The following is a 144179-nucleotide window of genomic DNA, read 5'->3' as shown; positions in this document are numbered from 1 at the left end:
AGCTGGTCAAGGCATGAGACTTAGGGTAATTGAGAGGGTGGTGAGTAGATAATATATTTAGAACGTTAGTTGTGGAACTTGTTTTACTTACTTTTATTACGAAACTTATTTTTCTCATAAATTATTTAGCTAAAAAATATATTTTTCAAAAATTTTGATCTACCGAACATAAAAAAAATAAAATAATAATTTCTGAAATACATTTTTCTCCGTACCAAACACACGCATAGATGATAAACCAAAAAAGGGGGGAAAATTGTCTAAGAATTTATTAATAATTCAATAACTCTATTAATAAGAGTAACTGAAAATAAATTAGTAATTAATTAATGGAGATTGGAGCTGACCCGAACAACTTAAATTTTTAAAAGAACATTAATTAATAACAATAAATTTTTTTCTGTTTTAAGTTATATGACACTTCTCTCAATTGGAGACGTTTCAAAATATTTAATATCATTCTACTTTGGCATAACTTTTAAATTTGATTCAATGAACTATTAACATTTTAATATTTATGTAATTTATTTTTTATATTATCACCACATAAGTCATATTAGTATCATAAATTACTTATTCAGCCAATTTATTTATTTTTTAATTTGTTTTGGTGGCCACTTTGTCAGTCAATAATTGATGTGATCCAGTCTCAGCTATAACGGATATGTTTGGTTCTTTATTTTTTAATTTAATTTAATTTAATATATATTTCAATTCGAATATTGTTTGTCGTGACAATGACTGTGATATCTTGAGGAAACACAACATAGTACAATAACGTGATACAAAATTACAAACGCCACTGCCCACTAGCTCTTTTTTGCGCTAAAAAGACATACCGTATAATATAATAGTAATATTTTGAGGCGAATTCAGAAATTAAAATTTATAATTTTTTATAATGATTTGAAATTAATATATAATAAGTTTATGATTTTTTATGCAATTTTAAACAACAATAACATACTCAATGAAATACTATAAGCGCGGTCTGGAAGGGTAGAATGTACATAAACTTTACTACTATCTCGTGGAGATAGAAAGCCTATTTCCAAAAAATCTTCAACTCAAAATATAACAATTTCATAAATAAAGAAGAAAATATAGCGAGTCAAAAGGAAATAGTGCAAAGTCTACCATAAGGAAGCAATAACTACAATAAAATAGTATAATGATAGAAACACAATACAAGAATAAAGGATTAAGAACAACAATTAAACAATAAGAGGCCGTTTGGATTGACTTATAAGATGTTTTTAGCTTTTTGTGTGTTTGGCTGGCCAACTTAAAGTCATTTTGTGCTTAAAATAAGCCTCAATAAATAGTTGAGTTTATTTGGATGAACTTATTTTAAGCAGTTTATACGTTGAAAATAATTTATAAGTCAAAAAAAAAGTTGGCTAGCACCTATTTTTTTTAAAAAAACTTACAAGCAGTTTTCAATTTATAAGTTGCTTAAAAATAAGTCAATCCAAACAGACTATAAAATGATAATATAATTAAGTTTATAATCAAATATTTATAGATATTCAGTAAAAAATAAATGTTCCGTTCAGGAATGAAGTAAATAGAGGGTTATAAATCCCTAATGACACATGAGTTAACTGTACGAGGGATTACCCTACAAATATATCAAATTAAAAAAATAAAGTTCTCCAAATTAGAGTTGGTTGATCTTCATTAATAATATAATATTTGTCACATTAAAGCTTTTATTTAATAAGATGTGTTCAAAAGCAAAAGGGACGAAAAGGGAGCCTCTTGATTTTATTCTGAAAGCAACGTGCTCCAGGCTTATAATATGAGCTAGCTACAAATAATTGTGTGTTAGGTTGTGTTGGATATTAAATTGGTGTCCTCCTAGAAATTTATAAATTTCAAATTTTAAACAATTCATTATTTAGGATTTGTTATTTAAAATTAGATTGATTGAAAGTTGAAATTTTGTGGACATGCAATTTAGATTTTTTAAGTTGTATCATTTTCTTATAATAATGAAAATTCATAATTTGTGAAAACTTTCAAAACTTTTATACAATTTTTACAAATGAGCTAGTCATAGCTTATAAATAACATATCAAAATATCCTAACGTGTCAAATTAATAAATCACAGATCGTTATATTCCTTTCATAAATAAATGTTTGCAATTACGTATAATTATTAGAAACTTTCAAATACACATAATTCTACAAAAAATCACTAATAAATGAACAATAGTAGTAACTACCTATTGTTTGATAAAATCCTTACACATGGTATGAACAATCGATTCACGCTAACTATGAGTTTTTTTTTTTGTAAAATTTAAAATTATGAATCTATTTTTATAAAATATAAACTTATTGATCAAATATAAGTCACACCATTGAAATTTAAATCCCGCTTTTAAAAAAAAATGAATTTAAAATCATAATTAAAAATAAAAATACAATTAAAATTTTATGTAAATATTATTTATAATCAAATTTCTAAATTTTATGACCAAACACTACTTTGATATATACTCCTCCATTTACACCAGCAATACTTTTTTATGATTTGCCAATGTCATGTCATATGAAAGTCAAATAGGTTAGGTGATGCAACACACCAATATTGGTCAACTTCATCCAAGAATACACAGAGAATCCTAGAAGTTTAATATAATAAAATTTCCTATGCTGAAAATTACTTACAATTAAAATAAATAGAAGAAAAAATATTTTTCATTGATGAATTTTATAAATATAATTTTTTTTTTTGTTCTTTTTTTAAAAAAATTTCTCGTGATTCGAGGGTCATTAATAATGTGTTTTTTGAATATAGGATGATTTAAACCTTATTGAGATGTATTTGATCTCTAAAAATATTGAGTAACACTTCATCACTTTGGGCAACACTTCATCACTTGGGATTGATCTCCAAAAAAACTTTGTTAATCACTCTTTTGAAGAAATATGTAATTGATGAATTGCTTCAATCACCGCAGAAAATTATATAACTACCCTATTTATAGTTGTAATGAGTAGGTAAGGTTGTTTGTGCATGATTTTTCAAAACATGTCATTTTGGTTACTTTACAGCTCATGCTTAAATTTAATTGAGATTACCACATCATTTAAACATATTACATTACCTTGTTGGTCTTGAATTTGACGGAAATGTCAAGTCACCTTGACACATTACATGAATTTGGACTTCAAGGTGAAACGGATATTGAACTTAAATTTAATAAGTTAATAAGTACTTATTTATTTGTAAAACCCAACTTAGCATTCCGTTTACATGCGATTTGGCAGGTCAAGTTTTTCATCCCTCTCCTTTCAGTCTCATTTAACTCATATTAACATGAATTTAATTCAAATTCCACAAGTATTTTATCCAATAAAATATATGTGTCGACCGTAGTTCTTTATTTTTTTTATATAAATATGACTCCTTTGAGAAATGATAAATAAACGTATAAAAATGGTGAACTTTAATGTTAAAAGTGTTTAGCTAAGCAAAACAGGGGTACAAGTTAATTTTTAAGAGAATAATCAAATAGAACAAGGAATTTAATATTACTAGATTTTCTTATCCTTTTTCTTATTTGAACACATCAAATACTACTTGTATATATATTGTATACACAATACGTGTAGTTTACGTTTTGATTGCATTACTCAAATCACCTTCTAATTATATGATGCTAGGCTTATCGTTGAATTTATTGATCGCACTCGATAAGAATTAAATACAGTATCATAAGTCTTGGTGAATTTTATTGATGCTTTAAGAAAAGTCTTAAATTAGTTTTCATTAGTAATATACTATTTTAGTTGGAGCATTGTGAAATTTTCACAGAATTAAATGATAAAAGTACCATCGACCAAGAGACACAAGCCACGAGGCAACACCATTAGCCATATAAAGTCAAGGATAAAATGATCATTACAATACTTTATGAACCTACCTAGACAAGTTTTTAATAGAACATTCAGTTAAAGGTCAAAAATACAAACTCCTTCAATTTTTCTGAGTTTCATATCTAAATTATATGAGAGTGTGAGTTTTTCATCGGAATCATCACTCAATAATTAGTGAAACACAACTCGACTAATTTTGATGATGTATGTACGTACACTCTCTTTTATTAAAAAATTCTATCATGTGACACTTTATGTGAAAAAATAATTCTATCATGGCAAATCTAAATAAATTAATATAGGTTAAAGGTTAAAAATTTTATCGTATAAATTAATTTATTCCAATTGTGACATTCACCATTTTCTTCTTCATCTTCTTAGGCGTGGCATCGATATCTCCAAATAGAAATGAGAGAGTTTAGGGTTTTAAAGAAGTCAAATTAAAATATACTAAAAATAATTAATGTGTCAGCAAATAGAGTCGTTATATATGTCAGGCAGACAAAGATTTTATGGAAAAACACGCATAGAAGCATTTCTAGAAAAACATTTGGTTTAGTCAGCGTCTAGGTGTGTTTCGCTAACCATTGAGCGAAAGTTCAGATAGAAAACTCACACTCTTAATAGTTTAGGTAGAAAACTCAATAAAATAAAATAATTTACATGTGTTTTCGATCCTTTTAACTCTAAAACAAATCATAACTGCGTGGTGCTAATCAGAAGCTTGATAGCTACTCCCTCCGTCTCATTTTAGTTGTCATGTTGCGCTTTTCGAAAGTCAATTTGACTAATTTTTAAAGTTAAATTATATTACTTTAACTCAATATTATTAAGTAAAAATTTAGATATTCAAAAACTATACGAAAAGTACTATAAGTTATAATTTTTTTCATATCAATATGATAAAAAAAATATATCTTAAAATGTTAGTCAAAAATCATATAGTTTGACTCTCAAAAAGAAAATTATGACACCTAAAATGAGACGGAGGGAGTAGCTTTTTAATTGGCAAAATATATATTTACACATCTTAACACTATAACAAAAGAGATAATTGGTGGCAATAAATTTTTCTTTTCAGATGCATTCGAGTTAATATCATTGCATACAAAGTTGTAAAGCCTTTAGCAACATTATATGAAGTATTGATTATAAATTTTTATATTAATTATTGCCACTAAATATTATGTAACAACAATTATATTATTGCCGCTAAATTTTTTATTTGTTATAAACAAAGAGCCATGAGAATACGTGAGGAACGATTGGGAGCGGATGAAGAAATATTTCGTGGCTTTATGTTGTCCAATTTTGACCTTCTTACTTAAAATACCTTCATATATATATATTGGGACAGAGAGAGTAGGCATTTTGTTAGATTTATTGACACGATACTCGATAAGAATTTAAATATTGTCATAGACCTTAGTGATTTTTATCAACAAAAGCATAGACTTTTCATTGTTACTACTCCAATATGTTTTTGTAGAATTGTGAAATTTTCATAGAATCAAATGGCCAAAAGTGTCATCAAGAGATCACACATGCCATGACACAACACCATTTAAGAAAGAAGTTAAGACATACTCAAATGGCTATGTATGGCAATATTAAATGGACATAGAAACTACTCAAAAGTAAATTAGTTCAATTAATCTTCCTCAGCCAAAACCATTCTACTTAATGGACTTGGACCAAGCTTTTTTCTTCTTCTCAAAGAATTTCTTCTCCTAATAACTTCCATTTGATTCCTTCTCCTAACTTGCATCATTGCTTCTTCTTCAATCACAAATCTCTTCATTAACACATCATCAGTCAAAGATTTTCCCCTAAAAATTTTCCTCCCTTCCACGCTCATCCTTCCACTTGGAATTCTTTCTTGTGAAATATTCATTGGCTTTGTTCTAGAATAATAACTATTACTTTTTCTTGGTGGAACAACATGATGATCTACTTGAAATACTTCAGTATAGGAAGAAATTGGTGCACATAGACACACTCTAGTGAAAGAAGTTGCAACCCTTAAAGAGGTGCATCTTCTTAGCTTTTGTGATCTATTGGAATTTGTGGTTGAAATCTCTCTTGATGATGACTTAGAAATGCTTCTCCATAATGTAGGATTTGTTGTGGGAACTTCACTTGGCTTGGCAAATGTTTTCCATAGAGAGGCCATTTCCATTGCCTTTTGGTACCAAGCCTTCCTACAAAAACATGTATATTGATGTAAATCTATTGAGTTTAAGTTTCGTGCACAGTCAATACATAGATTTTTTACATCAGCATGTTAAGTTTCCTTAGAATAATAGGTAGCCTGATATGGTAATCTGAAAAAATAGAAGATTAACATGCTATAACCGACTAAAATTAACCTAATAATGTAAAAATTATTTAAACTAACAGTGTATATAACTCAAATTCAATATGATGAAATTTTTTGTATACAATTACACTACTTAGGAATTTAATCATATGTAAGAACTATCAATGGACAATAGTTAGTATGGACAAATAACCAAAGAAGTATTGCAAGTAACCTACAAGAACTGGTTAATTTATTTTTTTATTGTCCACATATATAAGTTAAATTCATACACCCTCCATCCCTTTTCGAATTTTGATTTGACACACTTATTAGGAAAACAATGATTGATATAGTGAGTTTACTATTTTATCCTATATTAATTGATAGAGTCTTAAATATATTTACTCACTACCCTTTCCAAAGACATTAACTCAATATTAATAAATTGAGGGTATAATAGGAAGAAAAAAATTGTCTTTACTTTATTTGTCAAAAATGAAAAGTAAAAAAAGAAATCAAAGTAGAAGATATTTAACAAGTAAATAAGGGGATGGAGTATTTAATAAGGTTGTCAATTTCAATTATTAAAAAGTATCACACAAAAAAACACCACAGATGGGGATATAAAAGTGAAAGTTGAACTAATATACTCTTTTCAGCTTCATCTGGAACTTGAATTTTTTCCATTTGTTCAACAAATAAACAGTTGAAATATCAAGGGTGACTTTATGAAAAGGTAGATAACCTTTGAAAGTCATGAGAAAGAACAAAAATGCCATGAACTTAATTAGCTCAAAGTCCATTAAAATTCTTAGACTGAGCCAAACTTTGAAAATGACTAAGAATTCTGATTGATGGAAGACTAGGGAATTTTTGTTGGACAAGTCTTTTGGGATAGGTCAAAGATTGATTGAGTCCGTTTGAATTAACTTAAAAAATTTATATTTAAAATAAAATGATTTTTAAGTCAGAAGTTTTTGTAAGTTTTAACTTATTTTAAGTATTTTTTTAATCTGTTAAACACTTTCAAAAGTTAAAAATAACTTAAAATTGATCTGACCAACTTTTAAATCAATCCAAATAGGTAAGTCTTTAGCAAAAAGTTAAGGAAAAAAATACCATGGAGAACACTTATTTGATAAATTATTACTGATTTTAGTAATACTTTTTATTTATTACCATCTATAGCAATACATAGCAACATTATAATATATCTGTCATGTATTAAAAGCGAATTATACATGCAATATAAATGTATTATAAGTGTTTTAAAATAAATTATACTTGTTTGGTAAGAAACTGACACAATGTATTTTAAGTGTATTAAAATGTGATAAATATATTATCCATGAATAAAACTTGTATTATATGAGTTTTATAAATTATTCTTGCTAATATGTATCAAAATTGTATTAAAACTATATTATAAGTGTTCAATAAAAAAAATATTTTTACTATAAATGGTAAATATTTTATATTTATGTAAGTTTCCCAAAAGTTAAAGGCGAAGAAATTGAATTCATTGACCTTAGAGGCAAAAGAGCCATTACATCATGTTAAGGCTTTTGATATGGGCCTAAAGTGTACTGGACTAACATGGAGATAGACCAGTCTCAACTGGAAATTGGATTGTTTGTTGAGGTAGAAAGCCCAACTAACAGGCTGTGGAATACCTACCAAGTTTTTTCACTGCCTATCCAATTGTTAAGAAATTGTGGGTAGCGGAAGGGGAAATGGTGATTGTGTGACTTGTAGTAAGCACATTCATCTGAAACTCTTGATGATTCGTTAAAGATAATTTGTGCTAAACTCCTAGTGGTTACGTGATTTGTGGCAAGTTCATCTATTAGAAACTCCTGTTGATCTATCAGGACAATTTGTACTAAACTCTTGGAAATAACGTGATTTGTGCTAGATCCATATATGAAAAACTCTTAGTGATCTACCAGGACAATTTGTACCGAACTCCTGGTGATCACGCGACTTGTGGTAGACTCATTTATGAGAAACTCTTAGTGATCTATAAAAACAATCTGTAGTAAATTCTTGGTGATTACGTGACAATATGTACTAAACTCTTGGTGATCTATCAGGACAATCTGTACTAAACTCTTGGTGATAACGTGACTTGTGGCAAGTTTATCTATGAGAAACTCTTGGTGATCCGTAGAATAATTCATACTAAACTCTCAGTGATCCGTAGAATAATTCATACTCTATTGTAATTATCAACTACTTGGAACTGTAAATTTCGTACAATACTAATAACCTCAAAATAAGAAATGCAGTTTTCTGTCATGAATTCGTTTGGAGTTTAATTTTTATACATTTACTGTGTAGAAAAAAAATTATACTCCACTAAATATGTCAGTCAATAGCTAACTATGGGATAGTAAGTGAAAAATACTCCCTGCGTTTTCTTTTACTTGTCAATTTTTGACTTGGCACACTTATTAAGAAATCAATTATTGATATTAATCACTAAAGCCATAATCCAAATTCCAAAATATTTTGATACCAAAAATATTAACTCTCTCAATAAATTAAGGGTATAATAGATAAAAAAAATTATACTTTTTTGATTTGTAAAATTTGACAATTAAAAAAAAAATCAAATTAAATTTTTTTTGATAAGTAAAACGAAACAGAGCGAGTATATAACAAAAAATAAGGCACACAACCTATTACAACATATTGAATTGCAATAAATTCATTGATAGAGCAATAAATTCATATTGTCAATGCATATAAGTTTAATTTATATATATATCATCAATTCATGATTCTCTATCCACCGTGTGCATATATTACTAAAAAATTACTATTTTTCCATTGAATTTCCCACTGAAAAATATTCATTGACTATTTTCATAGATATTTTGATTGAATTGATGGAAAACGAAAAAAATAGTGATTGTTTCACATGGAAAAATTAGAAAGCTTCCTACCATTTCAGTAAGAATCTGTTTTCCACTATGCATTTCTCAAAAAGCTGGTTGGATGGGAAATAAGTGGAAAAATCATGTTCTATAGCACAAATTTCTCTCGTGAGGGTGAAATTGACAACATGTAACTTAAAGAAAGGAAAAAAAGAAATTACCTTGCTTGTGAAGAGTTCTTTGGATCTTGCATGAACAAAGAAGAAGATCAAGATATATATGTTGTGATTGACAAATTTCAGAGAAAAGAAGAAAAGGAAGAGATTTCTTCTCATCTATAGGATTAATTGTACTATACTATATGGCTAGTATAAAAGAAAAGGAGTAATATTAATGATAATCAAACTTTTTTTGCATAAATTACAGAGAGTTTCTGAAAAATGGGTTGGCAAATTTAGACCTTTCTTTTCTCTTTTTCTTCTTTATAGTAATAATAATAATAATATAATGCTCTTACTTTTTTTGCTGTGCTGCAGGCAAATGATTCAAATTTCAAAAGTGCAAAGTGTTACACTATACTATATAATAGTATTGCTTTCCTTTTTTTACCTTTGAAAATTTTATCGTTTAGACTCCAATATCATTTTTTAGGGCCCCCCAATATCAGATCATATACTCCAAGGGGACCCACATAAGTGAAAAATAACAATTTATGCACAACTTTTTCAGAATTCCTATATTGGGGAATGAGGTCAAACAAATTGCATAACTAAAGATTAAATTGATATATTTATATTAAGTCATATATATGCTTTAGGAATTCTTTTAGTCTTAATTAAAGATTCTTAAATTACTAATTAATCCTAACTAATTTGGGAAAAATAATAATTAGCTTGTCGAAAACTTATGAGTGTAATCCTATCGCTTTATGTTACCCGTTGATGAGATATTAATGAATTTATGTATAGAGGTGTTTGAAGTATTAAATCAAAGTAATTAGAGGTCAAAAGGAGCCTTAAAATGAATCTTCAAGTTAAGGGGCTCATTGTGATTGTGGCATGGTGTTTCAAATGATTTCGTACATAATCCAACTTTGAAAGAGCATGTCTCCCAATCTATAAGGAGTTAGAGGTCTTACTATCTATCAAATTGAAGGTCTACAAGTCTAGTTTTTAACGCATTAAATCATTTATTGATATGACATCAGAGTAGAGATATTCATATTTTTGCAAGACTGTGCAGACAACTAGCTAGTTGGCGTGAACGGCTAAGTTGGTGGAAATTTTTGGATCATATATAGATTGGTTCCGCTATGACCCATCCTCTTGCTCAAATCAGACCCAAAACACTCCTAAATACTCCTTAAAGGTTCCCCTACCACCTAATCCAAAATCTACATGATTACAAAGTGATTTCACCCTGAAACGTTCATAGAGATTGTGTTACTTCTTTCCTTCTCTAGTCTTATGATCTGAATTATTCTTTAGTGACCCTCACAGTCATTTTATAAATTTTACATGTTTGAATATTTTATTCCTTCCCATAGCTACATTATGCTATTTGTGGTGTATGAGGTAGATGGCACAGTTCCCGAGGAGGTTGGATGGTATTTGGATGAGTTTTTCATTTTGGAAGGTTGAAAAGTTGGAATGATTGACCAAAGTCAACATTTGAGGAAGATGAATTCGGAATGAAATCATTTTAGTCCCGTTAGGTCCGGAAGGTGATTTTTGGGCTAGTTGAACCTTTGGTTTGGATCTCGGGACTTTCAAATGAGTTTCAAGTCATTGGATAGAAATTTGAAAATGTTCAATGTTGAGAGTTGACTTTGGTCAAAATTAGAGTTTGTGGCATTTGATATTTCTGACAAAAATTATTTGTCATGGGTACTTGATGTTGAAATCTATCTTACTGCTAAGGGTCTTGGTGATGCTATAATCGAAGAAAATAAAGCATCAAGTCAGGATAAAGCGAAGGCTATGGTTTTCCTTCGTCATCATATAGATGAAAGCCTGAAAGTTGAATACTTGACAATGCAAGATCCACTTGAATTGTGGAAAGGTTTAAAAGGGAGGTATGACCACCTCAGGGCAGCGGTATTGCCAAGGGCTCGTTATGAGTGGATACACTTACGGTTTCAAAATTTTAAAACTGTAATTGAGTATAATTCTGTTGTATTTAGAATAACTTTTTAATTAAAATTATGTGGGGAAACTATAAATAATGAAGACATATTGGAAAATACACTAACTGCTTTCCATGCCTCTAATGTGATATTACATCAATACCGTGAAAAAGATTTTCAAAAATATTCGAATTGATCTCATGCCTTCTGATGACTGAGCAACATAATGCTCTTTTAATGAAAAATCATGAAGCTCATCCCACTGAAACTGCTCCGTTACTGGAAGCAAATGTGGTAGAAGCACATGGCCAGTCTGAAAGAAGACAAAATAAAAATGAAGGCCACAATAATGTGCGTGGACGTGGCAATGACAGAAGACGATATAATAATCATCGTGGTGGTGGTCAACATAAAAGGGAGAACAATATGAGTTCTCAAAGAGGTCCTTCAAGAAGTAAATGACATCGTTGTGACATGAAAGACCACTGGAAAAATAAATGTCGGAAGTTTGAGCATTTTGTAAGTCTTTATCGAAATTCCTTCAAAAGAAAGGAAAATAGAGGTGGTGCCTCTTCTTCTAATGCTCAAATAGAGTCACACTTGGCATTTGAAAATAATGTTCAGGCAAGACCTTCGCATAATAATAATATTAAAGCAAATCTGGCTTTGAAGGATGACGATTTTAATGACCTCAATGCTATTACTCATTTGGAGGTTGAAGACTTCTTTAGGGATTGTAATTGATGTTTAATTTCATTATATGATTTACAATATGTTGTCGTTTTTATGTACTTTTGATTATCATGTTTTTACATTTATCGATTTAAAAAAAAAGAGGAATTATATTTTTCTAGCAATATTGTTACATATTTTATCTCTTATAATGTATTTTTATTTTATAAATAAATTTCTCAGTCTTCAATTGGATCCAAGATGAGTAATGGAGATATGTGTCTTTTAGATAGTGCCACAACTCATACGATATTAAAAGAAAAGAAATATTTCTGTCATTTGATTATGAAAAAGGCCTATATTAATACAATATTCGATAGTACAAAATTGATTGAAGGCTCTGAAAGAGCGGCCTTATTACTATCTAGAGGAACGATATTGATAATTGATAATGCATTGTATTGTAGTAAGTTTCAAAGAAATTTGTTAAGTTTCAAGGTTATTCGCTAAAATGGCCATCATATTGAGATTGGAAATGAAGGAAATGTTGAATACCTTTATATTACTACAATAAATGCGGAGAAGAAAATTGTGCACGAAAAATTATCTGCACTTTCTTCTGAATTGTACCATATAAATATTGGTATTGTTGAATTACGCCATAGTAAACAAAAGGTTTACAGATTCTAATGATTTTATCATTTGGCATGACTGGTTGGACCATCCCGATTATAATATGATGCGCAGAATTATTGAGAATTCACATGAAAATACTTTGAAGAATCAAAAAATTTGTCAATCTAAGAAATTTTCTTGTGTTACTTATCCCAAGGAAAACTGATTATTAAACCATCAACTACTAAGGTTGGGATTGAATCCCCTGCGTTTCTGCAACGCATATAGGGTGATATATATAGTCTAATTCACCCTTCATGTGGACCATTTCAATATTATATGGTCTTAATAGATGCATCTACAAGATGGTCACATGTGTGTTTATTATCAACTCGCAACATGACCTTTTGAGATTGTTAGCTCAAATTATAAGGTTAAGAGCACAATTTTCAGATTATGCAATAAAGACAATTTGTCTTGATAATGCTGGTGAATTTACATCTCAATCCTTTAATGATTATTGTATGTTGGTTGAAATAAAAATTGAGCATTCGGTCGCTCTTATTCATACTCAAAATGGGCTAGCAGAATCATTGATTAAACGCTTCCAATTGATATCTAGACCATTGCTAATGAGGACAAAACTTCCTCTTTCGATATGGGGACATGCTATTTTACATGCAATAACACTTGTGCGCATAAGGCATATGAATTTTCATGAATTTTTTCCATTACAGTTGGCTTTTGGAAGGGAGCCAAATATATCCATCCTATAATTTTTGAATGTGTGGTATATGTCTCAATTGCTCAACCGCACCGCACAAAGATGGGTCCCCAAAGAAGGTTGGGAATATATATTGGGTATGAGTCTCCTTCTATTATAATATATTTGAAACCTATGACTGGAAATTTATTTACGGCAAGATTCGCTAATTGTCATTTTGATGAATCAGTATACCCAACATTAGGGGAAAAACATAAGCAATTGAAAAATGAGATAGATTGAAACTTATTATCACTATCTCATTTAGATCCTTGAACAAATCGATGTGACCAAGATTTATTTACAACAAGATTCGCTGATTGTCATTTTGATTTATTTGCAGAATATTGCAAATCAACTACCGGATGCATTTACTAACCTTCCACGGGTTACTAAATCGCATATTCTAGCTGCTAATGCTCAAGTTCGAGTTAATATCCCGATAGGATAAATAGTTCAGGCAAATGAATCTAGGCCACGCTTAAAACATAGAAGACCAATTGGTTCCAAAGATAAAAATCCTTGAAAAAAAAAGAAATAAATGATCAAGATGATCATAATTTGGAGGCAATTGCTCAAGAAGATTCCAGAGACACAACAATTGGTGATACCATCGAGGAGGTCCAAGTACGTGAAAATAATGAGAATGAAGAAATCTCAATATGTTATGTCTCGATAGAAAAACGGTGGAACCGAAATAATATTGTGGTTGATAATATTTTTGCTTATAATATTGCCATTGAAATAATGTAACAAGATAAGGATCTTGAACCAAAATCTGTCGATGAATGTAGACAGAGAAATAATTGGCAAAAATAGAAGGATGCAATTCAAGCAGAGTTAACTTCACTTGAAAAACGTGAAGATTTTGAATCAATAATTCGAACACCTGAAGGTGTCAAGCCAGTATGGTACAGATGGATTTTTATGCGTAAACGAAATGAAAATGTGAAGTCGTAAGATATAAAGCACGATTTGTAGCTCAAAGTTTTCGCAAAGACCTGATATTGACTATATGGAAACATATTCCCTTGTGGTGGATGCAATTATCTTCAGGTATCTAATGAATTTGGCAGATCATGAAAAGCTTGAAGTGCACCTAATGGACGTGGCCACTACCTATTTATATGGCTCATTAGACCATGACATTTTAAATAAAATTCCCAAAGAATTCAAAGTACCAGAAGCATACAAGGAATCTCGAAAAACTTGCTCAATAAAGGTTCAGAAATCCTTATACGGGTTGAAACAATCAGGGCGTATGTGGTACAATCGTCTTAACGAATACTTGATAAAAGAATGATATACAAAATGATCCAATTTGCCCTTGTGTCTTTATAAAAAGGTCTGGATCTGAATTTATCATAATAGCAGTATATGTTGATGATTTGAATATTATTGAAACTCCAAAAAAACTTTCAAAAATAGTAAAATATTTGAAAAAAGAGTTTGAAATGAAAGACCTTGGAAAGACAAAATTTTGTCTTGGTCTACAAATTGAACATTTTGCAAATGGAATATTTATCCATCATTCAACATATATTGAAAATATTTTAAAGAGGTTTTATATGGATAAAGCACATCCCTTGAGTACCCCAATGATTGTGAGATCTCTTGATATTAATAAAGATCTATTTCAACCTCATAAAAATGATGAAGAGCTTATTGGTGCTGAAATACCATATCTTAGTGCAATTGGTGCATTAATGTATCTTGCCAATAATTCTAGATCAGATATAACTTTTTCTGTAAGCTTGTTATCAAGATTTAGTTCTTCTCCAACACGAAGACACTGGAATGAAATTAAGCATATATTCAGATTCCTCCGAGGGACCATTGATATGAGATTGTTTTACTCAAATGAATCCACGTCACAATTGATTGTTACCCAGATGCGGAATATTTGTCTGATCCCCATAAAGGTCGATCGCAGACAGACTATTTATTTACATGTGGCGGTACAGCTATATCATGACGTTCAACAAAGCAAACTATGGTTTCCACTTCTTCAAATCATGTAGAGATAATAACCATTCATGAAGCAAGTCGAGAATGCGTTTGGTTAAGATCAATAACTCAACACATTCAAATAACATATGACCTTTTTTTTTGAAAAGAGACGTTCCAACAATATTGTATGAAGAGAATGTTGCATGTATAGCTCAACTGAAGGGAGGATACATCAAATGAGACATAACAAAATATATCTCACTAAAATTCTTTTTTACTCATGATTTTCAAAAGAAAGGTGAAATAGATGTCCAACAAGTTCGTTCAAGTGGCAATTTAACAGATATGTTTACCAAGGCATTGCCGACTTCAAACTTTGAGAAAATGAGATACAAAATTGGAATGCGTCGTCTTTGAGATATTAAGTGATGTTTTCATCAGGGGGAGTAAAATATGCGCTGTACTCTTTTTCCCTTAGCCAAGGTGTTGTCCCACTGGATTTTTCTGGTAAGGTTTTTAATGAGGCAGTAATCAAGGTGTATTACTAGATGTGTATACTCTTTTTCTTTCACTAGGCTTTTTTTCACTGGGTTTTTCCTAGTAAGGTTTTAACGAGGCACGACATCTATGGGTGTTGAGGATAACTATGTATATTGTTTCTTGTAAAGTTTTTTTATTACACGTGGACATCCAAGGGAGAGTGTTCTGAAAGTTGGCCAAAGTAGATGTTCCACTAAGCAAGTTGCCAACTAATTATCCCTTTTCTCATGGCTATAAAATAGCCAAGATTTACAATGAAAATATACACATATACCGTTTCTCTCTTCTGCTCCTCTCTTTTTCTCTTACTCTCTCGTCCTTATTTTGTTAGGGTAGTTTATTTTATAACAATATAAATATTATTTAATGTTAATTGATTCCTTTATCTCCTATATGCCAAGAATGAAGTATGCTTTATATAAAATAATATGTGCATATTCGCATTTTAAATAATTAGATATTTTTTAAAAAAATCAATTCTTATTCAAATCGAATAAAAAAATCAGACCAAATAACCAAATAAATAAAAAATACTTACTTTTTCGAATAATGCAAACCCCTAAAATAACCTCCTCTCGTAAATAATAAATAGAACTAACCAAATCCATTACCTTGGACATGATCTATTGGTTCGTTGTCCTTTCATAAGTATTAGTTTCTTCTTTATTCCCAAAACAGAATATTTAAGAAGTTGAGTTCCTAAACTTGATATGTCATGTTGTGATTCCCCATTAGTAATTAATGTTTTCCCCTTCACCAAAAAGCTCTTGGTAATTATATGCTATGATTGGGAGCATGTACTTAAAGCCTCTTCTGTTTTGTTCTTCTCTTATGACTTTAGAACAATCATGTATATGATGTAGCTTTAATTTGCCCCTTTTATTTTCTATTAGGTAATACATATGTCTTTCAAACCTTTTCATATGGCTTTAGATCAGATCCAAATGGCCAAATCTTTCCTTCGAACCCTCTTCAAAAAAATCACACACGCTATATATAAGTTATTGAATTTTTATGAATATATAGATTACGTTTTAAATCCGACCATGTGTACATACCCTTATGATCCCCTAGCTCCCATCCCTAATTCCCTCTGTTTGATTAGTATGTTCTCTGACATAAATAGTGACTAGGTTCAAAGTATGGGAGGTAATGTGACAATCATAAAGGAGGATTAAACATAAGGATTGACAGAATTTTATACTGATGACATATTACATAAGCTTCACATTGAAAAGAGAGAGAAGTGAAAATAACTCTATAAGACATACATAAATTATGCAACATATTTTAGGGGATAAATTCATTAGAGTTTTAGGACCATAAATATTGAAATAAAATTTATATATTTAAAGATACTATGAATATATTGCAATCTTATAGTTAAAATAAATGTATTTAAGAGGAACACGAGTGTGGTAGAGATAGTGCATAAATTAAGTAGCCAAAATGGATGACATGATGATTCCTGTTCATTGGTGGTGTTAAATCAATGAACCCAAAAGCTGTTGCAGATATCAAAAGACAATATGATTACATGTACTTTTATTAGGTTTTGCCATTAGCTCTAAAGTAATATTTAAAAAGCTTAAGTATATGTATCACTTATCACAAAACTTTAAAAAAACCATAATAATTAAAGATTATAAAAAAGTAAAACAATATGACAATGAACTCAAAGGGTATGCTCTAACGAGGTCTTAGGTTCAAATTTTAATAACTATGAAAAAAAATATTAGATAATTTTTTTCATTTGTCTTTGTCTTGATGGATGAAGTTACTTAATACCTATTGTTAATGAAAAGTGTGAGGTACCTCGTGAAATTAGTCGAAATGCGTAAAATTATTTCGAACAAAATGACAAATCTTTTTATAGTCATAGTAGCTTATTTAAAACAAGGAATTATCATATTCTCTCACACAAAAATAGAAAGAAGTTAGACATATATATAATTGCTTTCTTTTCTATATTTACTTTTTAAAACTCTACTTATGGCACTAACAATGAGATAAATTGAGGAGGTTCTAACAACAAGAAGCTTTATTCATTATATTGTGAACCTATAATTTCTTTCTTTGTGGTTGGTTTGTTTGGAGACCAGAGGGGGAAATTGTCTTCATAAAAGGAATTTCCCCTTTTATATCACCATTTTTTTTCTTTTTTCTTTTTATATATCAGTACTAATATATTATTACTGAGGAAGAAATGAACAAAGAAATTCTATATGCTTACAAATCATAAGCCATAATTAATTTTTGTTTCAATTTTATCCTTATTATTAAGTTATCGATCATTTCCCAAATTAATTGATGTACAAGTAGTTAAGTTTAGAATTTCTAACTCAGTCTTGATTAATATATTCTTTAAGAGAAAAGCGAAACACAAACTAGATAAATAAAAGAGGCGGAGCGAATACACTATTAGAAAATCATTGGATAAGTGTATTGAAAATGTTGTGCCTAGACAATTCATTTAGCCATGGAAAATTAGTACTAGTTTATTAAAATTACTAGAAGTATGAATTGGGAATACATGGAACAATGAATATATAATTCAAGATTGATATTTGTTTTCTCTTTTCAAATGTGACCTAAAGTTTGACTCCAAAAAGAGAAAAAAAATGGTGACTGAAAAGTGAAAACTACTGATTAATGTAAGATCCCACATGTATGCAGAATTTCAGGTCATCTTTTTATTTTATTTTATTTTATATTTTTTTGGACCAAAGTTATAGTAGATGTTCATTACTGGACCACAAAATCTTGGACTAGTTCTTATGATCTCTCATTATCCATGTTTCATCTTGTTTTTTCAAGTCATTTTCTTTTGATCCTACCCCACTAAACAATATCCCCAAACATATGAAATCAAATGATGGTAACAACATAGGTGAGTGGGCTTAATTAATTAGTTTAGAGGAGTTCCTTATCAAATTATTAAAAAAAAAAAATCACTAGCAAACATTATCAAAGGTCTAGCTTTGGAAATTAAAAATTTGCTAAGATTCATTTTAGTTGTTGTACTTGCTAAAAGTAATTGGTCTTAATAGGAGTGTACATGGACCGAGTTGGTTCGAATTTTTTATAAATCAAACCAAACTATTTGTGTCGGGTTATTAAATCTATAAACCAAACTAAATCAATAAAAGTCGGTTTTTTCAATATCAATTTTTCTCGGGTTTTTTGGGTTTTTTCGGTTTTTTTGGATTTTTCGGTTTTTTCAGGTTTCTCGGGTTTTTCATAGTATCTAATAAAAAGCACAGGGCAGGCTTCTTAAAAAGAGTTCTAGTACAAAATATCAACATATAAGATGGATGTAGAACATTGTTTGAAGTTTTAACTTTATAATATAATTTTATAAGATGAGCTTTTTTTGTATATTATTTAGATGGGCTTTCAAGTCCAAATCTAAATGTAAGAAAGAAAACAAAAATTATGAAAAATTTTAAAAATATATTTATAAATTATATTTTAATAAATATTTTTATGTATAACATAATTTAAAAGTAGTATATCTATAATCGGATCGGTTTGAGTTTGGTTTGACTTTTTTTAAGTTAAAACCAAATCCAACCCTATAATGATCGTTTTTTTTTTTCAAACACCAAACATAGTCAAACCAAACCACTAGTCGAGTTTTTTTTCCGATTTGATTCGATTTGTCGGTTTGGTGCGGTTTATCGATTTGCCCCCTAGATCTTAAATAATTGTCATTTACAAAAGTAAGGCATCATTAACTATTAGTTTTCACCTTTACTGATCCTTACTCAACAAATGTGAAGAGAGATTATTAATATAGTTAAAAAGAGAGTTGTGTCAAATTGAGATCAAAGAATAAATAAAAATTATTTAATCAAATTATTCTTTTAGTTAATGAGGATCGATGAGTAAAAGAAAAACATGACAAATATTAAGACAATGTGTAAACAACCGTTCTATCTTAGTAGGAGTCAGGTCTGCGTACACTTTATCCTCTCCAGACCCCACGTTGTGAGATTTCACTAGATTATTGTTGTTGTTGTGTAATATGAAGTTATCCTTATTTATTTCTTTAGGAACCGCTACTAATGAAAACTGGTTACTATTAATCACTTTTTATCGCTTTGATAGCAAAATTATTTTTTTTAAAAAAGTAATTAATTGTATCTTAATTTTGTAAAGTAACAGGTATATTGAAACATTTTTGGGGCTAAAAAACATATAAAATGGAAGTGTTACTCTGTCTGTTTAGAGAAATCAGTATCTATTTCCCTGTAAATTATTTTCACACAAGTGTCAACGTGTACTTTGAAGAACATCTAATCTCCAGTCATAAGCAACACATCAAATGTGAAACATACGAAGAAACTTTGCTAAGAATGATTAAGGTTTATATAAAATGTTATTAATTATAGAAAAAATTATCTAAATACACAACTTATTTTATCATATTCTATCATTTAAAAAAATTATAAAAATTCCTACTTTTTTCTATTCTTGAATATATCACTCTTACACGATGTATCAAAATGCAATGTATTGGGATAGATGTATCTTGTATCAACAAAGATAATGTATCGGGACAGGAGTGTTTGTATCAACAAATGTAATGTATCAGGGCGCGATGGACGTTGAGTGATATATTCAAAATCGGGACGCGATATATCGGGACGTTAAGTGACGTATTCGAAACCGGGATGTGATGTATCCTAATGTTGATTGATATATCCAAAATCCTTAAATTTTAAGAAATTTTTGTAATTTGAAAAAGAATAGGAATATGATATAATTAACTCTTAACACTCTGAGATTTGTGTAAAATTACCTTAATTATATGTCGTACAACTTTGTTATATTTGTGGGCCTGACTGGGGGCAGTCACATGCGGTGGGCGAAGCAATGGGCTGCGGTGAGTACATCTCAATACGAATGGGCTGGCAGGCCCAATGAGTCTTGCTCGAAATTGTTTTAGTGTAGAGGATTCGTTTGTGACTTCCCCCTTTCGGAGACTTTTCAGTCGCGTAGCTGCTTTGTTTTTAAGGGTCTTTAATAAATGAGGTTACAGGCAATCCAGTCTATCACTGGGTACTTTTCTTTGATTTCTTCCGGTTTATACTCCTGAATTCCCCTTTTCTCTACTTCTTTTTCGTCTTTCAGCTGGTCACCTTATTTCTTCGCTGAAGGTGCGATCCCCCATTCCATCAATGCTATTTTCCCAGTTTACCTAATTACATTATTTTCTTATTCTTTTTTAGATTATAAAAATCTCTTAAAATTTATGAATTTTGGATATATCACTGGACTTCCGAATACCTCAACAGACATCTGGATATATAAAGGAGGGATATATCAAAGAGGAGATAGAGATGTATCGAAGAGGGGATATGACATCCGAATATATAGGGAAAGAATGTATCAGAGAGGGAAGGGATGTATCCGTGAGGGGAATAGAGATGTATCAGCGAGAGGGGAGTGATATGTACGAGGGGGAATTTTTGAAAATTTTTTAAATGATAATTTTTTAAAAAAATTATGGTAAAATAAAATGTATATTTAGGTTACTTGGAAAAAAAATTGCTTGAGCACATTGGCGTAATTGCTTGGGTCTTTCGCAACGTATACTTGGTATTTGTATCATCATATATTCATTGAGAAATAATTAGTGTCTGGCCGTGGGTTTTCTTACTCTCTAGAGTTTATCATGCAAACTTGTATGTTCTTTCTTTTAGTTATAATTGCTTTCATTAATCATTGTCTCATAACAAACTCAATCCTCCAAGAAACGTTCCACGACTCTAATTCTTTTCAGGACTAGATATATACTCTCGTTTTTAGTTTTGTATTCAGTGTCGGAGGAGACCCCTAATTAATCCAGTAAGTGATAACACTTTCTATCAGAAGTTTTTTCATTTCCATAACTCAAACCCAAAATGTATATATAATTAATGATGAAGAAATCCCTATTTATTCCACCACAAACTCTTGGTGGTCCAACCTGATCATTCATGGCTAGAACAAATCCTTATTTGTCTCACTTTGTCGGTTGAATATCCAATTTGTAGCTGTTGCTTTGTCACATCTACACAAGACAAAAGTCCTACTGTTGCATGCACTTGTTTAATTTTTCATAAGATAATTAAATGTAAGCAGAGAATGTAGGGGTATGAACATAACAAAGGTCCATCAATACATGACATCAAATTGGCTTATATCCTCAAAGGAACAACACAACTTTAATTGCATTTTTTTGTCATTATTATTGAGTTCATGTAATTGGTCCTGAATATGTTCCTACTTCAATTTCTCTGCTCTTGAAAACTACACTTGCTTCCAAGTATTGACAAAATTTGTCATATGAATATTTTCTTATACTTTTTTGAGATATAAGCCATCATTGTAGGATTATTTGGTCCTTCCTGTTAGGTTAAAGGACAGATTTCTCGAACAAATACTTTTATTATAAGTTCATGGAAGCTATTAAATGTACTGAGTATAACCAGGGCCAGCTCTATGCTTTAATAATTAAGACATATGCCTTATAAAGGGCCTCAAATTTTTATTAAGAATAAATTATGTGTTATTTTTTTAATAGAAAAAATTGATTATTATTGATAAAAAGTATATTTTTTAAACACTATATTATTTTATTCTCTCAAACACCATTCTGTTCTAATTCTTATCTTTATTTAAAAAAATTCAACTCATTACTTGTAGAGTAATTTAACAATTCATATAATAACTGCCTTAGTGAAAAGATGTTTTTCAATGTTGAATTGATAAAATCCAATCTTAAACTAATAATTAAAAAAAGATCGAAGAAATCATTTATAAAAACCATTAAGTAATAATTTGCATTTAAAAAGTGTAATAAAAATAAATTTTAAATAAATACATATAAAGTTTGTTTAGATTTTAGACCTCCAATTGAAATTTCGCTTTAGGTTTCCGGTTACGTTGGGCCGCCTCTAGGTATAGCAACATGTAATGCCTCAATTTCTGCCTTAGCCACCAAGTAGGTTTTCTCCAAATTGGTGTACCTGATCTTGTAGTCAGTCATTTTCTTACGTTGGTAATATATAGCCCTTTACTTGCGTCTGTCTTCATCGTATTAAGCAATTTCAAACACTATATTATTAACAAGTATACTTTATGCTCTTAATAAGAGTTCAAACAAGCATACGAGTTCAGAATCAAAAAACACTTGGGTGTTCTAGTAATAGAGGCTTATGACTTTTTTACTGTGTGTTTATGAATTAATTTCAGTCTTAATTTTCAACATTTAGATTCAAATTTGAATAATTCATGGTGGTTATTATTTACTTTGCCTTTCTCAGTAATTTAATCAGTTAAGTATTAATATATGTCATGTTAACTAGTTCATATCAAGGTTTGCTTGAGAGATAGTTTAGTGTGAAATGTCAATCTCAATTTTGGGACATGACAGTTTTAAGAATTATTGATTCCGTTAAAGGTGGTTGTATAATTCTAATTTATCCTTAAAGTAATTTTATGTTAATTTATGCTATTTGGTTTTGATGATGTTATTGAGGATATATTTATTAATAATAATGACAAGTAAAATTTGATTATTTTTTTAAAGTTGTAGTTTGAGTTATATATTTTTATGATAAAGTTCTTTATCATTGCTTTATTAGTGTGCTACATTAATTTCATTTGCAAAAGATACATATAACAAGGTCCGTTAGGACATACAATATGAAATTATGATTTCAAATTAAATTAATTTGAGATTGAAGTTAAAGTTTTATTTGGACATACAATTTGAATTTCTTAAGTTGTATTTTTCTCCTAAACATGAAAACCCCATAAGTTGTGAAAATTATCAAAAAAAATTAATTTTTATACAATCTTACCACATGAGCAAACCATAATTCATAAACAAGATATCGAAATATCCCAAAGCTCGCATTGGTAAATCATATTTCTCCACGCTTCTTTTTATAAATAAATGTTTGTTATTATAGGCTTTCAGATACACATACTTTATAAATATCTACTAGTCAAGAAAAGTAGTAATAGTTATTCTTTACAAAAAGGGTCAAAAATGTCATTAAACTATGTGAAATGAACAAAAAAGCTCTCTGTTTATAGTTTGGTCCAAAAATGCCCTTATTATTACTTAATGGATCAAAAATGTCTTTTTTTAAATAAATATAGTATTATTTTTCTTTTTGAACACATAATTTTCCTAATAATATTTTTCTATTAGCAAATATTTATCCTACTTCAATTCAAAAAAAAATTATAATATAAAAATATTTCATAGTTTATTAAAATTATTTTTTATTGTTAGCTAAATAAAAATTAATGATGGGTTTATGATCTTATATATATGATATAAATTATTCGTTAAAAGGGTACATATAATTATTCTATTTTAATTGATAAAATGAGATTAAGAAGAAATTAGTTGACTGATTCAAAAGTTAGTTTCATTAGTTTAGGAATCTTTTGCGTCCAGTTAACCAACTTTAAGAGTCCTAATTAGTTGATGTTAGTCAGTTAGGAGGTCATGGGTTAGTGCTAAACTATTGCCCTATTTTTTTCTTTATAGGTTTGTTGCTTTTCAAGTACTATTTAAAGTCATATATCGTTGCTTTTTGAAAGTAATAAAAACAGATTAGTTTCTCTCTGTTTCTTAAAATTTGATTCGAGTAGTTGTTCATCTTTTTTGCCAACATAAGAAAAAAAATTATTTTCTATATTTTTATTAGTTAAAGCAATTTTTTTAAAAAGAAAATAAGAATAGAGTTCTTTAAAAGCACTTTTTTATTCGGAACAAGATGCGTTTAAAATGAAAAGAAATAATATATTTATTAAAAAAAAGCATTTTTAACACATTTAGTAATAATAGGTGCATTTCTGAACCAAACTATCGATAGCAATGACATTTTTGGACCAAAGTATTGTCGGCAAGAGCATTTTTGTACCAAATTATAAATGGAAAACATTTTTGTTCATTTCACATAGTTTAATTGCATTTTGACCCTTCTCTGTATTCTTTAATATAATCCTTTCACATGGTACTAACCAATTTCTTCATGCCGAGCATGATTATTATTTTTTTGCAAAATTTTAAATGATTGGTCTTTTTTTTTGTACAAAACATAAACTCATTAGCCAAGTTTTGCATTTTAAAAAAATCGAGATCATGATTTGCATTTTTGGAGAATTAGGGATAGAAATCGTGATTTGAAATTATTATTTCAAATTACATGTCAAACGTTGATTTAAAATTGAATTGCATGTCCAAATGCATGCTTAGTGGCTATGGTTGAAATTTGTTGAGAACACATGGATGATGATATATAAAAAAGTTGAGGAATATTGGAGGTGATTTAAATTCAAAATCAAGAGTGTAATGGACATGAAAAGCTTCAGCGTAACAATGCATATCATGTTATATATTATGTATCACATACAATTTTAATAAATATACACGTGATACACAAATATACAGAAATATATGCACATATATTAGGACGATATAACCAAAATTTCCTCTATTTTTCACAAAAACTTTCATTGCACTCACGCTGTATATCTTGTATATCATTAAATATATCACATATATTTTTTGTAACTATACATAAATATACATGATGTACTTGTGATATAAATATATACAAAGATGAGAAAGACTATGGAGGTCGCAATAATGTGTGGGAAACCTCTCATCAAGGAGCAAAAATAAAATAAAACAATAGCTGACCAAACTTCTGAGCCTTTTTTCTATGAGGTTCATGATATACACATATCTCTAAGGGAATATACATCACCTTAAAACCCCAATCTTCTCAATTTTTCATACAAATTGTGTCACAGTATAGTTTGTTTTTGTCACGACTCAAACCGGTCATGAGTGACACCCATACTAATTCTCCGATAAAGCAGCAATACTATACCTCAAACTAACATTCTAACACAGAAACATACACTTAAATATGTGGAATGTAAAAGTTTTAAGCTAGGTTCCCATAAACTTAGGAAAGTTAATCAAGCAAATAAACAATGCGGAAGTTAACCCATAGAACCTGAAAGTCATTATACCAAAATTACTAAGTAACAAGTCTAAGAGTAAGGGGATGCAACCCCGAAAAAAATAATATAAAATAAAGTCTGAAAGGTCTAAGTTCGAAGGAATTGGACTAAGATGCTAAAGAAATCCATGACAGTTTGAAGGAACTGACTCACCCTTGAACTCGATTGGTCAATGTTCTCCTAGCTGAGGTCTGTCAGCAGGCGCCTAAAGATTCCATGTACTCAATAATAAAATAGCAAGTGAAGTATCAGTGCACACAATAACAATGTACTAGTAGAATCACACAGCTAGTTCAGTAAGTGCAATATACACAAGTAACCACAACATAGTAAAGACAGGCATATATAGAAATACATTACCAATTATCATTTCATAATAATATACGGTTTCATAGTGTCAATCTCAAATACAAAAGTCAATCATGGTCGTCTCATAGAACTCATACCCAAATATTAGTGTGTTGGCGTGATTTCCGATCCAATAGTTTATGTGTGTCGGTGTGACACTTGATCCAATATGTATCGGCATTATACCCGATTCAATATATGTCTATGTGATATTTGATCCAATATGTACCGATGTGGTACCCGATCTAATATGTGATGGTGTGACACCCGATCCAACAACCACAATCACAATCAACAATAAATAGTTCACAGACTTGCACAATCAAGTATCAGGTTCAATGTATGCCATTGATCACAATAGTCATTTCATTACATCTTCCCATATTCACATAAATTCATGCAATAATATTAATACAGTTAACAGGCATACATAACACATATGAGAAAATAAACCATCACCAACTTAAAGAACTTGAGCTTTCCCTTTTCGAAGTCTCTTGGCTTGTTCTTGGTCTAAAAAAAATTAAAGAACACAAATAATCATTGAACAATCAAAATACTAACCCTTGGCCAAGTTTATGATCCTATCACCCAACTAGGGCTTTTCCCACAATTAATTTGAGGCTAAAACCTTCTCCCAAGTTAATTCCTATAGCTTCTACTAACTAAGAATCGAATTATACGTTAGAGGAATGGATTATTATCTTTATCAAAGAGATTGGTGGAAAACTTAAAAATAATGACCATAGGTCGCCCTTTGCTCTCCAAAAATGAAATTTGCAGAAAAATAACATTTTGGGGAGTTTTCCTCATTTTTACTCGCGCTTGGCCCGCCATAGCGGGACTATCTTGCTGTGGTTGGTCGCATGGAAAATGAGACTTGAAATTTGAGTCCCAAGCCCCCATTTTGCAACACACCCTCAATCATCGATGTTCTAAAACCACCCTTTCACACCAAGAATAATTTCGGAAGTTCTATTCGCCTGAATTCGATTTTGTAAAGCAGTAAAGGCTTCATAATGTCTTGGATATCAAATCAAATGATAAAACTCATAATATAATTACCCAGCCATTACTGAATGACCCCATACTTCACTTGACTCAGTCTAAGTCTGGCTTAGACTCAAAATTTCTAAATTACTACATAGACATTTTCTAGCCCAAATTCCTACCCCATTGGCTTATTCATAACGACAGAAATATGTCATTACAATAGATACGAATTACACATCACTTTTCCTCGAGTGATCAAAATAGAAAAGTTGCTCTAAGGCAAGAATAGAGTAGTACTAGAATCATCAAACAACTAAGGATACTTGTCTTGCATGCCCTTATTAGTTTTCCAAGTAGCTTCCTCAACCGGACGATATTTTCATTGAACCTTGATCGACTTAATCTCTTTGATTCTCAATTTTCAGACATCACAATGAAGAATTGCAACTGACTCTTTCTCATACTAAAGATCTTTATCTAATAAGACTGGTCCCACTTGATGATATAATCTCCATCCCTATGATACTTGTTCAACATAGATACATGGAACACTGGATAGACTCCAGATAGGAGGCTTTATAGCTAAACTATAAGCCAATGTCCCTACATAATTAAGAATCTCGAATGGGCCAATGTAGCGAGGACTAAACTTGTCCTTCTTGCCTAATATTATTACACCCTTTTATGGGTAATATCTTACTTGTTCACTTTCCTGAAATATCATATCCCTCACCTTGAGGTCTGCTTACTCTTTCTGCCGACTCTTGGCTGCTAGAAATTTAGCCTAGATACTTCTTACCTTATCTTGAGCATCCATTACCAATTCAACTCTAAAGGTTTCACATCTTCAGCCTCAAACCACCCTATGGGATATCTTCATCCCCTCCTATAAAATGCTTTGAATGGTGCCATGTCATTGCTGGAGTGATAACTATTGTTATAGGAGAACTCACACAAAAGTAGAAATTTATCCCAATGTTTTCTAAAGTCAATTACATATATATTGTTGCTATCAAAGCACACGCAAGTGTATGCAGTCTTATGAGTAGTAAAGTAACTCTTTTCAGAGTCGGATTGTCGAACACAAAGGACTTTAATTAGGTTTTTAATTGCCTTTCAATAAACTAAATTAATTGTGTGTTCTAAAGAGTTAAGGTATTTCGTTACTTCTAATTTTAAAGAATTGTAAAAACTACTAATTAAGACGATTCAATGATTTCACCGGAGATTTAATCAAATTAAAATGAATTCTAGGGATATAGCATTTATAGATGTCAGGCATAATATTCTGTACTTCAACATTCAATGGATTATTAAATTACTAATTTACCGGGTTGATATTACAATCATGGTCTTCCGACCTCTAATTGCCTATCTTTGTTGACAGCCTAACTACATTGTTGAGTAGAGATATGCGTGAACCAACAAAAATACATTAATGTTATCATCATTTTTAGTAACCAAAGATGGTGTATATGTATGTGTCACAGACATCCTATAAACGAATCATCCTAGTTAACCCTAGAAGAAACATATTCCCTATATTTTACGTTCTATCTCCTATCTGTCTTTTGAGTTCAAGGTAGAAAATAAATTTATCCTAATGTTAGCTAGAGTTTAAAATAGTAAAATCAAGAATGCAAGAATAATCATGAACAACAACCCATTAACAACCAAAGTAGAGTAATATTATACCATAATCTTGTGGCTACAGCCCTAAAATAGGAAAACTTAGCCACTCATAGTTTGAATTACAATATCAAAGCAATTAATGAACATTCCAAGAGTAGTTAAAATGAAAGAGAATGAAAAAATAACCCTAAAGTCATTCCTTAAATTACACTATCCATGAACCAGGTCCACAATTTAGGACTTCACTCCTGGAGCATCAGCGCGATGCAGAGCTGCTTTTTGCCAATACAAATTTTGCATTTTTTGCTTCCCAACTTCACTCTTAAGTGCATACTGTCCATTCTTCACCTTGATGATGCCTTTTTAAGGTCCATGCTTCCCTTTTTAGCCTCGAAAGCACCTAATCATCTTGATTAACTCAAAACACACACAAATAACTCTAAAAATAAAATAAACATAGGGATTTTTTTTTATCTTAAACTAGGTTATAAATATGGGTTATGTTGGCTATTGGGCGCATAAATAAGCTCAAGATCACATACCATCAACAACTCCTCTGATACTTGAATTATTCTTTCCGACTACGCATTAGTCTGTGGATAAAAGGTTGTGCTAAAAGTGAGTGAAGTGCGCAACTTCTCACGTAATTTTCCCCAAAACTTCAATGTAAACTATGTACCACTGTCTGAGATGATAGAAAGGAAAACTTCGTGCAACCTTATTATTTCTTTCAAGTAAATATTTACCAACTATTGAGCATTATAATTTACTCTAACCGAAATGAAGTGGTCTGACTTCATTAGTCTGTCAACCAGAACTCAAATGGAGTCAAACTTTTCCAAGGTCTTAGGAAAACCCACCAAAAAATTCATAGCTTTACGCTCCCACTTTCACTCAGGAATAGGCATGCTTTGAAGTAAACCTGCTGACTTTTGATGATCATATTTCACTTGCTGACAGTTTTGACACTTAGCCACAAACTTGGCTATCTCTTTCTTCATGTCAATCCACTAGTAAAGCCACTTCAAATCCCGATACATCTTGGTCACACCTAGATGAATAGAGTACTGCGAACCATGAGACTCTGTCAAAACCCTCTAAATTATGTCATCAACTTGAGGAACATAAATCCTTCCCTAAAACTCAACACATGCATTAAGAATCGTCTCTTATGCCTTGCCCGACACCGTCTTTCTTTTGAGCTCATTCAGACTCTCATCTTCAAACTGCTTGCTTTGATTTTCTCAATAAGAGTGGGTATCACCTCAATACTGTCCAGCACCCCACCTTTCTCTGAGATTCCTAGATTCATAAACTTGGTCTCCAAAGCCTAAATCTCTCTAGCCAAGAGTCACTTAGAAATACCCAAATCATCTAAACTTTCCATACTCATTAGTTTCCAGTTTAATGTATTTGCCACCATATTAGTCTTACCCGAATGGAACTGAATGGTAACATCATAATCTTTAAGAAACTCCATCCACCTTCGCTGTCTCAGATTCAACCCTTTTTGAGTGAACACGTGTTGCAGATTGCGATGATAAGTAAACACTTCACACTTGACATCATACAAATAATGTCGCCAAATTTTGAGAGCAAATACAACCGCTGCCAACTCCAAATCATGCATTGGATAGTTTTTCTCATGAACCTTCAACTGTCGTGAGGCATAAGCTATGGCATTTTTATCCTATATCAATACAATACCCAACCCTGAATGTGAAGCATCATAATAAATAATAAAATCCTTACCATCGGCTAGCAATGTTTGAATAGGTGTTATGGTCAGAAGAATCTTGAGCTTTTGTAAACTCTCTTCATATTTGTCAGTCCATTCAAAAGGTATTTCCTTCTGAGTCAGCCTTGTCAAGTGTGTGGAAATAGATTATTTTTTTTAACAAACCACCTATAATAGCTGGCAAGCACCACAAAACTCCTGACCTCAGTCACAAAACTAGGGTTAACCCAGTTCTTGATTTCTTCAATCTTTTGAAGATGTACCATCACCTCTTTCTTTGAAACCACATACCCCAAAAAAGGCAATTGAAGACAATCAAAATTCACACTTAAAAAATTTTACGTACAATTTTTGTTAATGAATAAAATTACAAAACATTCTAGAAGTGATTTGAACACCTTATTCATCAAACTCATGAAAGTTGCAGGTGGATTGATCAACCCAAACGACATTACCCAAAACTGATAATGCCCGTACCAAGTTTTGAGCCTCGTGATGATACAACAACTAACCTACATTGCCAGACCCATCTAGTACCTTGCCAGAGTAAAGAACAACAATAACTGAACTTATGGATCTATATCTAAGCCCTTACTAGGGGTTGTGTGAGGAGTCGCCTGAATTAACGATACAATCATATTATATATTGGCTACGTAGGTTATGGAGTTTGAGTTGTCTGAAACTCTTACTCAAATCGGTCTTCAATACTACTCCCAAAATATGCATTGACGCTCATAGTAATTTCTGTTTTGGGTGAATACTCAAAACTACTTTATATAATGTTGAACTTTACTTTTATTGATTGATACTCCTTTTGAAACTATTTATGCTTTTCTTAAAATAGTCATGCCTTTCTCAACAAAGTAATGTATTTGGAACCATTCAAGTTTCCTTAAAACTCTTCTCAAACGATAATGTAAAATTCTTGAACTTACCTTGATTTTTGAAATCAATAACAACAACTTCCAAACAATTCGTTTATATATAGGGTTCATGTGATGGAATAAGTAAGAATAACAATTCAAGGTTTAGAATACATAAAGAAATATAATCTCGATGAAAATATTCAGCATTCAATGATAATAGATCAAGACATGCTCAAAAGTCAAGAAGCTTGGGGTAGAAGCCACAGGTTTACATCTTTCTAACTGAATTTTGATGAAAGGTGTGAGGAAGAATTTTAGACCATCACTATGAATAATCTTACATACTTGAAACAATAAAGTTTTATAAAAAACTTGAAGAAGTCGCTTGAAACTCTAGTTTTCTCATCTTGATTCTTGCTCTTAAGCCTTGAAACTATTAATGAGAGTAGTTTGAACGTATACTACTGTTTAGGACCTTAATTAAATGCAAAATCATAGGAAGTTCAAATTTGAAAGAGTGGGAAAAGAAAAAATTAATCCTCTTGTAAACTGACGAAGCCATCTACGAGGGCCATATATGGTCCGTAATAACTTCTACGGACCGTAGAAGCCTTTTATAGAAAACAAGATGGATTCTGAGGTTTTTCTGTAGTTGGGATCTACATATCCTTGTATGGCACGTAAAAACTTCTATGGGTGGTCCTGTTCGTCCGTAAAAATCATACTGAGGAAAGGTTTTATGAATTTGATTTACAAATCAAACTACGGTCCATAGAACAACGTACGTTTATAAATCATGCAAATCCTATCGAATCTGGAATCAATCAAAAGTCATGTTTTAGGAGTTGACTTACGGGCCAACTCTATGACTCGTAAAAAAAATTATAGGTCGTACTGTCACTTCGTAAAAGTTAGAGTACTTCAATGATCTCTAAGATTTTTCTATGGACACCATCTATGGTCTGTGGTTCATTCCATGAGCTTTAAAAATCATCGTATAAATCAGAAGGTTTAAAGGGAATTTTCACCAAGTTTGAACCTGAACTACGAGTCTCATCTACAATTCGTGGTTCAATCTACAATCCGTAGAAGCTGCTCGTAGTTCTCAGTTCAGCAAATTTTCATTCTTTAATTTTTCACTCAATAATTGATTTTGGTGTTATATTGTGAAAATTACAAAAATACCCCTAGAGGATAGCGTGCTCGCATAAAGTACCATCCCTAACGTTTTTGGCCAATTCGAGGTCGAAATATCGATCAGGGGGGAAATCATGTGGGGAAGTGATCTCCATTAATTTTAGGCCAACCGGGTTAAAATATAATTTTTTCAAGCAAAATTGCATTTCCAGAAGGGTGCGCGACCAATCTGCGTTGCGGACTTGCTGCCCGACAGTGCAATTTTTCTTAAAATCTGAAAAAAAAAACAAATTGGCCATAATTCGCAATTCACAAATGTAATTTACCCTTTTCTTCATAAAACACATTCATAGAATGCAATTTATGTGTATTTTTTGTACGTTTTCCAGTTTTAGTGATGGACATTTCAGTCATTTTTCAACCCCTTCTATACTTAATTCATGACTGATATAGGTCTTTTAAGACCTTATAAGGGTTTCTAAACCCATTCGTTAGACTTTTTACGCATTCAAACAAAAGAAACTAGGGCTAAGGAAAGTAAAAAGGACTAAGGTTCAAGGATTTAAGCCAGAATTTTGCCAATTTGATTGTCTGTTTTCATCCCAGGTATGTAAGGCTAAACTAAAGCATGAAATTTGTTCTTTCATTTACCTCATGATTGTCATAGGTTGATTTGTGAATGAATTGAGTCTCTACGATTGAGTTTCTTTAGAATTTCCTTAAATTTAACATATTTTACATAATATTGCATAATTGATGTTTTTCCACGAACTTGTTTCCTGAATAAAAATGATTTAAACTACCTATTTTATAAACTCTAATAGTATTTTGACTAATATTGGATATATATGCCTAAGGATTGAGTCTAGAACCTTGCATTTGTGAATGCATGATTGTGATTGAGATGTGAGTATGATGATAGTGTTGATGAAACTTGATAGTCCTTTATATCTTCATAATTGAACCCAATTGAATGGTCTCAAGTGAATGTTGTCATAAATGACTATCCCAACTACTCTTTAATAAATGATTGGGAATGATTGGATGATTGATTAGTTGAAAGGATTGATTGGATAGAGTTGATGAATTGATAAGAGTCTATATGAGACTTGTTGATTGGTTTGATTGGGATTGATTTTCTTATGAGAATTGAGTCTTGGAAGGAGTATCGAACACCGAATTGGGTAAGATTACAACTCGAACTTAATAACTACGTAGCTAAACATAGGAGAGGATTGAACTGCTAAATCGAGAATTTCCTTATTTTATTATCCTGACATAATATGACTTGATTGATTGTTGGATCTATGATTGGTTGATTCGTTCCTTACCCTGATAAGGTATTGGATGGTTGTGGAAACTACAACGAGCTTGTTGTACGGTCATTGGCTCATAAATAATTATTGTCGCATAGGAAAAACTCCCATAGAGGTCTTGTTAGTACTCTGATTGGATTGGATTGGATTAGATTGAATTTAAATGATTGGTCTCTTTCCAAACCTTTCTCTTGCTTTAGACTTATGACATCCTGATTTAGTTTCTAATCTTTTTGTTTTGAGATATTTGAACTGATATTATTCTACCTTGATGCATGTTTCAGTCTACCATATTACATACTCGTACATTCTACGTACTGACGTTCATTTGGGGCTGCATCCTCTAATGATGCAAAGACAAGGTCTAAAAATTATCAATAGGCGCATCATTGAATTTTTTTTCTCCATATTTCAGCTTATTGGTGAGTTCTCCCTACTTACGGAGGATACCACTCTTTTATCATGTAGCTTTTGAGTTGAGAATTTTACTTTTATTTTGATTAAGGTAGTCATGAATCTTTCATTGACACCATCTAGATAGTTGATGGAACCTTCATAGACTAGATTGTTGATGTGTTAATTGTATATTTTCTTTTGGCTAGTTTCAGTCATACTAGTCTTGTTAATTGGATTAGATAGATTGTTGGATTTTTACCTTATTCTAAAGTTATCTATTTGATTATCATATTAAGTTATTTTCTTGATGAGTTAAGTCTTCCGCTGATAGAGTGTTGATTGAATGAATGTGTGAACATGTCAAGTGGTTCGTTTGGGGACTAACATTAGTCTTTGAGTGCCAGCCACACTTAGGGTACCTTTCCGAGGCGTGACAAACTTGGTATCAGAGAATAGAGTTCAAGAGTCCTAGGGTGTCTACAAAGTCTTGTCTAGTAGAGTCTTGCTTATGGATATCTTGTGTACCATACTTATAATTAGAAGGATATAGGACATTAGGAATTGTTTCACTTCTTTCATATTTTGAGTTTGTGCGATAGAATTTAACTCTATAAAAGTTCCCTTCTAATTTGTGCGTTGATCAAATCCGTCCAACTATCCCTCATACTCAAGGTGGTTCGAACAGTGAAACTCAGATTCTTATGAATGAGTTACTTTCAGATAAAGTATTTAGAGAGTAAAGAGACGACATCAGGCTTGAAAGGAGCCGATTTGTGTGCTTAAGTCTGTTTGTTTGAAAGAGTGCACTCTTATTCACTTGAATCGTGCATTGAGCCAAAGCAAGATGTTCTCCCAGACTCTTTTCCTGAAACCTTGCTTGAGATGTTATCTTTGTGATGGAAGTTATGTCCCAAATTGCTTACTGTTACTACCCGAGAGAATGTGATTTGAAGTATTGTAAGTTATAATTGGTAGAATTATCCTAGAGCTAGAAAGATGGAGTTAGAGAAGTAGAAACCAAATAGTGAGAAAGATGGTTGTTTGCGGCATGTAACTAGAGTTATGTATCTATAAAATAGATGATGGGATCATAAGTGAAGTCCCTTTTAGTTTTGACTAAAGAGTAGTAAGTATTGTGTAAATTTCATGATAAGAGGCAGAGGAATAGTTGTTGGTTAAGATGAGTTAGAGTACACTCGAACCAAGAGAGGAGTTTTGTTGAGGTGTCTTTGTGTCAGTAAAGACCTAATATAGGTGTTGAACGAAATGGAAGAGTAGTTACAAGTTGATAGATCTAAGTTAGGCTTATGATTTTGAAGGGAGAGCCCCAGGATATTTATAGAGTTATGAGCCTAATTAGGGAAGGAGGTATAATGAATGGTGGATAGTACTTAAGTTGTGAAATGAAAGGTGATGATAGATTATAATTAGCCAGACTATGAGGTAGAGATAGAGTGTTTGTCATAAGGTCTTAGTAGGTGAGTGGTTGTTAATTTCACCTAGTAGCTGTAAGTAAGTTTAGTAGCTAGCAGTGTGTGATGTACGTATTAGTACTAGACCCTAACCTTGAATTTGAGATGAATGTTGTGAAGAAAGGGGGATAATATTATGAGCATGATAGTGCTAGTTTTGAGGTTTTGCTCTAGTAGGTTTGACATAGCGTATGTGAGAGATCAAGATATCGACTTGAAAGAAGAGTGATGCTACGAGTAGGGTGTGTTGACATGCAATTTTGGCTCTCTGTGCTCAAAATTAACGTCTTCAGACTTCTTGATCGTTAAAGAGCACAAATAATAATCTTATACACATTGTTTTAGTTTTAAAATTTTTTTTTAATAATTATTCTTATTTTAGGATTTTCATGACTTTATTCTGATTTTTTTTCTTTTAATAATTTGTGGATAAACATTCTTAGTTTCGTAAATAATAGGATTCTTATCCATGTTGACACCCAATTTTGATCCTCTACAACGTAAATTAATAATCGAACTTTTTCAATTTTAAAATAATTTTTACCATTTTTATAATTTTGTTGAACGAGATGTACATTTTTATACAATTACTTGTATAATTATTACCTTTTATGAACATTCAAAAATGATCTCATAAAGATTTTATTTTTAGTTAAATATTTCTTAAATTAATAGCATTGATTTTTTGAATTAATTAGTTTTAATTAGGTTAATTAATTTATTTTGTTAAAATTAAGAAGCTTGATAATTAATTAATGTTAATTTATTTTATTTTAATTTTAGTCGAGTTTCCTAATTAAATTTTACTTGGCTAAAACTCTATGGCCATTTACGTGGCAACATATTCAACATTACAACACATACTACACCCAAACCCACTTTACATTTAAATATAGAAATACTCCCTATACCACTCCTACACATATTCATTAACCAGCTCATGCTACTTTAATTCACTAATTATATATTCCTACAACCAATCCCAAATTCTCACCTCAATTCTCCACTACATCCATACAATAACACATGGCAACAATCATTCCACCAAAACTTTCAATCTAACCCCACAACATTATATATACAACAGCAAATCAAATATACAAGTTCCCCACCCTTTCAATTATTTAACAATACAACAGTTCATTAATATTTGTCTATTAATAGTTACACCACTACAATACTCACACTAATATTTGTCTATTAATATTAATAACACAGCCGTTCACTAATCACACAAAATTTTTCACACAATTTCACTCTCATTCAGTCTACTACAGTCATTACTTAAAAAAAAAGTAAAAGCACTAAGCAAAGGTTGACCATTGTAGCATCTTTTCTCTCCAATTTGTGAGTTTTTTTTATTATTATTATTTTCTCCATAACTCACGCCATTATTCAAGGACATTTTTTAAAAAACTCTCTCTTTCTTCTTCAATACACATACTTTTATCTTTCTTCTCCAAAAAAATCAACAGCTTCACCACTACCGCTACCGCTACCACTGCCACCATAACAGCTCCACCAATAGCTTCAAAAAACAGAGAAGTTGACAGCCACCAAACGAGCTCCACACTGGCAACCTCTCTGCGTGGGTTTGTTCATCTTATTTTTGCTTATGCTTTTATAAATTTTTGTTATCTTGCTATTTTACATATGAGTTCATTAATTGGTTATAGATCTGAATAAATAGACTTATGTTAGCTTTTGTATATATACTAAATTTATGTGATTGTTATATTTTCTCCATTTCTATTATGATTGTGTATTTGTTTGGTTCTATGACAATCCAGGGATTGTTGCTCTATTTTGTTACTTTTTTAAAAAAAAAATTGTCTTAACTGATTTCATAATTATTTTTATTTTTATTTTTTAGTTATTTTATTCTCATTTTTTAGATTTGTTTAGGTATTTTCCAAAGATCATATTCGTTTTTACTCCAATATCTTCCTCGTTATTTTTTATTTGTTGTGTTAAATATGGCTTAATATGATGTGTTCTCCATTTTTTAATTAATGCATTGTGTTTGTTTTCTTAATACGTTTGAATTATTTAATAAATAAAAATAAATAATAGTCAATATTTTCAGCAGCTTGTATGGTTGTTCTAGTTGTTATCATTTAGCCCTTGCTTGAAAGTTGTTGCACAATTTTATATTATTTTTGTTGGTCCCTAATGGTTTTGTATTTTGAAAGAATTATATTAAATCTGGCCAATGCAAAGATTTCTCTATCGGTTTTTGAGGCCTCTCATTTTAAAAGATAAAAATTTTAGTTTAAATTTACATTATATATTACACGTTACAAGTTAAAATTTGTATTCCTAAGCTTATTATGTTGTCCTGTTAAGTTAAAGTTAATTTTGCTGCAATTTCATCCATATTGTATTTTATTGGTTTGTTTTTTTTAGGCATTCTGCTTTTTGTTTTAGGCATCTTGCTTTTTATTTTTGTTTGTATATGACTCCACTTAATTTATTGAAATTAATTACATGCTTTTTGAAAATAAATTATTCAATCAGTATATGTTGCTAGGCTTTATCATTTGATGATTTTTTTATTTTATTATATCGATTAGTATTGCATATGACTTCATATTGTTCATGTTAACTTCATATGGTTTTGTCAGTGGGTTGCTTTACATTAATTTTAGTTCTTGATTTTCTTGGGCTATTTATCATTTAGTATTTAGAATAATTTTTTTTCTTCTAGTTACTTATTTATTTTAACTTTAGTATTGAATTTTGTTGTCCGTGCATTTATTTTTGTAGATCCCACAAACTTTCCAATGAAGCATTTTAATATCGTAATAGCATGTGCTATCATTTTATTGATATTTTTATCCGTTGTTGTTGATATGGTCATTATCCTCGTATGGGTTTCTTTTTCTTTTGCTAGATTTTACTCTTTTGTTGTTACTGTTATTAATATTGATCGGATTATATTTTACAAGTTAAAAGTGGCGAATGAAAAAAATCTCTCCGTCGGTTTTTGAGGCCTCTCCATTTTAAGTTTACATTATATATTATGTATTACAAGTTGAAATTGGTCGATGAAGAAATTACCGTCGATTTGTAAGGCCTCTCATGTTTATAAGACGAATTTTATTTAGTTATTATTATTATTATTATTATTATTATTATTATACCTTACTAATACTTCTACTAAGTGTCTTTACAGGTACCCAACCTAGAGTTGCTACCCGAGGAAGTTGTTCGGATTTAATGAAGTTTGAATATTATTTTTAATTTATTATTGTGTATATTATTGACGTTAGACAAAACTTAGGCCGTAAATACTTACATAAAGAAATTTAATTGATTTAATTATTTAATCAGTTAATTCACATTTTTAGACAATATTAAATAGTCTTTTTCCTTTAAAATTGTTTTTATAATTTATCCTCTCATTGATATTGTAAGTTAAAAATATTATTTGAAAATACTTTTTTTTTTCTTCTATAAAAAAAATATTTTTCTTTTCACACATTACAAAAGGTTTTTTTTATATGGTAAAAGAGTTCCTTTTTTTTATATTAATAAAGGGTAATTCTTTTAATATTGCATAAAAACTACCTTTATTATATACATTTATATCGTCTTTCTCATATTTTCATACACATAATTGACGATAATATATATTACTTACTTGGCACATAGTTTTTTATACAAATATTTTTATACAATTTTTAGTGCATATTTCTTTACATATATATATATATATGTGTTATACTTGCAAATAATAATTTTATCTCCTCTCTTTTGATAAATTAAGTCTAGCTGGATACCATATTTTGTGAATTTTTAAGAATTCCTAACACCTTCCCTTGGGAATAATGTAAACCCATACCTATAGTCATAGGTTTCGTTATTTTCCTTAATAAATTAGTAGCGACTCTATACAACAACTAATCCTTTTAGAGTCTATAATTTGTGTTTTATCTAACCTTGATAAAAATAGCGCATAATAGGGTGTATGTGACCCTTAGATGTAAATACTGAATTGAGGCTAAGTCATTTGGTAAGAAAAGGCTTAAGATGTGTATCCGAGATGGTGTAAAGTTGTACGAGACTCTAATTTTATAAGTTTTTTTGGGTGACTAGTTAGTATCTTTAGTTGCTAATGTCGAGAAGGCTAGATGTGAGTTTTTCTTTTTATTTAGTATCCATAAGAATTGGGTTGAAAGGAGTTGTATATAGCTAATGATGAGTCTCCTATTATAGTTCAAGTTTTCTTCAACTAAGTTAGGAATATGTGAACCTAGAAGATGAGTGTTAGCAGGCTAAAGAGAAGATGTTAAATTATAAGAGCAGCAAGTATAGAAGGATGCCTAAAAGATAAAAGGAAGTTAAGAGAAGTATCTTAGAATGAGGCCCAGTAGCAGTTTAGTATCTTCAGGTATAGTATAACCGGAGAGTTTAAGTGTTCTTGTGAATAGTGATTCTCCGTCGTGTGGAGCAGTGTGCTTATAGGTAAGTGTACCGAATAAATCTGCAGGCTTAGAGTAGTGACCTTCGAGCTAAAAGGGAGATGATGAGGTAATGAACCAAAATAGCTCTTGAGTTTTAAGAAGTGATGAATTGACGAGGATGAGACATTAATATTTTTCTATCTCTTACATTCCTTATACTGCAGTTGAGGTGATACCCTATACCTGCCTTGTGTATGAGAGTCATACCCATGGCCCAGACCTATGTACTTCATATTGATTCATGTTCATGCTGAGTTCCTAAAGTGAGAAGTGGTAACTTCCTTCAGCAATCCCGATCTTATTCCTTGAATCTACGAATTCCAGCCATATGTTATATGGGACATGATATATGCTTTTTTGTTTTGGAGTATGCTCGGTTTCATAAACCCATGATAGGCCTTAAAAGGCTAGTGAGATCGTATTACCTTATGAATGTTCTCATATCAGCTTTCTTGAATGAATCATGCTTATGATCTGTCGCTTTAGGCCCTTTCAGTGATCCTTTCTTTTCAATCTTATAGTGATGTTGATGATAATAGATGAATGGTCGTAGTTGGGAGTGTGTGTGTGTTCCTTATTGTGATAATTGTGATGTGTTTATTCTATTTAATGCTATAGACATGGAGGAAGAGTGAGATGGGATCTTGTTGTATGAAATAAATAGGTAAGAGTATTTTTGTGTAACTCTTGGTATAAGTTAATGCAATTGTCGGTGTAGACATGCTAAGATTGACATGAGAATTTTTAAGAGATGTTGACTTCAAAGAATCCATAAAGTGGTTAGAATAATAGGCTTGCATGTATGGTGATCATTATGTGAATGATTGTAGTAAGCTATTGATGACTTCTTGTTGAGGGTTTCAAGTAAGTGTATTAGGATGGTTATAGAACTAGGCTTGAATGTGGTATTGATGGCATGTTGATGAATGCATAATGCATTAGGTTCTTCTTGATTTGGACTCGAGGTTGGTTGAATGTAATGGAAAGGAGTACTCTTGAGATGAGGTTCTCTATAAAGGTTTAGAACATGAAGCTTGTGGTTTAGATTAGCATAATTATATTATGTGTAGTACCTTGTGACTTAGCATTAGGCTTGAACATAATAAGAGCATGCAGTTAGACTTGGAGTCCTAGGTTTTGGTGAAGGTAGTCATATGTATCCTTGTGGGAGTTATGAGTTGCAGCTGAGAAAGAGTTGTACGTAGAAAATAAGTATTTAAGCTCGAAAGCTATCAGTCATGTCGCTTAATTCATAGTAGGTATACTCTTATAACAGGCTCATAAGCCTCTTTCCCAAAGTTATGAGAAATTTCGATGAAAATGTTAGTGATTATAGCCCTCCTCTCATTTTTCTTCAGTGTCGATGCTGTAGGTAATGTTTCTATTCCTATCTCTGAAATAGTACCTTCTTGAGTTTGAATAATTGAGTGAGTTATTCACGAGCTTGAGCCTTTGAGTTCTTCTATTGCATCCGTGCCATCCAATGATGATATTGATAGTAATATCCCTTTTTCCTATCTTAGAGTTGATGTTCTTCCGAGTTTAAGTATATAATGAGTATTCTTGAGTTCGAGTAGTGATGGATTGATTGTTTGAGTATCTAAGCTCTTGATTTGTGCTCGTGCCTAGTGCAATTTCCTAGCTTACTTATTATTCGAGAACGAATGATCCCAAGCGGGAGATATTGTTATACCCCCAAAATTATCAAAATACCTCTAAAGGATAGCGCACTCGCATAACGTACCATCTCTAATTTTTTTAGTCAATTCAAGGCCGAAATAACAATCAGGGGAAAAATTATGTAGAAAAGTGGTCTCGGTTGAATTTTAAGCCAATCGGATCAAAAGATAATTTTTTAGGGTAAAATTGCATTTCAAGAAGGGTACGCGACCAATCCGCATCGCAGACTTGCTCCTCCACAGTGCAATTTTTCCTGAAATCTGACCAAAAACCAAATTGGCCATAAATCGCATTTCATGAATGCGATTTACCCTTTATTCATAAAATACATTCGTGAAATATGATTTGTGTGTATTTTTTTCGCACATTTTTCAGTTTCAGTGAGGGAAATTTCGGTCTTTTCTCCACCCCTCCTATACTTAAACCATGACTGATATTATCACGATCCAACCCCGCCCGAATTGGACACTCATATACACACCTGTTATCTATAATCGATCAACACTCACATGACATAAAATTTATACGGACGAAGCATCGTCTCAAAACTGTCACATATATATATATACATACCAAAACCACTTATCTCTTGGAGAGTCACAATCGTCAAAAGATAAGATTACATAGTACGTAAACCGACAAGGCTGCCACTACGAATAAAAATGTCCCAAAACATAAGTCATACTAGTACAACTGGATAATATCTATATACAACCCACACCTGTGTCAACAGACCTCTAAAAGTATTAACAATAGCATATGACGGGAAAGGGCCCCGTCGTACCCCTGAATAAACAAATATATACATTAAAGGGATCGGTACCAAAAGTCTAGGCTCCGGGAAAATGAAGTACTTTAAAACCGCTGAGTGGAAATCCTAAGCTGGCGGATCCCCAAAATGAGTATTTGTATCTGCGGGCATTAAAACGCAGTCCCCCCTGGAGAAAGCTGATCAGTACGACATATGTACTAAGTATATAAACATAAAATATAATAAGAAAGATCATATCTAAAGTAGAGATTTTAGGATACAAATATGATACCGTTACTCATGAAATTACTGTACCTGTGTCTTATGAAATAAAATCATGCATAATTATATCATATATCATATCTGGCCCATTATGGACTCGGTGAATTTATCATATACATGTATATCATATTCGGCCCATCACCACCTTATCATGTTATCATATCATATCCGGCCCTCTAGTGAGGGACTCGGTGAACAATGCAGTGAAGCTTTGCACAAATACATACCCCGCTCGAGACTCGATGAAAGATGTGACAACAATATGCACGAGTAGAGTAATGAATAACCAGATGCATTTAAATCACCATTTAAGACTCAATAGAATAATCAATGAACCATCATTTGAAAATCAAGACAGTAGTCGTCTCAAGTACCCTTCGATTATCATTATGAATTATATCAAAATATGAATTATACCAAAATAGGACGGCTAGAATCATACACATGTAGCAAGACATAATGATATAAGTTCTGAAAATTAAGAACATTAGCCATCCTAGTATATCTATGAATAAGAGCTTCTTTGGAATTTATACATTCGTCGTCCGTTTGTTTCATATGGATCATGCCAAAAGAAAGAAAAGTTAGCTTTAAATACCTTTAGCGTTTACTTGCACACAATACGTATATGCTGTCCAATATTGTCTCAACCTATATTAAAATATTAAGCACTACGGTTAATCTATGGAAAGGCATAAAACATACTTTATCGTTAGTAGTTTATTTATAAAAAATATTGGACAACACCTCCCCTATACTACTTACTTTCCCCACTTCCAAATCAGTCATACAATCACCAAGCAACATCAACAATCACACATTCAAATGTCATGTCAAGACAAGCCAAAACGATATTCAAAAATACCCCGAATAATCCATATAACATTCGACTTTCGTTAATTATCCACATGACGACTACGGTGCTATCGAATTACTTTTAATAGGTTGCAACCATCACACCTTATCGAAATGATTTATAACAGTCCAACAGTTAACCATACAATGCATAATCATAACTACACTTAATTCTTCAATTCAACACAAGCAGCCACACATTACAACCAACCCAATCTAATTCAAGAAACTCCAATTCTGTCCATTTTAATACCAACACTAATCATGGATTTCTCTTACTTCCAATTCCATTTAATACAATTTAATATCTTCATTATAACATCATTTCTAGAATAAGGCAGCCCACATGCATAACATCTGACAACAATCCAAATCCACATACAAGTACTACATCTTCATTTATCTTTAATGATCCATAGTCTTAACATTTTCATCGAAACATTGCTACAACAACCCAACCAACATACAATGCAACATATAATCTTAACTATCATTAATCTTTCAATCTCAACAAGAACAACAACAACATATCAAAACAGCCCCTAATTAACCACATAAAGATGCTCAAAAACCTTATGAACCCCTACAACACGCCAAGCAAACTACCTCCAATTTTTATACGTTATTTCGTACAATCTTTTCATCTATTTTAATGACATATAGCATCAGCCCCATGGCAACAACATCACTCATTTAAATATAAGAAAACTATGTTAATGTTACACCAAGTTCTACAATAGCCCACAAATATCATACCAAACAACTCCAAAATATATACAATATCTTCATACACTTTTTTTTCCAAATTCAAGAACAACAACTCATCAACAACATCAAAAAAATATCAACAATTATTATACATCATCACTCAGCTAATTGCATCCATTTAATCTACCTAAAACAGCCCCTTAATCCATAAATCTCAATAAATCAACAAACGAGTTTATAACGCTATTTTCTCCGTTCTAATCCGTTAATACTCTAAACAAACTTGTTAACAATGAAAAGGGGACTTTAATATTACCTCAAGTGTGAAGCAATCACATTAACACTTCTCTTTCTTGGCTTATTTTTAGCTCAAATTAAAGGCAACGCGGCGTACAACACTTTTCTTTTTATGAGCTTCGAGATTCAGGGCTTAAATTGTGTTTAATTTTGGTGTTTCTCTCTAGAATTCTCCTCTCTCACTCTCTCTGGAAATTTTTGGACATTTTTGTTTGAAATCTGAAGGAAAAAGCTGAAAAATTCAATTTAATGGTGTGGGTATTTGGCCTGACCCGAGTTGGAATCGAGTTGGGCCGAATCCACTGTTCAGTTCGACCTTTCTGCCTTAAAATGTCCATAACTTCTTATGAGGATGCCATATTTCGACCTACGACCTATTTTTGAAAATATATTTCAATTATATACAACTTTAATTTTGAGAGTTTTCCCAAATTTCCAATTGCTGAAGGAGTTATGACCTCCCGAAGTCAGATCACTCGAAAATGTGACTTAAAAAATAATCTTTTTGATGGCTTCCACTTTGAATTGGCTCAAGGGTCCTTCTTGAGTTGTGTTTAACTTCACATATATTATCCATATAACTTGTCATTTACAAACAATTCGTGCCATTTTAAAATTCAAAATTAAAAGTACTTGAATTTATGTCAATTAGCTCACGAATAGTCCAATGTGCAAAAATACGAAATATAACAGATATAGACTGTTTTCGACCTTATAAGGCTTTCTAAACCCATTCCGTAGACTTTTTACGTATTCAAACGAAAGAAACTAGGGCTAAGGAGTGGAGAAAGGGCTAGGGTTCATGAATTTTAAAGCCAAAATCTTGCCAGTTTAATTGTCTGTCTTCATCCAGGTATGTAAGGCTAAACTAAAGCATGAACTTTATTTTTCCATGTGCCCCATGATTGTGATAAGTTGATTTGTGAATGAATTAAGTCCCCACGATTGAGTTTCTTTAGAATTTCCTTAAATTTAACATATTTTACATAATATTGCGTAATTGATGTTTTTACACGAACTTGTTTCTTGAACAAATGATTTAAACTACTTATTTTATAAACCCTAATAGTATTTTGACTAACATTTGATGTATATGCCTAAGGATTAAGTCTAGAGCTTTGCCTTGTGAATGCATGATTGTGATTGAGATGTGAGTATGATGATAGTCTTGATGAAACTTGATAGCTCTTTATATCTTCATAATTGAACCCAATGAATGGTCTCAACTGAATATTGTTATAAATGATTGTCCCAACTACTCTTAAATAAATGAATGGGAATGATTGGATGATTGATTAGTTGAAAGGATTGATTGGATAGAGTTGATGAATTGATAAGAGTCCATATGAGACTTATTGATTGAGATTGATTGTCTTATGAGCATTGAGTCTTAGGAGGAGTATCGAGTACCAAATTGGGTAAGAGTAAGTAACAAATCGAACTCATAACTACATAGCTAAACGTAGGAGAGGATTGAACCATTAAATCGAGTATTTCCCTATTTTATTATCCTGATATAATAAGACTTGATTGATTGTTGGATTCATGATTGGTTGATTCGTACCTTACCCTGACAAAGTATTGGATAGTTATGGCAACTACAACGAGCTTGTTGTACGATCACTACTGGCTCATAAATGATTGTTTTCGGATAAGAGATACAATGAAGAATCAAAGGGTTAAATGAGTGAGAAATAAAATATGATAATTTAATTTTTAAAGTAAAATTATATAAAGATTGACAAATAATATAGGAATTTGTATCATTATAACTTTTTATCTTTTTTTAAACAAGAAAAAAAGCCTATATAGTAAACATATACGACAGATCTCAAATTATTTTTTGTTAAAAATGTGAGGAGTAATTGTTTTGTTGAATAATTAACATTAAAAAATCATTTCAATTAAAGAAAAAAGGAAAAAAAGAAGAAGCTTCCAAAGCTTCCCAGTCTTGGAAAGGAAAGGAAACCAAATAAAAAGAGGATTCCGAATAAGTACATAATTAGGAGTTCGGTTAGGATTATATTACTATATATATATATATAGTTAGAGTTATTCTAAAAAGTCATTATGGCATTATTAACTTCGTAATCAGAATTAGGGTTTGTGAGGAAGGAGGTTGATCAGAATTAATTAATGCAGCTGGTTGATCTCAGATGCTTATGCTCTTCGAGGTTTTGTTCTTCTTCTTCTTTGCCTTTTTTTTTTCAATTCTTTAATTTTATTTGATGAATAGTTGATGAAATAGCCGTCAACATTACAATCTGGAGGAAACGCAGGGACTCTCTCTCTCGTTTGATGATTTCGTGGGTTAATTGATTCATCAGGTTTTTTCTGTTTCTCATCTGCATCATGTTTGTTTTTGTCAACTTGCTGATGTTGGGGTTATTGTTGAGGCCAAAAAGTTTATGTCTTGGTATGGGTTAGGGTTGTTAATACCGAGTTGGGTCTTGCATGGAAAACTTGAGTTCAGGTGTTGGTACTTGGAAGTAACAAGCAGAGTTTTTGGCCCCTCAATTATTTAAACATCATCCTTTTATTATCATAGTAAACAAAAAAAACATCCTTCAATTATCTTTAAAATGGTATCATTCATCCTTTTGTTAGTCTTGGTCAATTAACTAACCGCTTAAAACCATGAATTCCATGTTTTGTTCTTTTCGTCCTTCTCTTACCTAATATTTGGTAATTTTAGTCAAATTTACGGTGCATAGGGTAGCAGTTGTTCTTTTGAAATTTCCATTCAAGTGAAATTTGATGGATAAACATGTTGTGGTGCCTCCTAATTCTTTTAGTTGTTTCTACTTTCACTTTTTCTCCTTAGTCCATATAAATATTCAAAATATATACAATAAATACTATAAGTTCTCATATTAATATGATGAAAAATTACATATTAAAGTGTTAATCAGAATTCATATAATTTATATCTCTAAAACCAAAAAATATAGCACCTGAATAAAAAACGTTTTTTTTGTAATTACTAAGCATAGAAATAAATTGCTACTTATTGAATCTACACAGAAAAATAAACTAAAGTTCATACTTCAAATTCCCTCATTTTCATACATCTTTCAAATAATATTTCTGTGTTTATCCGATTAATAATCATATAGAGCTAAGATATATTTTACTTGATATATTTTTTTCTTCTCATCTATAATGGAAACACTCTTGCTGCTACAATGAAGTTGATGATAAAAACTTCCTTCCTAGCCCGTCCACTTTGATTAGAATTACCTATCAATCATCTAAGAGAGAGGGATGAGAGCAAACAAAATAGAGGTCTGTAGGCTTAGCAGTTAATTTCTTGATAGAAACTAACCAAAGGATGAATCCTTGTCATTTTTGGAATAACTGAGGGATGTTTTCTGTTCACTATATAATAACATAAGGATGTAGTTTAAGTTTGGGGTATAATTGAAGGATGTTTTTTGGCCACAAACTCGGGTTTAGTCATGTGATTATTTCCTTTCTATCATGATTTTGTCTACGTGAAAAAGGTGTTAGGTTTCGGTTTGCATGCAGCTTGCTTAGGTCTTCATTTGGTTCCAGGTGTTTTGTGATACCATTTTCCCTAGTTAATCAATCTTGATGTTGCCTTCCTTTTGTTCTGTATTTGTGTATTATTTTTCAGGTTTTGATCTTGGGCAGTGTGGTGTGTGGTTGGTATTGTCTGGGCTGTTATGTTGTTAGCATTGGACTTTGATGAGATAGATGCTAGTATTTACACTGGGGACAAGTTCTTGGAATTTTCCTTTCCATGGAGAAATTCAGTTTTGCATGTTACTTTATTGCCTTCATTACTAGTTGTCCGAGTGTGTATGTCCTAGATTTTGTTAGGAGGAAATTATCCCCTTTGATCTGAGAGTTTCTTGGTAATTCTGTGGTCTTCTATGTTTGTCCTGGGATTATTGGTAGAGCTGCTTGTTGTTTTGTTTTGTAGATCAGTAGTCATAGTTATTGCATACTTGGTGCAATAGTTTTGTGTGGGGGGCCCTTGTAACTCCGCCTGTCAAGTCAGCCGGTCCCAAGCCCGGAAAAAGGAGGAGGGCAAGTATCAATGGTGAGGAGGTAGTCATTAGTTTCTTCCTCCTCTCTGATTTGTTAGTTTCTTGCTAATTCAAGTAGTAAAGGTCTTCTATGTTTGCCCTAATATCATTTGTGTAGTATTATTTTATATTCATCTCACTCAATAATAACAAAAGTAGGTACAGGTGCAACTTTTCCTGTGTGGCTTGTAGGCCTCAAATCAACCGGTTCTAAGCCTTGAAAAAGGAGGCGGCAAAGTGTTTAAGGAATGTTGCTTCTCCTGTTCACTTAAAGCTGTTGGTGAGTTTTTTCTGCTAGCTTTAAGGACGGTGTTCGTCTTTCTGTTCAGCTTGATAATTATAGATCTGATTGGTGAAGGCATGGAATTTAGCACTTCTTGATTGCGTTTGGAGTTCTTTTGGGGGCCCGCAGGTACATTTTGTTCATACATTCTCTTGTTATTAATTGGGGAGGTGATGCGTTCTGGAAATTTGAGCAATGCATGGGCATTGGTTTGGACATGCTGCTGCTTCACATCTTCTTTTTTTTAATTAATACCTGCCAGTGTTTCTATTGATTTTACTATTGCTCTCTCCTGTGGAGGTTCTTAATGTTTCTATTGATTTTACTATTGCTCTCTCCTGTGGAGGTTCTTACCCAGGTGTGATCTGAGTTGTTATGAATGCATGTGTGGGCGACTCAGATTTTGAATGCAATTGCTCTTAGCTGTTTTATTTGGTGCCAGATTTCTTACTATAATTTCAGTGAGTCCAGAGTCCAATATTTATTTGGAGGTTCCATTAGACTGGTGTATTTTGAAGGTATCTTAATCGAGTACTATTAAAATTCTTCTTCCAATCATACATGGTGCTTTACTTCCTCCAGAAGTTCTTCAAATTCGTATGAGCTTTTATCAATCACAACTCTGTAGTTGTTGAAGTCAGATGCGATAGTTACATTGCGCCTCCTACTTTTGGTCTTTTTGTTGTTTATCACGGCTTGATTGTTGTTGAATAAAGTGCGTGGGTCTAATAAAGTTAGTTATTATAGTTTTCTTTGGTTGTAACGACATTGTTCGTCTGAGGTGCTTCTGGTTCTTCATTATGGTGCAGATCTTGTCTGCTACTGCAAAATCAGGTGATTCTCTCTCGGGTCTTTTTATGTAATAATTTCCTAGATGCATAGTTGTCAATGCCGAATTGTCAATGCTGAGTTGGGCCTGCATGGAGAACTTGAGGGGATTGATCAAGGTTCCTCACTTATTGCTCGATCCAGAACCTATTGGGATAGCACCTTTTCCTCTTATTAGTAGGCCATCTTTCCCGTTCAGTTCCTCTCCGGGGCATAGCAGGATGAACCAATGTGAATGAGTGTAAGCTTCGTTGTCCGAACACGATTGGTGCTGACCACACTAGGTGCTACCGTGGTAGCAAGAGAGGCCAGGCGGTGACAATTGAGAGGTTGTCACTGAGCATTCGTAGACACGGGAAAAGAGGTCAAATGGCAAGGCAAGGCCATATGCTCGTTTGGCTCCTCGCGGAGTATTAGCTCACATCCAAACATCTGATTGGGGAACGGGGCAAGGTAGTTGTGGTCTGGTTTTAGTTTTGTGTTAGATCTTAATGCCCCTACCCCTTCTACAGGGATACCCTACTTTCCGGTCCAGCTTCACTGAACTTCTCAGATTTAGAAACCTGATCTACTTTCTCATCAGCCTTCTTTTCCGTTTTCGGTTAGACCTGGTTGTGGTTCTCTATTATTATGTTCAATCTGTTGCTGTAGTGAATCCATCTGGATTGGGAGATTCAATGATGCCTCCAGGTCCTTAGAATATGTATTTCTTGGTAAGAGGTTCGAGTCGTGTGATTATTTCCGTTTTTCTTGATGGCAATGATTAACAATCTTACTAATGTGATAGTGTGGGACATGATGCAACTTCATATTACTGAGATTATGACTCTAGATAGGAAGGAATGTGGAGGTCGCATATTATGGTAGAGGGATAGTAGAGGTGGAGGGGTGTCTTGCCTTGCAAAGGTTTAGGCTTGTTTGTACCTGTCATAGTGTCGTACCCTCGTAGTTCTTGCCATATGTTGTTTATTGTGTTTTCGATTATCACACTTTATTGTTGTTGCTAGTGTTTCTTTCTTAGAGACTTTGCACTGCTTTTCTTATTAATGACTATGCTTTCTTTATTCTTTTCTTTTTTTACTTGGATTTGATGCACTTGAGCCGAGAATCTTTTGGAAACATCCTCTCTATCTCCGCGAGGTTGTGATAAGGTTTGGTATACTCTATCCTCCCCAGATCCCACTTAGAGGGATTTCACTGGGTATGTTGTTGTTGTACAAATAGATAGTAATAATCTGTTCCAAGCTTGTAAAAAATATCTCTTCCGCCTCTTAGTGAAACCCATCTTATGGTGTTCAGAGCAATAAATATGTTTTTTTCTATTCTTCTTACATATTCAGAAACAATGCAAAACTGTGTTTAACCATTTGACCCACCACCTACCCTGCCCTAGTATGGATTAGCAATAGAAATTATTTACCCGCCCTACCTCGACCCGTTAAGGCTTTAACCTGCCTCAATTGCCATCCCTGCCTTAAGGTGTGTTTGGAATTGGGGAAAATGACTTCCAGGAAAATGTTTTTGATGTGAAAGTCATTTATTGGTGTTTTGGTACGACAAAGGTCATTTTCTCATGGAAAGGAGGAATATGACTTTCCTCACTTATGGGTAGAAGTCATTTTCCGAGATTACCTTAAACTACTTTGAACTTCATATCCATTACTTCAACAAATACTTAAGACATTATATTGATATCTTGTATTCACAGGATTTATCTAAGCACACTCCAATTTGTTGGTATTATTGTTGATCTTACGTATTTAGCTCCCCTCTGTGCATGAAGACAAATTTACTTGTTTTTACAATTTTTTTTCTTTCCAAACAGCGTTTTTGGACTACTTAATGAAAAATAATTTGAAGACGAGTTCAAATATGAGAAAGTGGTTTTGACCGGTTTTTCAAGTTCACTACCAAATTTTTAACAGTTTTTCAAGTTAAATGCACGTCCAAACTCAACTCAATTTTGAAATATGTTTTTTTCAACTATTCTTCAAATACAACTTTTGTGCAATATCACATTTTTATGTCCGAACGGCTACTTATTTTTCATAAAAAATGACTTCCATCATATAACACAACCAAGATGTACTGCATTTTCCTCATCTTGTGGTGGTTGGTGTCCTGTTAATGATGTACTATATTTTCCTTAGTGCAAACGTAACAGTTTCTCAAAATAAAAAGGGAATCCTCCTCTTGAGGTTTGTAATCTATCTTTTCTTGTCATTTCGTTCTTGAACGTTCTTAGCTGTTCTTGTAACTGTGAACTGGCAAGTGGTCATTTAGTTTGTTAATCTATTTGATCTAGTCTATAACGAGGATACCACGGTGTTAATCTCGGAGGGAGAGTAGGTGGGTAGGTTGGTTGTGGATTCAGCCTCTGACCAGTTGTGAATTCAGTTGCATCAGGGACTATAGTTCTAAGCATGAGTCTTTTGGTAGCTGTGGTGGTTTGGATATCTTTATCCTTCTATTTGTAATTCGTTCCAATTGGTTTTGGTATTATGGTACTGCATTTGTGATATGGGTATATATTTAGGGAATTAGCATTTTGGGTAGGATCCTTCAATTTTTCTATGCCTTGTTGTTCATAAGAAATAAAGGCAGTTTTAGTATTTGGCTTTTGCTGATGCTCTGCATTTATGGTGATTAAGTGGCTTCAGGAATCTTGTCATGTTATCTTGTTCAGATGTGTTGGAAATGCTATTATGTTTGAGAAATTTTTCCGTCTTTATGTGCAATCTCTTTGGCCTTTTATGGGGCTTCAAGTTGATTTTTTTGTGCATTATGGGATGTAGATTAGATATTTTCAAACACTTTTTATTATTCAGTATAGAGAACTATAGTTCCGTGTGGGGGATGAAAATGAGAATATGCATTCAGGTTCTGGGTGCATTTTGAGTTCTCTTGGTTGACAGATCCTACTGTGTTAGGCTTGATTCCTTGTCTTACCTTTGACACTGCATTTACCTTGCCTGTTTTTGGTTTCACCGGGTTATTATTGTAGGTGCGACTATGTGTATGAAGGTAAATGTTTGGTTGCTGCAAGTTATACTGTGATATTCTTAGCGATAACGGAGCAAGATTTATTAGTGTATCTTTTGGTGTTTGTGTCCGCAAAAAATTAGTACGTTTACTCATATTGGTGTCCTTTGGCTGAAGATATCTGATATTTTCCCTGCAAGTTGAAGCTTCCTTGAGACTGCTTGTAACATGAAGGTTCTCAACTGGCACTGCTCTCTGTTTCTCTAGAGTCTCGTGCTGCTATATTCATCCACATGCTTATGTTCTTAGCACTACCAGAGGCGGCCTTCTTTTTGGGGGATGGTGTAAGCCTAATCTAATAATGTTATTTGGTGCTCTGGTATGTGTTATTTGTTCAGTCTGCTTCTACATTATTTTGTTTGTAATAACACCAAAGAAAGGGGTCTGTGCACCAATATCTGCTATAGAAGGATTGAGCCATAACAGATGAGAAGCAATCCAACTTCATTTGCATTTTAAGGAGACACTTTCTGTAATGATGTTGGGGATGTTCATCTCCAGTTCTGAGGTGGGTGTTTTTTGTGCTCCCATTGTAAGTCTTTCCGGCTTATAGAAAAAGGAGGTTGTCTGGTCTCTTATACGTGATGCTTCAGTCCCCTTTGTTCTGTCATTTGGTGGTGTTCTCCCGCATTGCAGATGGTAGAATCTTTGGACTCTTTTCACCTCTATTAATCTGTAATCATATGTTTTTGCTTATTCTCTGGCTTGTCTAGTCTTGGTAAATGTTGGTGGAATTTTTGCCACTTGATTAATTGGGGTTATTTTCAGTCTTATTACAGTAGATATTATTGCTGAATATGGGTCTCGGAGAATTTTGAGGAATATAGGGGTGCAATTTCAGAGCAATCCTGCATCTGTTTGTCTGTTCATGAGAACACAAATACTTGGCAATGATAAGTAGAGCTAATTTCTCTCTCCTCTTTCACTTAAGGTATCCTTCTACTTTCCATATTTAGCAATCAAGAATTAGAACACAAATACTTGGTAATAAAAAGTAGAGCTAATTTCTATCTCCTCTTTCCCTTGACGTATCCTGTTGTTACTTTCCATATTTAGCAATCAAGAATGCAAGAATTCTCTACACTTTCAAGGCTGTTTCTGTGGCTTTTGCGTGTCAGGGTTTAAGGTTTATAGTCTCCATCCCGCCTTTTCTTTGAATTCTGGCTAGGTCTGAGATGCTCCTTTGAATATGTATGATGACATGCAGTTCCTTAAGGGATACGGGTTGTTATCCTCCTTTCTTCCATGATTTTGTCTATGTGAAAAAGTTGTTAGGTTTTGGTTTGCACGCAGCTTGCTTAGGTCTTCATTTGCTTCCAGGTGTTATCCGATACCATTTCTCCTAGTTGATCAATCTTGATGTTGCCTTTCTTTGTTCTGTATTTGTCTATTATTTTTCAGGTTTAGATCTTGGGCAGTGTGGTGTGTGGTTGGTATTGTCTGGGCTATTATGTTGTTAGATTGGACTTTGATGAGATAGATGCTAGTATTTGCTCTGGGTACAAGTTCTTGGCCTTTTCCTTTCCATGGAGAAATTCAGTTTTGCATGTTACTTTATTGCCTTCATTACTTGTTGTCCAAGTGTGTATCTCCTATATTTTGTTAGGAGGCTTGATAATTCTATGGTCTTCTATGTTTGTCCTGGGATTATTGGTAGAGCTGCATTTTGTTTTGTTTTGTAGCTCAATAGTCATAGGTATGGCATACTGGGTGCAATATTTTTGTGTGGGGGACCCTTGTAACTCCGCCTGTCAAATCAGCCGGTCCCAAACCCGGAAAAAGGAGGAGGGCAAGTATCGATGGTGAGGAGGTAATCATTAGTTTCTTCCTCCTCGCTGGTTTGTGAGTTTCTTGCTAATTTAAGTAGTAAAGGTCTTTTATGTTTGCCCTAATATCATTTGTGGAGTGTAATTTTATTTTCATCTCACTCAATAATAACAAAAGTGGGTTCAGGTGCAACTTTTCCTGTGTGGCTAGTAGGCCTCAAATCAGCTGGTTCTAAGTCTTGAAAAAGGAGAGGGCAAAGTGTTTTAAGGAATGTTGCTTCTCCTGTGCACTTAAAGCTATTGGTTAGTTTTTTCTGCTAGCTTTTAGGGACGGTGTTCGTCATTCTCAACAAGTTATGCGTTCACTTGTTTTGAAAGACTAATTTCATATGCAAATTGTGTCCACCTAAAATACTAGCAAATGAACTACAGGATTTTGAGAGCAATGCCTAATTAGTTTTGCCAGGGTTGTGCTTTTGCAGGGTTAGCTGTGTGTGACTCATTGTATTAGAAGAGGTGTCAGTGGATGAAAAAGAATTTTTGAAGGCGACAAAAGTGCAGAAGTAGCTTTTGGCCGCTTTGCTGATGTTTTCCGAGTCAATGTCAACAGAAGTTGAAGGTCTGGTATGTTGCATGGCCGATGCCATACTTTGGGTTAACCCTTCCCTTTCCTTGAGTTCAAATGTAAATCTTTGTGCTTTCATCGTTTGCTAATTAGTTTTGTTTCTCTTTGATAATCAACTAATCTATCTGATACATTTCTAATAGGAAGTGAAACAAAAACTATATTTTAAACAACTTTAGGTTGGTTTAACACAATATCACCTAAATGGGTCTAATTAGGTCATAAGTAATTCATCTGGCAATGCCACCACCCACCACAATAGACTTTTTACATGTGACTACTTGCACTCCGTAGGGACAAATGTAAGCCCTCTATGCCATAAATCCCAGCTCTAAGGAAGTGTTTGCTTTTAATAAAACTAGTGTGGTGTGGATATTCCCACAATGGCAAAATGCAAAAGAGATGTTGAGTATATAAATAAATAGGGCTTACACGCTAATGATACGTTTTAAAGTCGCGTGTGTCTAGGTTAAGATCGGACAATATCATTAGTGGGTGGGTTAACTTCAGTCCTAAATGTAGGAAAATTCCATCCGCTGAGGTTTGTTTGAGTCCATAGGAGATCCACTGGAGTAAACTTGAGGGATTTGTTATATGCATATGTTTTTGAGGACAAAAACTACTCAAAAGTACATTTCCGGAGCTATCTTGAACCAACCCCTAAACAAAAAGGACTATTTTTTTCATTTGTTTCCAACACATTAAACTGTTAACCTATGCGACTTCAGAACATAGAGAGATTTGTATTCTTTTGCGAGACTTTGCAAGAAAGCTCGTGAAGTGGGACCCTAGGTCGATGGAGATATATATAATTTCATGTCCTCCTCCATTTATAGACATTCTTAAATGGAGAACCCTATTCCTTTTTATGCACTTGTCTACTTGTACTGAAATTATTTGAAAAAGTAGATAAAATAGAGTTGTGAAAAGAATTATTGTACTCAACTGATGAGGTGATTCTCAGGATTGGAGGTAACAAATCGGACTTCTGCTAACGACCAGCACCGTCTCCAATGCGCGAGGATGAACACGAGGGGAGCTCAATCCAGAGGGTGCGAAATCTCCATGAGTCATACTTGGGATTGAAGTGAACAGGTATCAAATATAGATGAAATACTAGCTTGGTTACTGTTTAGAGGACAAACCTGATTGTTGGGACAAGTTCAATATATATTATTTTCCTTTATTAGTAGACATGTATAGTCACATTGTAATTATTCCACTAAAACGAATCACTTCATCCTATTATATGCCACTGCATATCAAGTCGGCATGAAACGTCAATTCTTAATTAATAATCTTTCTTTTGCCACCATTTTTCTTTTCGAAAAAATGCACCCTCTAACATTGGTCATCTATAAAGATTTGAAATTCGATAATGAATCAATCCTCGACCCTACAAATAGCTACGATCAGATCGATGATTTGGACGGTTATCATTTTTGTAGGGTTATATTATAAAATTTGTGAAGGCCGGAAGGACACCTAAAAATAGCTTCCATTAGATTTACTAAATTTCTCGTTATTATGTATTGCGTATGAGGATAATTGATGTAGAATCTATTAATAATAAAGATACCGGTCTGGATTTTTATAACGATATGGAACTCTTTCACAGTCCAAGGATTTTCAGACAAATTCAAGACTGTACTTTTTTTATTTTATTTTGTTTGTTTGATCTTAATTTGACACAAAGTTTAAGAAAGTAAAAATTTTTTTTGAATTTTGTAGTCTTAAATTAAAGATATGTGGAATGTATCGAAATATTTTTTAATCTTATAGTCTTAAACATATCATGTGGAAAATTAGATTTAAGGAAATTTTAATATATATACAATAATAAACTAAAAAAAATAAGACAAACAAATTAAAATGAAGAGGGTATTAGTGTGGGTCCTTTTGTCGGATTTCATGTGGTTTCTAATCTATCCGTCGAACCTAAAATTCATGAGTTTATACAAGGATTTTGGTTCAAAATATACTCCTTCTATAATACTTTCTGTCTTAATATACTTCATCATTATGGCTCTATTTGGTCCCAAGTTACCAAATATTCTTAGCAAGTTATTCTTGGAAGAAATTTTGGTGAAATTGCACCATGCGTTTGACCCCAAGTTTTTTCAAGTTTTGGTGAAATTTCAAAAAATATTATTTTGTATTCGCCAGTTCTAAAAATTATTTAAAATATTCATAAGTTTGTGTTATCATTTTATAGTTAACATGTACCGTTAAAAAAAAAAGCTTATAAAACAATTGATAACAATCAACAATAACAAAATAGCATTATAGGCAAGAACAATACATTAATCGAATTAAAAATAAATTAATATTTTTTTCAAATCTTGTCACTCAAGTTATTCTTTTTCGAAGGAGGTAATACCAAACTATTCTTTTATAAAATCTTGGTTTTTTTTTTTTTTTTTATAAAATCTTGGTTGATCATATTAATAGAGCAAATTGGTAGATAAATATTTAGTTGGAATTAATAAATGATTGGTGTTTTTATAAAATATAAAAGTTTGGGGTTATTTTTAAATTTTTAAAACTTCCCAAATTCTTAAGGAACTTGGGAACTTGGGGATTTTGCCAAAAATATTTGTCAAGTAATGACAAATTGTATGAACAAACACAAGTTCTCAAATATTTTTTAAGTTTTTTCCAAAAACTACTTGGGGCCAAACACTACTTATTGTTGACACAAATTTATCCTTAATTTTGACAAAGAAACACATATCAAGCTCAAAATTAAATAACTTAATCACAATTTTATAAAAATTCATTGAACCCATTTTCTTTTCTTTTCATCTCCTCCTTTCTATAAGACCCAAATCTGATTTTCTATGATGAGTTTACCAGAAAAAATGGAGTTCGTTGGTAATTTCATTCAAGACACATGAAATTTCACCTAGTAAAAGAGCAGGGGTGGATGATTAATAACGGTGAAAGATTTATCTTTGTGCTAAGTGCAATTTTTTTGGGAGTTTTGAGAGTTATTATGTGTTGACTCTTCATAAAATTAGCTTTTCGTACATTTATATTATTATTGTTTCTAAGAGTAAATTGGGATTGGTCAGTTGATTCTAAGTTTGACAAGTGTTCCTCTATTAAAATTACAGGTATGTTTGTGTCGAAGTATAATAAGTATATTTAGATCGAAAATATAATGAAAAGAGTATATTTAAAATCAAAAGTATTGTGAAAGATATAGCTAAACTATTTCATAGTATATGGGTATATTTAAATTTAATTTTAAATAAAATACAAGGCTTAAATCTGAATCCTAAATGTATGCAGACAAAAAGTTCATTGATGAATTGAATATAGGGCTATTTCGGGACAATTTCAAATATGTACAATAAATTAATTAGTTTACAATAAATATAGTCATATTTATTTACATTACTTATACATGAGCTTTACGCTGAATATATATTATGATACACTCAAAAATTGAATATGACTTGACTATACATGAAATATATACCAACTATATATACCTTTACAGTGAATAACCATTTTTTTGATAATTATTTTTACCGAATGACCATATGGCGTAATTATCCCTTGAATATATTGTCTCGTTATAAATAAATGGCAACCTTCTTTCTAGTTAATGATCCCTTAACTATAGGTAAAGGAATATTTCCATCCTTTATATATAGAAAGAAATATAAAACATCCCTTAAGTATTCAAAAAGTGGACAATTTTAGTCTTTGCCTATAACAGAGACTATACATTTGTCACGATCCAAAATTTGGGGAAGTGATAGCACCTATCTAGCCCATCGATAGGTTAGTCAACTCAAAAATTCAACTCAATTTATGAAATACTTATGCGGATATTAACAATTTAAAACTCAATTCAGTTTCGTCCAAGATTTCATTTAATTCTCATTTTTATGCTTTTTTAGAAAGTTGAAAATAAAAGAATCCAATTCAAAAAAATCTTTATTGTCAACCATTAAAGAAGATGAAAGCTCAAGTTTAAAATTTCGAATAAGTGATATCTCAAAATAGCTGAAATATCGATGAAAATTCGAATCTAAAATTTGGGGCTATTGGGGGGGGGGGGGGGGGGTTGGGGGGGGGGGATACGATTTGAGCTAGTTTTTGAGTGATTTTCAATCCTAGTTCTCGTGTAGTTAATTTTAATAATTGTGTAGTTCATTTTAAATGTGTATAAAGGATGTATGGAATATGTACGACTATTATATATATTTTATTTTTTATTTATTATTATTTATTTATTTATTCTTCCATAAGAGCTCTCACCCTTTCTTGTTTCCTTGGTGACTTGAACTCACAATCTTTGAATTGAAAGTAAGAGATGCTTATCATTCAAGCAATTCCATCTTTTATCATTTTTTATTAACATTACAACAACAACAACAAAATGATACTGGGTTTGTTGTTGTTGTTGTTGTAATGTTAATAAAAAATGATAAAAGATGGAATTGCTTGAATGATAAGCATCTCTTACTTTCAATTCAAAGATTGTGAGTTCAAGTCACCAAGGAAACAAGAAAGGGTGAGAGCTCTTATGGAAGAATAAATAAAAAAATAATAATAAATAAAAAAAATAAAAAATATATATATATATATATAATAGTCGTACATATTCCATACATACTTTATACACATTTAAAATGAACTACACAATTATTAAAATGAAATAAAAGATACAGTAAAGTTAAAACAGTAATTGAGGTCTATCCAATGCTAAATGTCTTCCACCCAATGTTGTTCATCTTTTGATTGAAGGGTCAACCCGTCCCAACCCGTAACCCGCTTAGGGCTGGATTGAGCTACTATTTTATAGGTCATTTAGTTAAAAGGGTCAGCTCGTCCTAACCCGTTTAATTCACTAGTCCTTTAGGGTTGGGTCGGGTCGGATTGGGTCAGCCCATTTTGACAGCTCTATATAAGATTGGTGCTCCCGACATTGTCTTAGAAATTATCAGTATATATAGTAGCCTACTAGACTCCATCTACATAAGTAGAAGCATTCAGGATTCGCTTGACAATTCTTATTTCGTTTTTTCAACTCTCATCTTATTAACGACTTAACCACAATACTTCTTCGAAGACAAGATAAGTTAGACGAGATTCGATAGTTACATTTTCTGTCTCGTGTAAAGAAGAGAGTTTAAAGTTCCGAGACTAGGGATCATGCTTCCCACAAGGAACTCGAAAACACAACACAAGCATCCTTTATTTACTAACTTTGGAGTTTTTCAAAAAGTAAAGTCTCGTATATAGAGAATCAAAAGCAAGCAGAGTGGAAAGACGGGTAAAAATCATATAAGCAAAGGGGGAGATACATTTATATTGTGGTTTCGAGTTCATTGTCTTATATTACTATATATGTAATCTAGGATAACAATATGAATTTTCGTATATATAATGTTATAATATTATATCTTGAGATACGTATCTTAATATTTATGTTGGACAGTATATCTATGAAAGGTACAAATTTTATTCATAAATCGCATTCAGTGAATGCGACTTATGCTTTATCATACGTCTCTTTATTTTTGCTTCTTTTTTTTTATTTTATATTTGAGCCGAGAGTAAAGTAGAATTGGGAATATTGGGTTAAAAACCTCTACGAGTAAGCATATTTGTCAATTTATCTGTGTCTTTTTAAAAAGGTAAATTATACAAAATATCAACCTATGATTTGTGATTGTTTAGAGGAGATTTTGAATTAATCGAAATTGAATAGTCAGTGTATACTTAATCTATAGTTAAATCATATTTAACTTTTTGTCTAGCTAGATTGCATATAATTTTTCTTGACATAATTTTTTTTCTTCATTTCAAAAGCACTCTTTATGTATAATATTAGTCGTATATAATAAGTGTATATCTACATCTATTTTGCCTTAAAAACATGAACTTTCTAACTTAAATGATAAATTACTATGATACCTTCAATTAAAAATATCCCCTAACTTAAGTGTTAAATTACTTTAATACTCTGAACTAAAAACACTCATCTATATCTATATGAGCTATACATTGACTATACATTATGATACACTCAAAAAATTAAATATTATGTAACTACACATGAAGTATACACTAACTATTCAATTCCGACCAATTCAAAATCTCGTTTTAACAGTCCCAAATCATAGGCTGATATTTTGCATAATTTACTTTTTAAAAATGATACTGATAAATTGACAAGTATGCTTACTTGTGGAGACTTTTGACCCAATATTTTCAACTCTACTTTACTCTCAGCTCAAATATCAAAAAAAAAGGAAAAATGAAGAGATGTATGCATAAATCGCATTCGGTGAATGCGATTTATGAGCAAAATTTATAATTTTTGAAGATATACAATCCAATATAAATATTAATATCTACAAAAAATTCATATTGTTTTTTGCTAGATTACATATAAATTTTTTTGACATAATTTTTTTCTTCATTCCAAACGCATTATTTATGTGTAATATGTGTATAGTCGTATATAATAAGTGTATATCTACATCTATTTTACCTTAAAAGGATGAACTCTCTAACTTAAATGTTAAATTACTTTGATACCTTCAATTAAAAACATCCCCTAACTTAAATGTTAAATTACTTTAATACTCCGAACTAAAAACATTCATTTATGTCTACATGAGCTATACACTGACTATAATTCAAAAGGCTAGATATAGTTTAACTATACATGAAGTATACACTGACTATTTAATTTCGACTAATTCAAAATCTCCTCTAAATAGTCCCAAATCATAGGCTGATATTTTGCATAATTTACTTTTTTAAAAATACACGGATAAATTGACAAGTATGCTTACTCGTAGAGGCTTTTGACCCAATATTTCCAACCCTACTTTACTCTCGGCTCAAATATCAAAAAAAAGGGAAGCAAAAATGAAGGGACGTATGATAAGACATAAATCGCATTTACTGAATGGTTTATGAATAAAATTTGTAGCTTTCAAAGATATACATTCCAACATAAAATATTACGATACGTATCTCAATATATAATATTATATAATATTATATCTACAAAAAAAAATCATATTGTCATTTTATATTACATATATATACAACAATCTTGACATATCAGACTAATTGAATCTCACAATTTATGGTATGATATGTTACTGGTTCTTTATCTTTAATATCAAGTATCATTTGTTTGATTGAGAAATAAGTTATTCAGGGATTGGTTATTGTAGAATTGTTATCCCACCTTTAATATAAGATAAAACCAACATTGCACATTCAGAATAATTAATCTTGACAACCAAAAGTCAAAATAACATACATAACGGGTTTTGAAGACAAGAAAACTTTTTTTTTTGCCTACTCTATATATTGTGATTTGTGTTTGGTTACACAAGCGGATTTTGTTCATTGGATGTATTTAACTGAATTTATTATTTTTTCAAATCTACTCAATACTAAAACTTATGTTTCAACAACATATCTCATGTAAGAGTCTAGAGAAAGATAAAATATAGGTAGATTTTACTCTTCTCTTTATTAAGATAAAAAAGACAGTATCAAATAAACTCTCGATTTAAAAAAAAAATTACTTTTTTTTTACCGATTAGACTCATCAAAAATAAATCGTGAATCTAAATCCATAAGTCGTTTAAAAATACGGAAAAAGGCCTAAAATGTCCTTGAACTATTGAAAATAGTACAAAAATGCACATCATCCATCTATTGGGCCTAAAATACCCTTGACATCCAACTTTAGGTCCAAAAATGACCTTTTCTTTAACAGAAAAGGGCATGAGAGACCTTTTTGTACCATTTCCAATCGTTCGAGGGCATTTTAGGTCTTTTTCCGTGATTAAAATTCTGTTAAATAAATTTTGATTTATAATCAATTTTAAATAATTAACTTGTAACCAATAGATGACCGCCACGTGTTTAAAAAAATTATTTAAATTATTAATTAAAATTCTGTTAAATAAATATTAATTTATAATTAATTTTAAATAATTAAAGTTTAACCAATAGATGGCCGCCACGTGTTTAAAAAACTATTCAAATTATTTAATTAAAATTATGTTAAAGAAAATGTCATTTTTAGACCTAAAGGTAGATGACAAGAACATTAATTTTCAGAATTTTATATGATAATCATCTATCTTTAGTTTAAAAAATGACCTTTTCTTTAACATAATTTTAATTAAATAATTTGAATAATTGTTTTAAACACGCGGTGGTCATCTATTGGTTACAATTTAATTATTTCAAATTAATTCTAAGCAAAATTTCTTTAACTTAATTTTAATTAAATAATTTGAATATTTTTTTAAATACGTGGCGGCCATCTATTGGTTATAATTTAATAAATTAATTATAAATTAAAATTTATTTAACAGAATTTTAATTACGAAAAAGGACCTAAAATGCCCTCGAACTATTGAAAATGATACAAAATTGTTCCTCATGCCCTTTTTCGTTAAAGAAAAAGTCATTTTTAGACCTAAAGTTAGATGTTATTTTAAATTCTTTTCCGTTAAAAATAAAATAATAGTAACCCTTTTGAGGTGTGCCCCGTGCCATCATGATTATTCTCTGTTAGCCATCATTGTTCGCACCTCCTATGCTTTCGCTTTTCCTGCTTATAGTTGTCATTCCTATACTATATATTATCATGTTAATCAGATTTAACAATTTACAACAATAAATAAATATCACCTTTTCTTTTTGTAATAACTTCTTTATTCACAAAACTTAGCGTAGTGTAATTAATAATATTTCCCCTTTTTTCTTTTTCGATTTTCCATTTAATTTAGTGTTCAGAGTTCGTAGAGTTCCGATTAAATTTGAATTATCCATTTGAAGGTGGTGCTTCCAACAAGATTTTTTACATGCCCATAGCTTGAATCCGAAACTTCTGATTAAAAATGAATCAATCTTATTACTGCACCACAATTCATAATAGTATTTTTCCAAACTTCTAAACACACACTTTTTAGTCGCTTACGAGGAGGGATAGAGCTCGATAGGCTAGAGGGGTTCATTTGAACCCTCCAAAATTTACACTATTTATATACGATTAAAATTATATATATGTAGTACATGTTGAATCATCTTCAACTTCTTTGTGTGATTACTTCTTCATAAATTCAGCACTATTACTAAAAATTCCAGCTCTACTAATATTTAACAAAAGCACAAATTCCCACCAAAACTCATATGGAAAAAGAATTTTCATTCGGTGTCCGGAGTCCTCATTAAAGCCACTAACAGATTAATTGCACATTATAGAGCTCATTTGAGAATATCGCTTTCAACAAAATAAATTTTATATCCAAAATTTAAATCCAAAACCTTTTATTAAGGTGAAGTAGTCCCACCACTGTACCACCGACGGTAAAAACAACATTGTATTTGAATCATCCACCATTCCCGTAATATTTTATAGTCGTTAGAAGCAATAGAATCTCCATAATACCCCTAAACTCTCACAAAATTTCATTAAACCTTCCGCTAAACACCACTATCATGACCGAAAAAGCAACAGGGCTAAAATCGTCATTTACTTTTCTGACTATTTATAATCACGCTTCCACGCTCCCTCCCCCACCCCTTTTGCATCTCTCTCTCTCACACACACACTGACTCTGTTTATTGTTTATTCACAGAGAGAAGAAGAATGTCTCTGCTCTAAATTATGGTTTTGGATCACTATATTGTGATACCTGCGCCAAGTTTTTCTTCTTTACTAGTTCTGCATTTATTTTTCTGTGAAATTTGGAGGAATAGATGATTGTAGAGGCGGCGTTGGAGTTTCTCTTGCCGTCGTGGTGGGAGGTGCAAGTCGCCATCGCCGCCGCGTCCTTCGTCATACTCTCTTGCTGGTTCTTCAACCTCGGCGGAGATGAGATAGTTGATTATCGCGCTCGGGTTGACCGTTCTGGTGCTGTCAGTAGTGACGTCATTGATCCAGCATGTACGACTAGTGTAAGTATAGTCTACTATATATACGCGCACACATACATACATACATAGTATTTTCCTTTTTCACTATTTCAAAATTATGTATCTCCCTGTATTACTATCCTGTTGTAAATACAAATTGAGTTTAGTTCAAGTGAGCATTAGAAAATGTAATTTGTGAAGAAATTGTATTCGAATTATGGAGGGAACTTGAGAGCTTGGAATTTGAAGTTGAGATCACTGGTCAAGCGTTCTCGATAAAGGAGTGATTATATTTACATAGATTTTGATATAAAAAAAATCAATCAGTTGTTGAGTTGTATCTATATAATCATATGTGCTTAGCTGATTTTGCATAGTCTAATTTTCATCTGTCCGATGTCGAAATGCCATACAAAAGACTAATTAATCCTGATTTATAACTAAAGCTTTGGAGAATATAATATTTCTCGCAGTTTTCTTTTTATACTTAGCTTAATATTGAAAAGCATCCATAGTGTGTAGATGTAGTTCTTGGGAAGGAGAAAATGCATGATTATGTGCATTTTGAATATTTGAGTTAGACTGGGTTCAGAACTTGTAGTAAAGGGTAAACAATATGATGTTGTACATGTTCCTGACTATTCTTCAGAAGATATATAGGCCACACTACTTTTATCTTTGGTTACTCATTTTATTCTAGTCTAATCCCCAAAACTAAAAAATAACTGGTTGGGGGTTACTAAGAGTATTCTTGCCAAGTCAAAACAAATAATTCAACTTGAGCAGATAGATTAATTAATGCTCTATGGAGAGAGTTTATTAAAAAAAAAATAACAAGGATCATGCAACTGTTAACCATGTATTCAATAAAGTAAAACAACAATACTTTTAAGATGAAAAAGAAAGACAGTATCTGAGTCCACAGAATTCACTGTATGTCCTTAAGGAATTAAATTTCCTCACTGTACCAAAGGTTATGGATTCTTTCCTCCCAGGATAAAACTGATAAACCGTTAAAAAAATAGTGGTACCTCAAAATTCGATAATTCCAGCGAATTCAAAAGTCAACAACAAAATCACACAAAGAAACAACTTTGTTTGTAAGAAAATATATGTAGAAGAGGGAGAAAATTCGATGTCGAAAACTGAGAGGAAGCCTCTCTATTTATAGCTATCAATGGGTGTGAACTTACCTGTTCAGAACAGTCTCATCTGTTCAGAACCGGCATGGTGTCTTTTGGGAAAAGAAATATCTGTTCGAAAGGAATAGGTCCTTTCTGAATCCGCGAATTTCAAATTAATTTCGTTCCGCGAATTAATTAGTTAATTCCGTTAATTAATTTTGCAATTTAATTAATTCAAATTAATTTTATGAATTAATTAATTGATAAATAATTTAGCAGATTAATAATTAACATTAAGAAAAAAGGAAATTAATTAATGAGATCAATAAATAAATTTTGTGTAAAAAATTATCAATCAATCACATAATTTGCCAAAGCGAAAGCCGAAACTCAGCCGAGCGAGTGACTACGACGACGAGACAAGGGGCACCCTCTACTTAACCCTTTAAGAGCTAAAAGAAGTGTGTTTAAATATAAGGACAAAACTTTTTTTTCTTATTCCAATGAGGGAGAAATGACTTTTCATTTTTCCTTCACTTGGTTCCCCCACATTTTCCAATTCTTATTTCCCATTCACACCTCATTTAAACCTAAAAATCCCCCACATGAATGGGGAATGACTATTGTTTAAAACATATGCAAGAAAAATTGTGTGATTCGTAAGTAAGGATTAATTGCATTTTGATAAGTAGGTTTTTCTTTGAATTTTCCATAGTGAACATATATCGGATATACTTGGTCAATCAATAGATTTGATATCTTTGAATCGTCGAGCTTTGGTGTATACCTAGACAACATAAGCAAGCCACACAATTAGCCCTTTAACTGTTTTTGGTTCTCATTATTTTGTTCGTTTCAGCCATGGACACTTCATGGTTCATAAGTGCGTAGAAAACTGGCCTTACCGGATTCTCCTTGAAATGGCTTACACTTCACACTTACATAGGTGATTTCTAAATGTGTTATTCCGTAGATACACCATTTGATATACCCTATATGAAACTTAGATATCATTAAAAGGTACTAATGCCTTATCCTTGTTACTGAAAATTGTCACATTATGAGAATGGATCATAAAAATTATTTTGACAATATTGAACCGTTATCAATGACTTTGTTTGATTTCCTTGAACCTAGATCTTGGGATCTCCAGTCTTTTAGGTAGAGTTACCGCCACGATGATTTGTCCTCGGCCATAGTCCCATTCCCTTTGATGATCTCTCAACTCCCTCTCTAGTTAGGGCTTTTGGAAGTGGATCTGACACATTATCCTTTGACTTTACGTAGTCAATTGTGGTAATTCCACTAGAAAGTAGTTGTCTAACGGTATTGTATCTTCGTCGTATGTGACGATACTTACCGTTATACATGATGCTCCCAGCTCTTCCTATTGCAGCTTGACTATCACAATGTATGGATATACGAGCCATTAGTTTGGGCCAAAATGGAATATCTTCTAAAAATATTTGGAGCCATTCAACTTCTTTATCGGAACTCAGAATCTATTGTAGAGCGAGCTATACATGTTTGTTTGGATGATTTCCAAGATACTGCTCCACCTATGGTGAAAACGTATCTACTTGTGGACTTAGTTTCAGTTGACCCAGTAATCCAATTTGCATCAGCATATCCTTCAACAACTGCTGGATACCTGTTGTAATGCAAAGCAAAGTTTTTGAGTGTGTTCTAAATATTTCAAAACTCGTTTCATTGCCATCCAATGATTTTGATTAGGATTACTTGTGTATCGACTCAATTTACTTATAGCACAAGCTATGTTTGGTCGTGTACAGTTCATGATGTACATCAAACTTCCTAACACTCTAGCATAATCCAATTGAGACTGATTTGTTATCCCTCCTATATTAAGGTTAGCACACCAGAAACAATAAATATGAAAATAAAAAATAGTATCCGAGTCCACAGAATTTATTGTGTGTCCTTAAGGAATTTAATCCCCTCACTGTACCCGTGGTTAAGGATTATTTCCTCCCAAGATAAAACGGATAAACTATTAAAGAAGTAGCGGTACCTCAAATTTCAATAATTTCAGCGAACTCAAAAGCCAGCAACAAAATCACATAAAGACTCAACTTTGTTTGTAAGAAAATATATGCAGAAGAGGGAGAATTCAATGTTTTAAAAATGAGAGAAAAATCTTCTATTTATAGACAACAAAGGGTAGTGTGAACAGGTGCTTATTCTGGCTTATTGGAAAAGTCACAATCCTTCACAAAAGTCACAACCTTTCACAAAAGTCGCAACTCTTCAAAAAAGTCACAACTTTTGTTGAAAAGTCACAACCTTTTGGAAAGGTCACAACCTTTCATTTCCTATTCACACCTTTAAAACCCAACAATCCCCCACATGAATAGGGAATGGCTATTGTTAAAACATATGCATGAAAAACTGTGTGATTTGTAAGTAAGAATTAATTGCATCTGGATAAGTAGGTTTCCCTTTGAACTTTTCGTAGTGAACATATATCGGATATACTCGGTCAATCGGTAGATTTGATATCTTTGAACCGTCGAGCTTTGGTGTATACCTAGACAACATAAGTCACACAATCAACCCTTTAACTGTCTTTGGTTCTCATTGTTTTGTTCGTTTCAGCCATGAACATTTCTTGGTTCATAAGTGCGTAGAGAACTGGCCTTACTGGATTCTCCTTGAAGCGGCTTACACTTCACACTTACATAAGTGATATCTAAATGTGTTATCCCATAGAAACACCATTTGATATGCCCTGTATCAAACTTAGATATCATTAAAAGGTCCTAATGCCTTATCTTTGTTACTGAACATTGTCGCATCATGAGAATGGATCATAAAAATTATTTTGACAATATTGAACTGTCATCAATGACTTTGTTTGATCTCCTTGAACCTAGATCATGGGATCTCCAGTCTTCTAGGTAGAGTTACCGCCATGATAATTTGTCCTCGGCCATAGTCCCATTCTCTTTGATGATCGCTCAACTCCTTTTCTAGCTAGGCCTTTTGTAAGTGGATTCGAGATATTATCTTTTGACTTTATATAGTCAATTGTGATAATTCCACTAGAGAGTAGTTGCCTAACGGTATTATGTCTTCGTCGTATGTGACGAGACTTACTGTTGTACATAACGCTCCCAGCTCTTCCTATTACAGCTTGACTATCACAATGTATGCATATAGGAGCCATTGGTTTGGGCCAAAATGGAATTTATTCTAAGAAATTTCGAAGCCATTCTGCTTCTTCACCAGTCTTGTCTAAGGCTATAAACTCAGACTCCATTGTAGAGCGAGCTATACATGTTTGTTTTGAGGATTTTCAAGATACCGCTCCTCCACCAATGGTGAAAACGTATCCACTTGTAGATTTAGTTTCAGTTGACCCAGTAATCCAATTTGCATCACTATATCCTTCAACAATTGCTGGACACTTATTGTAATGTAAAGCAAAGTTTTGAGTATGTTCTAAATACCCCAAAACTCGTTTCATTGCCATCCAATGATTTTGGTTGGGATTATTCGTGTATCGACTCAATTTACTTATAGCACAAGCTATGTCTGGCCGTGTACAGTTCACACTCTTGCATAATCCAACTGAGCTTGACTTTCACCTTTATTTTTAGTAAGATCAAGGTTCACATCAATGGGTGTTTTTACACTTTTGAAGTTTAAGTACTTGTATTTTTCAAGTACCTTTTGGATATAATGAGTTTGAGACAATGCTAGACCTTGAGGAGTTTTGTGAATTTTAATTCCCAATATCAAATCGGCAACTCCTAGATCTTTCATATCAAATTTACTAGAAAGCATACGCTTATTAGTATTTATGTTTGCAATGTCATTACTCATTATTAGCATATTATCCACATATAAACAAACAATGACAACTTTGTTTGGAGTGTCTTTAATATAAACACATTTATCACACTCATTAATCTTAAATCCATTTGTCAACGTGGTTTGGTCAAATTTCGCGTGCCATTGTTTGAGTGCTTGTTTTAGTCTATAAAGTGACTTAACAAGTTTGCAAACTTTATTTTCTTTACCAGGAACCACAAAGCTCTCGGGTTGTTCCATGTAAAGTTCTTCCTCCAATTCTCCGTTTAAGAAAGCTGTTTTTACATCCATTTGATGAATTTCAAGGCCATATACTGCAGCTAGTGCAATTAACATCCGAATGGATGTAATCCTTGTTACAGGTGAGTATGTATCAAAATAATCAAGGCCTTCTTTCTGTCTAAATCCTTTGACGACAAGTCTTGCCTTATATTTGTCAATAGTTCCATCAACTTTCATTTTTCTTTTGAAAATCCATTTTGAACCCAAAGGTTTGTTTTCTGGAGGAAGATCAACCAATTCCCAAGTATGGTTGCTCAAGATTGAATCAATCTCACTATTGACAACCTCTTTCCGAAAAGATGAGTCCGCATCGGACATATCTTTTTTGAATGTTTGAGGCTCATTTTCAAGAAGAAATGTTACAAAATCAGATCCAAATGAAGTAGATGTCCTTTGATGATTACTTCGCCTTGGATTTTCTTTATTAGGTACATTCTCCTTTGGTTCTTCTCGAGGTCGTTTAAGACTGTTCACTAGATACTTCAAATCTAGTTTTATACGGATAGATATGTTCAAAAAAATTCAGCATTATTTGATTCTATTACCGTATTCTCATGAATATCCTGATGTTCGGACTTGTGAACCAAAAATCGACATGCTTTACTATTTGTAGCATATCCAATGAAAATACAGTCCATAGTCTTAGGTCCTATTGTGACTCTTAGGTTTAGGAACTTGGACTTTGGCTAGACACCCCCACACTTTGAAATATTTCAAGTTTGGTTTTCTTCCTTTTCATTTCTCATATGGAATAGACTGTGTTTTGCTGTGGGGAACTCTATTGAGTATTCGATTTGCTGTAAGGATGGCTTTCCCCCACAAGTTTTGTGGTAAACCTGAACTTATAAGTAATGCATTCATCATTTCCTTTAAAGTTCGATTCTTCCTTTCTGCAATTCCATTTGATTGAGGTGAGTAATGGGCAGTAGTTTGATGGATGATTCCATTTTCCAAACATATTTCTGCAAAAGGAGATTCATACTCTCCACCTCTATCACTTCTTATCATTTTTATCTTTTTATTCAACTGATTTTCAACTTCAATTTTGTATTGTCTAAATGTTTCTATTGCTTCATCCTTACTATTTAATAAATAGACAAAACAATATCTAGTGCAATCGTCAATAAAAGTTATAAAATACTTTTTCCCACCACGAGTTGGTGTTGACTTCATATCACAAATGTCGATGTGAATCAATTCTAAGGGACTGGAATTCCTTTCAACAGATTTATAAGGATGCTTAGCATACTTAGATTCAACACATACTTGACATTTTGATTTATTGCACTCAAAGTTAGGCAATACATTTAAGTTAATCAGTTTTTGCAAGGTTTTATGATTGGCATGTCCTAAACGTGAATGTCATAAACTATTTGACTCAAGTAAGTAAGAAGAAGCTTGAACTTTATTATTATCAACAACAATTACATTTAGTTTGAAAAGACCCTCAGTGAGGTAGCCTTTTCCTAAATACATTTCATTCTTACTGACAACTACTTTGTCTGAAACTAGAACACGCTTGAATCCATTTTTGATAAGAAGACACCGGCAGAAACCATGTTCTTTCTCATTTCTGGAATATGACAAACTTTGTTTAGCGTCACCACCTTGCCAGATGCCATTTTTAGGAATACTCTACCATATCCTTCAACCTTAGCCGTTGCAGAATTTCCCATATAGATAGTCGCATCAGGTGCGGCAGGGGAATAAGTAGCGAAGGCTTCTCAGACCGCACAAACATGCGACGTAGCTCCTAAATCAAGCCACCATTCTTTGGGATTTCCTACCAGGTTGCATTTAGTCATCATTGCACATAAGTTTTCAACATCCCCATTTGTATCAACCATATTGGTTTGATCTTTCTTCTTTTCCTTCTTGGGAGCACGACATTCCACAGCCTTATGTCCAGTTTTTCCACAGTTGTGGTAGTCTCCTTTAAACTTCTTTTTGCTAGGATAGTTCTTTGGTCCAAAAGATTTTTTCCTCTTTTTTGATTTATTTCGACCATCCTCAACAATATTTGCTCCCATAATTGTTGAGTTTCCTCTAGCCTTCTTTTTGGCAGCCTTGTTGTCTTCCTCGATCCTAAGACGAACAATCAAATCTTCAAGAGTCATCTCCTTTCGCTTGTGCTTCAAATAATTTTTGAAGTTTTTCCATAAAGGAGGTAGTTTTTCAATAAACGCTGCTACTTGAAATGTCCCATTTATGACCATACCTTCAATGGATAATTTAAAATCACTACTATATTCAATAATTTTATCAATATAACTATTGAATTTGATCATACCTTCTGTCAGGAGATCATAAATAATGACTTGTAATTCTTGGACTTGAGACATCACAGTCTTGCTATCAACCATCTTATAGTCCAAAAATTTTGCAGCCACAAACTTCTTTAAGCCTGCATCTTCAGTTTTGTATTTCTTCTCAAGAGCATACCGGAGTTCTTTAGAGGTTTTACAAATACTGAAGGCGTTATACAAGCCATCTTCCAATCCATTGAGTATGTAGTTTTTGCAAAGGAAATCAAAATGTGTCCATGCCTTAGTCACAATAAACTTTTCGTTGTCAGGAGTTCCTTCTTCTAACACAGGAACATCTTCATTTATAAATCGTTGTAGACTGAGTGTAGTCGGATAGAAGAACATCTTCTGCTGCCAACGTTTGAAGTCAATACCAGTAAACTTTTTAGGCTTTTCTGCAGTAGCCATTGCTGTAGAAACTGGTGCTCTACTGGTTGAAGGCATGTGTTTGCTTCAAAACTTGATACATTTATATCACCCATTCTGTTTGTCAAAACAAAAGTAATGTTAAACAACAGAATAACCAAATAGGGATTTTTGTTCAACTCGATGAGGTTTTTATATTCTTCAAACCAAAAAGAAAAACAAAAACTCAATTAACTTGATGAAGATTTTATTTCTTCGAACCAAGTTAATCACTGGAGTAGAAAGTCTTTCGATTTTAGTCTCCAGCCCTCCAAACAGAATATAAGATGAAGCAAAAATATACAACTTATTTCTAGTTTAACGATGGAGTTTTTATGTTCTTCCAATCGTAAACCAAATGAATCTTGAACACTGATGAAGTTTTTATACTCTTCAAATCAGTATTAGATTCAAACAGAGTAGAAAATCATAAAAGTCCCTAATTGTTTCAATCTAATTGAAACCAAACAACAAGAACAAGAATTCTTAGTGGATAAAAAGCTTTCTAGGAAAAAAATATAAAACTATTGCCATTTTAAGCCCATTCTTGACACCAATAAAAAAAATATTGAACCACCATCAATATTATTATTATTATTTTTTCTTTCTGAAATATGAGCAGTCACGAAGTACCTTTGTAAATTCTCATTCTTAGCAACAAAGTGCACTTGGTCCAAATTTCTTAAATACTAATTTCAATCCTTTGAAAGATACCAGTGACATTTGAAAAGCCACAAAAAAAAATTACTAGTAAAATTAAATGACACAATTAGAAAAGTTTCCAGTGGCTTCACCACATAACTTTTCCACATTAACCATTTTTTGTTGTCATTAAGATGCAATTTTCATAATGAGAGATTATCAATGTTGATATTTAATAAATTCCTTAAGATTGTTATCCCTTCTATATTAAGGTTAGCACACCAGAAACAATAAATATGAAAATAAAAAGTAGTATCCGAGTCCACAGAATTCACTGTGTGTTCTTAAGGAATTTAATCCCCTCACTGTACCCGAGGTTAAGGATTATTTCCTCCCAAAATAAAACGGATAAACTATTAAAGAAGTAGCGGTACCTCAAACTTCAATAATTTCAGCGAACTCAAAAGCCAACAACAAAATCACATAAAGACTCAACTTTGTTTGTAAGAAAATATATGCAGAAGAGGGAGAATTCAATGTTTTAAAAATGAGAGAAAAATCTTCTATTTATAGACAACAAAGGGTAGTGTGAACAGGTGCTTATTGTGGCTTATCGGAAAAGTCACAATCCTTCACAAAAGTCGCAACTCTTCAAAAAAGTCACAACTTTTGTTGAAAAGTCACAACCTTTTGGAAAGGTCACAACCTTTCATTTCCTATTCACACCTTTAAAACCCAACATGATTTTCACCTTTATTCTTTGCAAGATCAAGGTTCACATTAATTGATGTTTTTGCACTTTTAAAGTTTAAGTATCAAGTTCCTTTTGGATATAATGAGATTGAGACAATGCTAACCTTGAGGAGTTTTGTGAATCTTAATTCCTAATATCAAATCGGCAATTCCTAGATCTTTCATATCTAACTTACTAGCAAGCATACATTTAGTAACATTTATGTTAGCAATGTCGTTACTCATTATTAGCATATCATCCACATATAAACAAACAATGACAAGTTTGTTTGGAGTGTCTTTAATGTAAACACATTTATCACACTCATTAATCTTAAATCCATTTGTCAACATGGTTTGGTTCATAAGTCTGTTTGGACTTTGGCTAGACACCCCACACTTTGAAATATTTCAAGTTGGATTTTCCTCCTTTCCATTTCTCATATGGAATAGACTGTGTTTTGCTATGGGGCACTCTATTGAGTATTCGATTTGCTATAAAGATGGCTTCCACCTACAAGTTTTGTAGTAAATTTGAACTTATAAGTAAGACATTGTGTTTTGCTATGGGGCACTCTATTGAGTATTCGATTTGCTATAAAGATGGCTTCCCCCTACAAGTTTTGTAGTAAATTTGAACTTATAAGTAAGACATTCATCATTTCCTTTAAAGTTTGGTTTTTCCTTTCTGCAATTCCATTAGATTGAGGTGAGTAAGGGGCGGCAGTTTGATGGATGATTCTATTTCCCAAACATATTTCTGCAAAAGAAGATTCATACTCTCCACCTCTATCACTTCTTATCATTTTTATCCAACTAATTTTCAACTTTATTTTTGTATTGCCTAAATGTTTCTATTGCTTCATCCTTACTATTCAATAAATAGACATAACAATATCTAGTGCAATCGTCAATAAAAGTTATAAGATACTTTTTTCCACCACGAGTTGGTGTTGACTTCATATTACAAATGTCAGTGTGAATCAATTCTAAGGGACTGAAATTCCTTTCAATAGATTTACAAGGATGCTTAACATACTTAGATTCAACATACACTTGACATTTTGATTTATTGCACTCAAAATTTGGCAATACGTTTAAGTTGATCAGTTTTCGCAAGGTTTTATAATTGACATGTCATAAGCGTGAATGTCATAAATTATTTGACTCAAGTAATTAAGAAGAAGCTTGAACTTTATTATTATCAGCAACCATTACATTCAGTTTGAAAAGGCCCTCACTGAGGTAGCCTTTTCCTAAATTCATTTCATTTTTACTAATTACAACTTTGTCAGAAACAAGAACGCACTTAAATCCATTCTTGATTAGAAGACCAGCAGAAACCAAGTTCTTCCTCATTTCTGGAACATGGCAAATATTGTTCAAAGTCACCACCTTGCCAGAGGTCATCTTTAGAAATACTTTTCCATAGCCTTCAACCTTTGCTGTTGTAGAATTTTCCATGTAAATAGTCTAATCGGGTGTAGCACGGGCATAAGTTAGAAAGGCTTCTCGAACAGCACAAACATGTGAGGTGGCGCCAGAATCAAGCCACCACTCCTTGGGATTTCCTACTAGGTTGCATTCAGTCAACATAGCACACAAGTTTTCAACGTCCTTATTTGTGTCAACCATGTTGGCTTGACCTTTCTTCTTTTCCATTTTGGGAGCACGACATTTCACAGCCTTATGTCCAGTTATTCCACAGTTGTGGCAGTCTCTTTTGAACTTCTTTTTACTAGGATAGTTCTTCGGTGTAGACGTTTTCTTCCTTTTTTTGATTTAGTTGTACCAGCCTCAACAATATTTGCCCCCATAATTGTTGAGTTTTCTTTAGCCTTCTTCTTGGCCGCCTTATTGTCTTCCTCGATCTTTAGACGAACAATCAAGTCTTTGAGAGTCATCTCCTTTCGCTTGTGCTTTAAATAATTTTTGAAGTCTTTCCATAAAGGAGGCAGTTTCTCAATCAATGTTGCTAATTGAAATGTCTCTTTTATGATCATATCTACGATGGATAATTAAAGTCAATAACACATTCAACAATTTTAACAATAAAACCATTGAATTTGATCATACCTTATGCCAGGAGATCATAAATAATGACTTGTAGTTCTTGGACTTGAGACATGACAGTTTTGCTATCAACCATCTTAAAGTCCAAAAATTTTGCAGCTACAAACTTCTTTAAGCCTGCATCTTCAGTTTTGTATTTTTCTCAAGAGCATACCAGAGTTCTTTAGAAGTTTTACAAAACTGAAGACGTTATATAAGTCATTTTCCAATCCATTGAGCATGTAGTTCTTGCAAAGGAAATTAGAGTGTTTCCATGCCTCAGTCACGATAAACTTTTCATTTTCAGGAGTTCCTTCCTCTAACACAAGAACATCTTCATGGATAAAACGTTGTAGACTGAGGGTAGTCAGATAGAAAAACATCTTCTTCCGCCACCGTTTGAAGTCAATACCAGTGAACTTTCTTGATTTTTCTGCAGTAGTCATTGTTGTAGCAACTGGTGTTCGACTTGACGAAGTAGTGTTCACAATAGAAGCATTTTGTTGTTCTGTGAGTCATTTTTTCTGTCACAAATAGACAGACGATTTAGTATTTAGAATACTAACAATAAAGACTAAATCTTTATACAATAGTTTCTAGTTAACGATGAAGTTTTTATATTTCTTCAAATCGTCAACCGAATGAACTTTGAATCCTAATAAAGTTTTTATGACTTCAAATCAGTATCAAATTCAGACGGAGTAGAAAACCAAAAGATTTTAATCTCCAGAAACCAAAAGAAAACATATTAACCTTTTATCAATCAATCACATCATTTGCAGAAGCCGAGCGAGCGACGACGACAGCGAGAGGGGGCACCCTCTAATTAACCTTTTAAGAGGAGCTAAAGGAACTGTGTCCTAATATAAGGACAAAACTTTTCATTTCTTCTACCAATGAGGGAGAAATGACTATGACTTTTATTTTTCCGTCACTTGGTTTCCCCAAATTTCCCAATTCTTATTTTCTGTTCACACCTCACTTAAACCCAACAACAACTAATTCTTGGATACTAATTATTAGGTATAATATTGTACCATTAATCCACCATCATTAGCAGAAATTTCTCCCTTGATTGAGAATTTTAACTTATGCTTTGTTTTCATCATGTAATTTGCCACTTCTTTGACATGCAGTTGTGCACTTATTTTGTAGATGGGCCAGTTAGAAGGAGATCCTCAAACTACTTTTGCCTATGTAATCAAGGTATGTTTGTATTTCACGTTCATGCACTTATAATTCTTATATCTAGATTTGGTGTTGTACGATATTATTGATACTTGAAGTGTTTATTGCACTAAAATTCATGTGATGGCCTATATCTGCAACTCGTAGTTGACTGCTACTTTTTCTTATATTTCAGGTTGAATTGTTAGCTGCTAAAAATCTTACTGCTGCTAATTTGAATGGGACTTCAGATCCATATGCAATCATCAGTTGTGGCTCACAAAAGAGATTTAGGTGATTATGTCTATTTTTGTTATCCTATTATCTTGGGTTAGAGGTATAAATAGATTATCTTGTCTAGGTGTAGTTATGCATACCGTTTTCTGTTATTGTTGTTTTATAACCAACTTTCATCATCAAATACCACATTTTTCATAATGTTGTCGAGAGGATATATATCTCTATACTCTTACGTATAATAGATGATAAAACATTACTGTGTTGATCTGTTCCATTACGATTGATATTCAAATTTACTTGGACATGCATGCCTCTTTTATTTTGGTCAATATGGAGAGAAATTTGAGAACCTTTTTTGTTCATCTTAGTCTCTTTCCTTTTATTGGAAGTGCATGCTAGTTCTAGCCTTCCACCAGATATGATTGTGTTTTAGGTACTTGTGATCCTTGAATTTTTTTCAATTTATTCTTATGAGAATAAACAATAATATGTTTAACTATGATGATTCTCACAACAGTGTCCAAATTAGATGAACTCCTTTTGATATAATATAAAGGAGAAAACAAAAGCTTTTAATATTTAAATAGTTGGTTAGTCTTAATTTTGAGATGGTCTTCTGCTCCATTAGACGTATTTTGATAGTTGAAAGTCAAGGTCAACTGTGAGATAACCTTCTGTTTTGGTGGATTATTGTCAACAATGTGTGCGACGAGGCTTGGGGAGTTTCATAAAGTTGTGAAACAATATGTTCAGATGACATTTTCAAAAATAAAATAAAATATGTTCAGATGCTTATCACTCTGGTATTATACACAAGTTATATTCTTCTTAGTGTTGCAGTTCAATGGTTCCTGGTTCAAGAAATCCTATGTGGGGGGAGGAGTTCAACTTCTCTGTTGATGAGCTTCCAGTAGAGGTAGCTGTCCAGAAAATCTTTTGACATAAAGCACAAACTTAGTGCAATGTGTGTTTTTTAATCCTCTTTGATGTATTTGTCGTTTGATTACTTTAACAATTAATATAACATTGGTTTCGTGAATTTATTTTCTCTCGTAATAATTCATTTACTTGATTTTATGACAGATTAATGTGACGATATATGATTGGGATATAATTTGGAAAAGTGCTGTTCTTGGTTCAGTGATGGTACCTGTCGAAAATGAAGGTCAAACTGGTGCGGAATGGCATACCTTGGACAGTTCATCAGGACAGGTATTATTGATTACTTAAACCTCTTTGCTTTCAGTAAATGCAACATTTTTATTTTGGTTGTTTTAGAGGTTGGCTTTTACAGAATTATGTCCGTTATCCTTTTTTTTCCAGGTTTATCTTCATATTAAAACATCAAAACTCAATGTCAAATCTTCAAGGTGCTCCTTTGCTCCCCTTGTTGATAGTGCCTTAAGTTATTTCTTATTTGAATTTTGTCCATTGTTTATGGGATTAGTGTCAGTTATTAGAATACATAATAAGCTATTCGTCCTCTCATAGGGTTCCTTCTTTTTGGTACACGGTGGCAATGTCTGCATGTACATACTCTTACAACGAATTGGTTTGGGTAGCTACATGCAATTAGGAATTTTATGATAGTATTTCCTATTAAGAATGTGTATCATGGTGGCGATGAAGAACAAAACAGTTAGATTAATTTCTTATTCCCTTCCCCCACCCCCGCTAAAATGTTGCTTCTTATGTGAGCTATTATAAAGCATGTTGTAGCTCGAGTCTATAGTGCAATCGTGAAACATGAGTTTGTGCATAGAATAAAATGTACCATGACCAGCTCCTTTATAAGTAATTTTAATTGTTTGGGGAACTTGGATCCATTCTGGATAGCTTATGCCTGGTTAGCAATTAGCATTCTACAATATCTTCAGTAACACAGTTCTAGAATATAGGAATTTAGGAGAGAGTACTTCCTCACCTGTACATCTCGTTCTTTAATAGTTTGAAAGGATATGTATGTGATAATACAGAAGTGATAGATGTTTAGTAGTTCATGCTTATAACAGGTAGGTAGGAAGAAAAATAGGGAAGAAGTAACAAGGTAATGAAACACTTCTTCACTTAGTGAGGAAAGTGGGAAGATAAAGAGTGAGGCATCAGTGCTGATCCTTTAATCACCAGCTGGTAACCATGTGATTATATATATATATATATATTTCATTTGCTATGTTTAGATGACACTTAAAGTTCAGAAAAAAGAAAAAAGTTATAGTAATATCACGAGCATTACTACAGTCTGTGAAGTGTCACATGGGACTTGTTTTAGGATCAGTTTTTGTTTTTATTGTTAGAAGATTCTTGGTCCGTCAGAGAGAAATTTATGTAAATCCTTCGGGTGGATCACTCTGCTCAATGAAAAGATTAATAATCATCTTAACTAGAAGATAATAATCTTATTCCCCCTTTTTCATTGGTTGTTTTAGAGATTTGAATGGCTATGCTAATGCTCGTAGAAGGATCATTTCAAATAAACAAGGACCTACCGTAGTTCATCAGAAACCTGGGCCTCTGCAAACAATATTTGATCTCCCTGCTGACGAGGCAAGAGCTAATTTTTTATTGATAAATTACTCTTGGTTTGGAAGAACACTAGGTTGTAAAGTCTGGACTGTTGTGAGTCGGTTGCTAATCATTGTAATTATTTCAGGTTGTTGAACATAGTTATTCATGTGCTCTCGAAAGGTCATTCTTGTATCATGGCCGTATGTATGTCTCAACATGGCATATCTGCTTCCACTCAAATGTATTTTCAAAGCAAATAAAGGTCAGATCCATCTTTTGATTGTACTTCCCGAGTTTCAACTGTTTGAATCTGCTTTTTATCTAAACTCTTCTAAGTTAAATGCTTATCAATTTGATTTCTCCACTGATGTCTATCATATTTGCCTGATGGTTGACATGTGTTTGTTCTGGGTATTTGCATTCATGCCATCAAGATCCTATTTCAAAATTTTATAATGTCACCTTACCTGTGGATATCTTGAAAATTGGAGCATGGTTTATGGTTTATGGGGGGAGAGATCACCATAAAATGGTTTCCTTTGGAGAAATGTGGGATTGACTAAGGGATTTAATTCTGGATAGAAACTATTTCCTTTTGTTAGATTCTCAAGGTTATGTGGATGTATACCCTATTCCTTCCTGTTCTTAGCATAGAAATAACTGGTAACAACTTTACTTTTTTGATGTTTGGTAATTAGTCTCAATTATGCTGGAATTGGTTAGCTTATTTGACTGGGCTTAGTTCTGCATTTGCAGGTAATTATTCCTTTTGCAGAAATAGATGAGGTACAATATTCTCTTTATTTTCTATCATATTCTATTCTTTCCAAGTTGTCAATGTGCTTGGAATGCTTATTCGGGCCATTTGCGGGAAATCAGCAAGATTACTATTTTTCTTTCAGATTAGGAGGAGCCAGCATGCATTTGTTAATCCTGCTGTTACAGTAATTCTCCGCATGGGTGCTGGCGGCCATGGGGTGCCTCCTTTAGGAAATCCTGATGGCAAGTACTTTAATTAAAACTTTTAACCTTATTTCTTGTTTTATTAGGAACACATCTTTCTCTTGTTTTAAGAGAACTGAGAAGTTGGCTAGCTGTGAGTGAGCTTCTCCTTGATAGGTTTTACGTTTTTATATGTTAGGAGGATATTCTGTGATAGCACCATTGGCACTGCTAGTGTTGTCATGCGAGTCTAGAAGTTCTACCGATGTATTTTATCCATCCCAAAATTTATGTTCTTTCGCCATTGAGACCAAAATAATGTGAACTTCTCAAGAAACTAAAATTACCTCACATTATATAACACAACTTGAGCCAAGGGTCTATTGGAAACAACCTCTCTATCTCCCACGGTAGGGTAAGGTCTGTGTACACACTACCCTCCCTAAACCCTACTTGTGGGATTACATTGAGTATGTTGTTGTTGTTGTGCTATTCAACACAACTTGGAGCCCTTTTTTCCTTGAACTTATAAATATTGTCGATATGAAGGGGAGCCTTGGAGCAACGGTAAAGTTGTCTCCGTGGTCACATGTTCGGTTCGTGGAAGCAGACACGAATGATTGCGTTAGAATAGGCTGTCTGCATGACCCTTCCCCGGACTCTGCTAACGCGTGATGTTTTGTGCGTCGGGCTGCCCTTTAATATTGTTGAAACAAGAAGTTCCGATTTCTTCTACATTAGGACTAAATTTACCTATTGGGGGGATATGTTTCTCCACTACCATGAAACTGCTCTATTACATACTTGTCAACTGAAAACTGGATATCCAATTTCAAGACAAGGGAGGTGACTTATTTTTGCTCATGTTAGATGGATTTGACGTTGATACTCTGGATATATTATGGTCGATATGCTAGTTACCTTTCTTTCTCTGATTTCAGGTAGAGTAAGATATAAATTCGCATCTTTTTGGAATAGGAATCATGCTTTGAGATCATTGCAACGTTCAACGGATAATTATCATTACATGCTAAACGCTGAGAAGAAGGTTATATTATTGATTGTATTTGTGCTTTTAGTTAGTTCTTTTCTGATTGTTATCTGAGACAATAAAAAGTCCTGGTTATCATATATCCGTAGTGAATATTGATACAACCACCAGGAATAAATTGAAGATTTTAACTTGGCTGTCTTAAAAATATTTCTGTAGTCAATAAAAGAGGTATTCTGAATATTGAGATGTATGACATGGTTGAATGTGTTAGCATTCATCACAAGTGGGTTTTCTTTTTGTTGATGAGATATCTTTTTAATTGCACCACTGAGCATAAAGAAAGATGTTTATTATGTTTGTGGAACTTCCTTCTTCTAATTTCTACTTATCAAAAATAGTTGCAACTATCTCATCTAAAAGCTTAAGATGTTAGAGAAAGCACACTTTTATTTTACTAATTATACCTTCTACACTCCCCCTCACAAATATCGAATGTTGAAGCCAAATATCGAGCCATGGAAATTGCGACTAGTGAGCTTATATGGACCAAACAACTATTGAAAGAGCTGAAGTTTTGAGAGACTGCTCGGGTTGAACTTATCTATGATAACCGGGCTACACCCTGTATTGCTTTCAAAATCCATTATTCCATGGGAATACAGAAGCATATAGATATTGATTGTCACTTTGTTAGAGAAAAGATATTCTCAGCCTCTGGATATATTGTCATGAGCTTTATAAAGTCCAATGATCTGTTTGCTAATATAATTACCAAACTCTCATAGGTCCTTGAGTTAGTTATATATGTAACAAGCTCGGCACATATGAAGTATATGCACTAACTTGAGGTGTAGTGTTAGATAGTAGACAAGCTAGTATAGGTTTGTATAATGTCCAACATTGGACGATTGTTAATATTTTCATAGACTAGTTTGTATATAAATAGATATAAATGTGAGACACAATATGCCACACATTCCCATAAACTCTTTTTCCTGGTTATATTTCTCACATGATATCAGAGCCAGGTTCATCCCTGTTATTTCGTGTCTCAATGTTCGGCCCCTATATTATGTGTCCATGCTCTAGTTGTCAGGCCTGGTGTGCGGTCAGTGCTAAGTGTCCCATATTGATGGAGGATTTGGGTTGTTTGTCTTCTTATATGGTTTTGACAATCCTCACCTCATGAGCTAGCTTTTTGGGCTAAGTTAGGCCAATTGTTCATTTCTTCACATTGTATCAGAGCCAGAGTCAGGTCCATCCCTGTTATCGTGTCTCCCAATGTTAGATCCCCATATTATATTGTCTACGCTCGAACTGGAAGGCATAGGTGTGGGGGGGTGTTAAGTGTTTCACATTGGTGGAGGGATGGGGTTCCTGTTTCCTTGTGTGATGTTGAGAAATCCTCACCTTATTATCTAGCTTTGGAGGTTGAGTTAGGCTCAAGGCCCATTTCTTCACTAAGAAGGGTCATGCCAGCTCAATACATGCATTCTAGTCTCTTTCTCTTTTGTTTCCTTTATTTTCCTGCTTTTTGTGTACGGAAGGGACACTGACATGCTTCAGCACTGTTACATTGAAGTGTCTGCTACCAAAAGATACCTCTTGAAAAGAGATATATGGAGATGGTAATCACACTGATCTTCATACGGAGTGCTCTTGCCTTGAGCACAAAAAAATATGGTAGCCATGTCCTGCACACATCTCAACATAGTATCCGAGCAGGCGTCTTGAGTTTCAGTCTCGCCGACACCCATTATCAAAAAACAAATCTAGATGTTTGGCCAATGAAAAACAATCAGGCTCGCACATGAGGGGGGCGTGCTGATGACATAATTAATACAGTAAAAGTGCTCTCTCTAATAACTTATGCTTAAATTTTAGATGAGATAACACACATCTCAACAACCTTATTTATTTGTGTTCCATTGGTGCATAATGAATTCCCAGGGCCTTCTTAAATGTATCTCCATCATGGACTATCATATGTATAAAAGTTATCCTGGACACTATCTTTACCAAGGGGAGCAGAAACATGGGGCTTTTGATGTTGCAAGCAACTGTCTAAAGTATCTATGTTGTGCGTAGGCTTTACCTTTTTTAGTAGCTTTCCATCATATTTTTTTTTCTGTTTAGACAAAATGCCTGTAAACATTTTTCCAATACCATATTATCTGAGCACAATAGCAAAGGCTATAATAAAGTTACCAATTTCAAAAAAAAATAGCAAAGGCTATAAAAATACTGCTTTGTCTAGTAGACATCAGTTTTTGATGATTTACTTCAAGTCTCCTTTAATGGTTTTATGTAATGATATTTACCTGTAAGCTTCTTGAAACAACATTCCAGCTGATTCTTTATTTATCTCGGCATTTTTTGTATTCTCTATTACAGCCGGAACATAAGAAACATGGTCTTTAGTTTAGTTTTATATTGTCTCTAACGTTGTTTTTACATTTAAATTGTATCTACCTTTTAGAGTTTGGCTTTGCATGGTTTCTTTCCTATTTTAAATTTCCTTCCTTTCTCTTTGCAGGAGATGGAACAGTCAGCATTGCGTGCACATAGCAGCTCGGTTAAAGGATGTAAAAAGATGGAAATAAATCAGGAAGAAAGTGTTACCAAAATTCAGAAATATCAACCATTTATTAAAGAAGTCCTCTCTAGTGTATATAATGTAAGTAAGTCCTATCTGCTACATATAATGTATGCAGGATATTTGATCTTACTTTTTTGGACTAGAACTCCTTTCTCCAAGATTTATGACACTCTTGAAATCTGCAAGGATATTTTGACATGCACAGCCGAGCAATTTTTTGACTTGTTATTGGCTGATGGTTCAAACTTCACTAATGAGTACCGTGCAGCAGGGAAAGATTTCAATATCAATGTAAGCCCCACATTCCATTGATCTAACATATGTTTTCGTCTCATGCTTCTTTATGCATTTCTAGTTTGGCTTTAACTTCCGGCTACACTCTTGAGGTTTTTTTCTTATATCTTCTTTTATAGGGGGGCGTCTGGCCATGAAAATTGTGATTATTTGGAAAAAGTAGTTTTGTTTTCAGAGTGAAAAATGATATTTGAAAATTGGGAGTTGTGTTTGGCCATGAATGTAAATTGGAGTTGTTTTTGAATTTTGTGACTAAATTAGAGTGAAAAAGGTGAAAACAGTTTTTTAATGTTTTTCAAATTCTGGAAAATTCCGATATTCAACTTCAAGTTGAATTCCAAATTTTATGGCCAAATTTATTTTTTGTTGTTGAAATTCGGGAAAAAGTATAAAAAATTCATGGCCAAACTCCCCCCATGGTATCCTCCCCTCATTTTCTTGCGGGTGAGCGAAGAGGTTTGGTTCGTACTGGTGTCTCATGTTTTTTTTTTGATGAGTTAAGATGTATCTCACCTAAAATGCACTGGGCCATGGACCTGGTCAAAGGTTTCCAACTTTTTTTTTTTTGAACTTGGTAACTTTGTATTATATCACAAGACAATACATGGGTTGTATTGAAACCTTATATACAAGTGTACTCCGAATTTCACTTCTCTATAATTAGATTGAGTCTAGAACATCAATAATAGAGATAGTGTCATTTGAGTATGATTGATTACACCAAAAAACTAAAAGAAGAATGCAGTTAAGTTTAACTTTCTGCACATTGTTCACTATGTTCTCACAACGTCTTGAATTCCTCTCTTTCCAGATAGCCCACCATATAGCACTAGGAATAATTCTCCATCTATTTCTGTCCTTTGCATGAACCCCTTCTTCCTCCCAGCTCATTAAGGCCTCAGTCACTTTCCTAGGCATGGTCCAGGAAATGCCTTTAATACTGAGAAATATTCTCCATAATTGTTGGGTGTATTGGCAATGTAAAAATAGATGGTCAACTGTCTCAGCTGTTTCACCATATAGGAAACACCCGGAGCACAAGGTTCTCCCCCTTTTCATGACATTGTCCTGTGTAAGGACTGCTTCCTTAGCCACTAACCAGACAAAGCATGAAACTGCTGGTTTGTTTGATCCATCATCTTATAAGCTTTGTTGACTTTGAAAATTCCCCTATCATCTCCTGTCCACCACAGAACATCCTCACCTGTCTGCACTCCATTGAAAGTGTCCACTGTGTTGAAAAATTCAGCCACTCTCATGATCTCCCAGTCATTCAGATGTCTCCTGAAATTGAAATTTCAACCCTGTGGGGACCATAGCTCTGCTATGGTGCTTTGTTGGAACAAAACCATGTTGTAAATGTCTGGGAAAAGTATTTCCATGTTCCCTTTCTCATGCCAGTTATCCTTCCAAAATTTGGTCTTCCTTCCATCCATAACTGTAATTTTTGAGTTGCTTTTAACTTTCATTCCACAGATTCGTGATTGATCTCCAGAGACTTACCCCATAAGGAGTGTTCACTTCTTTAGTTGTCCAGTTGTCCTCTTCCTCATATTTGGCTCCAATCACCTTCCTCCATAGCAACTGATTATTGTTTGTGTACTTCCATAACCACTTCATGCTTAGGGCCTTGCTTTGAAGTTGTAGATTCTATATCCCCATCCCTCCATTCTTCTTATCAGTCCTCACTTCCTTCCATTTACCAAGTGAAAAGGGGAAAAGGTCAAAAACTGGTTATTCCAATTATCAGGTTACACCTCCTGTTGTGCAGTTTCTTCGTGGTATCTCTCTACAATTGAAAATCAAGATTAAGCAGAAAGAAGTGAACGTGATCAAGTTCAATATCTTGTAAATGATGGCAAGTGTTAACTGTGAATGTGCATAAAGTGTAATACAGTGCGGATATTGAAGAGGTTAAAAAGGGCAAGGTGATGGTTTGAAAATTGAAGGTATTCTGAAGGAAGAGGATCAAGGTTTTTTTGGGGGTACTGAATTTTGGAGGTTGGCAAAGAAAAAGAAAAATCTCAAGGAAATACTCTTAGGTTACTTGGGCATCGCACCACAAAGTTAAACTGAATCTCACAATCCCAGAAAAGCTTACTTGGTGGCTAGGGGCTCTCCATCAATAGGTCAATCAACATCAATATGTAGCAGGCCAAACCCAACTTGATAGATCGAAATGCGGAAATAGAAAAGAAACCCTAAAATCTAAGAACAAGCAAGCAAAGATAGAAGTTAGACACAAGATGGAGAATAATTGGCAACTATAGCTATATTAAAGCTAAAACCTCCGATTAATTGAAATCCAAAAAGCACCTAAACTATAGAGACATCTCAAGAGGAATGATCCTCAAGCAAGCAAATCAAACATTTAATAGCAACAAAGGCCTTAGCCTCAAACTCTCTCAAGAGTTACACACAATTCATGAGAAATTCATCATATATCAAAATAGTCTAACTCTAAAGGAGCTATTCTCCATTATTTATAGCCTAAACTAGCTGTTACATAAATACCCTTATGAAACAAGGGTCTTCTTAAGCATGAGAGCTTGTGTTTGAAGAATAGCCTCTTTGCACACATAGTCCTTTTCTTCTTTTTTTCTTGTACTTCTACTTTAGCATGTTCTCGAGCCTAAAGGCTTCATTCCAAACTCCCTCCAAGCCCCCAACATGGTGACTTGATGAGACGCTTTTGAACTCCTTAGCTTGCCTTGGCAAGCATGTATCACAACTGTCAAGGTATTGTCTTCTCTTGCCCAACTTTTGGACACTCAGGGTTTTGTCCTCTTAAGCCTTAACCCAAAAGCCGTCTCAACAGTGGAATCCTGAACTCTCCCTTATCTAACCCCTAACTTTCTCCTCCTATTCTGATGTGGGATTAGCCTAAGGCGAGCTTCACTGCAAACTCCCTTTTTGAATTCAACTGCCAACCGTTCATGGCTGTGAAGCTTGCCTTAGGCTTAGGCAACTCAAAATGGGAGGTGGAAGTAATTGCCCATATAAAGATGAGTTTAGGATTCAACTACCGAGCTGCCTTTTGGGATAAAGTCCAATGGAACAAAACTTTGAGGTCCCAAAGGTTGGGCCAGAGCTAACAACACCATGGAAATATGCTTGAACAGTTACATGTTGTATCAAAGCCAATACCCCCCCCCCCCCTCCCTCACCTCACACACACAGAGTATGATGGTTGGGAATACCTTCGTAAGACACTGAATCCCCATGGGATGAGTGTAATAGCCCATGGATCGCTGGGCAGTTGAACTAAAGAAGGGGGTTCCCTATGAAGCTTGTCTTAGGCAATTTTAACATTAGAATAGGAGGGAAAGTTAGGGGCCATATGGGCCATATGAGGGCGAGTTCAGGATTCAACTATCGAGGTGCATTTTGAAACTCCAATGGAACAAATCCTTGAGGCCACAAAGGTTGGGCAAGAGCAAACAATACCTTGGTAATTAGGCTTGGACCATTACACGTGGTATCAAAGCTGGTATCTTTCCTAGTATGATGGTATGACAAATCTCAGCTAAGATGCTGAGTCCCTAAGAGGGTTAGTGTAATAGGAACTAGAAAAGGGTCGTTATGAAGCTTGTTGTAGACAAATCTCACATCGGAATGAGAGTGGAAAGTTAGGGCTCACATAAGAGTGAATTCAGGACTTCAACTATTGTGCCATCTTTTGGATTAAAACCCAAAATGACAAAACCGTGAGGCGCCAACTCTAATGGTTGGTTTAGAGCTGACAATACCTCGGTAGTTAGGTCTGGACCTTTAAACAGTAGTGGAGGAAGAAGAGTAGAAATACCCTTTTTTCAGTTAGAATTAATAGCTTAATAATACAGCTAGCGGTCTTTTTACCTAACTTTCTTCAAGCCCGACCAGTGTGCTCCTCATTTGCACCACCTTTGAATTAGCTTTGTCAGTATTTTTCAACTGAACACTGATGTCTTTCATCATGAAAGTTAGTATAAGAGATAAAGGAATTTCATAATACAAAAAGAAAGTAAGTGACTTCAAGATTACGAAACTTACTGTAGAGAATTTTCATTATCTTGGCAAGACATGTTAAACTCTGTTTCATTAAATTGTTCTGCAATGCAGTTTATGAAAATTTGGATAATCTTTTGACTGTAGATATTATTTTGGTTCATTTACTTCTGCTTGAATGGAGTTGAGGAAGGCTTTTTTGTTATGCTACTAATACTTGCTCTGTTGTTTTGCCCAAGCCTGGCTGAGAAAGAGTTACGGGGCGTAAAAGAGCTAAAGTAGCTCCTAATAATACTGATATTATTCCTATAACCGAGATCAAATACTCTATTTTGTATTTGTAGCATTTTGGCGACTAAATTTTAATCATCCAACTCGAGCAAGAATAAAAAGAACCAAACGAATCCATATATGGAGATATAGAACAGCATATAAGTTATCATGCTTGCATATTTAGTCACGTTTTCATGTTCCAATTGAACACTGTCCATTTTTGATTATTCTCAAAGGATAAGATTATTCTCTTTACCAAACATAAGTAGATACCTGAATACCAAGTATAGCTCATAACAATCTATCTTCCGGGGCATACGAAGATTCTTTCACGACCTGGGGTGTTAATTTACCTACTAAAATAGCACCCGTTTCGACCCAAGATCCGAGCATCACAATTCCTTTTTTGGAATTGTAATATCAACCATATTACACAGAAGAAATCAATCAATATTATGCCTTGAAGAGGACTCGAACCTCCACGCTCTTTAGCAAGAGATTTTGAGTCTCGCGTGTCTACCATTTCACCACCATCCCTCTCGTAAAAGTATTTGAACAATATTTTCGGTAATATTAGTAGATGCTATTCGAACCACCCTTTTTTGATCCATATCAGCATTTACACGTTTGGCTTTTCTTGAACGAAGTTGATGATCCATTGATGCACGATCTTGAAATTCACCCATTTGTTGGTCCAATTCGGTGATTAATTTATGTGATCACCATTGAGCTTACATAGAGAAACATAGTGAGGATTATTATAGTTGACCTCAACTTGTTTGGGATTGATGGGTAGTTGTTTTATTTAGTTCTGCTAAGAGCTAGAGTAACATGAAGAGCTAAATTATGCTAGCTCCATTATGCCTTTCACATCTCAATAGAAATTTCTTTACTTAGTTGCTTTAGCTCAAGTTAAATATTGAATGTCTTTTATTTTCTTAGATGGGTCAATGGAATTCTGCTGATGAATATGATGGTCAAGTCAGAGAAATTACATTCAGAACAAAATGTAACAGCCCTATGTGCCCTCCAGATACAGCAGTGACGGAGTATCAGCATGCTGTTTTATCTCCGGACAAGAGAACTCTTGTAATTCTCATATTCCACCTTCAATGTTATATGTTACTGGTCACGAGAGTATGCTTTGACACTTTTTAACCTTTGCCGTAGGTATTTGAGACTGTGCAACAGGCCCATGATGTTCCGTTTGGGTCATGCTTTGAGGTATAGTGCCTTTGGGGGTCAGGCCACGTTCTTTTCATAGTACAATTCTATGCAAATTTTTATACACGTCTTACCTCCTAGAGATCTCCTTATTCATCTTAATCCCTGATTAGATTTGCTATTCAATCAGGTTCACTGTAGGTGGTCTTTAGAAACAACTTCTGAATCATCCTGCAGTTTGGACATAAAAGCTGGTAAGTATCTTCTGTTCTGGTTTCTTGTTCTGCTGGATGTGTACAAGCCACTATCCATTCCTCATCTTTGCATGTCAAAGTTAATCTACTGGCCCCAGTCTCTTCTCCCATTTGATGGGTTAACCAATTATGTGAATTTTTCACATTCTGTAGTTGCATCAAAATTCCAAAAGCATTTTTTTGTGTGTGGTGGGAGGGGGAAGGGAGGAATCTCTTTTGTAATCCTTGATGAAAGATTCTTGCAGTGAAAGGAGACCAAGATGTGGTATCCAAATGTTCAAGTAGTGATATATCTATCACCAGGACTACCATTTTAGTAGTTGACTGACTACCACTTAAATGCATCTTTAGACTATCTTTTAACCAATTATTTTGCTCATCGTCTATCATACTTCTGGGAAAATGATCTGCCCGTTAACCTAAATGCTACACTCTCACTAGACTCTGAAGGAGTATTGATACCCACAATTGGAATCAAATCAGATCGGAATCTATTTGCCTGGTGCAATGTTGAGCTCAGGGCTTATGAGTGCTTTCACAATGAAAGAAAACTCCACATATGGGAAAAGACAGATGTCGTCCTTCCCCGAGTTCATATTCTCGCTCGAAAACTTGAAAATATCATATTTATTTTTTCCTTTGGACAGCTACCAACTGAATCTCCACTGCTCGCCAGTTGACACATTCATCTTTTTTTAAACTCTATTTTTCTGTTGAGTTGGTAGCATGATATAGTCAGTCCAGTGCATAATTTGGAGCTGCCCATGGAACATCGAATTTCCTTGACAAAAGTTTCTCTATTTGAATGATTATGATGATTTTTATTTTTTTAAGAAAAAAAAAATTGGGGTAGGGAAGGGGAAATGGGAAAGGGGATTACAAGGTGGGGGAATTGAACTCTCACCAACAAGGTGAAAGTTCAGGTAGCCAACCAACTAAGCTACTAAGATTCCCCAATTATAAAGAAGATTAGAATGTTCAAAATTAAATACTTGCACATTCTTAATAGTGGAATGTGATGTGAAGATAAACTACCTTTTGCAATTTCAACAGGTGTTCATTTCAAGAAGTGGTGCATTATGCAGTCTAAAATAAAGACAGGAGCTATTAACGAGGTACTATTATTTTGCGTTAGTAAGTTATTTTGTTCATTCTTATTTTCTGAGACGCTAATTACGGTGGACTATTTTTCTCGTTTACTCTCTTCAATCACCTATGCAGTACAAGAAAGAGCTGGCAACAATGTTGGAAGTGGCACGTTCATTTGTTAAACCAAGAGTATCAGTCAGTGAAATAGAAAATGTCATCTACAGATCACAATCCTTGTATGATCATTGCACCCTATCTCCACCAAGGAGATCCAGTTGTAATTCTTGATGATGCAATCTTTTAGCTTAATGGAAGACTATTTTTCTGGTATCTGAAGATCTTCTTTTTCAAAATTGCTCTCTTCAATGAATATGCAGCGACAAGCCGCTTTCATTTTTTAAAATCTAATGGTAGGGCTTTAATGAGTAGGTGGTTCATATCATTCTATGATACCCAAAATAAGAAGTAGGAGGACAGGCAGAGCAAGAGCTCTTAAAGTCTATTGGGGGCGCTTCTTCATCCATCCATCCATTTACAAAGCTCGAGTATGGAAGAGGAAAAGAAGAATATTTCTTTCTCCTGTTTATCTTATCAGTAGTAGCCGTTGTTTCCTATGTCAGATATTATGGAGTAAATTATCTTAAGGCTCCCAAATTGTTTAGACAGCAGAGGGAGTAAATTATTCATCTTCCAAAGATGGTATCCTGGGGAATTACTGTTTCTCCTATATTTTTTGTGATATGGAATAAATAATCTATCTATAACAATCATTATGTTTCAATTCAAATGAGTTGAGATTGACTATATATATATTATCATTGATCATATTTTTCATATCAAGTCAATATTATACAAAATTTTAAAAAATACCAAAAGTTATTTATTATCTATTGACATATAAATCTCTAAAAGTCGAAACAAACTTTTGAAAACACATGGTGTAAAGTAAAAGTGTTAACATGATTGAAGCTTATTTTCAACTATGACATCTCTTTCGCCAAGTCCGCATGGATCCTAAGATATTCTAGGTCCTTCTAGATAAAAAAAAATCCAAATAGTTTTAGGTCTACCTCATTCTCTTTTAACATCTTTATTCACTAAGTTTTCACGTCTACGGATCGAGCATTTGGTGAGTGATGAAGGACATGACCAAATTAAATCATCTCAAGTGATCTTCTCATTTTAGCTTCGGTTTGTGCTACTTGAACATTTTTGTGAATGTGGTTATTTCTAATCATATCTATTCTTGTATGATGTACATTCATCACTGAGAACGCTCCCGCCTTACTGGAATTTGCCTAAATTCAGTTGAACTATGGTTCACATCAACAAAACTGACATAGGAGTGGCTCTAATACCATTCGTAACGGCTAGCCCGTTAGTGATATTGTTCGTTTTTTACCTAGATTCGCATTACTTTAAAACATGTCACTAGTAAGGCATGCTTACTTATATATTCAACATATCTCCTGTGTTGTTTTGCCAATGTGGGCTTCTTATCTTAAGTTGGATTGTCACATACACCTCCTGTTATGGACTCATTGTCCTTCCTAAGGTTTGCCCCACCGCATGAAATTTGCCTCCTAGACTCGGCACTAAAGTTTGTCCCTCCCCCCTAATCGGAATTTGCCTAAACTTAATTAAATTGTGACCCATATCGACAAGAGTGATTCTGTTACCAATTTTGTCACGACCTAATTTAGATCGTAACTGTTGCTAGGGGAATAAAATTTCAAAACAAGCATTAGCAGAAACTTACAAAAAATTGGGCAAAGGTTTTCCTATTTTTTGGCCTATTCAATTTTTTCCTATCTCAAAAATCAACAACACGGTTAACCAACATCTCCAAACATAACACAATTCCCGGGTTGTTATGACATCTCCGTGACACTCATTTGTGGATGTGTTAAGACTCAACAATCTAATATTCACTCTCATATAACATGTTGGCGTTGACTTGAGCTTTAATTGTTATTGATGATTATTGAACAACTACAAAAAATCAGAACCATTGAAAATACTGATTATGCGACTAGCAAGATTGCAGGAGAGTTATGAAAATATTGAAATAAACAGAACCATAAGACGACTAATGATCAAAAGTTGCAAAGCTGATTCCTAGTACAAGTGAAATTCCTTGAGGAATTTTGTTTATGTGTTGTACGCGTATGCAACATGGAATTGTGAACAATAAGGACTTTTGTTGCACTTGCATAAAAGGAAAGAGCATTGAAAATAGAAGAAAACATGTGGTGGTTGAAACTTGAAACAAATAAGGAAATCAATTCCAAATATTATTGGAATCCTTAACCAAACTAGGTTTAAGTGTGGGGTACTTGTGCTGTTTATTTGTTTTAACTTTATATTAAGTATCTACTTGTGTACTCAATGTTTGAGAACATAAATATCAACTGAAGTCAAGTTAAAAGGTACATTTATGTATTATACCTAGAAAAAAAAAGAACTAAAGAAAAGAATGAAAAACCATTTAATTGCACTCTAATTTATTTTAACTTAATTCATTTTCAATCCGCCTAAATCTGATTCAATTTGCCTATTTGTCATCCCTATATACTATTACACCTTAATTCAAATAAGTTGAGATCTTCTTATGCACATTTGATTATAAATAGTCCTTAAATTTATAAAATAGAAACACTCTTGATCTATTTAAAGATATACCAATTAATTTATGAAAAGTTAGGTAAACTAAACGTAGTATATTAAAGAAAAAATAACACTAACTCAAATATAAAAATACTATATGCATAAAAAGTTATATTGGTCTATTAACTTATAAAAAGACGTGCAAATATGCAATAAAATAGAATAAGACAGACAATACAGATTGAATTGTAAAGTATAATAAGATCACATGAAAATACGGAAAAAGGCCAAATATATTCCTGTACTATTAGAAATAGTTTAAATATATCACTTATTATACTTTTGGATTAAATATCTTTCTTATTATACTTTGATATTGATTTACCCTTATATCTAATAGAGGGATACGTGAATGGCCAAGATTAAAAGAATCCATTCCATTTAAGATAGACTCAATTCTATATAATCTGCCCTGCCCCAAAAACGTTAACCCAATCTAATAATCCACCCACCCAATTCATTCTTCAAACAAAAAAACCTAATATCAATTTAGTTATTTTTTGTTCATATTTCGAATTCCATGGGCATGTGCAGATATTATATATATATATAAAGGAATATCATACACAGGTGATGTGACATCTTTTTATGACTTTCATTCATATTTATTTTTTTCTTCTTTTTTGATATTTTTTCTACTTAAAAATATCTATATATAATTTTTTCATAGTTTTTAAATTATAAATTCTTCATTAAAAGCTTTTAATAATACTAAAACCTACACAATACAATCTCTTCTGTTTCCTATCTTTATTATCTTTAAACCTTATCTAAAAATGAGGGAGCGGAAGGGATACAATTTAATTGAAGAAAAGTAAACAATTGTAATAATTTAAAGAAGAAAATCATATATCATATATATATATATATATATATATTCATATTTATCTTTTCTGAATTTTTTAGGGTTTTTTTCTTATTTTCTTAGATTTCACTCTATTAAATAAAAACACAAAAAGAAGAGAACTGTTGCGGCCTTGCATCACTTGATCTTCTATGGCGTCTGTTACTCTTCATTCTCCCCACAAACATTAACTTTTACTCTTCCTATTGACTCCATTCTTCACAACCCACACATACCACTACCAGTACGGCCTGAACCCATTATTGTTGAAAGTAGAATGCATTGTCTAAACCCACAAATTTCAAGACTACAATCGAAAAGATATCAACAAGGCTTATCCTAAAACTGCCATTCATCCTGACAAGAGAAGGATCTGATCTGAAAACCTTTGGGTAAACCCTTGTGTTTCTTTTCTACCAAATAGCAGTGTCGAGAGATGTTTATTCTGAGAAAAAGAAAATCAACATGATATGATATTTTAGAGCCCGTTTGGATGGGCTTAAAAAAAGTAACTTTTATGTATGAAGTGTTTTTAGAACTTTGAAGTATTGAAAGTTATTTTTATAAATAAGCAGTTGACTGTTTGGATAAAAGTGCTTATGATGTGAATTTTAGGGTTAAAAGAATAAAAAAATGTAGTTTGGGAATTTAGTTAAAATATAAGGGATATAAAAGTAATTTTCATGGTCAAAGAAAATGACTTTAAGCACTTTGGAAAAAAAAAGTTAGGACTTTTCATTTTTGACTGACTTTAAGAACTTTATGGCTTAAAATCAGCATTAGTCAAACACGTCCAAAAGCTAAAAAGAGGCTTTAGAAACGGGCTCTTAAATGACCATGAAATGTTTGAGAAAATGCCCTATATAGAAACATTGCCCTCGACTTTAGAAAATGGCTCTTACACATTGATTCTGATGTATTGTAGCCATTAAATTTTGTTAAATATGAAGATTTTTATGCAAAAGTGCTCATGGTTGATGAACATTTAAATGGGAGAAAAGAACACATGACAGTTGATAGAATTATATAGAATGCCCTTAAAGGCATAACGAGAGAGTCTCATGCTATTGGTCATATCAACTGATTGGTTTGCCTATAGAGCTCACTGTGTTTGCTTCACTGGCATGTACCAGCTAACATTTGTTCTTATGTGAAAATTATCCTCAGTTCATCGAAACTTTCAGGTACCCAAAAAATCTTAAAAGATTTCTGTCAAGGCTTAAAATAGGAGCGAGGGCTCTAGGCAAAAGAATATGCCGACAAATGATAATAGAGTAGAATATGTCATATATGATACCATGATTAATGGCCAAATAGCAGTGTCGAGAGATGTTTACAACAAATTCTAACACTAAACAAATATTACATGTATTGATAATGACTCAGATAAGTGCAGGTGTTGGTTCAATTTCTGTATGGAGACTTGTAGGATTATAAACTTTTCAATGCTGACTTATTCTTCTGGACTAATATGTTTTATGAAAATCCTGCTGGAGGAGCTGGAACCAGACCATTTAGGTGTGCTTTATCATAAGAAGTTTTGTTGTTGGTGAATTCGATCTGAAAGCAATTCAGGAGTGAGGAAATGGATTTTAACTTATTGTCCTGATTTCACAAGGTGCGAATTTTATATGTTCATTTGATTATACAATGATTTGAGGATTTGACAGGAGCAGCTACTAACAACAGGGATGGATCTAAAGTCCCCTTACCATATATACATGATCCAGATTATTTTTTATGTATATTTTAATTTCTTCATGTGTAAAAGTAGCTAATTTGTTGTTTATTTTTTTGCCTTTTCCAATTCTCCACTTAATCACCTAATTCCATTCCAACTAATTATTGCATTTTGTATGTAAATATATATCAAATGGTCCACAATTTGGCGGAGAAGTTTTGCTAGTTTAAAAATTGCTTCGGTATTACTTTATGGTTCATATACAACTTTCACTTTTATTATTTTGTTTTTGTGTATGAATCATACATGCTGATAATGATAACCGTATGTACAAGTACTTTCTTATTTACTTTTTATTTTTATTTTATATAGTACAAAAAATGATCTTATTTGCTGGATTTTACCAAGAGATTAGTGGTCATTGATTTGGATCTGTGAAGGCTACATCTCGAATATTCCCCCCAGAAATGGGAGCTAGACAATTATTTTTCATTACTTTTTGTATTTTGGCATTTCTCTTTTATTCTATCCAATTAAATTTATATAACAATATTGTTATTTTTCTTTATTTAAGGTGTATAATTTCGATTAAGTGAGTTTGATGAATTAAATAAAGTTGAGTGATATTATTATCCTAAATGAAATAAAAATGACATTTGAAAGAAATTCTCAAAACTTGAAACTATTTAGAAAATTAGCACTATTTTAAATGACAACTTTAATAAATTTGAAACTATATTATTGAAGATAAGAAATTATATTAAGGATTATCCTTATAATCGATATTTGAATTTGAATTTGAATTATTTTATTTATCGCAATTAATAGAAAAATTGTGTTACTACAAGATATTGTCCTATATCATCTATCAGTTTTTCGTTTGTTTGGTTGTTGACTATAAATAAATTTTTATATTGAATTAGTTAGAGAAAGCTTTTTGTCCCTCTTATACATTCAAATATTAATCTATTTCTATCCCAAATGACAATTATTGAAAAAGTAGTGGATATATGTAATAAAAGATAATTAAGAGAGCAAACTAGTGGCTGTTGAAACAGAAGAAAAGCACATAATTATTGAGGTTAGTTTTCCTAATATTCAATACATTTATATTTAAATAAATATTTTATTGCAACACTCTATCTATTGTTTAAATTTGACAAATACTTATTATTTTTTTAGTTTCTCACTCGGTGTTCGTTACCCATATTGGAGCCAGACTATTTTGAATGTGCTCTGCATAGGGCCCCAATCGACAGAAGCCGCTCCCTATAGAGAATTTTTTCATACCCAGGGCTCGAACCCAAAATCTTTGACTAAGGAAGGAGCAGCCCCATCCGCTACACCATATTCTTTGATGGTAATTTGACAAATACTTATACAAAAGTACTACAATGGATGAGAAAATTATGGATCATACACATCAAATTAGTTCGGTTAATGAACAAGAGCGATTGAAAATAATAATATACCAAGGAGTTTCAGTAGATTAATCTAACAAAAATGACATGAGTTGTTCATGTATTAATTTCAATGTAATATAAATGAATAATTTTTTGTTAGAGAATATATTCTTTATATATAGGACGTTGTTGATGTATTTATTCATTATTTTACTGTTATTTTACATTAATTTTTTTTTTTTACACATTCACAAAAAGTACCCTATGATAGACATTACAATTTTATGCTTCAATCTCATTGGTATCCCAATAAAAAGCACGGAGCACCATCAAAACACACTATCAATTGTCCATTCAGTGCAATAGAAATAAAATAATTTATTAATATAGCATATTCTGACTTATTCATTAAGAATGTACTATTTATCATCTAATTGATGCTAATTTTGATAAGTCTTTTTATGTATCATTATTTCAAAACAATTTTTATGATACAATTAAATCAACAAATAATGATACGATTAGATAATATAATTATTTGAAAATAATAATAATTTTAACACATATATTTTAACGCTTGTTCGAGTATGAGCACATTCCCTAGTGTTATACTAATTAAAATGTTTTGCAGGGATACTCTGAGTATGGACCTTTTACCATGCTCTTTTTTTTTCCTTCTCCTTTGGTCTATGCAGTAAAATGAAAAGCTAGCGAACATAAGAATTTGTTTTCGAAGAATGAATTGGGTGGGTGGATTATTAGATTGGTTATGTTTTTGGGGCTGGGCGGGTTATATAGAATTGGGTCTATTTTAAATGGAATGAATTCTTTTAATTTTGGTTATTCATGTGTCCCTCCGCTAGATATAAGGGTAAATCAGTACTAAAGTATAATGGAAAGGATATATTTAGCCCGAAAGTATAACGAGTGGTATATTTAAACTATTTTTAATAGTACAAGAGTATATTTGACCCTTTTTCGAAGAAAGATTCACGAAAATTGTTTTGTCATTAGTCTTTACTCTAAATCACAACTTCAAATTAAATTATTCGTCTATTTTTTTTTATATAATTTCTGAAATAACGTTACAGATGATCAATTTACGTTCTTTTGTAATAATTTTTATTTTTATTTTCTCATCTCATGCACGAAGTGCTTGTTTGTTGGTCAATTATTATCACTCTGATTTTTCTTACAAAATTAACTAGAGGAGAGACTTAAAAATGATGTGAGAGACTATTTTGAGTAGTACAAATGCTTAGTATTGTTGTTTAAAATCGAATAATAATCATAAAATAGATTTATTATTGATATTGAGTTATCAGGATAACGATTTAAAATTTATAGTTAACGACTTAATTGTGTAGGAAATGATTTACTCTTTTTTTTAATTGATTTAACTATTAACCCATTAAGAATTGTTAAAAAATTATATTTATATTACTTTGCATATAAAGTACTTTAGAAATCTTGAAAAGCTAAACTCTATTTGTTGAATCACATGTTGCAATATTTAAATTTGTTAAACTTTATTAGGTAAGACCTCCCAATAAAGTCGTTGTTACAAACTTTTGATCATTTTGAAGCGTGGCTAATATTAATTTGAGTTTTTTTTAATAAAGTCGTTGTTACAAACTCTTGATCATTTTAAAGCGTGGCTGATATTAATTTGAGTTTTTTTTTCTAAATAAAATATTTTGTCTTATCATTTTATAAGAAAAAAAAATTCAAATTAGTATTTAGAAATTTTATGTATTAGTACTTAAAATTATGCAATACATTTTGAATTGTCATTTTTAAGAAGAAAAAAAATGAAATTAATACTTGAAAGTTTTATTTATCCCTAAAAAAATCAGATATTTAAAATTGGAAATAAACTATTTAATTTTGATTTTTTCAAGTATTATTTCATTAAAATTAATGGCGAATTTGTACCAAAGTATAATGAGAGGAGTATATTTGAACCGAAAGTATAACAGAAGAGGTATATTTAACCCGAAAATATAACGAGGAATATATTTAAACTATTTTTAATAGTACAGGATTATATTTGACCCTTCTCCGATTAATTTATGAGAATTGATGTGACGAAGAAATATATAAAAAAAAAATTCATATACCAAATTGATTAACTGATAAATCAATCGCTATATTGAACCAATCGATATCTTATCAATTAAATCAACAGATTAGTATACATAAAAAATTGATAATTGATAAGTCAAACTGTTAAGCGTAAGTATCAAACGCCTGGCAAAATCCTTCGATTCTGAAGGCCAAATCCTGTGTTGCCTTTGACTGTGAAAGTTGAAGCTTGCATTTTGATAGCCAATATTTTCAATAACAAAGCTAATTACCACTTGGTAGATTTCTTCTCTTCTCTTCTCTTCTTTGCAGGTTTTCCTTGTTGGTGCCTTGAAGGTGTTCGATGAAATTCCTCAATGAAATACTGCTTTATTAAAGGCAATTATTTTTGGATTTTTGGCCTAAGGATTTGTTCAACCCAAGATCTGCTACCCACACAACCCAAAGGTCATTGTGAACAACACCTTGACAACCAAGTTCATTTCAACTGGAGTTGGTACCACCAGTTTCCATATCTTTCACTATCTATTCCTTACTCATACAATTGTAGTTACATTTTGCTGACTTTAAACCTTTGAATAATCTATTAGTTCATATGCATTTTCGTGGCTTTGGATAGTGATGGTAGACTAGGGTCATGTTCTCGTTCAGGGACGGGGATGGGGATGAGGGTTAGGAGGGGTAAGTGGGTTAAAGGAGCGTCTAGACTGAGAGTAGGTTCTTGGAACATTGGGACGTTGACAGAAAAATTCATAGAGCTAGTTAAGATTCTAAAAAAAAGGAAAATCAATATAGCTTATGTACAAGAGACCAAATGGTAGGTTCTAAAGCTAAGGAGGTAGACGTGTATAAGTTTTGGTTCTCTGGTAGATCAAAGTATAAGAATGGGGTAGGCATTTTAGTAGACAGTAATTTAAGAGATCAGGTGGTGGAGGTTAGAAGAGTCACTGATAGGATGATGTCGATTAAGGTGGTCGTTGAAGGGACCACGTTGAACATTATTAGCGCTTATGCGCCGCAAGCAGGCTTAAAAAAGGAGGATAAGAGGCGATTTTAGGAGGATTTGGACGAGTTAGTGGGAGACATACCGCTTATTGAGAAGCTTTTCATGGGAGGGGATTTTAATGGGCATATCGGGTCTATTTCGGGAGGATATGATGATGTGCATGGAGGCTTCAGCTTCGGTGACAGAAATGGAGGAGTAGTCTCACTTTTGGATTTCGCAAGAGCTTTTGGGTTGGTGATAGCTAATTCGAGTTTCCCAAAAAAAGAGGACCACTTGGTAACCTTCTGTACTGCGGTAGCTAAGACCCAGATAGATTTTCTACTCCTCAGGAAGGATGATAAAGGCTTGTGCAAAGACTATAAGGTCATTCCGATCGACAACCTTACGACCCGATATAAGCTCTTGGTGATGGATTTAGGGATCAAGATGACGAGGAAGAAGAGGGTCGGGGATGAATGACCTAGGATCAGATGGAGGAGTTTGACCACGACTAGCGCCCTGAAGATGGGAGAGAAATTGAAGGATATGGGGGCCTGGGATAGTAGTGGGGATGCGAACACTATGTAGAATAGTACGGCTAGTTGTATTAGAGTTGTAGCAAGGGAAGTGTTGAGAGTCTCGATAGGTAGCCGTGGCCGGCATCGAGGGGACTGGTGGTGGAATGGAGAAGTGCAGGGAAAGGTGGAAGCAAAGAAGATAGCATATGCGAAGCTGATAGAAAGTAAGGATGAGGTGGAAAAGTGGACAAATACGGAACTTTATAAGATAGCGAGGAAGGAGGTAAAGTCGGCGGTTTCGACGGCAAAAACGACAGCTTTTGAACGCCTTTATGCTGAACTAGAAGAGAAAGGCGGGTATAGAAAATTATTCAAGCTAGCCAGGGTGCGGGAGCGAAGGACACGCGATGTGGATCAAGTAAAGTGCATTAACGACGAGCATGAAAAAGTATTGGTAGAGGAGACCCTCATTAAACAGAGATGGCAGTCGTACTTCCATAAACTCTTGAACGAAGAAGGAGACAGAGAGATTGTGGTGGGAGATTTGGAACATACAGAAAGGTTTCACGATGGTGAGTGTTGCAGGAGTATTTTGGTCGAAGAGGTTAAGGGTGCTGTGCGTAGGATGCCACCTGGGGAAGAGCTACTGGACCTGACGAGATTCCTGGTGAGTTTTGGAAGAGCGCGAGCCCGATAGGTTTGGAGTGGCTGACTAAGTTATTTAATGTCATCTTTAAGACAACAACAATTCCCGAAGAATGGAGGTCGAGCATAATAATCCCTCTATACAAAAACAAAGGGGATATCCAGAGCTGCAACAACTATAGAGGTATCAAGCTTCTAAGTCATACTATGAAAGAATGGTGGAGATGAGGGTTCGGAGAGGCGTGTCTATTTCAGAGAACTAGTTTGGATTTATGTCGGGACGCTCAACTACAGAAGCCATCCATCTTATGAGGAGACTGGTGGAGCAGTATAGAGAGAGAAAGAGGGACTTGCATATGATATTCATCGATCTAGAAAAGGCTTACGATAAAGTTCCACGAGAGATACTATGGAGATGTTTGGAGGCTAAAGGTGTACCTGTGACGTACATTAGAGTGATCAAGGATATGTATGAGGGTGCCAAAACTAGGGTGAGGACAGTATGAGGGGACTCAGAGCACTTCCCAGTTGTGATGGGATTGCATCAAGGATCAGCCCTTAGTCCATTTTTATTTGCCTTGGTGATGGATATATTGACGCGACAAATTCAAGGTGGGGTGCCGTGGTGTATGCTTTTTGCGGACAACGTAGTCCTGATCGATGAGACTCATAGCGGAGTTAACGCTAAACTTGAGGATTGGAGACACACCCTGGAGTCTAAAGGGTTTAAGCTGAGTAGGACTAAGACAGAATACTTAGAGTGCAAGTTCAGTGAGACACCTCAGGAGGTTGGTGCGGAAGTTAGGCTTGGTGACCAGGCCATCCAAAATAAAAGTAGTTTCAAGTACCTTGAGTCTATCATGCAAGGAACCGGGGAGATTGACCACGATGTCAGATATCGTATTGGGGCAGGATGGATGAAATGGAGGCTCGCTTCCGGTGTGCTTTGTGACAAGAAGGTGCCACCACAACTTAAGGGCAAGTTCTACAAAGTGGTCGTTAGACCGGCTATGTTATATGGGGCGGAGTGTTGACCAATTAAGGTCTCTCACGTTCAAAAGATGAAAGTAGCCGAGATGAGAATATTGAGATGGATGTGTGGGCATACCAGGAGCGACAGAATTAGAAATGAGGCTATTCGGAACAAGGTAAGAGTGGCCTCGGTGGAAGACAAGATGCGAAAAATGCGACTGAGATGGTTTGGGTATGTGAAGAGGAGAGACACAGATGCCCCAATGAGGAGGTGTGAGAGGTTGGCCATGGATGGTTTCAGAAGAGGCAGGAGTAGGCCGAAGAAATATTGGGGAGAGGTGATTAGACAGGACATGGCGCAGTTACAGCTTACCGAGGATATGACCTTAGATAGGAGGGTGTGGAGGACCCACATTAGGGTAAAATGCTAGTACATAGTCTCGTTATTCTGCCCTATTAGTAGGCGCATTAGCGCACTATAATTTCCTGTGTGGAGGACTGAGATTAGGATAAAAGGTTAGGTGACTCATCCTTAACACCATAGTAGTTGTAGTTCTGCTCATTGTTTTTTTACCATTTGATTTCTACATTGTATTGTTGCCTATAGTTGTGGCGTCGTTGTGTTTTGATTATCTTATTTATTTATTTATAGTAGTTAATGCCTCTTTCTTTTCGTACCATTCTACCATGACTTTCTCACTTTTGCTATTCCTTGTTTTCATCTTGTTTTCAATATAATTGTCCTTATCTGACTTTTTATTTTGTTTTCCTCTCTTGAAGCCGAGGGTCTTTCGGAAACAGCCGCCCTATCTTTCAAGGTGGGGTTAGATCTGCGTACACTCTACCCTCTCCAGACCCCATATTGTGAGATTATAGTGGGTTTGTTGTTGTTGTTATCAAACCGAACTACCTAATAAGCACCCATTAAAGTCATTAAATGCGACATATTAAAAAGTGTTTAGGGGTCAAAGCGAGTTTGAGCTTAATTTCATGGGTCACGTAAGTAATTTACTGGAAAATGGAAGAGTCAAGTCAAAAGAAACCGACCTGTTAACTGCGATTCGGGTCAAACCTTCCTCTTCATATGAAGAGATTCCGCAAACGCAAAGGGGAAAGGAAGAGAGAGAGAGAAATGGGTGTGATCCAGGTAGCATTGTTGTGCTTCGTTGTTGGAATTTTGGGGGCGAAGGCTGAGCAGTTGAGCACGAAAGAGTGTGAAAATCTCGGGTTTACGGGTCTAGCTTTATGCTCCGATTGTAGAACTCTTGCTGAGTATGTCAAAGATCAAGGTTCTTTCTAAAACTCTCCATCTTTTGTGCTCTCTCTATATCTCTGCATCGAACATGCATATATTTTTCGTCTTCAGTCGCTATAACTTGTGGGTTTTTGTTGAGTTTATGTATGAATTGTGATAAAAGGTTTGTGGAGTTATATCAGCTGCTTCTTCTTCTTCTACAATCTCTCAAGTACTTGCTGACAACATAGATATAGTTTTAGGAAAATAAAGGCTAATTATTATAGTTAGAAGATCGTCATTATATATTTCAGATGGATTGAGGGAATTTATTGAACTTGACATTGTTTTCAAGGTGAATAAAGATGAGTTTGGGTCTTTTATAAGGTTTGGATATGAGAGAGAACATGGGTGTTTTCATGATCTGAGGTTTAGTTTCATATGAGAGAATAGGTTGGAGCAAATGGGTCTAAAGGGGATGATTAAAAGAGCTATATCCAGGGCCGATTAGCTTCCTGAATGGGTTGGAGAAAAAACCTTGGAGACTGCAGTATACTTGAAAGAGAACTGGGAACTGAACGAATTGGATAGAAAGGCCTAGATATAAAATCAAGTGGTATTGTTTACACTATATATTGAGGACCTTGTAATGGAGGAAATTTGGTACTGAACCATAAACAAGGCCAGAGTTCTTTTTTTAACAAGTTACTGAATTCTACACTAGGTAATAGCACTAGCGGAAGAGCTCTCTCTCTCTCTCATCCACAAATTGGTAGCTCATGCATGCCGACCAACTTTTACATACTTATCTGTTAGAGAATATGAAAATATTGATAATGAACTAAAGGAGTTCATAAGCAACTTATCAAATAAAACCTGTCGCGGTGAGCCATTGATCTGAAAGAAATTTCGGCTTGACTAGGATGCAAAACGTTTGAGACTGGTCACTCCTAAAGTTTCACAACACTCCCAAGCACGTGCACTCATGGCTGAAAGTTTGGAGTTTGCAGAAATACAAGAGTAGCAGAATTGAGAACAACAACTTAGAGGGAATGAGAGGATTTTCTCATATTTGATATGTCACAAAATGGGTTGCTTTTATAAGACGAGTTGTTGGAGTTGTTATCCGTGTCCTCCATAACCTCTTATCTAAGGTCATGTCTTTGGTAAGTTGAAACTACTCCATATTCTGTATTTCTGTCCAATCACCTCTCCTCAATACTTCTTTGGCCTACTCTACCTCTCCTGAAATCATGCATTGCCAACCTCTCACACCTCACACCTACGCATTGAGGCATCCGTGCATCTCCTCACCACATGTACGAATCATTTCAGTCTTGATTTCCATATGTTGTCCTCCACCAAAGTCCCTCTCATCTTGTGCCTGATATCCTCATTTGTAATCTTACCTCTTCTAGTATCGCCACATGTCTGTCACATCATCCTCATCTCTGCTACTATCTTCTGAATGTGAGAATTCTTAACTGGCCAACACTCCGTCCATACAACAAAGTTGGTCTAACTACCACTCTGTAGTACCTGCCCTTAAGTTTTAGTGACACCTTCTTATCACACGAGACTCTGGATGAGAGCTTCCATTTCAACAATCCTACACCAATATGGTGAGTGACATCCTCGTCAATCTCCCTATTTCCTTGGATAATAGACCCAAGACTCCAAGTATTTAGTCTTGGTATTGCTCAACGCCTCAACCTGAACCCTTTAGACTTCAAGGTTTATCCCAAACCTCTTGCTTAGCGTTAACTCTGTTGCGAGTCTCTTCAATCAAAACTATGTAATCCGCGATAACATACACCATGACAACTCACCTTGAATTTGCCGTGCCAATACATCCATCATCAAGACAAATAAAAACGGCCTAAGGGTTGATTCCTAGTACAACCCATCCACAATACATATTATATCCTCAATTTTATGCAAACACCATGATACTAAGTAATTGCTTTTACGGTCATTCACACACCTTGGGTCTCATGAGCCCTTTAGAAAGACTACCCTAGTCTTCCATATAAGGCGATGAAACCTTTATACTCACGCAGGTGATTCCATCAAGTCTATCTCAACATAGACCACCTTAAGGGTGGAATCATTAAGAGCAAAATGAGCTCAATCTTACAAAAGCACTGCCACATGTCACAGAGATAGGAAATGTAGTGCATATTGAAGGCTCATATGACTTCATTTGACCACAAATTGTTACCTTTGCCTTAGTAGGGAATTGTTGGTTTTATTAAATTTTGTTGGTAATGCAAAGTCAGAATTCTTTGTGGCCTTTTTTGTGCTACTTTGTCTTGTGTTAAAGACAAATGTTCCATTTAGAAAGATTAAAATCATTTTGAGCACTCTATACACAATCTTCTTTCTTTATGGGATTAGTTGAGTTTCCTCCATGCTTGTTGAGGTGAAACTTGGCAACCACTCGCGTGTTGCTGCCCCCGCCATTCTGCCGACTCAGCTCGTGACGTGTGCGTCCTGTGGTGCACCCTGTTTTCTTGAATTTATTTTTCTGACCATTTTCCAGCAGTGTGTTACTGCTGCAAAATGAATTTTGTAACTGCTCCACCTTGAATAAGTTCGGTAACAACACAGTTTATTTTCTGTAACAGGTGCAAATTAATTCATGTAAGTTGTAGTTCTTTCTTTCCTAACAACTCTAGCAGATTGGCCTTAAAAGCGGCTCTGTGTGAGGTATCAAATACAGAAAAAAATCGTTCTCATTTCCTCAAAGTTCTTATCAATTCCATTCTGGGCAATCGTATTTCTGCAAACTCCATACTTTCAACCACGAGTGCACGTGTTTGGGATTGCTCTTGAACTTTGGGGAGCTACCGGTCTCAAACCATTTACACCCTAGTCGGGCCAAAATCACTTTCATGGCAGTGGCTCGCTATGACACTATGTTTTATTCGATAACTTGCTTCTGTTTATTGTCAATGTATTCCAAATCATGCTTACTCGACTCTTCTTCTAGGCACCAGAAATGGTATTTGATATTTGCTAAAACTCATCCAAGACAAGATTTATCGCACATCCGTGAACAACTTAGATTTGTTGTTTTTGCACTAGGCAACCAGATGTTTGATACTTGCTTTTAATCATAGTTCTGTTCGGACTTGGTTAACTAGTTCTAGTCTGGGAAAGAAACAACAATGGACCAATATCAGGAGTCAATCTAAAGCCCGAATTAATGATAGACCGCTACATAAAAACTATCATTATGGGGCAAACAAACCTACAATGATTTATTTATGCAATAGATATCAAAGAGTTGAAGGATCACTACACCATGTACCTAGTTTGTGGGATTTCGATAGAGTTTGAAATGTTCAAGGGGAAGAGTGTACGAGTACTAAACTGACATACAAAAGCTTCGTGGAATGTTGGTAAAAACGATCGGGAAGGTAGTGGAAATACCAGTGTATTAGCTTATCTTTGGTGTTACAAATTCACAATATTTTGCTTCAATTATGCAACCCTTTGTCGGTACATAAATACCTTTTTTTTGGCTATAATGGATGCAATCGCCCAGGTGGTCCAAGTCCTTCACATTTGCTACCTCTGTATCTTTGCCCTCATCTTTATACTGCAAAAAAGTTTTCTTAATTTCATTGTAAATGCTGAGACCTCTAAAAGAATCGGGATGTATTATTTGCTGAACTTTAGTCGTAATATGAGAGGATCATATGGGTATGTAAAAGCCGTGTGTCGAGCTGTCTGATTGTGATTAGAAATGTTTAGACTTATTAACCTCTCACTAAAATGTCCTGTATTTTAAGATAGATATGATATAAGTACTAAATTTGACTAATCATTGTGATTTATTGAGAAAAAAGACCATACATAGTTTGAGAGAACAATTTCATCAAATGAGAAGGGGGAAAAAGTAATATTGTGGAAACAGTGGCACTAATGCGGAAAATTTGACCAATAAAATATATTCATAGAAGCCATGCTCCATATTTGGGTGCAGGAGCTATTGCTTCTTTTATTGGTTCTTTCCTTTTTTGTGGATTATTAGGAGTTAATAATGACCAAATGAACTGCTCTTCTCTCCATGTCCTTATGTTATTTTTTTTCCTAATTTAATTTTCAGATGCATGTTGACAAGTATAGTTATATCTTGCGAAATAGTATTGATTATATGTTGTCTACAGAGTTGGTGTCTGAATGTTTGAACTGCTGCACAGAAGACTCTGATGATGCCATGAGTAAGGTACAGATGTGACCGAAATATTTCCTCTGCTAGAGGTTATTTTTAGCAGCTTTAATTTAGGTTGTACATAGAGTTTTGAAGAGTCTCCCCTGGGTTTCTGGTCTCTAGTGTTGCCCAATAGTTTTCAAAATTATGGCTTCCATGTAAACATTGTAGAGGTAAGAGGTTCATATTAAGATGGTTTTGACAAGGAAGTTTGCACCCAAATAACAATTAAATTAAAATAGAGGCAAGACTAAGATAGAAGATGAAGACACTTATCTGCCTTTCCCATGTCCCGCATCCATTTTTTTCATTTGGTTTGCTTGTTTATTTCAGGGAAGTTGAAAATATAACTTTTTTGGCTTCGTTACCTGGTTCACAGTCCCCTAATGCATGGAAAATGAATAAAGCTATAAAAAATGAGAAGTGGACCACTCAGTCTTCTTTTTACAAGCACCTTGACCAAAAAGGTATGGGGAGGTGGAGGGAGAAAATAAGATGTCAAAATACAATTTTTGAAAAAAGTAAGAGAGGGAAAGTAAAACCTTTTTCTCCTAGGCACAGTCATTGAGGTAATGACCTAGGTCTTCTCTGAAACCTCCTTTCCCCTCCAGTGATCCTTACGATCACCGGAATCAACCCCTCTTTCTTCTCTTCTCCATCTCTCTTTCTCCCCTTTCTATAGACACCCATTTCCTCTATTTTCTGATGGAAAACACCATTTATTTTGCTGTGGGCTTCAAGTCTTATGATCTTGCAAGACTCTCCGGGACTGCTGGGGATTGGTATGACTGGACTGAGAGAAGCAGAAACTCCATTACTAGGACTCAGTTTACCAAGAAAACTATGGTGTGGATAGTCCAAAGACTGAAGGAAGCCTCCTTAACTAAGGGAAACTCAGTGAGAAGATGGAAAAGAAGAGATTTTTCTGAAACCTTTTGCGCAAGAAACTTCAACAAATATGGCAGATACATCAGCATTATCAACTTGAAAGGCAAGAAGAGATCGGTGTTTGATTATCCCAGAGCTAACACTTAACTCAGGATGGACCTTTGTAGCAGAAAAGGTGGATAGGTTCATTAAATCCCAAAGGAATGAGCTATTTACAATGGAGCATAGGTTGACTGACAATGTTCCTTATTCTGAGGCTTTTAGGAGCAGTAAGTGGTCTAGCAGGGATAAAAGTTTCAAAAATGCAGATTCTATGTTGAAGAATTCACGGGGTGGAATAAATGATGTAGATGTGGCCAGTTCGTTTACAAAGGACGGGGGTAGAATCTGCATTAATGATGACTCATTCTTGCAGAATGAAGTATTGAAAAGAAGTTTGGTAGGGAAATTTGAGAACAGAGTAAATGAACCCATTACTCTTGCAGAGATCAGAAGGTGGTCCAGTAACATCTGGAAACAAGCTCACGGTCTAAACATCTACGAGATGGGTAATGAAAGGTTCCTGTTTTGAGTTCGCCTCCAGGACCATGGCAGAGCAAGTGATGTCCGATGACTGGTGCTGGAAAAATGTCAACCTTAGATTACAGTGGTGGAACCCGACGATAGGGGTTTTCGAGGATAAGGACAAACCAAATACAACTTGGGTCAGAATCTGTGGACTTCCACTCCACCTCTGGTCCCAAAGAGTTTTCAGAGCTATCGGGGAAACATGTGGGAGATGGGTTGAGACTGAAGAGGAAATAAAACTTAGGAATCATCTCAAATGAGCGAGGATAAAAGTTCGTGGGGATGGAAGAGATATTCCCAAGGAGGTGACAGTGGTAAACAACAGAACCCTATTTTCTATGCAAATTTGGGCTGAATCTCCGGTGAGAATGGCGGTCGAAACTCCAAGTTTCTCTAATCTAGTTATCCAGAGGTCTATGGCGGAAGAACCAAATGATAAAAGGTTGGGCGGCATATTTCAAATAACCTTGCGTCAGGATCAAGGCCAAGTGACAATGCAGACACATGTGGAGAGACGAGGGGGTCCACTCCTTTAAGAGGAACATGGGATAGTGCTTTTAAATGTATTCAAAACTGTAGAAGCCCAAATAATTCTGCCAAAGGAAAAGACCCAGTGGTTATTCCTGGTCCTTCAACTGGATCACTAAAGGCACGTGAGGATCATGTGGGTGCTTCTAATGATAAAGAAACATCATACGAGGATCAAGGAAGATGATCCAAGGGTCTGATGGTGATCAAAGCTCTAGCATTCAAGTTTCTCGAGGCATGTAGGGATTGGGAATTGAAGGACAGACAAGTAACGACTACAAGTATGAATAAAGAAACTGTGATTCCTCCTATGCAAACAGGGGACAATGCATAGACCATCGAAATCATAGATAAGGCTGATCATTCAGAGAACAGAGGTAACTGTGAGGGGGGCGACAGAGTCGGAAATAGTAGAGAACAACATGCAATTACAACGGGTGCACGATGCTAAACCAGTGGCCACTTTAACGATGGGGGAACAAAGAGAATCAGAAACAGAGGCCTCTAATTGGGTCAACTCCCATATCTTAGAGTTGAGCAACACATATGGGGTAGCTTTTGTGGGGTTCGAAAAAGAAACATTAGACTTGCTCATGAGGATAGATGAGAGGAAGGCTATTCTGGATAAGAATGAACAAGGGAAAGCTGTTACAATGCCAAGAAGCAAGGGAAATGGGAAAAACTAGCTAAAGAATCTTCAATCTAGCCTTGATGAAGAAGTTGATGGAGTCACAAATAGGGGGAGAGCTTTGAGTATAACTTTTAAATGAAAGTAAATATTGTTACCTGGAACGTAAGGGGACTTAACAACAATTCCAGCAAGAATCTTGTTAAGAGTTCATTACAAAAGTGGAAAGCAGATGTCTATTGCTTTCAAGAAACTAAAGTCAACAAAGATGTAGAGGGCGTTGCTAGAATGCTTTGGCCAAGCAGGTGGATGAGATGTGAATTCATTAAAGCTGAAGGAAGTAGGGGGAATTTTGATAATGTGGGATAGCAGGATCTGGAGCAGAACTTTGGTTGAAACAGGGCACTACTCTATCACCCTAAAATTAGAGTCTGCTCAAAACTTTTTCTCATGGTTTCTCACTGGAGTTTATGCTCCTCACATTAAAAGTGAAAAACTTGAATGTTGGGAGGAATTGGCAGCAGTTAAGGAGCTATGTGGGGGACCATGGATTGGCTGCGGTGATTTCAATACTGTTAGATACATGGGTGAAAGAAGGGGTTGCATCAGGATCACAAATGTAATGTCAGACTTCTCTAGATGGATTGAAGACATGGAACTCCACGACCCTCCTTTGAATGGAGGAAAGTTCACATGGTTTAGGGGAGTAAGTCATAGCAGTGTGGCTAGGCTGGATAGATTCTTGTATTCTATGGAGTGGGAGGAGACCTTCAGAAATATCAAACAGAGAATTCTTCCCAGATTTGTTCCAGACCATAGCCCTCTCGTACTTGAATGTGGAAATTGGGAGAAGAAGAAATCTAGCTTCAAATTTGAAAATTGGTGGCTTAAGGTGGAAGGGTTCAACGACCTGGTTAGAGGGTGGTGGAATGATATACTGGTCGAAGGTTGTCCAGATTTTAAGCTTTGTGCCAAATTAAAAATATTGAAACAGAAGCTCAAAGTCTGGAGCAAATTCGTTCTTGGGGAGCATGCATACTAACAGAAAAAACAAACTACTGCATGAGCTGGCAGAGCTTGACTTAGTTCAAGATAATAGGGTCTTGACTGAAGATGAAATGGTAGTGAGAGCCACAATTCTTGTGGAACTGGAGGTGCTGACTAAAAATGAAGAGTCAACTTGGAGGCAGAAATCCATAATTCTGTGGCTAAAACATGGGGATAATAACACCAGATTTTTTCAGAGAGTGGCTTCTGCTCACAGGAGGTACAACACTATTGATAGGCTTGTGGCCCATGGGGTGGAAATTAAAGAACCTGGAGAGATCAAAATGTCTATGATAGAATTCTACAACAAACTTTACACAGAATCAGAACCCTAGAGACCATCCTTTGAGATGATGGATTGTCCCAAGATCACTCAAGAGGAACAAGATTGGTTGCAGAGACCTTTCTGAACTAGAAGTGCTCCAAGTTGTAAAGCAGTGTGATGGTGACAAAGCACTGGGACCTGATGGCTTTACTATGCAATTCTTTAAAGAGTGCTGGGGCATTTTAAAGGAGGACTTAATGCATACCATTCATAACTTTCATCAAAAGGAAGTTTTTGAGAGGTCATTAAACGCCACTTTTATAGCATTCATACCAAAGAAGGCGGGAGCAGAAGAGCTTAAGGATTTTAGGCCAATTAGTTTGATAGGAAAGAGTCTACAAGATCATCTCCAAGCTTATCACTGAAAGGTTAAAAATTGTTATGGGAAAGCTAGTGGATGATCATCAGATGGCTTTTCTGAAGGATAGACAAATTATGGATGCAGTTTTGCTAGCCAATGAGTTGGTGGACTCTAGGGTGAGACAGAAGGCCCCAGGAATTTTGTGCAAGGTGAACATTGAGAAGGCTTATAACCATGTTAATTGGTCCTTCCTTCTCAAAGTCCTAAAAGATATGGGCTTTGGTACCAACTGGATTAACTGGATCAGTTACTGTATATCCACTGTGAAGTTCTCCCTCATCATAAATGGTAGTAGTGAAGGATTTTTTTCAGTCACAAAGGGGCTTGAGACAGGGAGATCCTATGTCTCCTTTTCTTTTTATTTTAGCCATGGAGGGCTTAAACCACCTGATCAAAATGGCAAAGAGGAATGGGTGGATTAAGGGTTTCTGTGCTTCACCTAACAGGGGCAGTGCTATGGAAGTTACTCACCTACTATATGCTGATGACTCACTAGTTTTTTGTGATGCAGATATATCTCAGATCAGACACCTTAGAGCTATCCTAACTATTTTTGAAGGCATTTCTGGATTGCATGTTAATTGGCATAAGAGCTTTATCCACCCAGTCAATCAGGTAGACAACTTGCTACTGCTAGCGGATACTCTTGGATGCCAGATTGCTCCCCTTCCAACCAAATATCTTGGTTTACCTTTGGGAGCCAAAAACAAAGAGACTGGGGTATGGAATGAAGTCTTGAAAAGAAGTGGCAGAAAACTATCAGAGCCAATATCTATCTTTGGGAGGTAGGTTAACACTCATCAAATCTGTAATGGATGCCCTCCCTATTTATATGATGAGCTTGTTCCCAATTCCCAAGAGTATAGAGAAGAAGATTAACAGATTAAGGAGATCTTTCTTGTGGCAAGGTAGTAAGGAGAAAAGAGGGTACAATCTGGTTCTCTGGAGATTTTACACAGATGACAGGGCTCTATGGAGAAGATTTATTGCTGAGAAATATGGTTTGCTAAACCAATGGTATACTAAGGAGGTTTTGGGTACTTTTGGTTGTTGTGTTTGGAAGTTCATCAGAAGGTTGTGGCCACAATTCTATACTAACATCTCCTTTAAAGTGGGTGATGGAGTAAGAATAGATTTTTGGAATGAACTCTGGATAGAGGGAAACAATTTGAGAACTCTGTTTCCTCAATTATATATCCTAAGTTCACAAAAAAATGCTTCAGTGTCACAAGTTTGGAGCCCCCAAGGATGGAATTTGATTTTCAGGCGAGCTATGAATGATTGGGAAGTTTCAGAGATTGCAAGACTCCTTCAATTGTTGAATATGTTTCCTGGGATTCTTAATGGAGTTGACAAACCTTTTTGGCTGCTCCACAACAAAGGGATTTTTACAATTAAATCTTGCTACTGGAAGAAGAAAAACAGTCAATCCATTAAAGGCTTTTGGCCTTGGAAACAAATTTGGAAGATCACAAGCCCCCTGAAAGTCTCTTGTTTTGTATGGTTGGCAATTAGGAGAGCATGTCTAACTCATGAAGTGCTACAAGGAAAAGGACTGCAAATCTGTTCAAGGTGTTTTATGTGTGATCAAGACGCGGAGAGCAATTGTCATCTGTTCCTGCACTGCAAAATAGCCACAAAGTTGTGGGACATGTTCCTCAGTATTCTTGGGGTTAGTTGGGTGATGCCAAAGTCCACTATGGAGCTGCTTAACAGTTGGAAAGGAATTGGTAGTAGAGGGTCAAAGGAAAACTGGTGGATAACCATTCCAGCATGCATCTGGTGGACACTATGGAAGGAACGGAATACCAGATGTTTTGAAGGCAAGAGTAGCAACATTCAGAAGATAAAGAGTCGGACTCTTAGTTTACTGTATTTTTGGTGTAAACAAGAGTTGGGGGATATAGTAGCACTAGTTGATTTCATAGGTAACTTGTAAAGTTCTTCTACTTCTGTAGTCCTCTTGGAGGAATTCCCATACTTTTGGTGGGTGTAAGATTCTTCCTCATCATTTCTTGGATGGTGAGTTTTTTCTAAATACAAAGTTACCCTTGTCTCAAAAAAAAAAATATCACTTTGGAGAAGGCTGGCTTTTCTTTCTTTCTTTTTTCTTTCTTGAATAACCGAGAATTCCCTAGGGCCAATGGAGTAAGGTTTGGAACTCGGTGGATAATAAGCCTGCTCCTCTACCTTTCTCCACTTAACTACCATGTTTTTGTCTATGGCAGGGTACGAACCATGACATTTGTCTAACCCCAGACTTTACGTGCTGCTTCTTACCCCTAGACCAAAGTCATGGGGGCATTGTTCCTTTCTTTCTTTTTTCATCCTTTTCTCTTACTTGGTGAATGGTGGAATTCTTAAATATTCTACTGTTGCATAAGTACATGAAATGCTATCTCATGACAGTCACCTAATGGCTAGAGTAAATCATGAACTTCCTGAAACGCCAGACTAACATATGAGCTGTCACATCTATGGCAAAAGATGGTACTTCTTTGCTGATTGATCAACATGATGCTTTTACTTTGAAATGGTACATCTAAAATTTAATCTACTCTAATTGTGAATGCAGGTTGTTTATTCTGGAGCAGTTTTGGAAGTCTGCATGAGAAAACTAGTTTTCTACCCCGAAGTCGTTGGGTTCATTGAAGAAGAGAAGGACCAATTCCCTTTTGTAAAAATTCAATATGCATTTAATTCTCCACCAAAGTTGATCATGTTGGATGATCACGGAGAACACAAGGAAACCATTAGGTCATCATCCTTTGTTTCTTTTTCCCTTCTTTTGTTTGTGTTGTGTGTTTGAGCACTACTGATTTGGTTTTTATAATGCCTCTACATCTCATTGAGCATGTTCTGTATTAACCGTCAGGACTTTTATGGCCTGTTACATTTTCTAGATTCTCCTCTTTCATATCTTACTATTCCGTTCTCGGGAAACATAACTATATTCAGCATACAGATAGCTGCCAGTCATTTAGTTGTCACCAAAAATCAACATTTGGGTCATGAGTCATGAGTGTGTGGCACATGCTAAACGATTTCAGAGATCTTAGTGTCCGTCTAATTAGTACCTTGGGAAGCCTGAGTACAAGGAGCTGCAATTCATGGAGTTCAGCCTTTAGCTAAATTTCTCCTGACAAAAATTTGTCAGCACCCTGTGCATTGCATCAAATCATTCCCTTTGCACGCATGTTTGATAACAGCCAAATGTTTTGTTCTTATCTAATGTATTTGGTACGTCTTGCAGAATTGATAACTGGAAACGCGAGCACATATTGCAGTTCTTGAAAGAGAAGGTTAAGCCATCATCGGATATCTAATGTGGCTGGTAGTCTAGTCCCGTTCTGATCAAGAGCAGTGTTAAGTATGGGCTTTTCTTCAACCTGCATCTAGTTTCAGAAAGCTCCAGTTCCCCACTTATTGTTTTTAAGAGACCGTGACCTGAAATTAATAGCAACACACAAGTTTAAAGGCTATTTCCATTTACAAAACATGCACTGGATCCTTGTTTTTTTACATGCTTGACGTATCATTTGATTTCGTCATTCCTGCTCTTTTTTTTCCTTAAATTTTCTGTCTCACACTTTAATTTGGCACTTATCTCTTAGGAATACCCCTGCCTCAGAGAAGGAAAAACGTTATATTATTAAGGATAATTACAAGAGGGGTTGGAATATCCAGTTAGCTAGCAAGTCTGCAGTGCAATTTGCTTCTCTATAATAGTGTGAGAAGTGAAATTGTCTTTCTGTTTTAGCTTTTATAATTTGTTCTACCAATTGAACAATCTGCCAAAGGTATTCCAATTTGTATGTTTATTGCATTAATTAGGATTTAGGATTAGGGAGTCAGATTCAACTTCAATCTCCTTTATCCATTGTCCAATACACCACTTCAAACCAAATAGTCATTGCTTCTGTCAGGTTTGTTGTGCAAATACCAAAGATAGTGGTGTGTGTGTGTGCCATTAAAAGGTATCCATTATGATTTCTTAAGCAACCTCTTCCATCTGCTAAGTCTGGATTTCCCTTGTTGCAGCCATTAAGTTTCAGGTAGTTTATCCATTTGATAGGAATAACCTTTAACAAAGGTTAAAATCTTTCCACAGTTTGGATTATTTGTTTCCATTGAGTAAAGCAAGACAAACATGGAAATTGTATATATGCAAAAGTTTCTTGATAGAAAAATTTTCTCCCCCATATCTAGTTTCACAACAAATTAAACAAGGACAAAGGGTCAAAAATGTCCTTAAACTATTTGGAATGAACAAAAATGTCCTCCATTTATAATTTGCTCCAAAAATGCCCTTGCCGTCAATACTTTGGTCCAAAAATACCTTTATCGTTATTTAATAAGTCAAAAATGTCCTTTTTCAAATAAATATTTTTTGAACACATTTTTTTTCTAAAATATTTCTTTTATTAGCAAATGTTTATTCTACTTCAATTATTAAAAAATTAAAAATATTTCTTATTTTTTTATCATTATTTGAATAAAATTTAATGATTAATTTATTATGATCTTATATAATGACATATATTATCCATTAAAAATTAGAGTACATGAAATTATTCTTTTTTAATTGATATAATGAGATTACGAATAACAAAATAATTTTCTACATTTTTATTACTTGAAGTGGTTTGAAAGGAAAGAAAACAAGAATAACGTTTCTTCAATGTAATATTTTTATAAGGAAAGCGGCATTGCCCTTCTTCACTCACGCGATATTGCTGGATCGGGCTTTCGCCCATTGTCCAAACAAGATTTATTTTTTAAAAATATATATTCAAAAAAGGACATTTTTGATCCATTTTGTAACGGTAGGGGCATTTTTGACCCATTAAATAACAATAAGGGTATTTCTAGATCAAAGTATTGACGGCAAGAGCATTTTTGGACTAAATTATAAATGAAAGCATTTTTGTTCATTTCAAATAGTTTAAGGTCATTTGACTCTTTACCCATTAAACAATAAAGACAAATGAGGGCAAGTTAACATTATTTTTGGGTTTTGTTAACCACCAATTGAATAAAGTTTCCCTCATCCCATAAACAACTTCCAAAAGCACTTGATACATAATTGCTTTGGAAAACATGCTCAGTGGATTCAGATTTTGGGGATTTACTACATGAACACATAGATAGTCCAAAATAAACCAAATCTCCTAGGGATTTCATCAATTGGCAACTTGTTATGTAGTAATCTTATCATAAAAAAAATGAAATTTTGGAAGGAATCCCCTTATACCAGATCCTGGAAAAATAGATACTAAAATTTCTGGCTTGTTTGAATAATTGCCAAACAAATTTACATGAGAAGGAATTATGGTCCAAATAGGCTGATCTAGCCATAAGGTTAATTCTAATTCAGTATTTTAAATCAATAAGTCAAATAGGAAAAAAAAAGTAAATTAGCAATAGAAATAAAATTAGTTGTAAATGATTGAAACTTTAAACAATCTCAACATTGTTTAAATTTCATGTACATTTTTTAATAATGCAATAACAAAAGAGTGATCAAATATCCATTAAGTATGATACAATGCAACCAAACTAAAACTATTGTAAACTTCAAAGTAAGATTGGCAGCAATACTCAAAATTACTATCTTAAGTAACTCTTTTCCCTCCTATTCTCATCTCCTCTAACACACCACATTAGAAGAGTAGATGCTAAGCAAAATCATGTACCAAATTAGTAATCAATCGATGTATAATAAGTACTCTTTCTATTTCATATTAAGTGAATTTGGAACTTTTCGGAAACAACCTCTCGATCTCCATGAGATAGCAGTAAGGTTTGCGTATATTTTATCCTCCACAGACCCCATTTGTGGAATTTCAGTGAATATGTTGTTGTTGTTATTGTTTGAATTTTTGGAAATTTTTTCGTTGTTCAAAATAATTTTTTTTCTTCATATTTTCCCTTTTTTAAAATAAAGTTTTATATTTTCTAGGAGAAAATTTTCATTACTTGGAACTACTCACATTTTCATATTAGTAAATAAAATTTCATACAAGAACATCCAATGGATTGTATTACAAATACATGACTAACATATTATTAGCTTTAATTAATCTTTATCTATATATGTAATAACATTAATATTATTATATCAAGTTAAACGCAACTGAGCCGAGGGTCTTTCGGAAACAGCCGTCCTACCTTGATAGGAGTAAGGTCTGGATACACTTTACCCTCCCCAGACCCCATGTTGTGGAATTTCACTGGATTGTTGTTGTTATTGTAAACGCTTTATGTCTAAATAAAAAATAGCTTTTATGTCTTTTAAGAATTGATGCAAGAAAAAATAAATAATACAAACCACTTACTAAAAAATAAATTTTTGCCACAAATTTTATTGAGTTATCATTGACCGTTTGACAATCATGCAATTTATTATAGTAGTATCTCTTTTTGTGCAAAGAGACTTATGAATAAAAAAAAGTATAGCAATAAAATAAATATAATTTGTTAAAACTATAATTTTAAAATATGGATTGAAGTTGAGTTATTAAAGTGTTAAGAAGACTTTAGCGAGCCTTACTATATCTGCAATAGTAGTCATACGTGCTATTATTCAATTTCTTTGATTTGAATATATGCCATTAAATGAGTTGATTAAAAGAAAAAAGTTCGACCCCTATATGTATCAATGGCAAAAATATGATAGAAAATGTTGTGTCTAGGTAATCTAATAGTTGGTTGGTATCATATCATGCCAAGAAGATCAGGTCAAGGTAAGGATGGAGACCGTAAGTTATCATGGCAATATTTTTAAAAATAACGTAATATTCATTTTGTTGATTGTTGATTGTTTGAAATATCATAATTAATGATAAGAGAAATTTGAAAAAAAAAATTAACTATACAATCTTTTTTTATTTATATTACCACCTATTGTATTCATTATTCATAAAATCTAAACATATAATATTTATTACGTATTAAATTTTAAAAATTCTATCAAAAATCACAGATATATCTGTGACAATAGGAGCAGGACATTCTATAAAGCAGATAAAACTCGGCTATCTTCATTAAATTTCTTTTCCTCCGTTAAAATAAACAAATAATTATGCCTCAATCCTTTGTCAAAAGCATTCACTAATTTTGTACCAAACATTAGGTGGTTGTTCTTGCTTGATTATTATTATTTTTTTGAGAAATTGAAAAAGCTTTTCAAAAGAAATTCTAATACTAGTAGAAACAAATGTCACCCAAGGACCACATAGGGAAGACATAATCAAACTTACGTCATGGGGAATTGCAGCAAAATATAACATTGCAAGTTCAAAAGGCAGATTTATCAAATAAAAGTGTTAGAACACCACCACATATAAATTGATAAAGAGACTTTAATCATTTCTGAAGCCTTTTGGAAAACCTACGGGGTTTGTCTGATTAAACACAAAATGAGATTCACACTTTATAGTAAAGCGAGAGCATGAACAAAGTTAAAAGGCTGAAACACATCTAATATGGACAATGTATCTATGTTTTAACTGATACAATATAAGCGTAGAAGATTTTCAAGCACTATCAGGTTTTAAGACTCCTCACTTCTGTACAACTGACGAAGCTCCAGTGCAGTTCCATAAGCTCAATTTGCACAGAAGTGCCTATATGACTGCACTGCCTACAGGTTTGTTGTTTTTTGCCAACAGTTTTCTGAAACTCATCATCTTATTCAATGCACCAACATAGGCTCGGACACTGGAGATAACAATATCCATATCTGCTCCGGTTCCACTGGAAGAAGAAAGTAGATATAAAAGACATTTCTAGCAAGAGAAAGGAAAGGTGCTGTTAAAAATTAAAAATAAAAAGGGGTGTGCATGCAGTAGCTACATGTTGATTGAATATATGTTGGGCACATGACATCCAGCCAAGCATATATATTACGATTTTTGGCTCTTCTACTTGATGCACGCACTGACACTGGTGTTCCTTTTGGATAAGTCAAATGAAAAAATGGGAGATTGAAGAAAGAACTTGGAGGCACAGAAGTAACAACAGTAGGGAGCAGTCAGGCGGGGGATTGCAGTGATGAGGAAACACAAAGGGTGAGGGCAGTCAGTGGAGAAAAGAAGCAAGGGGCTTGCAAGTCCTTTTGTTCGGCGAAGGCTGTACCTGTAGAAGAACGATGACGAAGAGGGGAGAGAGGTGCAGAGGAAACATAAATCTGACGCCTACTGTGGTTATGCTTCAGCTGATATATTCATGCTATACAACTATTTTCCATTTCAATACCCAAGCTTATCATCTATCATAGTTCTCATACAGCATTTATCTATTTGTGTGTTGAACCAAAATCTGAGCTCTCACAGTTAGCTTTATTGAAAACATATAAATTTTGTTCATTTCACTTTGGTGTCATGTCCTCAGTTCTAAAATTTACTGTGTCAACACCTGCATGCCCCCCTTTCTCTCTCTCCATGTTTCCAAGGTTCTATCAGAGAAAGAGGTAAAGAAGAATAAATGCAACAAACATGGCTGGTAATTTCATACCTAAATGTACGGTGAACAGTCTCTCCAGTTAAAGCATGGGTTGATGTATGGCCATTCTCTCCACGAATTAAGACTCTGGTTGAAGCTATAGCGTCTATACCTTGTGTGACTGCATTCATGGAATACTCCAGGAGTGTCACAGGTACCTGCACAATGCATGAACACTACAATTACCAGACCATAATACACATTAAACCAAAAAGATGATTAAATAGAAGACAAGTTTAACTGCTGGTTTAGAGGCAAACACCATCTTCTAGAACAAAAACTTGGGTTCTCTCTAGATATATATAGTTAACTGCTTGTAAGTCAAATTCAATATGTATAAATTCCTCCTCAAAATGCATATCAAATAGAGTTTGACTTATTTTTGGGAAGTATTATAAAGCTAGAAGGTTGATCAATTACGTGGAAAATGATAAAACTGCTCTTAATAGATATCTTCACAGTACAACAACACCACATTCAGTGTATTCCCACAAGTGGGGTCTGGGGAGAGTGGTGTGTACGCAGCCTTGCCCCTACCTTGTGAAGGTAGAGAGGTTATTTCCAATAGACCGTCGGCAATATCTTCACAGTACATTATAGCAAAATTGAAGGCCTTTGTTATGTAGAATTTGGGTTGTGTGCTGATGTCATCATTGAATGCAGCACTAGATGCTGAGTTAGGATTGGACTGGCTTTAAAAAAGGACTCCATATGAGGTTATTAATTTTGGAGAGGAACTCTAGTCTTAGTTTTTAAGTACTACATATACTTGCGTTGCCTTGACTTCTTCAACAACAAGAATACTGTTGTGAAAAAAAAAATTGACCCTAAGGCAACTTTTATTTTCGGATAACCGTGGTATCCGGACCAGCTTTCGCACACCTTGACTAATTCCAGGGATACTTGTCACCAACAATAGGTACCAGGAAACTCTATCCACTAAGGCGCAATGTAATTTTCCGGTGAAGGGGTGTCGCTTGACACCCCTTGGGTGTGGGTGGCTCCGCCCCCGGTTGAATATTAACATACTGATCGGCTTGGGATCGATATGGGTCCTAGCGCTGCGACAAGATTATTTATAATTATGAAATTTTATTTCTATTTCAGACCTTGACAATGAGATCAACTGCCTTATAAGCAGCATCAACTGGCCCTGTTCCAACAGAGCAAGAAATATGCTCTTGACCATCAGCGTCAATGAGCTTAACGGTTGCTGTAGAAAGGCCAAGACTTCCACACGTAACCTGTCCATAGAACAGGAAGTATTTCAATCAGCTGAACTATCCTTTTTAATCCAGATCAAAATCAGAGACTTGAATAAAAACAGTGCAAATATAGTCAATATTAACATCTACCTGCACATTTTGAAGTTGCCAAAAAAATTGAGGCTGGAAAACTTCATCTGACGTCAGTGCTATCAGGTCATCATCTGTAATTTTCTGAAATAGCAGTGTGGAGATAAATAGATGGCCAAAAAATATATCCACGATATAAACATCATATTAGATCCACAGTTGTTTAACCTTAATTTGAATAATAATTTAATTGATGAAAGTGTAATTAGCCTTAATTTTAATAATAATTGAACTGATAATAGTGTAATTAGCCAGATAACCCTTTCAAATGAGCAGAAGAAACTTTGACAACCAAAAGAGGGTTTAAAGGGTCTTAGCACAAATTTATTAGTTGCTAGGACAATTTTTAGGGGTGTCGCATACAAAAGAAATAGTTAACTGATTATCTTGGTTCAGAAGGTATCCTGAGCTCTGCCCAATCTTTCTGTTCACATCCATGCTGCATTTTCTTCATCTGTTTCTACTCTCAATTCTACCTTTTCTGATACTTTAGTTCATCCCACTTTAAAATATCTTAGAATTTCTCACACACTAGTTGTTTCCAAATTCACAATAATTAATGTACAACCCAGATACATAGATGAATAAAAACACAACAATTCAAAAAATTTGAAGATGTGGCATACTTCAGATTGTACTGAAAGTGAAAAAAGGGGGAGAGAGAGAGAGAGAGAAAGCTCATAATTATATTTTTAGCTCATGTTCTAGCCACTAGGTTATCTAGGAAGGACAAAAATGTTCTAGCCATCAATCTCCTTCAATGAGTTCTCAACATAGCAAATTTACTAAACTCCACCATTCCACATGTATTTGAATGATGACGAAAATATACCAAACAACAATGGAAATTTCAACAGCTTAATTCACCTTTTTCTTCTCAGCCACAGATTTGAATCGCCAGAAGAGGTCATCAAGTTCTTTTCCCTCAATTTCGTATCCAAGCTGCATAGGACTAAAACGATTTGTCTCGTGCTCTTAAATTTAAGAAATAAACTCAATTCTCAGAGCATTCAATTTACCTCAAGCATTTTGGCTTGCAAAGCATGACGCCCACTACAAAAAAATGTTCATCATATCAATTTCCTTGAAGACATGATGTAATTCAATGGTAGTAATGAACAGACCAGGTTAGGAAGGAGGGCACAGGAGGGATAAAGTTGCAGACTGTGATGATGATTATGATGCAATGGTGGCTCTGACCATATTAAAGTGAGGCAAACTCAATAAACTTCTACTTCACCTCTCCATAGAAGAGATGAAGTTTCTAAAAACCTCCACATTATTTTAAAACAACAAAGGTGTGATTCACTATTTGAAACATCAATTGTCTGTCTATGCTGCTCGGACTCTTCAAAAATGTCGAATGATGCATGTCGGATACTCCAAAAAGTAGTGCATTTTGGTGAATCCAACACAGGTGTGGCAACAATTTTGGAGAGTCAAAGCAACATAGTTGTCTGTGGATCAGGGAAGCCTTACTCAAGTACTAAAGAAATATTTACCTCATAGCAACTAAAAGGATGTATTTTGCTAAGGAAGTTCAATAATCAAGGGATAATAAGTGAAAAACTCAAACAACACAAAATCTAACAATTATGCCATTACAGCAATAAGCATTGATTGATAAATCACATACCTGAGTTTCCCGAGGACAATACCAGATTCATTAGCACGATTAAGCCCAATATCTTCAGGAGATATAATCTCATATGTATCTTTGTGTTTTAACATTCCATCCTAAAGAGCATAAAAGTAGTTTAAGAAGGGTTCTTGAAAAGGAAAAACTGAAATAATTTTATTCTTTTTTTTTTAATTCGCAACTGTACGATTATAAAAAGGTGTAGAATCCAGCTTTGAGGTAAGGAAGAAAAGGGAGGGGAGACACAATATACTACATATATTCAAGGAAGTTCAGTTGAAAAACTTTATGCATTTGAAGATGAATCAAAAACAAATGCAGAACAATTAATTGAGCTTTAACTAAATGTGCGGAAGATTTATCCATAGATATTCAAACATAGGATCAGTAACTACACATCTAAAATGAGAAGGGCCATAAAGAAATGGATAATCTGAAACATAAAAGAGTAAGCAGATTCAAACTCCTGAAGGGAAGTTCTTTGATGTCAGGAGGTATAATATCTGTGCCCCTCCTGGAATATGGGTACCGAATGTTTACTATAATCTAATGCCCCAAGAAGGAAAACTTGGAGCAACTTCTAATTGTTTGTTGGGTCTTTGAGGCTTCTCTGTTTATCTCATAATTCTTCATATTAAGCTGTGAGCCCTTGCTTAAACTTGGAGATCAAGTTTTCATGCTAACAGAACCAACTTTTCAGTGACAGCATCTGAAAAACTGTGCAGCAAAGATATTTTTTGAAATCAGTAACTTTGTACTATATCAGGGATCAAACAGAACTTGGGTAGTACTGAAACCATATTTACAATGGAGCTCTAATGTCTACTCTCCAGCTATAATGAATCTAGAACATCTATGATAGACACAGTATCATTAGAGTAAATCTGGTTACACCAAAAAAAGAGAAGTAAGATGAAGTTCAACTTGATCTTCTGCACATCATACTCTAAGCTCTCAAAACATCTGGAATTCCTCTCCTTCCAAATTGTCCACAAGATACAGGCTGGGACGATTCTCCATCTACTCCCTATGATTCTTGCTCGGACTCTCTCCATAATTGTTGAACCTTTTTGGGAGTATCCGACACGCACCCATCGACATTTTTGAAGAGCCCGAGCAACATAGTCTACTTCTATCCTTAGCATGTGAACTTGTTCCCTCTCAACTGCTAAGAGCCTCTATGACCTTGCCCAGCATTGTCCGTGCTAATTGCTATACCTTTAAGGTTTAGGATGATTCTCCATAAATGAGTTGTGTATGAACAATGCAGAAATAGATGGTTGACGGTCTCAGTTGTAGCTGTTTCTTTACACAGGAAGCATCATGAGCACAATTTTATACCTCTGCTCATCAAATTGTCCACTGTTAGAGTAACCTCCTCGGCTAATAACCATACAAAACATGAAACCTAATGGTTGACTTTAAACCTCCAAAATCTGCTTCCATGGCCAGTTGGCTATCTGGTGGTTGGACTGGTTCATAAATTTGTAGGCAGAATTGACCTTAAAAATACCTTTGGAGTTACCCTACCACCACAAAAGATCTTCTCCAGCTTGAACCACAAGAAATTGATCAAGTTTGTTGAAGAAATCAACCACTCTTTGAAACTCCCAATCATTGAAATGTCTTCCAAAATTTAAGCTCCATCCTTGAGGTGTCTACAAGCTAGCTACAGTTTTTTGTTGGTGAAGGACTACGCTGAAGATATCTGGAAAGACCAATTCCAGGATACCAACCTCATGCCAATTGCCCTTCCAAAATCTGGTTTTGCTGACCCCATATGGAGTATTCCTCTTATTCATATTTGGCTTTAATCACTCCCCCAAAGTTGGTGGTTTTCTTTGGTGATCTTCCACAGCCACTTCATCCTTAAAGCTTTACTTTGAATCTTCATGTTCTTGATTCCCAGGCCACCAGATCTTTCAGTACAGATGACTGAATTCCACTTGACCAAATGGTAGCCTTTCCTCTCTTTGTCACCATGCCGTAGGAAGTTCCTCCGGATGCTATCCAACCTTTTGAAGACCCCTGATAGAAAGGGCAATACGGACATCATGTATGTTGGAAGGGCATTAAAGACTGAGTTGATCAGTGTCAGTCTACCTCCTAATGACAAGTATTGAGTCTTCCATATTGGCAATTTCTTTTCACATTTCTCTATAACAGTAACCCAAATCTCAACAGACTTTGACTTGGTCCTCAAAGGCATCCACAGATAAATGGTTGGCAGGGTCCCAATCTCTCCTCCCAGAACAGATGCCAAAAGATTCATGTAGGGGACATCATTGATGGGGTAAAGGAAGCTCTTACCCCAGTTTATGTGAAGGCCTGAGATCCCTTCAAAGAACACTAGGATTATTCTGAGATGTCTCAATCTGTCTCTATCAGCATCACAAAAATATGAGGGTGCCATCAGCATAATGCAAATGAGTCACCTTTAGGCTATCATTACCTGCCCTGATTACCTCAAAGTCGTTTATCCATCCATTCATATTAGTTGTTTTGATCATATTGTTGATCAAAAATACATCGTTATTCTTACCCAAGGGAACAGTGAACTCTCCAAATCTCAGAGCATGGGAATACAAATTAAAGAAGTATTTGGATGTATAGAATAGCTAATTTCAACTTAAATAGTAAAAACTTGTGCTTAGTAAAAGCAGAGTAGAGGAAAAATTACAACATTAAAGCAAAGATGCCCAGGAACTAATAAGCCTTGCAGTGTGAACAGTGCTCCAAATAAGCATTCATACTTAAATTTTGAAAATATGTGGTTGGAACATGATGGTTTTGAAAACTTGGTGAAGAACTGGTGGAAATCCTTCTACATTCAAGTGACCCAAATTTCATATTCGCCTTAAAATTAGGCCGAGGGACTGGAATTTGAATATTTTCGGCAGCCTCAACACCAGAAAATCAGAAACTTTGCACAAGGTGCAGCTATTAGACAGACAAGCTGAGAACAGGAAAAGAGTTGATGCTCAAAGCTGATCTTTTGATGGAGTTGGAGGAAATTTCTTGGAGACAGAAGTCAAGATGCCTTCGATTACAACACGAGGACAAGAACACTATTTTTTTCCATAAGATGGCTAATGCACACAAGCGAAATAATCACATACATAAGCTTGAAGCAAATGGAACCCTACAACTGATCAATGGAGACCATCTTGGTCACTGGAAAATTTCTGCTGTAGAAGATCAATGGCTCCAAAGGCCATTGATGAAGAGGATCCTGGGAGTGATCAAAAATTGCAATGGTGATAAAGCTCCGGGGCTAGATGGGTTCACTATGGACTTCTACAAGAAGTGTCGAGGGACTATAGGAATGATCTAATTAGTGCCACTAATTATTTCCACACTCAGGAATGTTTTCCAAAGAAGTCTTAATGCCTCATATATCACACTTGTCCCAAAGAAACTTGGAGCAAAGGAATTGAAGGATTACAGGACAATTAGTCTGATTAGTAGTTTCTACAACGTGCTATCCAAATACTAACTAAGAGACTCAAAACAGCGATCAGTAGCTCATGCTCTCGCACAAATGGCTTCCGTAAGTGGCAGACAGATTATTGATGCAGCACTAACAGCTAATGACTCTCTTGATTCCAGAATAAGACAGAGGAAGGCAGGAATCATGTGTAAATTGTATATTGAGAAAGTCTTTGACAATGTTCATTGGGAATTCCTTATCAACATGTTAAAATCCATGAACTCCAGAAATTAATGGATCAAGTGGATCCACTTTTGCATCTCCATTGTCATGTCGTCCATTATCATAAATGGATCACCTAAAGAATTTTTTGCTTCACCAAAAGGTTTTAGACAAGGAAATTCACTTTCTCCTTTTCGTTTTACCTTGGTTATGGAAGGTCTAAGTAGAATGTTGTCGACAGCAAACTACATGACTAGATAAAGGGCTTTAACCCAAGTTTGAGAAATCAAGGAAAATTGCATCTCACTTACCTTTTCTATTTTTATGACTCACTCTTTGTCCGCAAAACTGAAATGATCAGATCTTACATATTCGTATGGCGCTTTTGTTCTTTGAAGCGACTTATGGTCTTCAAGTTAATTATACAGAGTGTTTTTTGTCTGGTGAACGAAGTGATCAACTTATAGGAAATAGCTGACACCTTGGTTTGCGAAGTAGGCTCTTTTCCCGTTAAATAATTAGGCCTTCCTTTGGGGTCAACGTCTAAAGCCACTACAATCTGGGATGGGAGGAAAAGTGCAAAAGGAAGTTATCATGCTGAAAGAGAAAACATCACTCATTGGGAGGTAGACTAGTACTAACCAATAGTGTGCAAGATCCTCTACCCACATATCCTATGTCCATCCCCTCTTCCAGCATCTGTGGCAAACAAAAGGGACAAATTGCGAAGGGATTTTCTGTGACAAAGGAATAGACAAAACAAGTCTTTCAAAAAGGGATACGGTTTCTACTGACAAGAAGGCTGGGAGCATGGGGAACAAATATCCGAGGGTTCATAGTATCTTCTTGCAACACAAATGGCTCTAGAGATTTAATAGGGAGGAGGGAGCTTTATGGAGAGATGTTATTATGGCTAAATACAGACTTCCCAACCCATGGATTACGAAACATCCACAAAATCCTAATTCATGTGGTTTCTAGACTCTAGAGGCATACGAGTGCACATTGAGACTCTTTCTATCCAAGACCTCAACTATATTGAAAATGGCAGGAAAGTAACTAAGTAAGGTCTTGGACAGATATTTGACTTGTGCAATCACCTCCGAAAAACCATTACCCCACATTATTTACTATGACTCCAAATTCTGAAGCATCTGTGTCAGACTACAGGAGTGAAAAAGGCTGGAACATCAGATTCAAGCGCAATATTAATGATTGGGAATTGGATAATTGTGTTCTTTACTTCTCAGACGCCATAGGACCACCAACCCACCCTACCCTTCAACTCCGGTCTGATTTTCTAAAGTGAAAATACGATTCTGAAGGAGTTTTCACAGTCAAATCCTGTTATAAGAGATAAATCCCGCTGTCATTGAAAATTGGCCTTGGAAATGCTTTTGGGAAAATAGGGAACCTCTGAAAGTTCGATGTTTTGGTTGATGGCAAAAGAAGCTTGTCTTAAACATGAAAATCTTCAGAAAAGGGGTTTCAACCAGTGTTCTAAAAGATTCTGTTGGAACTCGCCTCGAGGTTCGTCCTGGGGCGAGGCTCTAGCAAAACGCCCCAAGACTCAAGTGTGGGACTTAGTTCTATAAGACTTACACTCTAAGCGCCCGACTGTACGCCTAAAACATGTCCAACGTCCAACGCTCGGAGCTCGCCTAACAGATCTTACGCAAATTATGTGTTAAAATCTTTAGTTAACATTGTTGACCCTCATAATTCTTGAATAAATGAATAATACTTAATAATTTTTAATCTATAGAGATAAGAAGATTGAGAGTAACTCAAATAACAAGTTGTATATCACATCTTTACTATTTGGTAATACTACGAAGGTGATTATATATTACGTAACATTTCTTTTAAAAATACGTAGCAAAATTTTATTTTTTCACTTATCATTGGTCTTCATGATTTTGTCATATATCAAAATTATCATATTTTATTTAGCTATTTCAAAGTAATTTTATTTTTATTCATGATCGAGTGATGTTTTTATTATAATACTAGTAAGTTTTACTGATTATTTTATTTTAGGGGGGTAAATTGTATAGTATGATAAAAAATATTTAGAGAAATAATAATTCTTTTATTATTAGAAAGTTAAGATATTAGATTATTTGTACTTGTATAGTCATGTTAGAAGTTTTATTTTCTATGAGTTTCCTTAATCATATTTGTAATTATTTCAAACTATCGATGTATTTTTATAATTTTGTGTTATTATATTATTATACAATATTGTAAATTAAAAATTTAAAGATCCATAGGGCTTACGCCTCGCCCTATACTAAGTAAAACATCTGGCCTCATGCCCCCGCCTTTTAAAACACTGGTTTCAACATATGTACTTGATGTTGCCTTTGTTGAAAGCAAAGTGACTATCAACTATTTATTTGATCGCTTCTTCCATTCATAGATCTAGAGCCTCTTCTCAGGACTACAGAAGACCTGCTGTTAAGCAGGAATTCATGAGGACTGGGTAAGGAAATCAGGGAATTTGGAACACCATTCCATCAGTAATTTGGTGGATCGTTGGAAAGAAAAGATGCCCATGAACTAATAAGAAGATTTGCCTCTTTCAAATTGTTTAGGGTTTAGAACATTTGTTTCTTTCAACAATGAATTAGAGCAAATTACACAAACCTGATGGATGCCACTTTCATGAGCAAAGGCATTAGCTCCAACAATGGCCTTGTGTGGCTGCACATGAAGTCCCGAGTACTCCTCTACCTGCATGACAAAGGGTCAGCAGAATGCATAGTGGAAGAATATTAACCAGTAAAAGATCACCATACTATGAGATAGTAGGGGTACAAACCATCTTGCTTGACATGAGTATATGTCGTGTATTAATCCCTGTATATAGGCCACCTAGTACTTGCTCTCCACGACATTTTAAGGCCATTACAACCTATTCCAGCATTGGAGAAGGTAAAAGGTTAGAAAATGAAGGCCCGACATGCCCAAGAGTCAAAACAAAGAGAAACAAGAACCACAAAGGAAAAAGGAGTCCCATAAACGTCAGTAGATTGTAAGTTTTAACAGTAAATAACACAACCAATGGCAGAAATTGGCTCCAAAGACCAAAGTACGGTTGCATGTTTGAAACTATTGTTTTGCGAAAGAATAATATTATGGACCACACAATTTCTACTCTAATATCAGTCTGAATTCAAGATGTTAATTTAGTCTAGAAAGAGGTGGAATAGTTCCTTTTGTGCGGAGAATGCCTTACAAGATTATGGGAAATTTCTTTGAAGACCTAATTTTTCGTCAAGGAAAGAACAGTTGTTGAATTAGTGCTTCCACCCCTTACCACCAACCAAATTTTGGATCCCAAATCATGCACATAAGAGAACTAAAATTTCTCAGTGAAAAGCCCTTGCGCACCTCCTCCAAGGAAGCATTTCCAGCTCTTTCACCAATTCCATTGATGGTCACTTCTAATTGTCTTGCACCTGCACATGCTCCCTGAAATTGGACACTCTTTAATGTGCATACAACTTAAGTTGGCATAAACAACTAGGTTCTCAACAACATTGAAACACATACAGCTAAGGTATTGGCAGTAGAAAGCCCAAGATCGTTCTGGCAGTGTGTTGAAATGATCACATCTTCAACTCCTGGGGTGTTGGCTTTTATATTAGCAATCAATTGTCCAAATTCTTCGGGTACAGTGTATCCAACAGTATCAGGGATGTTGAGGGTTGTTGCCCCAGCTTTGATAACCTCTCCAAGGATATGATAAAGGAACTCCGGATCCGATCTGAGAGGAATAAACAGGTAATAAGGCTTTCTTGATAAAGTAAAGCAATTTTTTTTTTTGATGAAGTAAGCAATATTATTAAAGCTAGCACCAAGGAGGTACTGCAAATAAACAGGATATAAGGCTCAGATCAGAAAAAGAAAAAAGAAAAAGAAAGCAACAGATCCAAGTTAGCATTGGCAACAGAATAACACTTGGTAGTTTAACCCTCTTCTTTGAGATCTCAAAGCATCATACCAGAGAACTCCTTGATAGGAAAAAGCAAATTACCGAACACAAGGTCATATTATCTTTTAAGTGTTCCGTTGAAAGGGAAAAGAGTTGCTATATTCAAATAATTCCAAGGTCTCCCATGCGCTAGTTAAGAAGAATGCCATAAACATGTGTGTTCAATAAAACAAGTTTGGTGTCAACAGACTTGTGACGAGATTTTCTCCAGAAACTTTTCAGAATTCTTCAGGATCATCCGCCAGCTAAATTACGAGTCACTTTAAATAAACATCTGAATTTATCTAACACTATCTTTAAGCATACAACAATCTGTTCAACAGATAAGACCCTAACAAGCATGACTAATCCTAAGAGAAACAAGGAAATATGTCCAATTTATTGCTTAGTTCCCGATTGGCAACTTTGTGGATAGCCTAAACTCAATAATTATCTCCATACAAGAAAAAGGCCCAGAGTCAACAATTTTAGCAATGATGATAGCCCAAAGTAAGTATAGAATGGTATTTCATAGCGGAACAAAAAGTTTAGATGTTAATTGAATTAAATATTATATGATCAATTTTATATTAAACTAGTGAAAATGAAAAAAATAGTAAAAAGTCTAGTCTGCTAAAGAAATTCTGGCATCAAAGTTTAAATTTTTGAAAGTTGTAAAAAAGTATAGAAATGAAATGGTGCCAATAATTTTGGAATGTTCAAAAGTAGAAGCATAAAGTGTCAACCTTCCAGCATCTTCAGGGCTAAATTCAACATCCTCACATCCAATACTCCTTGCATAAGCCACCATACTCCTAGCTTTCTCAACAACTTCATCTCTACTCATTTTCAACTTAAACTTCATATGTATCTCACTGGTAGCAATAAACGTATGAATCCTCGGTTTCTTAGCATACTTCACAGCCTCCCAAGCCTTATCAATATCCCTCTTATTACACCTCGCCAATCCACAAATAACCGGTACATGTCCTTCTTCATAAACACCATTCCCAACTTCCTTAGCTATCAGCTTCACAGCTTCAAGATCAGCTTCAGAAGAAGCAGGAAAACCAGCCTCGATTATATCAACACCAAGCTTAGCTAACTGACGTGCAACATCGAGTTTCTCCTTTGTAGTCATTGTAGCCCCTGGGGATTGCTCTCCATCACGGAGAGTAGTGTCGAAGATGCGGATGTAGTTGGGATCGGGAATATGACTCGGAGTATATTCCGGTCGACGGCGGATTGAGCAACGAACAATGGGGATGGAAAATGAGGAATTGGAGTGCTTGGGGTTTGATGGTTTGAAATTGAAGAGAGTTTGAGTTTGGGTTTGAATGAGAGGGTTTTTGGGACGGAATGAGATGTAAGGGTTATGGAAAATTGGATGATTTGCGGTGATAGACGCCATTGTTGTTGGAGGAGATAAGAATGAAGAGAAAGTGGAGTTTGCGAGTGCTGGTTTTAATGGCGGCGCGCGGAGAGATTGAAAATTCAAGTAAACATAAATGAAATAGTATAATTTTAAATTGCCGAAAATAACCTTTAATTTGAGGTCGCAAACCTAACTAATTAAGGGCAAGTCAAAATTGTCTTCTAACAAGTTGCTATGTGTTTGGTATGAGAAAAATGTGTTTTTTCTGAGTCTACACCCTAGTGAATCGAGTCTACATTTTAATTATAACATAATATTTAAAATCAATAGTGGTCCCATGAGAAAACTAAATGGACGTTGAAACATATGCATAATAGGTATAATTGAAAAGATAAAATATCTACGAAAACTGAAAACTAATATCTGAAATAAGTCTCTAATATCTTAATCAAAGAAATAAGTTTGTCGAGACATGACCTCCGACTATCATTACTTAGTAAAAGAATTAACTAAAACTACTCCATGAAGCACCCGACTAAGGAGGACTCACCAACTGCTAATTGAGAGGTGTTGCAACCTCGCTAGCCACGTGTCTGAGAACAAGCGTTGAAATCTACATCATAAAAGAATGCATCACAGAAAAAATATATGTTAATATGTGAAATGTACTGAGTATGAAAAGAACACCAACATACTCGTATAGCATATCATAAAAGAATTACTGGAACAAGGTTTTCAAAAGTCATAACATAGTGAGAGAACTTGAAGAGAAAACAGTTAGAGTTCATTCCTAACTATCATTCAGAACCTTTTTTCAAAAGTGTATATAGAGATGAGTTTATTTCAGAAATCTTGTATAAGAATATACATAAAATTAACATACTAAAAATGACCATAATAAGTGAAAAACATATCATAAAGAGTCATAAAATTAGGGAGTTTCTTAAAATCGACATACACCATTTGAGCTTATAATGTCTAATAGCTAACCCAGTTAAGACTAGGTGAGCTCATGATGTCCAACAGCTAACCCAGTTGGAAGGGTTACCCTATACCTTGCCAGAGTATAGGACTATCTTATATATGTGGATCCACTAATCTGTGCCTCTCAGGCCATACAGAGTTGTTCGACAAAGTGGTATGCTCAAACATACGGTGACACGTAATTATGGGACTTGAATTTTCTAAATTCGTGTTCTCTTGGTGCCAATAGTCCTCCCAAAACAACATATATTCATATAATGATCATAGATATGAAAACCATCTATCTATTTGAATCATATGTGAAACTAAGCTAAAAAATCATACCATAAGATAACTTGTTTGAGGTTGAAATTCATATCATGCTAGTTTACATGCTTAAAAGCCATAATTGTTCAAGGAACCATAGAAATCATGCTAAATCATCATAATAAGGTTTTAAAACCAAAGTGAAATCATGAAAAAAAAAAGAATTAACAAAGAAAGAAAGTAATTTCATAAAAAGACCTAGCTTTGCTTCTAACAATCGTGTAAAATTCTTGAGAATCAAAATACTTTAGGCATGAGAGTGAGGGGATATCACAACCCGAATTCAGGTATGATGGCACCTGTCCTTTCCCGCCGAACAAGTCAGCCTAAAACCCAGAATTTACGGAAATTAAAGTGGAAACAGTCTAAATAAGCAAATAATAAACAAAAACGGAAGTCTTTTAACTTAAAATATCCCCAAAGATTGGTTGTCACATGTACAAGCCGCTAAAGAAGACAAAACTAAAATGAAATACAAGTCTCAATATGTTTTCAACTCTCAAATAGAGTAAAGCATAAAAGTACAGGAAAATCTGAGAGTATGCTGAATGTCAATAGCTACCTCTCCTAAACTCCTGGAAGCCTCGAATGATCAGAAAGAGACGGTGATCAAAGTCCAAGCTCAGAACCTACACAAGTATAGAAGCAAGGGTGGGTAACAGACAATACGGTAACCAGCAAGCTAATTAGCAAAATTAAGTAAATCTAATAGGACACACGAACTCCTTTTCAACTAGGGGTGATTATCGGGCGGATCGGATGGATTATTATGTTTAACGGTTTGACTTAACGGTTATCGGCTTTTAAAAGTACTAATCCGCTAGCCAACCTATAAGATATCGGTTGGTTCGGTATCGGATTAGCAATTATCGAACGGTTATCGGATGGTGTATCGGTTAATTTTATTTTCATATACAATTTAAATTCTTAATTACTTTGAGTGATAGTAAGAAGCATCTTATCCTATTTTGAAGACCTATCTAGTTTAAATTTAAATTAGTCGGATTAACAAATTTCGATCTTTTATTTTTTTTAAAAATCATGTTCAGTCAAATACAATTTTCATGGCTTGTGCCTTTCTTTCTTTCTTCATTCCCTTATTAATATTTGTCAAGTTGTCTCATTCATTGACAAATTTATGGTCAATATTTTTGTGATAGAGTGGAGCAGCAGAGATAGAAAAAGCAGTGCAAAATACTCTATTTGAAGCTGAAAGAAACTTTCGTGCCCATTAGTATTATTAGCTAAATTTTAAGCCACAGAATGATGCAACTTGTACTCATCAACAATTTCTAATTTGCCGTCTCATTTAATATCCCTTTAATTTGTATCTATGTTTTTGTTGTCTCAAAATCATTGATTTTTTTAATTATATAAATAAAGAGATTATGAAAATTTCATATAAAAAAATTAAAATATAATAAATTCTTAACGGATTAACGGTTTACCCAATAACAAAATTGAGTAATCCGTCCCCCACACGAATAAGCCATTAATTATAAAATTTAAATTTATTCCTCACCCGCTAATTTGATAACCCAATACCAATAAGCCAATAAAACAATTTTGCGAATGGGTTATCGGTAGCGGATGATTTTGAACAGCCTTATTTTCAACCCAACCAAACCTCTATAACTACAACCTTCACAGAAATCAGCCTAACCTTACAGGTTAATAAGGTTCAGATCACAGCTCAATATCACAAGGTATATCGTAGAGATAATCACAAGTTATATATAGGTATCAAAACCATCACACATAGACATGTGGAACATATATATGCATACTCAATCATAATGCATGTGTGCAATTGTGGGCAAAGACCTCGACATAATAACTTTGATCAGAAATAATCTCGATCTCATAATCTATGACCAGAAATGACCTCGGTCCCGCAACCTCATTGGAAATGACCTCGACAATATAATTCCGTCAAAAATAACCTCGGCAATGTAATCTCTGACCGAAAAGGACCTCGGCCTATCAATTTCTCTCTAGAAATGACCTCGGCAATATCATATCTCTGACCGAAAATGACCTCGGTCTCACAATCATATATCTCTCATTACAGTATTTCAAAACCAATGCAAAGGACATGCTCACACAAGTAATGAGGAATAATCAATTCAAACAGACCACAATTATAATTAGACTATCAAGTATTTTATCAAATACACATAAATATCTAGATCACAATAAGTAATACTCAATTCTTGATAATAACACCCAGCAACTTTTATTAAACCCCGTCGATTCATTTTAGATTAGTTCATATCACAATTCAACTCGTAACCTCATCCACATTATGCCCCAACACATTTATAACGAGATATTTGGGATCCTAAAAGATTCACGGAGTTTTAAAAGTCCACTTGCCTTAATCAAGACGCGATCAATCAATCCACATGAGCCTTGATATTTCGACTATACTCCGAATCGCCACAATCTTTTTAAATATTGCTTCACAATCAAAAACTGAGTCCAACAATACTAGGAACTCAAAATTCGGCAAAAAAGGGCTAGAGGCTCAAAATCGAACTTCGAAAATGAGGGTTTAAATCTGAGAATTTTTTTCGGATGAAATTGTTCCTCTTAGTCTTAGGAACTCAATAGTGAAAATTATTTCAAATACCCAGTCGAAATCAAGTCACAATCAACGATTAAAGATTTTTTCCAAGTTCTTGAAAAATAGTCATTTTCACCCATTGAAATCCTCAAATTCATGTTAAAATCAACAATTTATCATTGAAAAATGATGAAGTAGAGTCAAAATAACTTATCCAATGAAATTCCACGATGAATCCCTCTCCAAATCGCCACTATCGAGCTCCAAAATTTAAAAATGGTGAAAATAGCATAAATCTCGACCAAAACCCCTCTCAAATGTCGCTTAAGCGACTGGGGTTCGCTTAAGCGGACCCTCACTTTTGCAAGTTTTTAGTCGCTTTCGCGACCCTCGCGTTGCCGCTAAAGCGATGGGTCAGTCGCTTTCGCGACTTCTCCTCCCCTTCTGAACTTCGCTTTCACGAAGGGGGCTCGCTTAAGCGAGCGTCGCGATCGTGACCCCTCCTTGGGATCGCGAGGTCTGGACCAGAACTCAACTGAAGTTTCAAAGCATCCGACATGACCCTCAGAATTCCGTATAAACAAACCATATATGCAATCCTACGAAATTCGACGTTCCGGACTCAACGAAGTTATCAGAATTCAATTTCAAGGTCTCCTTGACCCGAAAATTAAAAAATTACAACTAAACTAATTTTATTGCTCAAAAGACCAAAACACCATTGGAGCTTTTGAAAAATACACAAAAACTCTTCCTAGGCCTAAAATCACCCTCCGAATCCAACAGAGTCACCGGAATTCAATTCCGAACGTCCGATCCTCAAATGTTGACGAAGGTCAACCCTATGGCTAAAAACTTAAATATCTACAACTCAACACCCCAAATCTACGATATAACCTCGAATATGATTTTGTCAACTCTCGTAGACCAATTTCAACATTGAACAGATGGAATCGATGGAATTCCATTTCAAGACTCGAAACTCTAAATGACCTCAAATACCACTTTTGAGTCATTTTAAACCTCTAAAACTCAAAGTTTACCAAAAATCTCAAGTTTTCAAGAAAACCCACATATTCGACATCAGATATCAATTAAATATGACTCGAAAAACTACCGGGAGGGGTAAGATGGTCTTTTTACAAAAAAAATTCACAAATGACCTTCAGGGTCATTACAGGGGATATTCTCATTGAAGCTTTACATATTCAGAAGGAAAACACTGACTTGAAACCTTAAATTGAGGCTTGAAGGTGAAGAACCGTAGTTTTCTACTTGAGAGAACTTAGAACGTGTTAATTTGATTTGTCTGAGGGTTATGCATGAATGAGGAGGTTATTAGGCTATAAGATAAACTTAAGGAAGTTAATTGAGGGAAAAAGGTCAAAAGTATCCTTCTGGGAACATAAGAAGATCATAAAAATCAAACAAAATGACTTTTTAATGAATTTCGTCGGCCAAATCGGCGATCTGGAGATCCCAACACCTAATTTCGGTGGATCGCTAATAGGGGGCTTGAGATCGCCAAAATTAACAGAGTTTGAAGGTTTGTAGGCCAATTTTTTAATGTAATTTGACGATACGCCAAACCATTCTGTAGGTCGAATTGACAGGCGTCCTCGCTGAATTGTCCAGTCCGAACATGTCCTAATAAAACAATCATAACTTTCTACTTCGAACTTTAAATAATGCAAACTTGATGGTGTTGGAAAGAAGACTCACAAACCTTTAAGTTGATAGGCCATAGATAACCTAACTATTTATATGATAAGAGATATGGTCGTTTGAAGTTGACCCATATTTGAACTCATGCGAACACTTAACCGATAGAAAAACAATGAACTTAACTTAGTGCTAGAGGTCTCTTATGACCCTAGACCACATCCGATATACTTCCTTCACATGTTAAAGGACCTTAACACACATGAACAAGTAGGATATCACTCGATCTAAGCTTATATACTGACGACAAATGGTTTGGATCCTTAAAGTAGAACTTGTGGAGTGTTACAATATCCTCTTTTGGAATTATTCGTTCTCGAATGAAGGTTATGATAGGGAAAACAACCCAAAAAGGGATATGATCTAAATTATGCTTACATAGGAAAGGTATAAGGGTTAGAACGTAGGAACTAAGACACATAAACATAGAGCATAGGGGTTGCACCTAAAATAGCACAAGGGTTATTACCTTTGGTATCTTCATCATTAGGAATGAACAACTCCGGATATCTAGCTTTCATTTCTTCTTCAGATTCCCATATGGCCTTTTCGACGAACTGATTCCTCCATAAAACTTTTACTGATGCTACCTCTTTGGTCCTTAACTTGTGAATCTAACGGTCTAAAATCTGAACTGGTACCTCTTCGAAGACAAGTTATCCTCACTCCAACAATCTCTAATGGGTTAATGAGCGAGGGTTTACCAACACACTTCTTCAATATGAAGACATGAAACACATGATGCACAACTACCAACTCAATAGGCAACTCTAGTTCACAAGCTACCTTTCCAATTCTACTCAAAACACGGTAGGGGCCAACATACCGGGGATTAAGTTTTATTTTCTTACCAAAACACATTACTTCCTTCGTGGAAGAGACCTTCAAGACCACCCAATCATCAACCTCAAACTCTAAATCTCTTTCTTACATAAGAGTAAGATTTCTGCCAACTTTGAGCATTTCAAATGCTCTCGAATCAATGCAACCTTTTTCATAGCTTAATAGAACAAATCTGGTCCTATCAAAGAAGCCTCACCCACCTCAAACCAGCCAATAAGTGACCTACACCTTCTCTCATACAATGCTTCAAATGGGGCCATCTGGATACTAGAGTGATAACTATTATTTTGCTCTATCGTTATTCAACATCATTGAAATAATTAATAGCATCAACCTTCACAACAAATCAGCAAAATACCAAAAGTAGGGATTATATGTAACTTTAAGATACAAAGTTCATAATTTTATGCAATGTCGAGTATAAATTTATTAAAATTACAATAAGTAGTAGGAACGAACATAACTTTTAAAATACAATCAATTCAATGTCATAAAACTAAAAGATTAAGCCTATAAATGTTAAATTTTGTATTCACCCCCTATCCTAACCAAAAGTGTATTTTACCCATCTTCCAAAAAATTACAAGATGATTAGGAGAGTAGACTTAACTTCTTTTGTTAAGTATGATCTTAATGTTTTGTTATAGAATAATTGTTAGAATTTTTGAGATTGTAAAAATAATTTGAGAGCAAATATATGAAAGTAATTAATCATTTTAATCATGGTTAGGACTTTATTTTAGTTAATTAAATCTCATTCATTAATTTTAAAATATGACGTATGTTTTCGATCCAAATACGAATTCGGGGGAAATGAAGAAAAGGGAAACGGAGAGGAGTCAGACGATTGTTTGAAGAAAAGTTCCATTAAAAAAAAATTAAAAACTTTCTTTTACAGAAACATTACTTTTTAATCAAATATTTTTTTGAAACTTTATTTTTGTTCAAACTAATAAGAGCTTAACGAAAAAAGTACTTCATCTCCTCAAAGAAACAAGTCTTTTCACTAATAACCAACATGTATTATGATACTCATTGGCGGAGCCAAAAATTCTATGAAGGGGGTTCGAAGTATCAAAAAGTAAATACGCGAAAATCATAACATATGGAGCAAGATGGGGGAAAAAAATAGTAATCTTAACCCACTAAATTTAACTTATCTTGTCATGCCTCGTTTAGATTCTTCCTACTTTTATCTTACTCCATCAGACATTTTTATATTTCTTGCGTTTTTTTTTGTAATTCTACTTCATTTTAAACTTTTTTTAAATTCCCAATTAAGGATAACAGTCCACTCAAGAATTTTTGAATTAGTGCCCATTCAATCATATGTTACTTTAAATATCACCAAGGTTCATTAAAAAGGCGTAAGAATTCAGTTACTAATATTATAAATTTATAATGTATATTTAAAAGATTAGAATTGAGTTACTAATATTATAAATTTATAATGTATATTCAGAAGATACATACATGAAATCGCCTATTTTTTAGTTCATTAAATTCAATTTACTAGGTTAGTCATTTGTAAATACAAATGATGAATAAATCAAATAAGTTTAGTTTAATTTTCATTTTTTTAGAATCGAATGAAAAAAATAAGAAAGAAATACTACAAAATCAAGAAAAAAATTAAACAGATTTTTAAAAAAAAATATTCTCGACTTTTAAATTTCTTCATTCGATTAATTTTAATTTATTTTATTTTAGATAATATTTTTTCTAACTCAATTCAAATTTAATAATATTTCATCATTTTTTAAAAGATTTTCCATAAGTTAGTACATGGGAAAAGATTTATGTAGAAATAAAATGAACAATATAAATGTGTCTAATAAATTTAAACAAAGACAATTAAAAAAGAAAGAAAAAAATAGCATAGAGAGAAAAACAAAAATAATAAAACTTCACATTGAACCCAAAACAATTGAGGTCTTTTGTTGGATTGAGATTCTGAGCCCAAAACCTTAGCCCATCTTAGCTTCTTCAAAGCACAAAAAAATGTGAAAATATTACAGGTAATGAGAATCAAACTCGAACCATTTCAGTCAATAATAAACCATTAGCCATTGAGCCATGCTTCTCTTTGATTTTAAAGGGGGGTTCATTTTAATATACTCATAAATCAGAAATTGATCTTATATATACAATATATTTTTTTGTCAAAAGGGTTTGGGTAAACCCCTAAGGTCCATGTAGGTCCGCTTGATACTTACATGAAATTGCTATTGATCCCAATCAAAGTACAACAATCATCATTTTACATTATGCTCAATATTAATTCAATAAAACACAACGCAACAACAATAACATATATCCAGTGTCATTTCATCGATAATTTATGCCAAAAATGATTATATATTTAAGACGAAAAAAAGGTAGGCATGCATGTCTTAGATGTAGAGACGACCTCTTTTACCATGAGCACTAATCAATTCGATTTGAATTTCAATTTCACCACATTCTACATGTTGCAATCTAAGAATCATGTTTTGTGTCATTTTGCCATTTTCCCATAATATGCAACTTTCATCAGACAAGCAATTGTCCCTATTTGGTTGAACCCTATCCACCTTCACACCATCTGGGAGCTCTTCCAATCCCATGTTTATAGCATCAAGATATGGTTTTATGTCTATTTTTGCATTTCCCATTTTGTCATCTGCTGTGAATGTATCTTTGTCATACACTGTCTACAAAAAGAGAGATTGAAAAAAAACAAAAAAAATTAGGCAACCAATATACGGAATTTGTCGGTAATCCTAGCTAATATGTCGCTAAAATGGGTCTAACTAATTGGATTTTCTTATAATCAATCCCTAATTCGTAGCTAAATGAGATTAGCATAGGATTTTTACTCTTTAGTTACAAAATTTTATCCATAGTTAATTTCTCGTTTTCTAGCAGTGATATGTTTGGTCAATTTTTCAAAATCTGTTTATTTCGAGAATTGTTTTTCTTTAAGAAGTATTTTTTGAAAAACTATTTTTGGATAATAATAATTTGTGTTTGGCTAATCTATACTATATTAAAAGCATGAAGACCCTTAAAATGTTGATTGAACTTTTTGCCATTCATTAAAAGACTCCGCTTTAGACAAAATCTTCTTTTCACCATTTTCCTCAAATTATTATTTAATCATTTTAATAATATTAACTATAATCTTAAAAAATAAGGAGTCCTAAAATATATGGTAAGAGAAAATTATAAGGAGAATCAATGTAAGTAGATTTTCTTTTTCTTTGTGTACTTAAAAAAAGAAGTCCTAAAATATATGACAAAAAAAATATAAGGAGAATTAATATTGGTGAATTTTCTTTTTTCCTTACGTACGTTAAAAGGACTTTTAAAATTTATAGTGAAAGAAAATATATGTTGAAAGACATTAGAATAATTAAAATATATGGAAAGAGTACGCTGAGGTAAATTATTAATTTCGGACTCTACAATAGTCATTCTTCTCCGATTCCAATTAAAAGTAAGTGTAAAAAAAGTGATTGTAGCCAACGAGACATTTTTATAGAAGGAAAAGAAATTCAA

The 144179-nt window shown here is 33.9% G+C and overlaps 5 protein-coding genes and 1 long non-coding RNA gene across 13 annotated transcripts in view; 3 read left to right on the top strand and 3 right to left on the bottom strand.

Annotated features, from left to right (window-relative positions):
- Positions 1-5377: 5377 nt before the first annotated feature.
- LOC129900720 (uncharacterized) lies at positions 5378-9506 on the bottom strand. Its single transcript, XM_055975739.1, has 2 exons — positions 9292-9506; positions 5378-6090 (listed from the first exon to the last, which is right to left on the bottom strand). The coding sequence occupies exons 1-2, from the start codon at positions 9321-9323 to the stop codon at positions 5541-5543; spliced, it is 582 nt and encodes a 193-aa protein (XP_055831714.1). The 5' UTR covers positions 9324-9506; the 3' UTR covers positions 5378-5540.
- Positions 9507-46771: 37265 nt separating this feature from the next.
- Positions 46772-56619, top strand: LOC129901136 (uncharacterized). Of its 6 annotated transcripts, none has more exons than XR_008769766.1 (4): positions 46772-47041; positions 48932-49046; positions 49125-55309; positions 56275-56619. It is a non-coding gene; the product is annotated as an uncharacterized LOC129901136 (long non-coding RNA). The 6 variants fall into 6 exon arrangements; XR_008769768.1 differs by having other exon boundaries at positions 48932-53558; positions 53688-55309; XR_008769769.1 differs by having other exon boundaries at positions 48932-54729; positions 54873-55309.
- Positions 56620-64909: 8290 nt separating this feature from the next.
- On the top strand, positions 64910-92903 carry LOC129900557 (BAG-associated GRAM protein 1-like). Of its 2 annotated transcripts, none has more exons than XM_055975556.1 (19): positions 64910-65270; positions 77761-77811; positions 77969-78066; positions 78853-78928; positions 79096-79224; positions 79336-79382; positions 80442-80559; positions 80666-80782; positions 81277-81306; positions 81423-81522; positions 82404-82510; positions 84993-85133; positions 85242-85346; positions 90552-90698; positions 90780-90833; positions 90964-91027; positions 92081-92142; positions 92249-92443; positions 92546-92903. In XM_055975556.1, exons 1-18 carry the CDS (start codon positions 65073-65075, stop codon positions 92402-92404), a joined length of 1800 nt encoding a protein of 599 aa, XP_055831531.1. In that variant the 5' UTR covers positions 64910-65072; the 3' UTR covers positions 92405-92443; positions 92546-92903. The 2 variants fall into 2 exon arrangements, with proteins under 2 accessions (XP_055831531.1, XP_055831532.1); XM_055975557.1 differs by having other exon boundaries at positions 65144-65270; positions 77742-77811.
- A 12054-nt stretch (positions 92904-104957) lies between these two features.
- Positions 104958-117308, top strand: LOC129899338 (uncharacterized). Its single transcript, XM_055974276.1, has 4 exons — positions 104958-105205; positions 109326-109384; positions 116289-116470; positions 116967-117308. Exons 1-4 carry the CDS (start codon positions 105001-105003, stop codon positions 117037-117039), a joined length of 519 nt encoding a protein of 172 aa, XP_055830251.1. The 5' UTR covers positions 104958-105000; the 3' UTR covers positions 117040-117308.
- Positions 117309-121011: 3703 nt separating this feature from the next.
- Positions 121012-134369, bottom strand: LOC129898647 (2-isopropylmalate synthase B). Of its 2 annotated transcripts, none has more exons than XM_055973269.1 (12): positions 133590-134369; positions 132423-132636; positions 132261-132341; positions 131689-131781; positions 131514-131600; positions 125210-125310; positions 124593-124626; positions 124441-124515; positions 123574-123657; positions 123328-123462; positions 122231-122376; positions 121012-121503 (listed from the first exon to the last, which is right to left on the bottom strand). In XM_055973269.1, the coding sequence occupies exons 1-12, from the start codon at positions 134252-134254 to the stop codon at positions 121410-121412; spliced, it is 1809 nt and encodes a 602-aa protein (XP_055829244.1). In that variant the 5' UTR covers positions 134255-134369; the 3' UTR covers positions 121012-121409. The 2 variants fall into 2 exon arrangements, with proteins under 2 accessions (XP_055829244.1, XP_055829243.1); XM_055973268.1 differs by having other exon boundaries at positions 121012-121471; positions 133590-134366.
- Positions 134370-143032: 8663 nt separating this feature from the next.
- LOC129901391 (protein C2-DOMAIN ABA-RELATED 7-like) overlaps positions 143033-144179 on the bottom strand; it is a 3822-nt gene continuing 2675 nt past the window's right edge. Inside the window, exon 3 of the mRNA XM_055976541.1 lies at positions 143033-143332. Within this exon, the coding sequence (XP_055832516.1) occupies positions 143033-143332 (300 nt within the window). The remainder of the gene's footprint in view (positions 143333-144179) is intronic.

This window comes from Solanum dulcamara, chromosome 8 (assembly GCF_947179165.1).
Source record: "Solanum dulcamara chromosome 8, daSolDulc1.2, whole genome shotgun sequence".
Classification (NCBI taxonomy): domain Eukaryota; kingdom Viridiplantae; phylum Streptophyta; class Magnoliopsida; order Solanales; family Solanaceae; genus Solanum; species Solanum dulcamara.
The sequence above is the reverse complement of the archived record's forward strand: the minus strand, read 5'-3'. Positions and strand labels throughout refer to the sequence as shown.

Bases quoted from the DNA above. Each gene is read 5' to 3' on its own strand.
- LOC129900720 (XM_055975739.1), bottom strand. From the start codon at position 9,323: ATGCAAGATCCAAAGAACTCTTCACAAGCAAG. The intron at 6,091-9,291 runs GTAATTTCTTTT...ATGTTTTTGTAG, and splicing joins AAGAACTCTTCACAAGCAAG to GAAGGCTTGGTACCAAAAGG.
- LOC129900557 (XM_055975556.1), top strand. From the start codon at position 65,073: ATGATTGTAGAGGCGGCGTTGGAGTTTCTCTTGCCGTCGTGGTGGGAG. The intron at 80,560-80,665 runs GCAAGAGCTAAT...TAATTATTTCAG, and splicing joins TTGATCTCCCTGCTGACGAG to GTTGTTGAACATAGTTATTC. The intron at 81,523-82,403 runs GCAAGTACTTTA...CTCTGATTTCAG, and splicing joins TCCTTTAGGAAATCCTGATG to GTAGAGTAAGATATAAATTC.
- LOC129899338 (XM_055974276.1), top strand. From the start codon at position 105,001: ATGAAGAGATTCCGCAAACGCAAAGGGGAAAGGAAGAGAGAGAGAGAA. The intron at 105,206-109,325 runs GTTCTTTCTAAA...TGTTGTCTACAG, and splicing joins TGAGTATGTCAAAGATCAAG to AGTTGGTGTCTGAATGTTTG. The intron at 116,471-116,966 runs GTCATCATCCTT...TACGTCTTGCAG, and splicing joins GAACACAAGGAAACCATTAG to AATTGATAACTGGAAACGCG.
- LOC129898647 (XM_055973268.1), bottom strand. From the start codon at position 134,254: ATGGCGTCTATCACCGCAAATCATCCAATTTTCCATAACCCTTACATC. The intron at 123,658-124,440 runs GTGAATTAAGCT...CTGCTATTTCAG, and splicing joins CTGTGGCTGAGAAGAAAAAG to AAAATTACAGATGATGACCT. The intron at 122,377-123,327 runs GTCTGAAATAGA...TGCATTGTGCAG, and splicing joins CAGTTGATCTCATTGTCAAG to GTACCTGTGACACTCCTGGA.